The sequence below is a fragment of the Megascapheus bottae genome, chromosome X (assembly GCF_031878675.1).
Source record: "Megascapheus bottae isolate mThoBot1 chromosome X, mThoBot2.hap1, whole genome shotgun sequence".
Taxonomy (NCBI): Eukaryota; Metazoa; Chordata; class Mammalia; order Rodentia; family Geomyidae; genus Megascapheus; species Megascapheus bottae.
The window spans coordinates 105208449-105317642 of record NC_143547.1 but is presented as its reverse complement, the minus strand read 5'-3'; the positions used below and the strand labels follow the sequence as shown (position 1 = coordinate 105317642).

Below are 109194 nucleotides of genomic sequence, written 5' to 3'. Positions count from 1 at the left end.
ACAGGCTTTGTGACTGTCCTCAGAGGCCAAAGTAAGGTTGGGCTCTGTGCCCTGAGCAGCAGCTGAAACCCTTCATAGGAACGTAGTTAAGAGGGGTTGGTAAAGTGCTGGTAATGTGGCCTAGTGGTAGCGTGCATGCTTAGCACGCATGAAGCCCTGGGTTCAATTTCTGAGTACCACATACACACAAAAAGCTGGAAGTAGTGTTGTGGCTTGAGTGGTAGAGTGCCACCCTTGAGGCAAAAGAGCTCAGGAACAGCGCCCAGGCCTGGAGTTCAAGCCTCATGACCATACAAAAAAGAGAGACATCTGTCTTGCTCTCCCAGCTCCTCTCTTTTCCCCTCTCCATACCTATGTGCAGAAATAGAAGTCCACCCATCTTAATCTCATCCTATGTCAATCATAACCGCACAAACCCTACTTCCTAAGGTTCTCAGTTGAGGCTCCAGGTGAATGGAAGTTTGTCTCCATCTGCTCCCTGGCCCCGTCGCCAGCACCTAGGGCTGGCCCAGGCTGTGCTTCCCTCTGCTCTGGGCAGAGAACTGCGAAGGAAGTGAGAGGCTCTGGATTCCTCCCTGCACCGTAGCCTAACTTCTACATGTGACACCAACCGAGATGATGAGCAGGGCAGAATGTTTAAACGCCCTGAGATGACCCGCTGAGGAACGGCGTGCTCCTGGCAAAGGAGACGCATTCAACAGCTGGAGGCTGTGTCTGCCCCTTGTGTTCCCTGCCCCCGTCCCTCCTGCACATCCGTGGCAGTGTCGTTTGCAGCTGCTCAGTCTGGCTCCATATTCCTAGGTTCCAGCAGTCCTAGTTCAGCCTCTCGAGCAGCTAAGAACACAAGGCATGGGTCACCACAGCCAGCTAGCCAGGGCATTTTCTGTGAGTCACCTCTTCCTCCCTAGGCTGCGAGGCCTGGAAGCTTAGCCCTGTTTTCCCAAAGGACATCGGGTGGACCCAGCAGGAATGGCCAGAAGTGACACCACTAGGGACAGAACCCCAGCACGTGAGGGTGGCTGCCAGGGCAGAGTCCTACCCGCACAGCACCTCACGCACACCTCATGAACGTCACTACGCCAGCATGCACGACACGGTACCCATAACAGGCTCTTTCTCTTCACTTGAACTTTACCACATGGCTACCAAGTAGCTTCCATGAGCAGAGTAGCCTTTGCCCAAGACTACAGCCGACCCACACCACTGAACTCAAAGATGGCAGCACAGCAGACCCTGAAGATCTATCTGTGCCCTTCCCTACCATGAGCCACCAGGGGGTGATGTTGGCTCGAGCTTTTTTAAAAAAATTTTTTTAATGTCCAACTCCCTATTTAGCCATGGTGGATCATCACAGCCTCAGATTTGTGCCTGAGTACAGCATTGAGCCATTGGAAAAGAAAAACAGAGACGCACGCCTGTCATCCCAGCCACTGAGGATCAGAAGCCTGGGCAGGAAGTTCTCTGAGACTTATCTCCAATGAGCTACTCAGAAAAAGCCCGAAGTGCCACTGTGGCTCAAGTAGTAAAACGCTACCCTTGAGCCCAAAGAGGCCTAGGGACAGCAAGTAGGCCTTGAGTGCAAGCCCCAGGACGGGAAGAAAAGAGGGAAAAAAACAAAAAACAAAACAGACCCAAAAGGCCTATCCCAACCTTCACAAGCTACAGAGGATCTAGGACAGCTGCATGTTGCTATAGCATCCGTGAGGTGGGGCTTGTAAGCGGGTTGGCCCTGAGGTGTCGGAGGGATCCAGCTACACACTGGGCAAGAGGAATGCTTGCTTGTAACCCTGAGCGCTTTCGTAGACACATGGAGAGGAATATGGGTCGGAACTAGCTGAGCAGAAAGTTAAGAAGACCTCACCTAACTGGACATACACAACTATGATCCTGATAGTTTATTTGGAAGGCACCCAGAGGAAGATCACAGTTGGAGACTGACACCGCTTGAAACCTGCTAGGGCTCCACATCTACAAATTAACCGAAAAGCCAAGCACTGGTGGCTCACACCTTAATCTCAGCTACTCAGGGGGCTGAGGTCTAAAGATGTCAGTTCAAAGCCAAAATAGGCAGGAAAGTACCTAAGGCTCTTATCTCCAGTTAACCACCAAGGTGGTAGTGGATGAGCCTCAAGCAAAAGGGCTTCGAAACAGCACGAGTACCCTGAGTTCAAGCCCTATGACAAAAACAAGAAACTGAAAACGAAACATCCCTGAGACATCAGTTAGTTAACTGTCCCCAACTCGAGATCACTACATTTACACATAAAGTAATACATGGGTGGAATCAACTCTCCCTGTAGCTATGAGTTCTTCCACTATGGCACGTGAGGCCAGTCAACTGTTACCTCAGCTCTGTGCCTGCATGAAGGCAGGACAGCCACAGGCAACAACCTTTACACTCCAGGTATACACAGCCTTGCAGAAATCAAAGGGTCTTCATACAAAAATGCAAGTTTGTAACATTCATAATAGTGAAAAGTAGCAACAGTTTTTCATCAACATGGGTAAGTGAAGGTCTAGGAAGGTGGTTCAGAAGCATTCACATGAAGACCCAAAAAGGAAAAAAAAATATCTGAGGCTGGGAGTTTGGCCTAGTGGTAAAGTGTTTTCCTAGCATACATGAAAACCTGGATACCATATACATAGAAAAAGCTGAAAGTGGTGCTGAGGCTCAACTGGTAGAGCTCTAACCCTGAGAAAGCTCAAAAACAATGTTCAGGCCCTAAGTTCAAGCCCCAGGACTGGCAAAACAAAATCTTACAGGGACTTTTCTGCCTGGGCTGGCTTTCAAACATGATGTTCAGATCTCAGCGTCCTGAGTAAGTAGAATAACAGGTGTAAGCCACCGCGCACCACTTGATTCTTTTTATTTTTTTTTTTGATTCTTTTTAAAAATACCGGGGCCGGGAGTTTGGCCTAGTGGTTAAAGTGCTTGCCTAGCATGCACGAAGACCCGGGTTCGATTCCTCGGTACCACATACATAGAAAAAAGCTGGAAGTGGTGCTGAGGCTCAAGTGGTAGAGCTCTAGCCTTGAGAAAGTCCAAGGACAGTGCTCAGGCCCTGAGCTCAAGCCCAGGACTGGCAAAAAAAAATACAATTTTATTGGGGCCTGGAATTTGGCCTAGTGCTAGAGTGCTTGCCTAGCATGCACAAAGACCTGGGTTCGATTCCTCAGTACCACATACATAGAAAAATGGCAGAACTGGTGCTGAGGCTCAAGTGGTGGAGCTCTAGCCTTGAGAAAGTCCAAGGACAGTGCTCAGGCCCTGACTTCAAGGCTCAGGACTGGCAAAAAAAATCACGTACAATTTCATTGTTATTATTAAGTGTTCTACAGAGGGGTTACCATTTCACAATGTGCATGAAGATTGTTTTGTTGACATTTGAGGTAGGATCTTAGCAAGCTAGCCTTAAACTCAAGATCTTCTCCAGGTGTGGGTGGCTCACACCTGTAATCCTAGCTACTCCAGAGGCTGAGATCTCAGGATCACAGTTCCAAGCCAGCATAAACAGACAAATCCAAGAGAGGTTTTTTGTTTTTGTTTTCTTTTGTTGCCAGTCCTGGACTTGAACTCAAGACCTAGGTATTGTCCTTGGGCTTTCTCAAGACTAGCGCCCTACCACTTGAGCCATAGTACCACTTCTGCCTTTTTCTGAGTATTTTATTGGAGATAAGAGTCTCATAGTGTTTCCTGCCTGGGTTGGCTTCCAACTGCTATCTTCAGAGCTTAGCCTCCTGAGTAGCTAGGATTAAAAACATTAGCTACTGGCACCCAGCTTGCTCAGGTCTTTTGTCTATGCCACTCTTGAGAGTTGTCGCTAAGCCTTTGTGCTCATGGGTAGTACTCCAGCGCTTGAGCTGCAGATCCACTTAGAGCATTTTTAGTGGTCAATGGGCGATGAGAATCTCACAGAATTTTATGCCCAGGATGACTTTGAATCACAATCCTCATATCTCAGCCTGCTGACTATCTAGGATTACAAGTGTGAGCCACCAGCCCCCGGCTCATTCAGCTTTTTTGGTCAGAGTTGGCGCTCTACAACTTGAACCACAGCTCTGGTGGAGGATTTTTGCTAGTTAAATGGAAAACAAATCGGAGGACTTGGCTAGCTTCCAACTGTAATAGTCAGATGTCAGCCTCCTAAACAGGTAGACTTACAAGTGTGAGCCACCAATGCCAACTGGGTCCTGTACTTTTTCTTAGGCTGGCTCCAACCTCAGTCCTCTTATCTGTGCAAGTAGATGAGATTACAGGCATGAGAGACCACAGCTTGCCCCTGGATCTGGTTGAGCAGCAGAGGTCCCAGATATCTGTGTATTTTATCTGAAACACAACACTGGCTAGCAAAAAGGTTTGTGTCTGAGTCTGAGAAGGCATTTCCTGGTAACACTGGGTCTTTAGATCTTCACTGTGAAGGATTCCATGTTATATAAAAGTCTAACAAAATAGACTTGCCATGCTTTTCTCCTACTAACGTGCCTTTAATATTTTCCTGATACTAGGATTACATCTCAGAACCTCAAGATTGCTCTACTTATTTTCACTGTACCATTTCGGCTACACTTCCAAGCCCAGCTTTTTTTTTCTGTTTATTTTGCTGTTCTGCCCAGGCTGGATTGAAATCATGATTCTCTGTTTCTCAGCTCTCTGACTTGTTAGGATTACAGGCACAAGCCACATGTATCCAGCTAACATGTTTTAGTAAAGGGGTTTCTTTTTTTTTGCCAGTCCTGGGGCTTGAACTCAGGGCCTGAGCGCTGTCTTTGGGTTTTCTCAAGGCTAGAACTCTATCAGTTGAGTCAAAGCACTATTTCCAGCTTTTTCTATGTATGTGGTACCAAGGAATCTACCACTCTACCACTAGGCCACACTCCCAGCCCCTCAATCATGACTATTTATGATTGCAGTTAGAGGGGCTTGGTAGTGCAAAGTTGTTATGCCCGTAGGAAAGTCACAATCCAGGGGGAAAAATACTGAAGTAAAAACAAAATAATTAAACATCATTAAAGCAAAAATTATTGTAATTTTATCCTTAGGAACAGAAGACAACTAACTCCAAGTGGAATGATTTAAAAAGAATCAATATCTAGCAATATAATAGTGGAAAGTACAGGAATCCAAAGAGAAAGAAAATGTTCAAAGCAGCCAGAGGGCGAATGAAGACAGACTAGTGACCAGGGAGCTTAGCAGCAACCGTCAGCAGACAGTGAAATATATGTCGTTCAACCTACAATCCTACCCTCCACTGAAAATGAAAATCCCTCTTTTGGGGTAGTGAAGCTACATCCTCAGCCCTGAAAATATCTTTCAAGCATAAACAGGAAGTACAAATAGAAGCAAAGAATTTGCCACTATTTGTTTTGTTTTGTTTTTTGATTTTTGTTTTTTGGTGTTTTGCCAGTCCTGGAGCTTGAACTGAGGGCCTGAGCACTGTCCTTGGACACATTTTGCTCAAGGCTAGCGCTCTGCTACTTGAGCCACAATGCCACTTCTAGGTTTTTCTGTGTATACGGTACTGAGGAATGGAACCCAGGGCTTCATGCATGCTAGGTGAGCACTCTACTACGAGGCCATGCTCCTGGCCCCTAAAATCATCAGGACACGAACTCAGCACCTGGTGCTTTTGCTCATTGTTTAATGCTCTATCAACTGAACCCTGAATCCAACCCAAAACTTGTCACTCTCACTAAAAAATGCACTAAGCACAGAAGAAAGCTGATAGCTGCTAATAGGTGGATAAAACAAATACAGGAAGGCAGCAAAAGCAAATACGTGGGTATATCTAAATGAATACTGGATAACACAGGGAGAACAAACTGCACATGTTTTGTAAATAAGGATTCATGGAAACTGATAGTTACTCTATTTGTGTGTTCATTGCAGGGGAGAGAGAGAGACAGAGACAGAGACAGAGAGAGAGAGAGACGGGGGGGGAACGAATACTGGAGCTTCAACTTGGTGCCTCACATTTTCACTCAAACCTGGTGATTTAGAGAAGGGGTGATAGTGTCCAAAAATATATGTACTCATCATGTGGCTCATGTAAGTGTATCCCTTGTTTATAATAACAATTCAAAAGACCTGGTGATTTACCATTTGAGCCACACTTACTCTTCTGGCTTTTTGCTGGATTGAAAATCACCTCTGGGCAGGAAACATGCATGAAGACTTGGGTTCAATTCCTTGGTACCACATACATAGAAAAAGCTGGAAGCTGGGTGTGGTGGCTCACACCTGTAATCCTAGCTACTCAGGAGGCTGAGATCTCAGAATCGCAGTTCAAAACCAGCCCAGGTACTAAAGTGCATGAGACTCTTGAATTAGTCACTAGAAAATGGGAAGTAGGGATGCGGCTCAGGGGGTAGGGCAGTAGCCTTGAGCTGAAGAGCTCAGGGACAGCGCCCAGGCCCAGAGTTTAAGGGCCACGCACAAACCACAAACGGAAAGAGAAAAACAAAAACAGTAAGTGTATAGTTCTTCATTGTGAGGGAAATAAAATGATATACAATGTCGCTTGTGGGAAGGGGGCACAAGATTGTCAGTACTACATTTGCAACATTTTATTCTTTTTATTATTTCTTTACAGTAATACTTGCTGGAGCTCTTAAGTTTGGTAGAGTGGTACTCTATCTCTTTAGTTACTCCTCCAGCTGCTTTGTTGTTGGTTATGTTTTAGATAGTCTTTACTTTTTTCTGCTTTGTCTGGCCTCAGACCTTAAGTTTTTAGGTCTCAGACTGCAAAATAAGTGGGAAACCAGGCATGAGGCACTGGTGCCTGAGCAATACTTCTTTTCTACTTTGCTTTAAGACTCGATGTGTACTGCTGGTCAGAAACTCTGAATCCTCCTTTTCAACCCCCTGAGTACTGTGGTTACAAGCATATATTATGATATGTATTTTTTAATAAAGTTTGTTTTTCACATAGTTATAAACTTTGAAGAAGTTGGTAGGATTAAACAGGAGAACCATAAGCAAGACATTATGTAAAAAAATGTTTTAGAGGGCTGGGAGTTTGGCCTAGTGGTTAAAGTGCTTGCCTAGCATGCAGGAAGACCGAGGTTCAATTCCTTGCTACCACATACATAGAAAAAAAGCCGGAAGTGGTGCTGAGGCTCAAGTGGTAGAGCTCTAGCCTTAGAAAGTTCAAGGACAGTGCTCAGGGCCTGAGCTCAAGCCCAGGACTGGCAAAAAGAAATGTTTTAGGGAACTGGGATATTATACATAAATCTAAAAATACTTTTGGTTCCTATTCTTTTTTTTTGCCAGTCCTGGGCTTGAACTCAGGGCCTGAGCACTGTCCTTGGACTTTCTCAACGCTAGCACTCTACCACTTGAGCCTCAGCACCACTTCCACCTTTTTGCTATGTATGTAGGGTACCGAGAAATCGAACCCGGGTCTTCGTGCATACTAGGCAAGCACTCTACCAATAGGCCAACCTCCCGACCCCTTTTGGTTCCTATTCTTGATTTCATTTCTTCCTCTGTGCCTGTATCTACTAGGCCCTGTTGCCATGAAGTTAGAGTACATTGTTTATATTCTATGCATGCATATGCAGAGGGTGATGGGAATTGGATACAATATTCAAGTATGAAATATTTGAAACACATTGCTTGTATAATTAATAATTTAGAACAAGACAGGGCCATGATTGCAGTGAAGGTAATGCATAGCATACATGGACGCTGGGTTCAAGTTTCCACGTATATATTTGTAGTTTCCAAAGAAAACTCGGAGATGGTACCGAAGACCTTGAGCTGAATCCCAGCTTCTCATATAAGCCATCACACTCACACCTGTAGTGACTCTGGGGAAGGGGTAGTTGGTTCTGGCTCTCAGGAGAACTAATTAAATTCATCTTTCTTGTAGCTCTGAGCAGTGTGTAAACATTGTCCTGTAAGAACCATCAGGTCTTGCTGGGGCCTGGGGCCTGGGGCCTGCTTGCCAGTGAAAGAGTATGTGGCCAAGAGCTGCTTCTATTGGATTCCATTGAGAAGGATTCGGCAGCAGAAATAAAGTCATGAAATTCATCAACAAAAGCCATTGAGAAAAGTGCTGGCTGAAGTAGAACGGTGCTGGGACATTACTCCATTATGTTTAGGCAGAAGTGGGGACGGGGAGTGTTGTGTGTATTTTTTTTTTGCCAGTCCTGGGCTTGAGCTCAGGGCCTCAGCCCTGTCCTGGGACTTTCTCAAGGCTAGAGCTCTTCCACTTGAGCCTCAGCACCACTTCCGGCTTTTTTCTATGTATGTGGTACCGAGGAATTGAACCCAGGTCTTCGTGCATGCTAGGCAAGCACTCTACCACTAGGCCAAACTCCCGGCCAAGTGTTGTGTGTATTAATGGAGAAGTGCGTGCTGTAGAATCAGAGCTGGGTGTGCTTGCCTGGCTCCTTCCGACTGTGTGAGCCGTACATGAAACAAGGAGACAGATGCTTGTGAACAGGACAGACTAGAAGGGAAGGCTCGCACCCTGGTTGCCTTGGCTTTGTTAGGTTCTGTTTTTCCCACATATGCTTCTGGTTCTTCCTTGTTTGTAAAAGGTACAAATACCAACTTCAAGAGTCATGTCCAACTATGTGCCCATTCCTGTCTGCGGCTTCCCAGGAAGCCGAGCTTTATCTAGCTGAGCTTTATGTAGAGGTTCAAAGGCTTGGCAGCTGAGCAGGAGCGTGCGGCAGGGGCGGGGCCACATCAGGTTCCACCCACCGGTTGGCTGGGTCTTAGAGGCGGGGCCTGCGTGGGGCGTGCCGAGCTAAGCACGCAGCCAAAGGCCAGGCGGTGCATGTAGGCTATGGCCCCGCCCAACGCCGCCATTGTCGGGCCTGCCAGGCGGCTTCTGCGCAACTGTGCTATCTCGCTTCGTCGGAGAGAAAGGGACACCCCCGACCCGACTGGCCCCCCTCCTTACCGAGCCTACGTCTCTCTTCGACCAGGCAAGTTCTTGGTGAGCCTAGTCGCCTGGACCACCCGTGCAGTGGCCCGAGTCCGGGAGAACCACTTGGACAGCCCAGTCCCGGAGGCACGCGTCTGTAAGCTCGACCGCGATCAGACTCATTCTTAAAGCCTCTCCTGGCCAGGCAGGTATTGTCCTGGCGTTCCTGAGGAACCTAGCCTGGCCGGATGTTTGGAGGATCAAGTCGTAGCACGGATCTCGCTTGCCTCCCACCGGGGCTCAACCCAGCCTTGCCCCGGCACGCACCCTGTCCTGCTCACGCTCCCCAAACAGTGCACCTGCCGGCGGTCCCAACCAGCGGGGGAACAGGACATGAGGTTGGCAGGTTGGTGGCTTCCACAGAGAACGGGAGGGAGGCCCCACTGTTCTCACGTCAGTGCTAGGAGGGGCCGGGTGGCCGCAGGTTTTGGTGCCAAAAATGGAGAACCGTGCACAAACACTCATTCTGTGACCTTAAGCGAATCCTTTCACGTCTGAGAACTCCAGTTTCCCAAATCATAAGCTCTAGATTAGTATTGTTCACCCAACTCATATAAAATGAGTTGGGACAGAGGCTCCAGGGAGCATGGCGGCTAGGTGGGGAGGGTTAGAGCATGGAGAGGCGTGGTCTCAGACGGGAACTGACAAAGGTGCCCGTGGAATTGGACTTCAACCAATGACAGCAGGACAAGTAGGATGAGCACTCCTTCTTAGGAAAGAGCTCACACCTGGAATCTTAGCTACTTGAAGAGAAACAGATCTCGGGATCCAAGAGATCCTTGTTCAAGGTTGTCCCTCACTGGGCACAGTAACATATACCTGCCATGTCCAGGGACAGGTAAGAGGCTCTCAGACAAACCATAAACCAAAACTAACCTATGCAAAAACACTCCAGAGCTATGGTTGAACTGGTAGGGCACCTACCTAGCAAATCAGATAAAGATGCCTTGTTGGGACTGGAAATGTTACCTAGTGCTAGACCGCTCACCTAGCATGCATGAAGCCCTGGGTTTGATTCCTTACCACCACATACTCAGAAAAACCAAGTACTGCTGTGGCTCAAGTTGCAGAATGCTAGCCTTGAGCAAAACATGTCCAAGGGAACAAGGAGTTTGGCCTAGTGGTATAGTGCTTGCCTAGCATGCATGAAGACCCAGCTTCAACTCCTTGCTACAACATACATAGAAAAACCCAGAACTGGTACTGTGACTCAAGTGTTAGAGCTCTAGCCTTGAGAAAGTCCAAGGACAGTGCTCAGGCCCTGAGTTCAAGCCCTGGGACTAGCAAAAAAAAGAAGTGTCCAAGGACAAAGCTCACAATCCTGAGTTCAAGCCACAGAAATGCCAAAACAAAAAAAAAATGCCTTGTGGGTGAAGTTCAAAGCTACTAAGGGTAGCCACTTTGTAGACCTAAGTGGAACTGAACAGTGACAAACTTTTTGCAAGGCTCAACATAGATGAAGGCTGCAGGTAGAGCATAAGGTAATAATGCAATGTGGTGCTTAGTTTAAGATCTGCAGTACACACAAACTGAGCTGTGACTCAAGTGGTACTGCAATACCTTTCAGTAAAAATCCTCAAGAATCATGCTCACACCCTGAGTTCAAGCCCCATGATTCATGTGTGTATATGTGTGCACACACAATATCTGTAGTAGATTAAATTACCTATAAATAGACTCTACAGATAAGAAAGCAGTCTGGGACAGAAGCCTAGTAAAGTCCAGCTTTGCAGGGGAAGACAGAGGACAACCATATACTCAAAGACAAGTAGAGAAGGGTCCTCATGACAAGGAAGTCTGAGAAAGGAGGGGAAATCAGATCCAAAATCCTGAACAACAGGAGAGGAAGGACAGATAAATGACCCACAAATATACTGCTAGTTGAGACGACTTGTGGACTACTGGGTTATACCCATTCCCTGCATACCTTCCAGGAAAAAGAAAATGGCAAGCTTGGGGTTTGAACTCAGTTTCCTCCCTCCACCTGTCAAGGAAAGTGTCCTTAGGCCTGCTGAGTAGTGATGAGGCCCCACCAACCCATGCTCCCAACACTTCTTTCCAAATGGAAGGGGCTGTGTACTTGTGACAGGCCCTGGGCTTGTTCTCTTTTTTTTTCTTTTTTCTTTTTCTGCCAGTCCTGTGCTTGAGCTCAGGGCCTAAGCACTGTCCTTGGACTTTCTCAAGGCTAGAGCTCTACCACTTGAGCCACAGCACCACTTCTGGCTTTTTTCTATACATGTAGTTCCGAGGAATCGAACCTGGGTCTTTGTGCATGCTAGGCAAGCACTCTACCACTAGGCCACACTCCCAGTCCAGGTGGGCTGGTTGTTAACTTGGCTCACTGGTGTGTGTCCTGCCTCCAGGCCCGCTCCGCATCGTGGCCCTCCTCATCACTGTGGGGCTCACCTGGATCCTGGTCACCCTTCTCCTGGGGGGACCTGGTGGTGGCTTCCCTCGAATCCAGCAACTCTTCAACAGTGAGTGTGGGGCCCTCTCTTGCCTCACTGCTGAGGTACCAGGGTATCTGTGGGACTGATACCCATTGGGGTGGGGGTTGTACCCCATGATAGGGTCACTTATGTACTCCTTATAACTCGAATTCATCCTTTTCCATGAGCAAGCAGCTTGAATGTAAACCCCATGTAGACTTAAGCAGAAAGCATGCCGAGGGCAATCTGGCTTAGCTCCATGGCCCAGAACTTGACTGCCTCACTGCAGGGCCAGTGACACCCGCAGTAACAAACAACTCTGTATCCACAGGCCAAGAGAACTCGGTGACTGCAGGTAAGAAGCTCTGTCACTTCCCCCCCCCCACTCTGTGCCCACCCTTGCCTTTGTGATGCCCTTGCTTGCCTGCACCCCTCAAGATTTCTGCTCTTCACCCATCCTTCCCTAAACTAGCTATCACAGCTTACTTGGCTGTGAACCTTTTAAGTGGATTAATTACCTGTTGAATACAGTCAAGAGACAGAAGGTTGGCATTCCCATTCCAAAAGTGAGAAAACACAGTCAGGATCCAGTGGCTCACACTTGTAATCCCAGCTTCTCAGGGGACTGAAATCTGAGGATTATGGTTCAAAGCCAGTCTGGGCAGGAAAGTTTATAAGAATCTTATCTCCACCTAATCACCAAAAATGGGGAAGTGCAACTCGGCTCAAGCAGTAGATTGCTAGCCTTGAATGAAAAACTCAAGCAAGAACATCAGATCCATTGGGGACCAAGACATGAGAAAGGGTATCAATGTTTGTGAAGTAATGCACCTTCTATCTGGTGAATATAACGTAACCCTCCTGTTAATTACAATAAAAAATATATGGAAAAAATAAAAGTTGAAAAAAAAAGAACATCAGGTCCTGATTTCCAATCCCACTACCAGTACACACAAAAAGGGAGGAGAGAAAATGGAAGAAAACAATAAAAAGAAAGAAAATGGGGGAGGGGGAAGGTCACTGGTCCCAAACAAGTCAAAAACCCATCAGTGAAAAACTCAATTTCATAGCCTGACAATAAATTTTTGTGGCTTGATTCCCCTCTCTGGGCACACTGAGGTGACCCGCCCTCTACTATAAGACGTAATCTCACCCTCTTGATCTTTGCACTCTTTAGCTCACTCTTCAGAACTACCCTGCTTCCTTTAGCTCCTCTCTGTCCCTGTCAGTATAAGCAGACTTTGTTTCTTTTCCTTTTCCTCTGTGTGTGTGTGTGCGTGCGTGCGTGCGTGCGTGCGTGCGTGCGTGTGTGTGTAGCTTCGAGTCAGGGCCTGAGTACTATCCCTGAACTTTTTTTGCTCAAGTCTAGAATTCTACCACTTGAGCCACAGCTCCCATTCTGACTTTTTGGTGATTGACTAGAGATAAGATTCTCATGGACTTTTCTGCCTGGGCTGGCTTTAAACCATCATCCTCAGCTCTCAGCCTCTTGAGTTGCTAGAATTACAGGCGGGAACCACTCGCTCCAGCTCTGACTTCATGGGATTCCTGTTTCATTGGTGATAAGTCCCATGGCTTCTTCTGACAGGCTGGCTTTGAACCCAAATCCTTAGATCTCAGCTGAAGTAGCTAGGATTACAGCCACCAGTACCCAGCTCCTTCCTCATTTCTGAGACTTTAACATTCCTAGCAGCATCCTGTCCATGATAATGAATGTAGGCTGGAAAACAGTAAATTCTTTTTCTGTTTCTGTCTTCTTTTTTTGGCCCCCATCACAGTCATGCTTACTAGCCATGATTTAAATTTGGAGCCTTGTACTTACTTGCCAGGCAGGTGCTCTAACCACTTAAGCCATACTACTAGGCCCTTTTGTTTTAGTTTTACAGATGGGATCTTGGTTTTACTTAAAACTTCCCTCAGAACACAGTCCTATCTTACCTCTGACATACCTGGGGTTCCAGGCCTGAGCCACCATGTCCAGGTTGGTTTTTGAGATAGGGTCTCACTGAATGAGCCCGTTAGCTCTCGAACTATGATCCTCCCATTTCTGCCTATCTGGTATTACAGGCATTCTTCACCATGTCCTGTCCCTCTAAAGAAAAAAAAATATTTCCCAGTCCCAGGGCTTGAACTCAGGGCCTGAGCACTGTCCTTGGGCTTTTTCAAGACTAGCACTCTACTACTTGAGCCTCAGCGCCACTTCTGGCTTTTTCTATGTACATGGTACTGAGGAGTGGAACCCAGGTCTTCCTGCATGGTAGGCAAGTACTCTCCCACTAGGCCAAACTCCCAGCACTCATTTTTACATTGTTAAGTGTTTGCTAAATAAACACCCTAATTTGCAGGGCCAAAAGGTATATCAGTTTCTGGAGCTTCTACAACAGAGCATCATGACAAATTATCATTCTGTAAATGATAGAACTTTCTTTTCTCACAATTGTGGAAGTACCAGCAGGGCTTTTCTCCCTCTGAAAGCTCTAGGTGAGGAAGGACCCTGCTATGCCTGGCCCACACCTCGACTTAGGTCTTCCTAGGTTGTGGCTGCATGATTTCTACCTCCATTGCCTTTTTCCTCCTGGGTGCCTTTGTCTCTTCTTTCCCAATAAGGACGCGAGTCATGCTGCTTTAGCACTCAGTGTGACCTCATCTTAATTAATTTGTCAGAAGAAGCCTTATTTCCAAACAAGGCTACATTCTGAAGTGCTAGGATGACAAATCCAGCATATTTTTTTTGCCAGTCCTGGGCTTGAGCTCAGGGCCTGAGCACTGTCCTTGGACTTTCTCAAGGCTAGAGCTCTACCACTTGAGCCTCAGCACCACTTCCTGCTTTTTGCTATGTATGTGGTACCGAGGAATCGAACCCAGGTCTTCGTGCATGCTAGGCAAGCAGTCTACCACTAGGCCAAACTCCCAGCCCATCTAGCATATATTTTTGTGGGAATCCAGTTCACCTCATTACAGGAGTTGTCTTCCTTCTGTCCTCCTATCTTTCCTTTGGGTGAGCCCAAGGGAATTGGGGATCTAGCCAAGTCCACTGTTCCCACATGCCTGAGTAGAAGCCTTCTACCATGGGGACTCCACTCGGAATGTCTCCACTCCTGCTCTTCTCCTGGCTCTGTCAGGCCAGCCCTCAGCCTTTTGTCCCTCCTCCTGCTCATAGCAGGAAAGTGTCCCTTGGAGTCTGTCACCTCGTTGACAAGATAAGAGTATCCATGGGCACATCGTCCACCTTGCCCTACCATACTTCCCTGCTTGTGGTCAGGACCCTGGCTGGTCCTGACCTCCCCTTGTCAGATGTCAGGTGACCCCAAGGGCTAGGCCCATGGGTCACAACGGCTGTCCCTGCTCAGAACCACGGTCCAGAAAGTACAAGTGCGGCCTGCCCCAGCCATGTCCCGAGGAGCACCTGGCCTTTCGCATGGTTAGCGGGGCCGCCAACGTCATCGGGCCCAAGATCTGCCTTGAAGATAAGATGTGAGCGCCCTGGGCTGAATGGGGGCTGGGAAGTGGGCGTGGGAGTCCAGGCTGGGACTGCAGGGGTTGAGGGCACCGAACATCTTCTGTCCCCCCCCAGGCTCATGAGTAGTGTCAAGGACAACGTGGGTCGTGGGCTGAACATTGCCCTGGTAAACGGTGAGTCACGCATGCCTTCAGATGACAGTTTATCCACCAAGACAGGGGCCTCGCTCCCATCTACACCCTTCCAGGGACGCACGCCAGCCGTGGAGAGTGCGTTATGGGAGCCCCCCAGGGCATCAAATGGCAGACAGAGGCTTCACTGATCCAAACAAGGGTGCTGTAAGCAAAGCTTCCTGAAGGGCTGCACAGCTGTCACCTGAGCCTGCTGCGGGGGTTAGGGTGACAGGGTCAAGTGGCCTTGGTAGCTAACACGGCCGGACTTTCTCGTCTTGATGCAGGGGTCAATGGTGAGCTCATCGAGGCCCGGGCCTTTGACATGTGGGCAGGAGGTAAGTGGTCGCCATGGCTCCACCTGGTAGTTTGCCCTTTGGTGCCCTGCTCTGCATGCTTGTACCCACTCCAGCTTCTCATAAAGCAGGAGGGAGGGTGTGATTGCAAACAGGATAATCCTGGATTCCTCGTCGGTTCGTCTAGTGCCATCCTGGTGGCCTTTGATGCAGCACATCTTTAGCCCAGGCCCTATTTCGGGGTGTCCCTCATTGGGAGAATAGTGGCTGGGCAGGGAGGTGCATGGTGGGGTGGGAAGCTCCCCATCCACAGGCCCTCCCCCCGACCTCCAGATGTTAACGATCTGTTGAAGTTCATTCGGCCACTACATGAAGGCACGCTGGTGTTTGTGGCATCCTATGACGACCCAGCCACCAAGTAAGTGACCACCAAAGCCACCTTGTGCCTCACTCCTGTACAGTGACAGCTTACAGCTCCCATTTCCTCCTTCTGCATGGCAGGATGAATGAAGAGACCAGGAAGCTTTTTAGTGAGTTGGGCAGCAGGATTGCCAAGGAGCTTGCATTCCGGGACAGCTGGGTGTTTGTGGGAGCCAAAGGAGTGCAGAACAAGAGTCCCTTTGAACAGGTACAGCACACAAACTGGCACCTCCACTTCCCAGCCCTGGCAGACTGGCTGTTCTCCTTCAATGCTCTTGCTTTAAATGGCAAAGTTTGTAGGCTGGCAAAACCCACACCTAAGCAACTTTCTTGCCAAACATCTGAAAGAATGCTAAACCTCTAGGAAAGTCCTAGCCCAAGGCATGGGGACAGCTAGCCTGCTCCTACAAAGCGTAACATTTCTGAAAGGCTGTGACTGACCAAAACAAAACATGGCTCAAGCCTGATGCCAGTGGTTCATGCGTGCCATCCTAACTACTCAGAAGGCTGAGACCTGGAGGATCAAGGTTCAAAGCCAGCCTGGAGAGAAAAGTCCACAAAACTCCATCTCCAAAATAACAAGCCAAAAGCCAGATTAGGGGCATGGGTCAAGTGGTATAGCACCAGATGAATAAGTGTGACGCCCTGAGTTCAAACCTAGCTACTAGTGAACATTAAAAAAGAAAAGCAGGTCAAGCTCCCCTATCCCTAGAAAACCCCTCCATATCTTTCTCTCCCCACCACCCCCTGTAGCTGGGGACACATACAGTCTGCGGAGCCTACCTTTCTATGCTACCACACCCATCAAAGCGCATAGTTCTTCCCCAGTGCAGCTCAGCAATCTCCATTTTGCCCTGGGGTGGAGCAGAGGGTGAGTTTCTGGGCAGAATACAGGCGGAGGTGGTTAGCATAGCATAAAACGTAGAAAGCCTGGGCTTTAGGCCGCCTCTTTCCCTGTCCCAGAGGGCCAAGCTTGTGACTTCCACCCCTACGCCCACAGCATGTGAAGAACAGTAAACACACCAACAAGTACGAGGGCTGGCCAGAGGCACTGGAGATGGAAGGCTGTATCCCGCGAAGGAGCATGGCCAGCTAGCACAGCTGGGCTCCACAACCAGGCCGAGGGCTCGACGCGGTGCCAGTGCAAAGTGGAGACATTACTCCATGGCCCAGAAGGAGGCTCCGTAGCCCCAACACGTCTGAGCTGTGAGGCGGCGCTGACCTCGAGGTGATCGAGGCTGTGGAGCCCACAAGCCCGTCTTGGGTTCCTGAAGCTGGCCGTGCAATTAGCCCCAGCCCCGCTCTCCACTCCTGTTGTCATCTCCTTCCAATTCCTGAGCGTCTCTGCCAGCAGGGATCCTGGGTGCTATCCTTCTCATTGTAGCAGCCGCCTGGCACGTTGGGGCACCTTCCACACACACTCACTGCTCCTTCCAGTGAGCCAAACCTGCAAGCCTGCCTGCATGCTGCCTCATGCTTGACAGGAGCTTGCTGGCCTTGGTAACAAGCTCAGTGGGGCATGATCAAAATCCTTCAGGAAGAATTAGCAGTGCGTAGTTTCTCAGAGTCCCCACTACCCACCTTCTAGATGACCTCTTAATAAATCGATGGCCCCAATGGAGTAAAATGCATCCAGATGTTGTCCTCAGGGAAGTTGGGTGGTGGTGTTCTCTGTGTGCAGAGGGGACAGATCTCGCAGGCTCAGCCATTGCCATCAACTGGATAGACAGTAGCTCACATGTGACGCAGGTGGCTTCCCAGCTGGCCTCACCCATAGCCTTGAACAGCAGAGATGGCTCTGCCCCTGTGGACCCTGGGAAAATCACCATCTCCTCCTAATCCAGTATGAGAGTCTAGGTAAAGGGAGAGAAATGAAAATCAGCTTGGGCTTGGCTCAGTGACTCATGCCCATAACCGTAGCTAATGGGAAGCTGTGATCTAACAACCAGCCAACTCAGGAAAGTCCGTGAGCCTTATCTCCAGTGAACCACCAGAAAACTAGAAGTGGAGCTGTGGCTCAAAGTAGGGACATCACTTAAGTCCAACATTCAACCTCCATGACTGACAAAAAATAAAATCAAGAAGCCAATGTGAGGACTCAGCAAGAAGCTTTTTCCCTAACCAGCTGCCACACTGAGCTTGGACTTCCTATAACTATGAGAATATAATTTTCTGATATTTGTAATTTCTTTTCAAAAAGTTGCAAATGGTGGCCAGGAGTTTGGCCTAGTGGTAGAATGTTTGCCTAGCATGCACAAAGATCCGGGTTCAATTCTTCTATAGCACCTACACAGAAAACGCTGAAAGTGTGGTGCTGTGGCTCAAATAATGGAGCTCTAACTTGAGAAAGCCCAAGGACAGTGCTTAGGCCCTGAGTTCAAGCCCAGGACTGGTTAAAAAAAAGTCTGTAGGCCAGGCACTAGTGGCACATGCATGCCTGCTTGCCTAGCTACTCAGCAGGCTGAGACCTGAGGATCATAGTTCAATGGCATTTCAGCAGGAAAATCTGTGAGACCCATCTCCCAGAAGTGGAAGTGGACTGAAGTGGTAGAGTGCCTGCCTTGAGTGAAAAAGCCACGGGACAGCACCCAGGCCTCAAGTTCAAACCTTAGTATTGGCACAAAGAAATAAAGCCTATAGAAAGGGATACATTAGCTGGGCGCTGGTGGTTTACGCCTATAATCCTAACTACTAAGGAGGTTGAAATCTGAGGATCAAAGTTCAAAGCCAGCTCAGGCAGCAAAGTCTGTGATAATATTACCTCCAATGAACCACCAGAAAAATGGAAGTGGTGACTTGTCTCAAAGTGGCAGAGTGCTAACCTTGAGCCCAAAAGTTCAGGGACAGAGCCAAAGCCCAGAGTTCCAGCCCTGTAACTGACAAAAAGGGGGGGGGGATAAACTACTGTAAAAATTATTTGCCATATAATAATTCCTGGGATAGAACTCCGGGATATATACATGTGAGGCAAGTGTTATAGCAACGAGTACTCCCTTGAGTCCACAAGAACACACTACAAAGAGTTTGGGCTGGGTGAAGTGGCTCATGTCCATAATCCTAGCTACTCAGGACACTGAGATCTGAGGATCGTGGTTCAAAGCCAGCCCTGGCACTAAAAAACCTGAGACACTTATCTCCAATTAATCACTAGAAAATGGGAAGTGGGACTGTGGCTCAAGGGGCAGGAAGGTATCTTTGAGCTGAAGAGCTCAGGGATGGCACCCAGGACCAGAGTTCAAGCCCCATTACCCACAGAAAAAAGAGTTTGGGGCCTACTGGTAGAGTGTTTGCCTAGCATGCACAAAGACCAGGGTTCTGTTCCCTGGTACCACATACATCGAAAAAGCCAGAAGTGGTGCTGAGGCTCAAGTGGTAGAGCCCTAGCCATGAGAAAGTCCAAGGACAGTACTCAAGCCCTGAGTTCTGGCAAAATAAAGAGTCTGGCACTGACTCTTGCTGGATTATAGCATCTGTCATTATCTACATACAGGACAAGCTCAGCTTGAAGTTTGCAGATCTGGCATCATAAGTGTTTTCTCTCCCTGATGGGCCTCTCCTCTCCTTTAACTTGACCCTGACCTGCCAGTGAAATACCTTTACTACTTGAGGGTTGGTGTGCACACAGCATTTTTTCTGGGACTGGTAGTGCTTAACCACACACCACTAAACACTACCACTAAGCCACATTCCCAGCCCTAAAGTTTTTTTTTTTCTTGAGCCATGTTAAGTTTACAGCAACACAGAGTGAAAAATACAGACAATACCTAAAATATCTCTTAGCCCCAGCTTCCAATTTGTTACAATCAATGACCCTCCCTGATTTATTCGTGGTATTGCACATGCTTTGGTTTTTTACCCAAAAAAATGTGTAATGCAGTGTCTCCACAATTATAGTATCAATGTATATTCATTTAATCTTTTATTATGGAAAATGTCAGTAATTTCTGAGATTAGACAGGATAGTATAATATACATAATATTAATATAATAGTATTAATTCCCATGCAACCTTCAGCTGTTTTTCCAGTGGTTGAGAGGGCCAGCACTGTCTTTCCATGTTCCCCATATGTTTTAGTACATCTTGGCTTAGTTACACATCAGTCCTTCTGTTATCTACTTGGTTACTTCAGTAGTTCAGACAACATAGCAAATTGGGGGGCTGGGAGTTTGGCCTAGTAGTAGAGTGCTTGCCTAGCATGCACGAAGACCCGGGTTCGATTCCTTGGTACCATATACTTAAAAAAAAAGCCAGAAGTGGTGCTGAGGCTCAAGTGGTAGAGCTCTAGCCTTGAGAAAAATCCAAGGACAGTGCTCAGGCCCTGAGCTTAAGCCCAAGACTGGCAAAAAAAAAGCATTAGCAAGTTGGGCCATTATCCCCAATTGTACAGAAAAGTGAACAGATCCTAGCGAGCTTAGTTGATGGATTCTGGGGACTAGAAGGCAGATAAGTACAATTGCACACTTAGCAGCTTGTCCCCACATGAAAGTGGACTTCACTGTGTGAATACTGAGTCTGGGAAGGACATAAACTCTCCTGTGCTCCTCAAGCAATTGCTATGTTCCACCAATTTGTCCTGCACTGGGGGTTGCTATATGACATGCAAAGCATGGAGGCAAGAATGCAGTAGGGTCTGTCTGTGTGGTTCATGTAGAGACTTGTTCTGAGATACTGTCACCTCATGCTAGGCAGACGAAGTGAACAAGACCCTACAAGTACCATGTGTATGCCAAACTTGTATATTACTTCCATGCCTGCATGTTGTGGCCAGCCCTGGGGCTTTGAACTGAGGGCCCGGGCACTGTCCTTGAGTTTCTCATGGCTAGTGCTCTATCACTTGAGCTACAGCACCACTTTTGGCTTTTGTTTTCATCTTTTTTTGCCAGTGCTAGGGCTTGAACTCAGGGCCTGATCACTGTCCTTGGGCTTTTTCCTCAATGTATTTGGTACTAAGGAATCAAACCCAGGGCTTCATGCATGCTGGTCAAGCACTTTACCACTAGGCCACACTCTGGGACCCATGCCTGCATATTTATCACAACTTTCTGGAGGCCTGTGCCTGGAGAGCACGAGGTAGGCTTAGCTCTCAGGGTCACCACAGTGGCAGGTTTCACATGGGAAGTACATTTATGTTGTTATGGCTGTTATTTTTTTCATATTAGTATTTTATTATGTCTTTTATGAGGCTGCTATCATTTGTTTTCTCAGTCCAGATGACTGCTTTTTTTCCCCAAATTAGATGTCTTTAGCTAACCTGTGGAGCCCTGCCTCATTCTCTCGGAGTAAATTATTAATCCCTATAAATAATCTATGAACATTTTCTTATTTAACCACTTATTCTGCAGACAAAGCCACCAGTCTTCATACTAGAAATGGCAGCCCTCCAATCTGCATTTTCAGGGAATGTTGACGTGACTGGCAACAACAGGAGCAGTCTTCTGACTGCATTCACTCCCCTTGGCCTCTGGCACACAACAGGAATTGTTGCTTCACAAGTAGCCAGGTGCAGTTGAGCTTAACTGAGCAGCGCCAGAAAGTCCGAAGAGCATAGGCAATAACCGTATGAATGTCCTTAACTTTTTCTTTCTGTGGCTCTTTCAACTGACTCATGTCTTCTCCCTGTTGCCAATTTCATCTCATCATCAGACATCCCTATGGCAAGTGCACTTTTCTAGACTGCAGTCTTCAGCTGCATGTTACTAATGCTGTCTGTCATGTTCTCTGAGGACTGCCTCTTGCATCAATACTTTGAGATGGCAAGTATGTACATTTAATAATCCTCTGAGGCTAAAGAACAGCCCGGAATTGTGGTCACAAATTATTTGATCATTCGTCAACATTTTTTATGTTTCCTGTGGTGGGACTTGAACTCTCGAAACTCTGGTGCTTTTTCACACAAGGCTACTCCTCTGCCTGTCGACATAGTTCCATTTCTGACCTTTTAGTGGTTAATTGGGGATGAGAATAGCATGGACTTTTGCTGCCCGGGCAATCCTCAGAGCTCAGCTTCCTGTGTAGGTATTATAGGTGTGACCCACTAGCTCACATCTAACCCTTTTTATTATGTACCCAACATATGTACATTTGTTTACGTGTTATGTATGGAGGTACTAATTTCAACTTCATAAAACAATTTTCACGTAGATGCTAGTAAATTTATTAAAAGTCATTGTTTGAGCTGAGCATCGGTGGCGCATGCCTGTAATCCTAGGTGAGATCTGAGGATCTCAGTTGAAAGCCAGCCAGGACAGACAAGTCTATGGGATTCTTATGTGCAATGAAGTACCAGCAAAGGAGAAGTGGTGCTGTGGCTCAATTTGATAGAGAACTAGTCTTGAGTACAAAGAGCTTAGGAACAGTTGTCAGATTCAGTTCAAGCCCCACAGCCGACAAAATTAAAAAAGAGGTATGATCTGAAAATCTAGATAAAACTATGAGGCATTTTTTTAAACCACCCCTATGTATGATTTGAGAATCAGTAGCCTCCATCTCAACTATGACAAGGAATTTATTTATTTACCCAGGGAATACTAGGTATGCTATCCACTCAACTCAAGAAGTTGGTGGGGTTTTGGGGGGAAGGGGGGAGGGAGTTATATTGGAACTCAAGGGCTTTGGGCTCTGAGTTCGCTTGCTGACAATTGGTGCTCTGCCCCTTGAGCCATGCCTTTGGCCTATCTCCAGTTTAACATTTTGTTGGTTTATTAAAAATGGAGTCTCGGAGACTTTTCTGTTCAAGTTGGCTTTGAACTTCCATCCCCCAGACAGCAGAACTGAGTCATCGGCACCAGGCTTAGCAGTTGTGTACTGTCTTTTAACATTGTTTCTCCACGTTCTTGCTACTGTTCCCCCCACCTTTTGCCATGTTTCCATTGCCTTTGAGCTAGCTAGCCCTCCAGAACCTGCTGGCAGCAAAAGGAATTGCCCCGCCCGGCATTACAGAATGCTTAAGTGCTTGCGCCTCGGGAGCCAATCAGCAGTGAGACCGGAAGTGGGAGGTCGTGAGACGGCTGGTTGCCGTGAAAACACCTTACGTCACATCCGCCAGGAACCCGTCTTAACCGCCGGCGTTCACAAAGGCGGCTTGAGGGCGGGATCAATCCGCGAAGGTGGAGCCTCGGCGGGGCGGAGTGAGGAGGAGTTTGGAACAGGGTGGAGGTTTAGGGCGGGGCGGAGCCCGGGAGGGCCGCCTCGCGGGCTGTGCCCGCTCGGCTGGTGCCGGTGCCGAGCTCCGCGGCAGCGGAGGCAGGTGAGAGGCTTCGGCAGGGAAGGGACGGGCGGGGGGGTGGCATCTGGCCCCGTCCCCGCTCCACGCTCACTCATTCGGACATCGTGGCCGAGCCAGAACCAGCTGGGAAGGGCTCAACTGTGTTCTTTAGGCCCGGCTGGTCCTGGGATGACGTTAGAGCTCCCTTGACCGAGATCTTTCGGTCAGGGTGTGCGACTTTCCTTCAGTCCCTTCCCACTTTGTGCTCGGACTCTGTTAATGCCCCACCCGACAACTTCCCACACTCCCAAGAGAAGTCCCAGTTAACACTGCCGGTTATCCTGCTCCCCGCACACTCCACTGCTGTAGAAAAGGCATCCATCAAGCCCACATTGCCTCTCCTGTCCTGGACAGCGACTGCTCAAAGTCTTCCAGCCCCTCAAGCAAAAACCGTCTCAGATTAGTAACAAACTCCTGTCCTAGTGCCCCAAGGCTGGCAGCCTGCTGGAGGCATAGGGCGTGGAGTGCTTGGCTGTTAGCCTCTCCCGAAACTCCCTACCACCACACTGCTGCCTGCATCCTTTCTCCCCACTTGACTTCTACTCCACTCTGTCTTTCCTGCCTCCCTATTCAGTGAAAATAGAAGCCTCACGGGAGATTCAGAAGGCGATATCAACACCCCCACATCCCAAGCTATCAAAGACTATGTCATCCTGTCATCCCGTGGTAGAAACGGGGAGGGGGGGTGCTTTTTCACACATGAATGCTTTCATGAATCTTCCCTCCCCTCCCAATCCCCCCTATCTCCAGCCACACATGATGGAGGAATCAGGCCAACCAGTGATTTGGATCCAGAGACACAGGGTCTCTGGAACACTACAGGGAATGAGGCAAGTAACAGCAGTGATAGAAAGCTGTGCCCTTGTCATGCTTTTCCCAATTCTAGCTAAGGATATGATGGGTGCTGGTTGCCCAGTTGGAAAGAACAAGGAAGCAGACTCTCCACCTTTCACCACAAGTACCACACTCCCTAAAACACTCAACTGCCACTGGGAATTTAGGGCTCTAATAGGAGCACACTTCCAACAAGGCTCTGGACTCTGGGCAGAACCCCTCACATATGATGCAGCACCTCTGCAAACTTAAACTCTCAGACTTCCAGAGAACAGGGACCATTGCGTGAAGGAGAGATCCCTCTGGGGACCTCTGACCCAGTCCTGCTGCCCCTCTCAGGAACATCCATGGGGAAGAATGGATCTGCTTGACATAAGCCTCTGCCCTACCTGTGTCTTGTCACTGGAGGTGGCACCATATACATATATACACAGAACTAGTGTTCCCTACTGTGTGTCCATGGCAGACATGATTCCCTGCAGCCAATGGTCACCCACTATTTTAGGCCTCACAAATGTCACACATCCCCAGTCCATACTCTTAAGACCTCCTTGACTTGGCACCACCTAGTGGGAAACAGGCTAGTGCAATACTACTAGAGGTTGTTGTCCCGATTCCTGGCACCTGAACAAATCAAACAAAATCAGCGTGAGGCGAGTCCACGGAAGCCAGCAAGTATCACCAGGGTATCAGGTGGCTACAGTGGCTGTGGGGTAAGATGCCTGAGGCACTTGTGCTGGGGAAGGGAACCAACACTGAGGTTGCATTTCCATTCCTCTGCTTGTGGTGAGGCTCTGCCGAGTTAGCAATGGACTTCCTGAATAGCCATGCTCCTGAGCTTCCACCTGCACACCAGCTACCTGTCTATGACCCTTCTCTTTTCAGGGCCAAGCCTGCCATCAAGGAAGGTAACACAAGACCAGGACCTGCCTATGGCCCTTTCTCAGGACCGCCCAACAGCACCAGCAGGAGTTTCCGTCTAAGCCAAAGAGGTCCATAACATTCTTTCCTTCCGGAGGAGCCATGGTGTTCAAGAAGGATGGCTGCAGCTGTCAGTGGTGGTCTGGACCCCTCGTCCTGTTCACAGCTGCCCTGCTCTTCATCAGCCTGTCACGTGAGGTCCATGGCATGGCCAGGGCCAACCTCAGCGCTACTCTGCGCCCCACTGGACCGCTGGTGAAGGACCACTACTTGAGCATTGGAGATGGTTCTGCTATGGAGTTTGATTTCCCTGAGAACAGTGAGGGGATCATTGTGATCTCTAGCAAATACCCAGGAGAGGCCAACAGGACAAGGTTCAAGCCCACCCTGAGAGTCACATCCTTGGACCCAGAAGTGCTGACCATCAAGAATGTAAGTGCCATCACATGGGGCAGTGGAGGTGGCTTTGTGGTGAGCATTCAGTCAGGCCTAGCTGGGCTCGCACCACTCCACATCCAGCTTCTGGACTTCCAGAAGGCCACGCCTGTAGTGATCGAGGAGCGCAGAGATTTCTGCATCAGAGTCTCACCTGGCGACGACACCCCTGCTCCCCTCAGCACCAACTTGGTCCACTTCTCAGAGAATCCAATCCTCTACCTGCTTCTGCCTCTTGTTTTTGTCAACAAGTGTTCGTTTGGATGCAAAGTGGAGCTTGAGGTTCTAAAGGGTCTCCTGCACAGCCCCCAGCCCATGCTTCTGGGTCTTTTGGGCCAATTTTTGGTCATGCCTTTTTATGCTTTTCTCATGGCCAAAGTGTTCATGCTGCCCAAAGCCCTGGCTCTCGGCCTCATCATTACTTGCTCGTCACCTGGTGGGGGAGGAGGCTACCTGTTCAGCCTACTTCTTGGAGGAGATGTTACGTTGGCCATTTCAATGACTTTCATCTCGACAGTAGCGGCCACTGGATTCCTGCCATTATCATCCATCTTCTACAGTCATCTGCTCAGCATTCATGAAACACTCCATGTGCCCATGTCCAAGATTCTGGGGACCCTGCTGTTCATTTCCATCCCCATAGCAGCAGGTGTGCTCATCAAGTTCAAGCTCCCCAAGTTCTCTCAGCTGTTGGTACTGATCATCAAGCCCTTCAGCTTTGTGCTCATCCTGGGTGGCCTCATCCTGGCTTACCGCATGGGAGTGTTTATCTTGGCCGGTGTCCGGCTACCGATTGTACTGGTAGGCTTCACGGTGCCCCTTGTTGGACTCTTGGTGGGCTATGGCCTGGCCATGTGCCTAAAATTGCCAGTGGCCCAGAGGCGGACTGTGAGCATTGAGGTGGGGGTGCAAAATAGCTTGTTAGCCTTGGCCATGCTGCAGCTGTCTCTCCGCCGTCTTCAAGCTGACTATGCCTCCCAGGCGCCTTTCATCGTGGCACTGACGGGGACCTCTGAGATGCTGGCTTTGGTCATTGGCCACTTCATCTACAGAAGCCTGTTCCCAGTGCCATGAAGCCCCTGGCTGAAGCTTTCATCCCATCAGCCTCGCGGTTCACCACTGCCCCTGCAGTTCCTGTATACCAAAGGCCTTTAGTTCTCATGCACTATGCACTCAAACAAATTCAGGCTTATTGGGGTTTTTTAAAAGTTTTTTTTTTAATTCTCCAGCTTTCAGTGCCAAAGAGGCTATGCTAAGTTAGGCGTGTGCACTGCCGAGAAAATATATTTCAATAAAATACAAAAGGAAACTTTGGTCCCTTTTAGTGTTTGGTTCTTGGGGCCTTGTGATTGGGGTACTTGTGTGCCTGGGTAGCTGTGTGCCAGGATGGGGGCCCTGCACGGTGTTTCCACGTCACCCCTCTCAGGTGTTACACATAAAGCCTAGTGCGCATGGCTGCATCTCACATCTGCAAACTCCTCTCTATCCATCAGTCGGCGCGCATCCCTCCCCACCTGATGGAAACGCAGTAGTTTGGCTGGCGCTGCCTTTCCTTGTTTGTTTCACACAGACAAGAAAGAGGAGAGCAGAGAAAGCTCTCAGGGCATAGCAGGCCGTCTGAGCCATGGCTGTGAACCATAGACATCAGGGATGGGAACTTGGCAGTGCGGGACAGGCCACGAGCCGGCTCAAGGCGTCGGCCCGGCCTTCCTTTTCCCGAGTGCGGGCTCCCTCATGAAGCCAGCCTTACCCTACTGGTCCCCTGCCCAGTTCTGGCCGCGAAGAAAAGCCACGTTGCCCCTCTGCCAAGCGTGGTGCGCCTTGATCCCCCGGGCTAGGGCGGTCCCAGCAGCGGCGACTCTTTCTGGGGCGCGGAGCAGGGGCGGGACCTAAGGACGTGGGCCTGCCGCGAAGGCGGTGGCGGTGGCGGGCGCGCCCCTCTCGCGGCTTCCGGCGCCGAGGAACGGTTCCGGCGCGCGCCTGGGGCGGCGGCGCGAGGCCAGGGAAACACTTGGGACCGGGTTGGAGCCGTAGTGAACGCAGCCGCAGCCCCGCAGCCGCCATGCAGCTGACGGTGAAGGCCCTTCAGGGCCGCGAGTGCAGCCTGCAGGTACGATCACCCGGCCCTGATCGCCCCGCCGCTCACAGCCGGCCGGACCCGAGAGGCCGGGAGAGCCGAACCTCTGGAAGGGGCGAGGGTTTCCCCACGCGGGGGCTGGAGGCTGACCCTCTGTCTCCCACCCCTGGCCGGGTCAGGTGGCCGAGGACGAGCTGGTGTCCACGCTGAAGCAGGTGGTGTCCGAGAAGCTGAACGTCCCAGTGCGCCAACAGCGTCTACTTTTCAAGGGCAAGGCCCTAGCGGGTAAGCCGGGGACCCCACATCCACAGTGGTTGCATAAGGTGTCCCGGCGGCAATAGGATGCATGGGCACTCTGACTCTGGTATGAGCTTCTGCTGGACCCTGGGGAAGGTGGCAGAAGCCACCAGAGCCAGACGCCGCACTGCTGCTCCCTGGCTGCCTCAGGCAGCATAGCTTCTGCACTTGCCACACAGCTGTGTGCAAGAAACCCCACGAATGTCTCTTTGGCAGATGAGAAACGACTGTCCGATTACAGTATTGGACCCAATTCCAAGCTCAACCTAGTGGTCAAACCTCTGGACAAGGTGTTACTGGAAGCAGGCTCTGCCCGCAAACTAGCTGACTCTGCACCAACGCCTGTCTGGCAGCTGATCTCGAAAGTCCTTGCCCGCCACTTCACGGTGGCAGATGCCAACAGGGTCCTGGAACAGCTACAGAGGGTGAGGACTCCACCCAGTCCTAGCTGCACCCGCTGTTCCTGCCCCCTGCATCCGTCACAACATCTCCACTGACACCCCCTGAATTCTCCTGGCTTTCTCTCTTTAGGATTATGAGAGATCTCTAAGCCGCCTGACACTGGATGACATCGAACGCTTAGCCGGTCGCTTCCTGCACCCTGAGCTCACTGAAGCTATGGAGAAGGGTTTCCCTAAATAGTGTCCTCTGACTAAGGGGAGGAGCCCAAGGCCAGGCCACAGCTGCATGTTGCATTAAATGTGTTCTCATGTTGCAGTTTGGCTCATAGTAATAATAATAGCTGGTATGTACCCCAGCTCTTGGTAGGTGCCAGGCACTACTCAAAGCATTTGACCAGGGTTCTCTTCCACCTTCTGCAGAACAGGTGAGACAGTGCAGTAGAGGCACCTGGCATGCTGCAGCTCAGGCAGATCTGCAGCCAGCCAGCTTATACAGGAGTGCCTCAATGGGATGGAAAAGGTGCTGTTTCGGGGACTAGGCTTTAGCATTTCATTCCGCGCACCCACCCAGAATAAACCCTTGGGTGACTCCCAACAGTAGAAGGGAAAGCAGCTGGCCCCCACTGCCAATTCCTATCACTTGACCTCTCGCACAACGGATAGAACCCTTGGCAATTTTCCACAGAAGGTCAAGTGATAGCCCTGGGCCCCTGAGCTCCTGGAGCCACATCCTGGAGCTTCAGGGTCACCCCAGCCCTGGGGGATGGCTTGGGCTACTTGTCTGTGCCACTTGGGTCCCCAACCATTGAGTGTGTAACAGCAAGGGCCACTCTTCCAACCTGACTCCATTTCCTTCCTCCTTACCCCATGCTAGAGTGGGGAGTTGCCATCCTCTGCAGCTGTCTGTGCTGTTCATTAAGCAAGCTGAAGTCAGACATGAAGCAGTAGCCAAGCATGAGCCACAGATGGAGTTTCCTGGGCCTTGGTGGTACAGCTATTCTTGGGGAACCCTGTTTGCTAGGCTTCTCCTATAAGTGGGTACTTCATACCCATTCGAGTTGACAGATGATTCAGCCAAGGTAGTGTCGCTGCCTGGGCCCCTATACCCACACTTCACCCACCCCTCAAGATGGATGCTTCCTGTGTACAGAGCCCTCTCCTTTGCACACTTCTTGTTGCTCAAGAGGAACCTCAGGATGCTGGGGTAGACAGAAGCATGGGCTCGGTAACACTGTGCCCTATTGATGGTGCTAGACATCATATAAATACCTGTTCCTTTGAGCTGGGAGCAGTAGAGGCTTCAGGGCAACCACTCGAGACACTGCTCTTGTCCCTCCGCGCCCCCCAGTGTGGCCAGTGCTAAGCCTGCCCTTCCTGGTTGGGCCACGTGGGTGAACACAGAGTTCCCATGACGGAAAGACGAACAAATGACGGAGGGTGAGAAGCAGATGATAGCCCGTAGCCCTCCCTGAGAACTGGGGATTGCATACAGCAGGGACCTGCTTAGGAGCATGTGTTGTCTGACAGCTCAGATAACGGGCTTATTTTAAGTCAGGGAATGTATGTTTTTTAATTAAATAACACTAAAGGTGCATGTAAGACTTTTACTCAAGAGGAATTCTTATTAACTAGGCTGCTTTTGGTTTCCAATCATTGGTTTAGCAATAATGGAAACTACTGGTTTACAAAACTGCAAAGGCCAGGAGTTCTGGCAGTGGGTGAACAATTTCACCAAATATCGAGTTTCTTCCTGCATCCCTCTGCATTTTCCAGTATCTTCATCCTCCACCACCACGTCCTAGGAGCAAAAGGGAGCTGCCTGCTGCTTCGATGGATCCTGCCTGTTCTTCACTGCCAATGAAAAACACTCTGCAGTGTAGCTTCTGTCTCAGATGCCCCAGCAAATAAATGTTGCTATTTCATTGGTCACAACTGTGTCCCATTCTTTTGGCTGGGGGAAGGAGGGGGTGGTCACTGCTCGTGACAACTGCATCCTGTAAGTGTGCAGGAACTGCTTCCTCTGAACACAGTTGGGTTTCACAAGGATTGGGTAGATCGTAGGGGGAGGTGGAATGGAGATTATAATCACGTTAATGGACTGAACAAGGAAAGGTTGCTCAAACCAGGAGGCGCTTTTCTGTTGTTAACTGCAGACATTTAAGTCTATGTGGGCTTGTGGAAATGTAACTATATGAGACTAATACATTTTTTAACTCTTACTGAAGTAAATACAAGCACCTCAAAAAAAAGACAAAAAAAAACTTTGTGTGGGCTTACTGAACCCACGAGAGATGGGAAGAGGAACCCCAGACATGGTTACTCATCCTGTATGCCAATGCTTCCCATTTACGTGCTAGCGATTGTAGGTGTGGTGGCTGAAGGCACATCTTGCCCATTGATAGAGGGCAGTGATCCAGGTAATTTTCTTTTGATCCTGAGACTTGACCTCTGCGCATGGACACTGTTCATGACCTGTTTAGCTTAAGGAACCACATCCCCACTTCCCATTTCCTGGTGATTAATTGCAGATGAAAGTCTCACACACTTTAGGGCGTAGGCTGGCGTTGGATTGCGATCCTCGGATGTCAGCCTCCTGAGTAGCTAGGATTACAGGCAGGAGCCACTGGGCCTGGCTTCTAGGTAAAATTTTAAAGTGTTTTATGGAGTTTTTGTGCCACTTCTGGGGTTTGAAATCAGGGCCTGAGTGCCGTCCCTTTGCTTCATTGCACAGAGATGGTGGTCTACCACTTGAGCCACAGCTCCACTTCCAGCTTTTTTCTATATATGTAGTACTGAGGAATTGAACCTGGGTCTTCATGCATACTAGGTGAGCAATCTAACACTAGGCTAAACTCCTGGCCGGAAAACTCACTCTTGACTCCCTGTTACCTTCTAAAAAGTTAAGCAAGAGTTCAAGGCATCCTCCCACTCCCAAGCAAATCTCTGTGGTACTGTTGCCATTGTCTTTGGACCACTTTTTTTTTCTGTGTGAACTTGGGTGGGCCAATCTCTGAACTTATTTTCCTTAAGGCTAGCAGTCTACCACGTGAGGCATAGTGACACTTCTTTTGGGGGGTAGTTTATTGGAGATAAAGTCACAGACTTTTGTGTTCAGACTGGCTTTGAATAGCAGTCCTTAATCTCAGCTTCCTGAGTAGCTAGGATTACAGGTGTGAGCCACTCGCAGTTGGCTGGCCTTTGTCGGTTTTGTGCTAGCTGCGTTCCGGGCTGCTGGTGTTTGAGACATAGCCACCAGTAGTCCTCTGGGACTCCAATAAAGACTCATAATTTGGCCTCCTAAGTGGGGGCTTTTGTGTTGCGCTGAGTTTCCTTACAACACTAGTACTTTGATTTAGGTTCCTGTTATTTCTCACCTTCATTGCTGAACAGCCACTCTAAAACATGGTTTATAAAGTGCAAATCAGATCGGCTTTGGCCCCTGCAAAGTCCAGTCTAGTCAGCTAGTGTTGTGTGAAGCAATACCCCTAGGAGGGGCACAGCTGCAAATCCCTGCATGGATATCATGTCACATGTTCTGGGGGCCACCGGGCCTGGAGAAAGAGTAGGTCTGGAGAGAGGAAGGGTTAATAAATGGAGGTATTGTAGCCAAGGTACATGAGGTAAAAACTGAAGTGTATAAACTGAGAGTAGGGTTAAGAGGGGGAAAATGGAGAATGATGGGTGAAGTTGATGAAGAAACTTTGTACTTATAACCTGAGTGTAGGAAATGTAACCCCTTTGTAAAACTACTTAGTAATAAAAAAAGAAAAAATCAGGAGGAGTATAGTTAGAATGGAAAGAAATGAGATTTAATACTGAAAAATGAAGGAGCTTGTAACTATTTGCATAGGGTTTTTTTTTTGTTTTCAGTCCTGGTGTTTGGGCTCATGCCTGAGCACTGCGCTTGGGCTTTGAAGGCTATAACTCTACCACTTGAGGCACAGAACCACTTCCAGGTTTTTCTATGTATGTAGTACTAAGGAATTGAACCTGGGTCTTCATGCATGCTAGGCAAGCACTCCACCACTAGACCACACTCCTGGCCCTTGCATAGTTTTATTACTTACATCATTTAGGAAATATAATTGTTTTTAGTGGTCAGAATAAATTAGCAGAATTTTGGTACTGCAAAAAATAATATTAATAATAAAGGGAAAAATGGTGGGAATGTAGATGGCATTAATGAGAAAGACTTCCAGGGTGGTGAAGGTGGAATCTGCTTGTGCAAGTATGGCGAAGCCACATTTGAGTGAGGTGTTCTAAGAGTGTTAGCTTTTTCTTCGTCCCTTTCTTCCTTGTCCCTTCCACTCCTTGTCTCTGTTTTTGGTTCTGGGCCTGGGGGTTGAATTTAGGGATTGGGTAATGCAGTTTATTTCCTTTTGTGTGTTTTTTTTTTGCTAGTCCTGGGCTTGGGCTCAGGGCCTGAGCACTGTCCTTGGACTTTCTCAAGGCTAGCGCTCTACCACTTGAGCCTCAGCACCACTTCCGGCTTTTTTCTATGTATGTGGTACCGAGGAATCGAACCTGGGTCTTCGTGCAGGCTAGTCAAGCACTCTACCACTAGGCCAAACTCCCAGCCCAATGCTGTTTATTTCTTTCGCTGAAGGCTAACAACAGAGCAAAAGGTAGTGCTGGAGACAGAGTCCCAGTTGTGGTTCTTTGGGGGAGGTTAATTGGAGATAAGCGTGACATGGACTTTCCTGCCAAATGGGTTCAAACTGTGGTTCACAGATCTGAGCTTCATAAGTGGTAGGATTAGAGGCATGAGATAGTGGCGCCCGCGTAAGTCTGACTTTAGGAGAGCAATAATATCCCAGACAGGGAAAGAAAGGGGTCTCGGTGAAGTTCCAGAAGAGCAGAAAGTAAGAAGCCATCATATAATCAATCATGGAGTTTCTTTTTAAGTAAATTTAAAATGCTTATTACTGAGTCCTGAATGTTTATGACAAGTATACATACAGATGCTGATATGACTTATCGTTATTGCTATTGGTCTTACTCGATCATTTATTTTAAATGACATTAAGAATCATGGAAGAATCTGGGAAGTCCAATTCACTTACTGCACTAATGGCTGGAAGTTTGGTGAAGATTCGTTTCGCCAGGGCTTGAGAGTAACATGGTGGTCTGAACACTATGCATCTGGCGGCTGCCCAGGAGTGAATTTATACAGTTCCGTGGATCATTTATATCAGAAGCTGCAGGCGGTACAGAAAACCCCCGTGGAAAGTGAGTATACGTCGCTGCCACAGCCCCAGCAGCGGCGTGACTGCGCATGCGCCATTGGAGCAGAAAGGGTGGAGCTTCGTGAGGGAAGCGTAGCGTCAGCATCAGAGTCGGTGGCGCGGGCGGGGGCTGTTGGGGTGGAAGGCGGAGCTGCCGCCAACACGCAGACTCCTGACGCCACCTCCAGAGACGCAGCAGGTGGCGCCGACGGTCTGTGTGGCCAGCATAGCAGCTGCCGTCCCGTTGGTGATTCAGGTTTAGTAGAAGTTATGTCCTGTGGGGCGAAGCGCGCTGCGTGTGTGTTGCAGGACCCGGATTCAGGCACAGATGCTGCGGGCCGCGCTGAAAGGCCTGCAGTCCAGTCCCACATTTTGTATCCCACGTGAGCAGCCAAGGATGTGAGCAGGGCGGTGGCGCCTGTGTCGGGGAAGGGAGAACGCACGCGCGGCGGCGGCGTGGAGCAGGGGAGCCAGCGGGAAGCGCAGGCCGGCCGGGAACTCGGGGTGGTGGGCACTGCGGTGAGGGCAGCTGGGAAGCAGGCTGGGCCAGGGGCGCCTTGAGAATGAGCACGGGGGGCTGAAGGGGGGCAGCCTCGGGCGGGCGGGCGTGGCTTTCAAGGACCAAGTCCCGGTGATACTCCTTTACGGCTCCTGCGCCAGCACCCTCAGCGTGCCTTTCCCGACACCCTTGGAAGCTGAAATCGCCCATGGGGCCCTGGCCCCAGATGCGGAACCCCACCAAGGAGCGCTGGGGAAGGAGCTTACCGTGAGCGGGACCACCTTGGCCATGTGAGTTCCACATATGGCTGGCGTGGGAGACAGCTGGTAGAAAGTTGCGTGGGCAACATGAGACCCGTAAGATGGGGGGACACTGCGCCCCTCTCCTCTATAATAACAGCCATCAAAACTTTGCATTCACAGAAGAAAGACAGTAACTACCACTTCAGCTTGTTTTTCTCTTTTCCTCACTCTTAGACGCTGGACCGCTGCAGACTCCCGCCTGCTCCGAGTTTCCATCTTGAGTTTCCTTGAACAGCTTTCCTTGGTGATACAGACCATGCGGCGCTTTGGACCTCCCGTATCCCGTTGAATGTGGATGATGCAAAACACCCAAGGTTAAACCTTAAGCCTCCTTCAAAGCCAAGCATCCTTACCTAAGACAGACATTATACAGCTACGTGTTACTGAACACGGATAGTCTAATGGTTTCTCCTCATTGACGTTTATGTGCCAGGATCCACTTCCTTTGTTTCAGGTTTTAATGCTTCCTAACACAAGAAATAAACCTGAGTTATTGATCAAATCAACTTTTTTTCACCTCCGACTTTCTTGCCTATGTCCTCTGTTGGACAGGAGGTTCTGATCTTAATATCTTAATACAAAGTAATTGAAAACCATTTCACAAACAGCAAAACTAATTGTTCATCCTTTACACTATTATAATTTTTTTGGTCAAGACTGGCTCTCCACTATTTGAGCCACACCTCCACTTTTTCTTTTCTTTTCTTTTCTTTTCTTTTCTTTTCTTTTCTTCCCTTCCCTTCCCTTCCCTTCCCTTCCCTTCCCTTCCCTTCCCTTCCCTTCCCTTCCCCTCCCTCCCTCCCTTCCCTTCCCTTCCCTTCCCTCCCTCCCTCCCTCCCTCCTTCCCTTCTTTCTTTCTTTCTTTCTCTCTTTCTTTCTTTCTTTCTTTTCTTTCTTTCTTTCTTTCTTTCTTTCTTTCTTTCTTTCTTTCTTTCTTTCTTTCTTTCTTTCTTTCTTTCTTTCTTTCTTTCTTTCTTTCTTTCTTTCTTTCTTTCTTTCTTTCCCCAGTCCTGAGACTTCAACTAAAACCCTGGGCACTGTCCTTGCATACTTTCTGTTCATCTACCACTCTACCACTTAAGCCACAGCACCACTTCCACCTTTTTCTATGTATGTGGTACTGAGGAATTAAACACAGGGCTTCACACATACTAGGCAGGCACTCTACCACTAGGCCAAACTCCAGGCTCCACTTCCACATTTTTGCTGCTTAACTGGGGATAAGAAGGTACGGGATTTGTCCCCTGAGCCAACAGCATAACTTGATCTCTACACCTTAGTTTCCTGGTTATGTAGGATTACACATATAAGCCATCACATAGATACCCAAATAGTATTATATTTCTTCCCAATTCTTTTTCTTGTCTTAAATCTGTCCTGGTACTGAGGCTTGAACACAGGGCCTTGTGCTCATAGTACATACTCTACCACTTAAGCCATTCCTGCACTCTGGCATTTGCTACTTACACAAACGTAAAGATTTACTGAATTTTTTGTTCCAGGTGTCTTAGAACTGTGTTCCTCAGATCTCAGCCCTCTGATTAGATATGTTTTACAGGGATGAGTCACTGATACTGGCTTCTTTTTACTCTCCAATTTTTCAAAAACATGTTACAGAGCCGGGAGTTTGGCCTCTGGTTAAAGTGCTTGCCTAGCATGCATGAAGACCCGGGTTCGATTCCTCGGTACCACATATAGAAAAAAGCCGAAAGTGGTGCTGAGGCTCAAGTGGTAGAGCTCTAGCCTTGAGAAAGTCCAAGGACAGTGCTCAGGCCCTGAGCTCAAGCCCAGGACTGGCAGAAAAAAAAACATGTTACAAAAGGATACACAATTCATACTTTTCAACAATTTGTTTCACATGTGAATCCTTCATATTTTCCTGTTCTAATATGCCATAGTTTTGATGAAATTTTTCTATATATCTGCTTGAACGTATGCTTACTCTCTTTGAATACATTTCAGAGTACAGTCACTGACTTAAGATTTGTCAGCTGGGCGCAGTGGCTCACACCTATAATCCTACTCTGGAGGCTGAGATCGCACGATCAAGGTTCAAAGCCAGCCCAGGCACTAAAGTCGAGACTTTTATCTCCAATTAACCACCAGAAAACCAGAAGTAGCACTGTAGCTCAAAAGGTAGGGCTGGGTAGGGCCAGTCATAACCTTAAACTGAAGAGGTAAGGGAAAACTCCCGCACCATGGGGTAGGTCCACACTTTCAGCTGAACAGCTCTAAAACAGCACCCAGGCCCTGGGGTACACTATGAGCCTTGACCTGTACAGTTTAGGGACAACACCGATGCCCAGAGTCCAAGCACCACAACCCCCCCAAAAAATCAACAAATTTGTGAGCCAGGAGTTTGGCCTAGTGGTAGAGTGTTTGCCTAGCATGCATGAAGGGTTGGGTTCATAACCTTGTCACCACATACACAGAAAGAGCTAGAAGAGATAGAGCAGGAGGTTCACCTACTAGTAGAGTGCTTGCCTAGCATGCATGAAGACCCGAGTTTGATTCCTTGGCACCACATACATAGAAAAAGCCAGAAAAGGTGCTGTGGCTCAAGTGGTAGAGCTCTGGCATTGAGAAAGCCCAAAGGCAGTGCCTACATCCTCGGTTCCAGCCCAAGGACTGGCAACAGTTTAAAAAAAGCTGGAAGTGGTCTGTGGCTGAACTGGTAAAGCTCTAGCCTTGAGAAAGCACAAGGACAGTGCTCAGGCCTTGAGTTCAAGCCCCAGGAATGGCAAAAAAAAAACAGATTTGTGACCAGGTGTCAGTGGCTCACAGGACGCTGATACATGAGAATCAAGGTTCAAAGCAAGCCGAGGCAGGAAAATCCACGAGAGTCTAATCTCCAATTAACCACCAAAAGGCCTAAACTGGAGCTAAGCTGTGGCTCAAAGCAGTAGAGTGCCAGCCCTGAGCAAAAAAAAAAGGTCATGGATAGCACCTAGACCCTGAGTTCAAGCCCAACAACAACAAAAATGCATGCGAGTACAACAATGCTTCCTGTGTTTGAGAGCAACCTACCCAGAAACACCAAGATAAAGGTTCTGTGACTGACTTGGTTTGTGAGGAAAACCGCAATAGAAACGGGAGAAACATTTGGGGAAGGAGTTAGTTCAGAACAAAGGCAGGTGTGACTCTTCCACTCGCAATGACTCCACATTGCTTTCTCTCCTCAATATGGGTTGCATTTTCCTGCTCGCTCGTATCCATGGGACTTTCTTCACTGCGTGTAGAGGCGGGGCATTACACTGCGCATTCCAGCCAGGCCCCCTCCCAGTGACGTGAGTTTCTCATTCATTCCTGCCCAGGTTGTCTTTGACCCTCAAGCCTCCGATCTGTCTCCCAGTGAGCACATCCCCAGGCCCACGGGAGGGTTTTGGTTTTCTGTTTGTACCAGGATGGAGACTTGAATTCATGGCATGGGTGCTGTCCCTTAGCTTTTTCCAAAGCGCGCGCGCGCGCGCTCTCTCTCTTTCTCTCTCTCTCTCTCTCTCTCTCTCTCTCTCTCTCTCTCTCTCTCTCTCTCTCTCTCTCTCTCTCTCTCTGTCTCTCTGTCTCTCTCTCTCTCTCTCTGTCTCTCTCTCTCTCTCTGTCTCTCTCTCTCTCTCCCTCCCTCCCTCCCTCCCTCCCTCCCTCCCTCTCTCTCTCTCTCTCTCTCTCTCTCTCTCTCTCTCTCTCTCTCTCTCTCTCTCTCTCTCTCTCTGTGAGTGCGTTTGGTCGGTAGTAATGCTTGAACTCAGGGTCTAGGCGCTGTCCCTGAACTTTTATTTTATTTTTTGTGGGTCATGGGGCTTGAACTGGGCCTTGGTGCTGTCCCTGAGCCCCTCAGCTCAAGGCTACTGCCCTACCAATGCGCCAAGCTCTACTTCTTGTTTTCTAGAGGTTAATTGGAGATAAGTCTCAGGTCCTTTTGTGCCCTGGCTGGCTTTGAACCTTGATCCTCAGATCTCAGCCTCCTGTGTAGCTAGGATTACAGGCGTGACCTTGGGCTTTCTCAGGGCTAGAGCTCTACCACTTGACCCACAGCACAAGTTCTGGCTTTTTCTATGTATGCAGTGCCAAGGAATGAAACCCAGGGCTTTGTGCATTCTAGGTAAGCACTCTACCACAACGCCATGCACCTGGCTAAGGGCAATATTTTAAACCACTTGTCTTTTGTCATTTTGACTCATTCTAGGCAAACTAACTGCAAAAATGATATCCTGGGACTTCCTTTTGTCCTGAGCCAGACCTGTAATCCTTTAATTATGTGTGGGTTTACTTATGCATATTCACATTTAAATCTTACATACTTCAATCTCCCTTCCCGGGCTGTCCTGAACTTCAGCAGACGCATGTGATCTACCCCACCCCACAATCCCCAGCCTCATGAACGGACTTCTTCTTGCCAGTGCGGGGGCATGGACTCAGAGCCTGGGCACTAGCTGTCCCCGAGCTTCTTTTGCTCGTGGCCAGCACTCCACCAGATGAGCCACAGCACCACTTGTGACTGCTTATGTGGTACTGAGGACTGGGGCCCAGGGCTTCATGTGTGGTAGGCAAGCACTGTAGCCCTCGGCCACATTCCAAGCTCTTGTGAATTGACTACTAAGGCTGCTATGTGGCCTTTCACCCCGAGTCAGCTTTCAGTACTCTCCGTTCTTAACCCTCCTCCAGTGGGCTTCCCTCACTGTGTCGAAGGCACATCCCGGGTGAGGGTGCACAGCTTGAGTGGCTTGAGGGCTTGGCTCACATGCCCGAGAACTGGGATTTTATCCCCCGTGAAAATACACACACAGGTGCGTGTACACACACGGGGAGTTCAAGCACTTACAGAGGCCGGCAGTGTGCAGGGAGATCAAGCCTCTTTCCTCTTTGGCCTCCTTCCCTTCACCCTCTTCTTTATTTACTCTGAGAAGGCCATGTAAGGGTCCTTGCCCTTTCTGAAACCCACCAGGCCCACTCCATCGGGCTTTGCAATTGTCCTTCGCTGTCTAGAGCTCTGTGCTCCCTACCTTTCCACTTGACTCCCTGAAACGCCACCTTCATCAAGGCCTTCTGGGCCACCTTATTTGAAGTCCCAGCAGCATCGCTTAACAAGCGTGGGGGCCAAGATGTAGGGGGGTTACAGAGCCCAGTCAGGGAAAGTGCGGGCCTCCTTCCAAGTGTGGGTAGAGTTGAAGACACTGGAGGTGCCGTGGAGCACAGTGACGCTAAGCTGTGCTTTGTCTTCACGGCGTCTGTCTGTCTGTCTTCCACGGCAAGTGTGGACGGAAGGGGACCAGAGCAGAAGCAGAGAAACACATCTGCGCAAAAGGCAACGGTACTTTACCTGTGGGGTCGGTGCCATGGGGCAGGAGGAGAGCAGCCACTGAGAACGTGTCCTGAAGCAAGAGCCACATTTGCTGATGGCGTGGCCTTCCGGACATGCTCAGATCCCCATAAGGAGTTTCCTTTTGTCCCCCAGTTGAGGTCCAAGTGCATCTGGAGCCCAACAGGCCTACCCGCCAAAGACAGCCACAGACAGACCCCATTTCCCACGTTTAATTTGGGGAGAACATGAGAGGGATGAAGAGAAGCTCATGCAACCAAAGTTGGGAGTGTGAGCCATGGAGGCGAGCCGGGCTCGACTGCTCAGAGGAGGCAGAAGACACAAAGCAGGAAGTAAGGCACTGCCCCTTTGGCCCCTCGGGGCAGGTGCCCGACAGGGCAGCTGAGGCTGAGGGGCTCCAGGCAAGTGCAGAAAACACTGAGAAGTTTGGCAGTAGGACTGGAAGGCGGAGTTTCCCGGAGCCCAGAGGCCGGGCTGGGAGCCCAGGGCAATTCTGCTCCTGGCTGTGTGGAGGTCACGCGGGGCTCCAGGAGGCGTCTCCATGGCAACATGGACTCCTCACACGTTTGGAGGCCCGCATTGTCTGGCTTGTCACGGGCAGCCCCGGTGGTGATGGCAGTGCTGTGGCCGCCTTCTTGGGATGCGTGGCACACCCACAGCGAAGGTGAGGTGCTGGACAGCTCCTGGAGACTTTGCACACAGCAGCCAGGCCAGGTGGCCGGCCGTGGAGGAAGGTGGAGCGCGGTTGGCAACATCCCGTAGGGACACATATTTACAGATGGAGCCTGAGGTGGACTCAACTTTAATAAATAGGAGGTTGGGGTATAAACAGCAGGGATGATAGGGCCTCCCAGCTGTGGGCACACGGGCAGGAGGGTGGGGGTATTGCTGCTGCCGAGGGGGCTTGGTTCTGCCACCTGCCCCCCCTGCAGGGCCCAAAGGAAGGCACTCGTGACGGGGCCTACGTGTGCTGGGGCATTTTGGTCCGCCGATCTCCCCCACCACACTTGATGTGGGGCTCAACCCTGGGCTCCCAGGCTGCCACCAGCGCTCCTCTTGATGGGAAGATGGCTCAGAAATGAGTAGCCCCCTCCTCACCAATTCAGCCACCTTCAGCTGTTGCTCGACACCAGGCTGATGATCTGCTCCAGCTTCTGACGCAACTTGTGTTTCCGACAAGAGGCATCCCGATCCAGAGCGGTCAGGATCTAGAGGGAAGCGTCTCCTTGCACTGCATCCCGAGCGCGGTGCTCACTTCCACCCGCAGCCTTCAACCCCTTCTAGCCACAGCTCTTCATCCAAACAACCTGCCTCCAGCCCATTCGAGGCTCCTCACACCCACTCCCTCCATGTCTGTGACTACACGCCGCCCCTCGCCCGGGGATTGGGTCCACACTCCTAGCCCCCATCTCTTCTACCCAGACCTCTCTTGTTCAGGACTCCGTGATGGTTGCTGCAGTAGCAGACCTGGCTACTCCCTCGTCCTTAGCCCATGAAGGGGCTCATTCAGCTGCTGACCTCAGTGTGTCCCACACCTCTCGTTACGTCTCAGATCTCGAAGGGGCCCTGAGCTAAGTCTCCATGCTCAAGCCATGTCACCCTGTATACCCACTTGGCCTCTCATTGAGCTCATCCAGGTTCAACCTTTAAGTTTTCACCTATTGGCTCACAAAGGTAGATATGCTGTGATGTGTAGGTAACTTACATCTGTAATCCTAACGAATCAGGACATTGAGATCTAAGGATCATGGTTCAAAGCTATCCCAGGCAGGAAAGTCTGGGAGACTCTCATCTCCAATTAACCAATAGAAAGTCAGAAAGTATAGTATGGTTCAATGGCTAAAGTCCCAATTTGAACTAAATATCTAACTTATGAGGAAAAACAGAGAAAGGATGACATTGTCCAAAAGAAATGCACTTTTTACCTAACTTATGTAACTGGCACCTCTATCTCTCTATATCACCTTTTTTTTTTTTTGCCAGTCCTGGGCTTCAGCTCAGGGTCTGAGCACTGTGCTTGGCCTTTCTCAAGGCTAGAGCTCTACCACGTTAGCCTCAGCACCACTTCCGGCTTTTTTCTATGTATGTGGTACCGAGGAATCGAACCCGGGTCTTCGTGCATGCTAGGCAAGCACTCTACCACTAGGCCACACTCCCGGGCCCTATATCACCTTTATAGTAACAATTTTTTTTGCTAGTCCTGGGATTGAACTCAGGGTCTGAGCACTGTGTTTTCTCAAAGCCCGTACTCTGCCACTTAAGCCACAGCACTACTTCCAACGTTTTCTTTTTTTTTTTTTTTCCCAGTCCTGGGCTTGGACTCAGGGTTGGAGCACTGTCCTTGGACTTTTCTCAAGGCTAGCATTCTACCCCGTGAGCCTCAGCACCACTTCCAGCTTTTTGTTATGTATGTGGGGTACCGAGGAATCGAACCTGGGTCTTCGTGCATGCTAGGCAAGCACGCTACCCCTAGGCCAAACTCCCGGCCCCCTTCCAACTTTTTCTTATGTGTGTGGTACCGAGGAATCGAACCTCTGTCTTTGTGCATGCTAGGCAAGCACTCTACCACTAGGCCAAAGTCCTGGCCTATAGTAACAATGTTTTAAAAAGGTAAAATCTGAACAGCCCTGAGTTCAAATACCAATGCTGGGACAAAGAAAGTAAGGGAAGATAGGAGGAAGTGAGGGAGGAAGAAAGATAAAAGAAAAGGAGAAAGAAAGTCATGTATATCCATCCCACAGTTTCACCCAAATTCTAGTGTCCTGTATATAGCTGCTTTTCTCCATTTTCCCCAGGGTTTTGCTCTCCTGCTTTCTCTTTATGTCTCTGTCTTTGTCTGTCTGGGTCTGTCTGATTTTGCTAGTATAGTGGTTTCAGTGGATGCTTGTTAGGTGGGTGCTCTTCCACTTGAGCCATGCGTACAGTCCAGCTTTTTGTAAGCCAGTCCTGGGGCTTGAACTTAGGGCCTGGGCACTGTCCATGAGCTTTTGTGCTCTAGGCTATTGCTCTGTTTAGAACTTGAGTCACAGCTCTACTTTCAGCTTTTTGGTTGTTAATTGGAGATAAGGGTCTAACTGACTTTCCTACCCAAACTGGTTGCAAACCATAATCCTCAGATATCAGCCTCCTGCATAGCTAGGATTAAAGGTGTGAGTGCCCTGGCTTGCCCCCTTAAGTTTTGCTGAGTAGAAGTCTGTGCTCCATTGAGTGGATTCCCTCCTGTATCCGTCAAATCCCAGCATCCCAAGAGACCATTATGTGTGCTGGTCTACAGCATAGTCAGGGAAGAAACTATGCAATCTAAGAGATGGGCTCTGTTTCCTGCCCTTTTGGAATTTCCTGAACTACATCCACTTTTCCCCTTTGCTGTAGCTTATATGCTCAGGTCCAAGCAAGTGGGGTCATTTGGGAAGCTGAACATACCTCGTGGCGGTACTTGGTGACATAGAAGTACAGCTCGCTGAGTGCACTTAGGACATTGAAGTCACTGGCATGGAGACGGGACTGCTCCACTAGGTAGGCGTCCATGTCCTGGTCACTGATAGATGCCATCTTCGCGATGTCACGATAGTACCTGTTAGGGGCCTGAGTAAGTCAATCCGGCAGATGTCACAAAAGTCCAAACCCTGCCCTCAGAGGTGCCCAGCTAGCCTCTGGGGCTTTTGCCCAGGGCGGGGCAGCTCCTGCCTGCTGTCACGCACAGCAGTCTTCGCTCAGGCCCACCTCTCCACCCAGCTCTTGTAGTTGGGGATGTCCTTGGCATAAAGCAGCTTGTTGGAGGGCGAGTCCTTGCCCAAGCGATGCTCAGATGTGGAGCACGAGTCCATGAAGGTCTGGGCCACCACCGACAGGCAGGCGTCTGTGATGCTGTTCTTGTGGATGTCGAACACGAACTGCGGGTTCTTGATCACATTCACCCAGAAGCGCAGAGGCAGGCTGAACAGAGGAACACGCACTGAAGATTCCGGGGCCCTGGCGTCCCTCTCCCCTCCGCCCTCCTTCACACCACGTTCCTCGCTAGTCATGTGTTATCACAAGATGGCAAGGGAGATATAATTAGTGTCAGAGCTGAAGTTCAGGAAATAACAAATGAGGAAATGGTGCTTGTGCTGTCAGTGAGTCCACAGCCCACCTACCCAAATATCCAGGAGCATCGACCTGCACACTTACTCACTGGCAGGCTCTGCAGCCATCCTTTCCCACCTGCATGACTAGTAAAGTCCCTGCCAGTCTCCCCAGTGGCCCTCGGTTGTGGCAAAGCCAGCAGCCATTTCTCTCCACCCATCCCAAGAGGAACCAGTAGAAGCTGAGCACAGAGTGGTACCAGTTACTTTTCCAGGTATGGCGCACGTCAGGGTCACTGATCTGGTGCTGGTCCGCTTGTTCATCCAGGAAGTCGAACATGTACTTGATGGCCAGGGGCAGAGCAGAGCCCCGGTGGGCTGTGCTGAATACACTTTCGAAGAGGTCATCCACAAATTTCTGCAGTGTGCCCTGTGGGGACAGCGAGGACACCAGCTCTCAGGGGACTAGCAGGCCTGCAAAGCAGACCCAACCTCAGTGTTGAAGCCACAGTTCTTACTGAGAAGCCCCTGAGAAAGTAGCCCCTGCCTGGCAAGGCCAGGTGAGCTTCAGGGCCATGGTTGGGCCTCAGCACAGAGACTGAGGTCATCGCAGGGAGTGGGCACGCACCTTGGTGGCCAGCAGCCTTGTCAGGTAGATCTCCGAGACCATCTTGCTGCCACGGTCCCCTTCTCGGTGATCAGCATGGTCATGATTCTTTACCAGGTGCCACAGTTTGGTGCCAGTCTCCTGGTCAGGCGTGATCATGGGTGCCCGCGAGCGGAGGCTGTCCGGGCTGCTGGCAGTGCGGAGCAAGCTCTCTGGGGCACAGAACAAGCATGCCTCTTAGGCCACCAGGGCTGCTGGCTATTGCTAGGCGTCTTATCCCACTCTTTTCCAGGAACCCAGCAGCCTGTGCAGGACCCATCTTCTCTGACCCACCCTACATGTAGGCTCTGCAGAACTGGGGACCTCCCCCGTGCCCTAGCCAGGTCACCATGCTAGCAACACATACCGTAGCGGCTGAGGGAGCGGGTGAAGGTGAACGAGTTGGCCATGTTATAGGCAGACACTTGTTTGGGCACCAGTGCCACTATGGAACCATCTGTCACCTGGAGGTCCCAGAGATAGAGAAGACAAACTGCAGGAGGCCATGTAACCACCAGCCGCCCAGACCCCTTAGTGTGCATATGGCTGGCACCCAAGGTCCTGTGAGGAGGGCTTGTGAGATCAAGGCCTCCAGGGGGGCTGGAAGGAGCCAACACCACGGCTTCCGCTGTCCTGGGGGTGAATGGGCTCCCAGCTCCTTACCTGGTAATGGGCCAGGGAGTTGACCCTCTTCCAGTCACATTCGATCTTGGTAGTGACGTCCTCATCCTGGAGGGTGATTCGGGCCATGCGGCCTTGACGCCATTCTGTGGGCCACAGACAGCCCTTAAGGGCATCCCCCCAACACTTCAGCCCACCCCTCTTAGGGAACCTAGCTCAGGTGGGGTGCATGAGAGCAGTGGAGTACTGGGTGGGAGCTAGAGGGACAGGGGAGGAGCCCTCACCCAAGTCCATGTCCTCAGCTTTGGGTCGCTGGGAGTACGGGATGCCTTTGTACACTGTGTCCAGCAGCTTGTCTTTGGCCTGGGTGATGCTGTCACAGTTGAGGACCTTCACTGGGACCTGGCCACTTGCCTCATTCTCTGGACACACACAGTGCAGGGTCTGGGGGCAGGGTGAAGTCGCCGCATCAGTCCCAGGCAAGGCCCCGCCCTCCTCTCTCAGCTCCAGCCCACGGGGCCTGGGCTCACCAGCGTCTTGTAGTCGATCTGCTGCCGGATGAGTTTGTCCTCACTCAAGGAGTAGCGGGCCTCCCCGGTGATGGCGTCAATGGGGCCTTTCTCCATTTGTTGCTTGATGGCACAATAGAGTAGGAAGAGGGGCTCCCCAGCACATTCCTGTAGCCAGAAGCAGGGGCACAGCTGACTGCCTGTCTCACAAGCAGGCATGCCCCAATATTGCCTCCCTGACACCCACCCACCCACCTTCAGAAACTTGTGCAGAAGGAACGTGAACCAGTTGGTAAGCATCTTCTCAGCCACTGACTCTGTCCTAGACAAGGAAAGTAGCAGGTAGGCCTTGTCCTGCCAAGGACAGGGCTGTGACTGGGTGGGGAGGGGACAGAGGCCTAGCCAGGACTAGGCCAAGTGGAAGTGCATACCTACGCAATAGCAGCTTTGGGTGGTTTTTGCTCTCAAGGTTTTTCTCTATGAGATCAGCCAGCAGTTGCTTGAGAAGCCCAGTGGCATAGTCAAGGCGACTCTGCAGTGCCACCATGGTGAGTGAAGCCACAGTGCCGCGGTCACGCATGGAGAAGCTGCTCTGAGCCTCCAGTGTGTGGATGAAGGTAAGCACGAACGCACGGCTGTGTAGCAGCTGTCCAAATAGGCGCAGGGCCTTTTCCACATTGGGGGGAATCTGGGGGAGAGGAGGCGGTGGGGAGGAGTGTTGGAGGGTGGCGTGGGTGTGGTCCTGGGGCAAATGGGGAGCGGACAGGATGGGGGAAGACTCACATCCATCTCCCTGAGCACAGGGTGGGCTTCGATGCCAGGGAAAAGCACACGCACAGCGTAAGTGCGATAATCCAGGAAAGGGATCTGCACACCATCCATGTGATTCGTGAGCTCATTGATGTCCGTCTGCAGCTCTGCAAAAGCTGGGCGAGGTGACAAGGAGAAGTGAGGCCCCAGCTCACACCTGCTACCCCGCACCCTTCCTGCCACCCCGCCTTAGTCACCTTCTTTGCACTCCAGGGCCACGCGAGATTCCAGGTTGTCCATCTGCAGCTGGAGCCGCTTGAGCGTGCGGTCGGCATCCCGAGTCTTGCGCTTGTAAGCAAGCAGCACGCCAGCGATGGCCAGAAGCAACAGCCCGCCGCCGGCCGCCAGCCCCGCCATGGCGGGCAGGGTCAGGGCCCGTTCAGCTGTGATGTGCAGGGTGCCCAGCCAGAACTCCAGGCCACCCACCAGCACCTGAAAGGTCAATGCCAAGGTGAGCCAACTGTCATGCCCCTGCCCCAGGCCGCCCTGGAGGCCTGCTCTCCCCACACCCACCATGACAGGCTGCCGGCCTGTCTGGCTAGGTGAGTCGCACAGGAGTTGTGTGTCCGAGACTGTGAGTGCACATGGCTGACCTCCGATCAGCACGGTGTAGTTGAGGCGGGAGCTGCCAGCTGCTGCCGGGATCAGGTTCTTGCCCTGAAGATGGAGGACACGCGGTCAGTGCAGTGTCGCCTTGTTGGCACAGCCCCCTCCTCTCCCTGCTCTCTCCCAGCCCATCAGCACCTTCAGCACTACGTGCGAGCCAGGTTTGACATCCAGCACACCAGAGGGCCCAAGTGGCTCAAAGCTGGGGTCAGGGTAGTAAGTAAAGGAGGACCGGTTGAGGGAGCGGGCCGTCTGCACGTGGTCCAGCAGGAAGCCAAACTCGTCGGGGTGTTCGCCTTGGGCACGCGGCTGGGGCCGCCCGAGGAAGATGCCGGGGGCCTTACACAGCATTGCAGTGTCATTGATCACCTGGCAGGTCTGTGGACGCAAGCGTGGACATCCCAGTATGTGAAGCCACGGGGAGCAGGGGTGACACGGGGCAGGGGAGCTCATACTCACATTGGTGGTCTCGATACCTCTGTACTTGGCTCGAACCCGGGGCTCCTGGACAGTCAGCAGATGAGTCCCGCTCACAGTGATAGCCGTGCTTCCACTGCAGACAGCAGTAACTGACCTGAGACTCCCACCTCTGTGTGGACTTCCCAGGACTAGCATGATAGTCAGGACTTCTCTGATGAGTACCTGGTACTCTGTGGTCAGGACAACTCTGTCCCCTTTACCAGTGACACTTCAGGCCTAAAGGAGTCAAGGCATCACATGATACCCAACCCAGTTACCAAAGTACAAGGACCTTACAAGGTCCCTAGCTTTGTTTCCCTCAGGTCTGTGTGTGCGTGCGTACGTACGTGCGTGCGGGCGTGCATGCGAGCCTGCCTGTGTGCGTGTGTGTGTGTGTGCGTGTGTGCTAGTAGTACAGCTTGAACTCATGTCCTGGGCACTGTTCTTGAGCTGTTTTGTTTTGTTCAAGGTTAGCATCCCAACACTTGAGCCACAGCTCCACTTCTTGTTTTTCTGATGATGTTTGCCACTCCTGGACTTGAACTCAGGACCTAAGCACTGTCCTCAAGGCTAATGCTCTACCACTTGAGCCACTGTGCCACTTCCAGCTTTTTCTCTGTGTGTGGTACCGAGGAATCAAACCATACTTGGCATGCACTCTACCACTAGACCACACTCCCGGCCTTGGATGATTAATTAGAGATAAATTTCCCAGACTCTCCTCCCTCGACTGGCTTTGAATGGCAGTCTTCAAATGTCAGCCTCCTGAGCAGCTAGAATTACAGGTGTGAGCCAGTGCTGCTTGACTTCTCCAGGTCTTATTTTTGCCTTGCTGGGGATGGAATCCACCGCCTCACAGATTCTGGGCAAATGCTCTACTGCTGAGCTACATGCTTGGACTGCAGGATCTTACTTGATGATGCTCCACGTGGGCTCCAGGTGCGTAACGGTAGGGTCCTGAGTGTAGGTGTAGATGACCCCTGGGCCGGAGATGTTGGCGTGGTCAATGGCAAGCGTGATGGGGGCCTGGCTGGGTCCCAGGGTGGAGACAGGTGAGATACACACGATAGCCTCAGCATCTCTTCTACAGGAGCAAGCGGAGAAGTTGAAGCAGGCAGCCCGGGGCCTTTAGCCACACAGGCCCCATACCACCCTAGTCAACACTCAGCCCTAGCCCACCTCACGAACTGGCATTCTCCATCTCTCATGGTCACGGTGACCCTGCTGCCAGCATCCAGAGAGCTACCAGAGATGGTGAGCCTTGTGCCTCCTGAAGCTGGGCCCCGAGTGGGACTGACACGGTCAAATGTTGGGGTCTAGGGAAGAAGCAGTATTGATGGGGGAAAGGCCAGTGCAGGGGTGGCCCCGACATTCCCCACACATGGGGCAGGGGAAGGCACCACAGAGCCACGCACCACAAAGCTGTAGAGCTGCTGAGACTGGGTGCGGAAGTCAGCAGAACAGTCACCGACACACAGCTCGGCGGGACCCGGTGGTGGGCTGGGCACCAGGGACTCCTCCATTTCACACACAATCCTAGGGGTCACACAAGGTCAGAGCCGCCGTGGCAGAAAGGGACAGGGTGCCCCAGGGCCATACTCACCTCTCAGCACTGACATACTCGGTGGGAATGGAATTGCAACGCACACCAGCCACTCGTAAGCCCACCTCTCGGGAGGCAAGGCCCAGGTTCTCACCCACGATGGTGACCCGGGTCCCTCCCTCCTTGGGCCCCATGAGTGGGTGGATCTGCAAAGGAAGACATGGCGCATGGCAAGAGGGTCATCTCAGACTTCCGGTGCACAGCAGGCAAGGCAGAGGCGGTGGGTGAGGCTCACCTGGGTGATTCGGGGATGGCTACACCGGGCCCCTTTCTGGCTTGGATGCATCCAGTTTGTCTTGGGAGACGGACAGTGAGCCCGGAGCTGGCACTTGTGCTCTGAGATGCACCAGCCACAGTTGAAGCGAGGATCTGCCTTGAGGCACAGGCCACAGCTGGGCCGCTGGGCCCAACACTTGTATAACAGAGCTGCAGGCACAGGGGGTACTACTGAGGGAGCAGGCAGGGCAACAGGGACCAGGAGGGCCTCCAGCCCAGCCCCCAACGGTGCTAACCCTGCCTGGGAAGCAGGGTCCTTGACCCCATGACGCCACCCCTCACCTCGGAAGCTCGCAGGCTTGTCGATGGGGAAATTGCCATCCCAGACTACAGAGAAGTCCAGCTCGGTATCGCCAAGGGCATCGCCTTCATAGGAGTACTAGAGCAAGCGGAAGCAAGCTGGTGACCACACCAGCTGTGACGTACACAGAACCTGCCAACATCGCTCTTGCTTTTTTCTTGGCCATCCTGGAGCTTTGAACTCGGGGTCTGGGCAATGTCCCTAGCGTGTCTGGCTAAAGGCTAGCGCTCTACCACTTGAGCCACAACACTACTTGCACCTTTTTCTGTGTATGTGGTACTGAGGAATCCAACGTAGGACTCCATGCACGGTAGGTAATCACTGTAACACTAGGCCACCCTCCAGGCCCCTCTACCTAGATTCTTGGCAACTACATTCGTCCCCCCACTCAGGAACCTCCAGCAAAAGACTCAGGTTTCCCTGCCAGGGCCAGCTGAGCTTTCAAGACCAGCAAATTGGGCAAGAACTACCTACCCAGGCGCTGGGGGCTCACCCCTGTAATCCTAGCTACTGAGGAAGCTGAGATCTGAGGATGCCTGTTTGAAGCCACCGTGGGCAGGAAAGTCTGCGACACTCTTATCTCCAAGTAACCACCAGAATACTAGAAGCAGGGCTGTGGCTCAAGTGGAAGATTGCTAGTCTTCAGCAAAAGAGCTTAAGGACGGCACCCAGGCATGAAGTGCAAGCCCCACCGCCCCTGCCTTGCCTGCTGTGCACCCCGGAGACTGAGATGACCCTCTTGCCACCCACCATGACCCAACCTGGACTTGCAAGGACAGAACCTCACCGAGGCATTCTGACACTGAACACTGCTGCTATTAAAACGCACTGCAGGCACTCGCTGTTGCCGCCCCTGAACCCGGACCACGCACTCATAGTTCTTCTGGCCTGACTGAGGCTGTGGCAGGTTCTTAGCCTTCAGGGTTAGAGGTTGCATGACCCCCACAGGAATCAAGAGGTCTCCACGAGGCAGGATCTCCGGGCAGCCCTGGGGGGAGTGGGGAAGAGCCTGTCAGAGGCAGATGGAACTCCACCCTTCTCCAGGCCCAAAGAAACTAACATCCAATGCAGAAACACGAGGAGGAGCCCAGCGCCCAGACACGGCACACCTCACCCGACTCACCTCAGGGCTGTGGACCCTGCCCTCCTGGAAGGAGCACTCGTGGGGGTGGCTGGTACACACGTGGCGATACTTACACCAGTGGCAGGGATAAGGACTGCCAACGCAGGACATGCACCTGGGGGGGAAGGAGTGGGTTCAGAAAGAGCAGAGATCGCCACACCACCCTGCATTGCCCTCCCCCTGGATTCCTGGGGAAACAAAGGCACAAGCAGCCCCCGATCCTACCCAAGGTCTGAGAACATTGCCTATGCCACAGTAGCCTGGTCTCCGCAAGCGCGGGCAGGAGCTGAGCCAGGTACTCACGATGGGAGGGCGCTGCAGTTGTACAGGACAAAGTCAGCCCCGGCGAACGTCATGCCCGTCTCCCTGGAGAGCAGCTGCAGCCGCACCGTGTGCACGGCCCCTACAGCAGAGCCACAGGGATCAGGAGCTACTCACAGGCGACAAGTGGCCCCCGCCCTGCCCCTCTCCCACACAGAAGGCCCTAGCCCACTGACCATGACCCCTGGTAAGCGCCTGCAGCTCCTGGAGCGAGGGGGAGGAGCAGAGCAGCTCGCCAGAGGGCAGCAGGACAGCCTCGTTCTCTGTCATGTCCTCAAAGGCACAGCTCACTCCCATGCTCAGGTCTGGCACGTTGCGTATGGCTATGGTCAGCTGAGGGGGGCAGACGCTTAGAGCAGAGTGCGCCTGGACAACGCCGCGCACCTGCACCCGAGCCCCCTCCACGACATGTACCTGCACGGCAGGGGACGCCACGGACACATTGTTGGGCCGGACCCGCACTTGGACACATTTGCTTAGTTGTTCTGCAAAGCCATGGGGCGCCGAGGCCCCTGGACAGGCTCCTTCACGGCAGCACCTGCCCCAGGACGACCCAGGTAGGGGTGAGGGAGAAGCTAAGGGGGACCAGGAACAGCCTAGGCAGCCCAGAGTGCCAAGCAACAGTGTGCCTTGGCCCCATCCCCTGGGATCCAAGGGACGTCACTCAGGGTGGCAGTTCCGCTCATTAGCTGGAAGAAGTGGAGGAGGGAGGGAGGGAGATGGCGACTCAAGGACATGGCTGGGGACACGTGGGCAGACAGGTGATGGCACGCATGACAGGTATGGCTGCTTGTTGGCCAGCTGGCAGAGCCTTGAACATCCCTGTCTCCCAGGGAAGCCATCAGTGCCCCCATGGTGGGCCTCACCTGTGCTGCAGCACACACCAACCACAGTGTGGGTCCCCCGAGCCCAGGCAGGCTGCGCAGCTCACATACTGCTCACATGTCTCCACTGGGAGTTGGCTCACCTGGGGACAGCCACATCAGCACCCAGCCTTGCCCCACACCCCCACCCGCCGCCACCCACCTCGGGCCCACCTGCTTCTCACTGAGGAGGTAGATGTGTTGGTGATCGGGGCTGAAGAGCAGGTCTCGGAGTATGGGGCTGCCATCCACCACTGGGACCGTCTCATACAGATGAGCTTCCTGAGAGCCGTCGACCCGCACCTGGGTCCCGAGACCAGAGCACAGAGATGACCGAGCAGCCTCCTGCACCCAACGCCTTCTCTTCCTCAGCCAGGGACTTTGTAGCTTGCGGCTGAGCTGAACCTGCTCAGGTTGAAGGCTGTCATATCCACAGTACCAGGCAGGGGAAACAGGGCACACAGGCCACTGTGGAGTCCACGGAAACATACTGGTGGGGTAGATGGCTGAGTTCGGTTGGACTCTTGAACCCTTGCCTAGGGAGCCCTCATGTCCTGCCCAGGGTCTCCCAGGGCTCTGCACAGATCTATGGCAAGGGTGCCAAGGCCTACCTTCTTCAGATTGCCATTGCGTGTGCCAATGAAGACCACAGAGTGCTGGTGGTAGGTGTAGGCCGCCACGCTGGCCATGCCATCCGTGCTGTCAGCCAGCAGTGGTAACCCCTCGATCACGTGCAGGCCGCCCAGTGGCTGGTTCAACACCAGCCCACAGAAGTTTCCATTGATCTGCATAGGCTGGTAAAACAGCAGGGGCAAGTGAGCGTGCAAGCCGGACAGAGGCTGTCACATCCGTCCTATGTTCCACAAGAGCACGGGAACCTGAAAGCCATTACCTGTCAGCCACCTGCTAGCCTGACTTGACCCAATTTCCACAGGAAAGTGACTTGGATCGGACAAAGGAGGACCAAAGTGGTCATGGAAAGAGGGGCAGGGAGAGGAAGGTGGCAGTATTCGAAAAGAAGACACGGGCAAAGGACATTAAGAGGAGAGGGGAAGGGACAGTGGAGGGAAAGAGAAGGGGCCCGCCATTGGATGGCCACCCAAGGAAAGGGGCACAGACAGGGCTGGCAGAGCTGCCGGGCGTGGGGGTAGTGGTGGGGGTAACGGGCTCACAGTGTTGATGCAGGGCAGCTCCTTGTTTAGCAGCCAGGGCAGGGCCAGCGTGCCCTCCCCACGATAGCACGACTGGATGCGGCGCCGGATGTGGGCGTTGATGTTGCTGAGGGTAAAGAGGCAGAGGATGGTCTGCCGAGGTGGGCTAGCTCGGTTCTTCTGACCCTGAGAGAAGATGGTGAAAAGGACATCTTCGTCGGCGGGCACACCCAGGGCCTGGGCCAGCAGCAGGCCAGGCTTGGCCAGATGGGCGCTCTGCACTAAGCGGTACTCCACGCCGCGCCAGGAGCAGCCAATGGGGAACTCAACGTAGGAGTAGAACTCCGAGTCGCCTGCGCACATGCGCACAATCTTGGACGTGAAGAATTTCTCGCCCGCGGTGTCCAGCAGCGTCTGCTGCGTGTCCAGCTGCAGCGTCAGGAAGTAGACAAAGGAGGCGCTCACAAAGCCATATATGTAGTAGATGTCAAAAGCGGGGTACAATGACAATGTGTCTGAGGGGATCTTGATCTGAGAGGACACGAACTCATCTTGGTATACCTAGGGGAGCAGGGCAAAGCACACATGCAATGAAGGCAGCAGGGCCCTGCGACCTGCCTTCACACCACAACCCTGATGCAGCAAGCCGCTCCACTGGGAACTTCCCTCGTGGCCCCTCACCTGCCCAGCCTGGACAAGCAAGGAAGTCAGGCCAAAAAGGCCAGAGAGCAAGGGAAGCAGCTTCCTTGCAGCCAAGGGCTCCCTGCAAGCCCACTCTGCCCATCCCTGGCACCCGCCTACCACCTGTGTAACAGTGAAGCACCTGCCATGACCATCAGACTAGGGGTCTCCCAAAACCTGGTCCAGAACTGCATGAACGGGCAGGGGCTGGATGGACGGTCATGGCTCACCCACCAGACTGAACATGTCTGCACTCTCCTCATCACCGATGAGCTTGCGGGAACTCAAGGTGGGGAAGTACTCTGACTTGCCATCCACAGCTGTGCCCACAAACAGCTTGCTGGGCCCCTGGCTCTGCTCCACAATGACGCCGGCCATGGAGTCAGGCTCCTGGGCCCCGGACAGGTAGTGCTCCTTGCGGTGGTGGGGTTCCCCCAACTTGAAGAGATCATCTAGGCGGAGAAACTGACAGATGCCCTGCCAGATGCTGCCACAGGCCACCAGGCGCCGGGCCGCGTAGTCTATGAGCAGCAGCTTGTTCACGTTGTCCACGGGAATGAGGTGGTGGGCGCACACACGCATGCTAGGAGGTGGGTAGCAGCGAGCATTGTCCTCAACAGGTCCCGTGACATGGGCCCGCAGCTCAGTCAGATTGGGTGCCAGCTTGAAGACCCGGTTCACAGCACCCACAAACACCTCCCCTGTCACTCGGTGCACAGCCAGGTGTGTGAGCGTAGTATCTGTCACCACAAAGGCACGGAAGGGCCTGCTGCTGCCTAGACCCCCACCCACGGTGAGGAAGAGCAGCGGGAGGAGGCAGACAGCGGGCATGGCCAGCAGCTGAGCCAGGGACAGGCCTGAGGAGAGACAGCAACTGAGAGTTAGAGGCTCCACACTCAAGCTGTCTGCCCTCTTCTCACCGTCCTTGGCCTACAGCCCCTGGCAGGCCAGGCTTCATGCCACAGGGGGCCAGGGCCATTCACCCAACGCCACAGCAGAACCACAGATGGGGACCGGGGCTAGGAGAGAGGGGAGGCCTCTGGCAAGCACAGGCAGGCTTGGGGGCTATCAATCACGTCCCTGCCCCTCAGCGCTGGACAGGAGCCAGGAGGCATCACCTCGACTGGGCCACACCCAAGGGGGCAGTAGAGTCAGATGCTTGGAAAGACAGGGCAAGATGTCCACCCAGAACTAAGACCTAACCCCCCCCATCCCAGAGCTGCGGGCTGTCAGTCTGGCCGGAGAGCAGCCCCAGGGAAGCCCCAGGCCGCACACGGCCCATGCCCGAGCTGCAGAAAGGGAAAAGGAAAGGCAGGGAGAACAATTGCAGGCCAGGGAAGATAGTGGGGATGTGTCCCCCAAGTGCCAAAACCACTAGGAGCCCCGTGCTGGGGAAGCAAGGCTGGATTTAATGCCACCATATGTCCCAATCCTGGTCTGAGGTACTTCCTCCCTCTGAGAGTCTTGGGGGTGTTTGTCCAGGAAATGCTGTTTGACCATCCCAGCTGCAACACAAAGCTGAAGTGTACCTTCCCCTACAGCTATACTCCAGACAGACAGATAGACAGACAGACAGAAGTCAATCTTTGCCTAGGCACAGCTGCACAGATGTGGCTCTCCTACACATTCTGAGATTGTTAGAGAAAGATATCTGCCTGGGGGTGGGGAGGAGAGCACCCAATCCACCATTGAGAGTCTGAAGAACCTGGTGCTTGGGAAGCCACACTCCCAAATACCGTTGGGGCCTTGGGGATATGGGGTAGGGGCCACAGGGATTGAGCCAGGGCTGGCGCTTTGCCCCCAGGCCACACCCAGACAGGCTCAGGCTGCAAAGACAGCAGAGCAGGGTGGCGGCAGCCAGTGGGGCAGAGGTCAGTGCCACCCTCTTTCGTGTCCAAGCCTCGAGGGAAAAGAGGTACCCAGCACGGGGTGTGGGGGCATGTGGGAAACCAGAGGAGGAACGGAAGAGAAAAAAGGGAAGCAAGCGTTTTACTAGGACATGGAGCCAGCCCAGCTTGAAACCAAAGTTTCAGATCAGCTGGATCATGTCTCTGGGGCTCTTTTGTCAGGTCTGCATCCTTGGACCCTTAATGCAACAGCCAGAGAAGAAAGGAAGGCAAAAGAGACGACAGGCTGCATCCTGTTCTCACCTCCTTCACCGTCTGCTGGAGCACACATCTAGGAAGGGGCCGGGGGGGAAAAGGTTCGGAGGGACACCTGAAGAGGCAGGATTTGCAACCCCAAATCCCAACCCAGCCCCCACTACTCAGTGTAGACCTCGGACCCAGCCCCTGGGCTCTGTCCCTGCCAGCGGAGAGCGAGCACGACGATGGAGAAAGCCCCACACAGAAATGTAAGGCCAAAGCCCACTCCCCACTGCTGGCCTCCCGTATGGGCCCAGCAGCCCTGCCCCCAACAGGGGTACCCCTTAGCAGACCCGCGGGGACATTAGGGGATGGAGGTGCTCCAGCAATGCTGGTAGGCGCTGCTGGTCCGCTACAAAGGCTCCTATCTGGCCAGGGTCCTGGTCCTGGCTCAGCTTAGCCATCCAGACTCATTCAGGCCACAGAGGGCCCGGGAGGCCGGCGCTCTAGGGGCAGCGGCAGGGCCTGAGCCCTGAAAGGCAGAACTGGACCCCCACGCTGCCCGAGCCTCGGCCACCGCCAAGCAGGTTGTCCCTGCACGGGCAGCACGGGTGGCAGCCACCTACCTGTCCCTCTGCCACCGCTGGCTCCCGGGTGACCGTCCCGCTGGCCACGTGGACGCGCCCCCGTGCCCCACACTGGCCCCACTCGCGCGCCGCCGTTGCCTTGCCCCGCGCCGCGCGCCCCGCAGCCGCCACCGCCCACACACTGGGCTGGCCCGCGACCATCGGGCCTTTTAAACCCGGACCGTACCACCGCGCCCGGCGGGGGCGCCCAGGGAAGGCCGGCTGGGGCGTCGGAGCAGCTGTGCGCACAGAAGGGGGACCAAGTCGTCCCACGACTGGAAACCCCACGGCACGGTGCTGCTCCGCCATGAGCCGCCGAACAGCCCGTCTTGTACACTGACCCCCTTGGCTCAATGGCCGCGTCCGCGGTGGCGCGCCTCCCAGACACCCCGCAGCTCCCGCCCGCTGCCTCGGGCAACACCGGGAACCCGCACTCGTCTGCGCCACACCTCCAGGCCACCCGGGCTTGCGCCCACTCCGCCCTGGCTCTCCCAGGCACGCTCGGGGCCACCTGCTGCGGCTGAGTGGACTCCCTGGTCCAGGGCTGGGCCCGCCCATGCCAGCGGAGGACTCCCGACCCCATTCCCCCGATCTCCCAGGACAAAACCTGGAGACCCCCCAAGCCAAAGACAAGCAAATACCTCGCTATTCACACCCCCTCCTTCCCCTGCGGGGCACCGAACCTTGAATTCCAAGATTATTCCTTTGCTCCCCGTTATTGAGATGTAATTCACCCATTCTGTTACTCATGGAGTGTATGCCTTTTAATATCTCCCTAACATCCTTTATCATCCCCAGAAGAAACCCAGTACCAGTTAGTCAATCACTCTCCATTTTCCCCACCTCTACTGCATCCCAAATCAACACTCTTCTATGAAGTGATATATTCTGAACAGCTCAAGTAAATGGGACTGTTCAATATGTTTATGCCTATGTTGTGTATGGCTGCTCTTTTACTTAATGTCTTCAGGTTCACGCTTGTATCTTACACCATGAATCAAGACTTCATTCTTAGCGCTAATAACATTCTATTACATGGATCTACCGCATTTTATTTTCCTGTTCATCAATTGGTTGTCACCTTTTGATTATTATGTACAATGCTGCTACGAACATTTGTGCACAAGTTTGTGGGTGTGCTGAGATTTGAACTCCTCTACTCACAATCTGGGATATTTTCTATGAAGGTTGGTCCTCTATCATGAGAGCCACACTTCCATTCCTGCCTTCTTGCTGGTTATTTAGTCTCACAGCTTAGTCATTGGGACTGGCAAGTGATTGAGATCCTGACCTCTCATCCTCCAGATCAGCTTTGGTTATAGATGTGAGCCACCTGCACCTGGCTTTTTTTTCCCTGTTTTTGAGTCCTAACATTGTATCAGCTCACCTAACTTCCATTTCTGTAAAAGTTTTTTATGACAATTTTTGTCTTAGGTATTACCTTGGAATGAAGTTGCTGGATCATTATTATAACTTCATGTTTTTTTCTACCATTTTTTTTTGCCAGTCCCTGGGCTTGAACTCAGGGCCTGAGCACTGTCCCTGAACTTCTTTTGCCCAAGGTTAGCACTCTTAACTCTACCAGTAGAGCCACAGCACTCTTCGGGCTTTTTCTGTGTATGGGGTACTGAGAAATCAAACCCAGGACTTCATGCATGCTACACAAGCACTCTACCACTAGGCCACATTCCCAGGCCCCTTTTCTCTACATTTACAATAACTATTTTCTTTTTCTTTTTTGTCAGTCATGGGGTTCAAGTCTGGGCCTGCACCTGTCCCTGACCTCTTCAGCTCAAGGCTAGTGCTCTACCCCTTGAGTGGCAGCACTTCCAGTTTTCTAGTGGTTAATTGGAGGTAAGAATCTCACCAGCTTTAGTGCCTGGGCTGGCTTTGAACTGCAATCCTCAGATCTCAGCTCCCGGAGTAGCTAGGATTTCAGGCATGAGCCACTACAGCACACTAAGTTTTGAAATTAGGAATGATGACTCTTCTAAATTTTATCTTTTTCAAGAGTGTTTGGGGTCTGGCATTTCCACATGAATTCTAGGCGAAATCTGAAATTTTGCTTTGGATTGTTCATGGCTATAGAAATATAGTTTGGCCTAGTGGTAGACCCAGGTTTAATTCCTCAGTACCACATACACAGAAAAACCTAGAAGTGATGCTGTTTTCAAGTGGCACAGCTCTACCCTTGAGAAAGCTCAAGGATAGTGCTCAGGCCCTGGTGAAAATTATATGTATAGATAGATATAGATATATAAACTGATTTTTTTGCTACTATGGGGTCTTGGACTCAAAGTCTTGTGCTCTCATTTGGCTTAGTTTTGCTCAAGGCTAACTACAAGCATCAGTTACTGGCACGTGGCTTGTCTCCTCAGGCCTGTGAGCCTCCTACATTAACCTCCTGAGTGCTGGCTGTGGTTACAGGTGGATAAAAAAATTGGTTACAGCTGGGAATGTGACCTCGTGGTAGAGTGCTTGCCTAGCACTCTAGGTTTACTTCCTCAGTACCACACGTATAGAAAAAGCTGCAAGTGGAGCTGTGGCTCAAGTGGTAGAGCTCTAGCCTTGAGAAAGCCCAAGGACAATGCCCAGACCCCGAGTTCAAGGCCCATAATTGGCAAAAAAAAATTATGTGAATGTTATCGCAATTTAAAAGTTTGTAAATAAAATTCACTTTCTCACAATGCAGATACTTCAGCTCTGACATATAGACTTCTTTATTGTAAAAGGAAAAGGCAGTCATAGTAACACCAGGTGCAGGAGACGGACAGCTTTCATCTTCAAGACTGTGGCACAATCCCAGGGCAACTAGGCACCTGTCATCCCGGAGACATGGGACTGCAGGGTCGAGCTGAGACCACCCTCCTCTTGGATGCTCACCGGATCTGGGTTAAGGAAAATGGTCAGATAAAGGGAACAAAGGAAATAAGCCAGAAAATAAGCAGGGGCTTCCTGGCATGTGACTTTTGCTTTATTTATTTAATTTCCTTTTTAGGTTGAGACCAAGACTCAAACTCCGTACCTGACACTTCTGCTCATTAGTTGAGCTCTACCAGCGGAGTCATAACTACAAGTCCTCTTTCCAATTTTATTTGGATTTTTGCTAGTTAATTGGAGATTAAGAGTTTCATTCATGGCCTGGCGAGGTGGCTCACACCTGTAATTCTAGCTACTCAGGAGGCTGAGATCTGAGGATCAAGGTTCAAAGCCAGCCCAGGCACTAAAGACCATGAGACTCTTATCTCCAATTAACCACTAGAAAACCAGAAGTGGGGCTGTGGCTCAAGGGGTAGGGCAGTAGCACTGAGCTGAAGAGCTCAGGGACAGCGCCCAGGCCCAGAGTTCAAGTCCTAGGACCCACAGAAAAGGTTTTATTCATGTTCTTTTATACCCAGCTGGCTTTGAACCACAAACCTCTTATCATCTCAGCCTCCTAGAAGCTCATATTATGAGTGTAAGCCTGGCTTTTTTTCCCCTGCTAAGAGAGTCCACGTAGCCCAGGTTAGATCCAAACCTGCAATCCTCCTGCTTCTGCCTCCTGAGTGCTGGGACTGAAGTTGTGGTTGTGTAGCAGCACAATGTACCCCACCCCACTGAAAAGCAGACTCATTCCTGCCCTGACCTTGAGCTACCCAGTGCAGTACCAGCGATACCGCAGAGGGGCCTCTCGAGGCTTGCTTCCCTGCCATCTCACCGTGTACTTGTCCCACTTCTTCTCAGGGTCATAGGGTTCCCAACGGCTGGCAGGAAAGATGTGCTTGTTCTTCTCGTACCAGCTCCTCAACACCACTTTGCCTGCATGGGACTAAGGCAGGGACAAGAGGAGGCCTTGCTGCGTGAGGCCAATCTCCGAAATCTCAGGTTCCTTCCTAGGCCAGGGACACCTGCTGTACCGGGCTCAAGGAAGCCCCCTCTGCACAGTGCTATGGCACCACCATACCTCATCCTTCTCCACAGTGGCATCGCTGAGCAGTCGCACATCATCATGAACATCAAAGTTAAAGAGTGGTCCTGTAGGGGAGAGCAAGTTATGCTTTCTCCCCAACATCTGGGGGCCCACCTGCTGTGTATGGGGGCGTGGACTAGAAGTACTCACCACTTTTCCCTCGTGCCTTAGTGACGATGAAGTCATAGAAGCTGTGATGCTACAACACGAGGGCAGGAAGTCATTTTGATGGCTCCCCTCAGCCTCCCTCACGAGCCCTCCCAGCAACCCCGGCGAGCACGGAACAGTGTGCGTGGGACCTGTCCTTCAGAAGCCCTGGGACGCGGCCCCCACTGCAGGACCCGGGCCAGTGAGACTCACATGGGGGATAATTAAGTCCTCCTTGATGTACATGAGTTGCTCCACCCCTGCTGACCTGAGGGAGAAACACAGGACGGTATGGCCAGCCAGAGAGCATCCCCAGTCGGTCATGGCACAAGGGGATGGGAGGAGGCAACCAGAATACTCTGAGGGAAGCTCTGTGGCTCAGGGAGCCTGGCACGGGCCTCCATTGTCCTCCACCTTTGGGCCACAGCTCCAAGGCAGGACGCTCCCACCTACGCTCTGGAGCAGGAAGGAAGAGAAAGGCATGTGACCGACTCTCCTCTCTGGGGAGCACAGTGGCCAGCATGCCACCTTCCCAGCTGGGAAGCGGTCCTTTGGGGTGTCTGGGAGCCTGGTGCAAGCCATGGGTTGTGCACATTTGCACACACACACACGCACATGCACCACCCTTACCTGAGCTCACTGAAGTCTTTCCGCAGGATCTCGAGCGCCTTTTGCAGGAACTGCTGCATCGTGTTCCCCTTTTTCATCTGGGTGGGGGAGAAAGAAAGGAAGACAAAAACGTGGAGCACTCTTGAGTCGGCAGGGGCCTGGAGGCTCTCCGCCTCCCTTCTGGCCTCAGCACCGTCAATGGCTTCCAAAGTCACAACTGTCCCGTCCACCACACTCAAGGGAAGCCTGCCACTGCCTACCTTGACCGTTCGCCGGTGCCCAGAGCCATCCCAGTAACTGAAAGTGATTTCGATTTCCTCACCTACAAAGCAGAGTTGCCTCTTGAGCTCCAGATCCAGGGGGCACCCCTCCCCCACCCCCAGACTCACTGCTCCAGCTTCCAAGGGATCCAGCACACAGCCAAGGGGACTGGGAGCAGGAGGGCCACTTGGGCCTCAGCCTTGTTTGCTTACTGGCCCAGCACCCTGCGGCCGGGCCATTCCCGTCTAACTCTCAACACTCACTCTTGATCTTCTCCTGCTTGGCTTCCCACTCCTGCCGCAGTTCTTCCCGGAGCCGATTCTCCTCCTCCTAGGAAGACACAAAGCAGAGACACCAGGGGAAGCAGTGAGGCTCAAGGCTTCCCCCGACTTCCTGAGCCAAAGCCTCATTCATGGTCAAGGTCCATGTAGGACCAATGTCAGCCTGGGCCAGGCAGCCTTTACCTCCCGGTCTCGGTCAGGCAAGAAGCTTGTGTCCACATCTGGATTTTTCCCCAATTTCCTCTTCTTTGTGGTGATCTCTGGAGCAAAAGGAGCAAAGAATGTGTCAGCATTATTGTGAAAGTACTTTTGATCTCATGGACCCCCCTGGGTCTCTCCGACCTTGGGGTGCTAGAGCATGCTTTGAGGAAGGCTGACCTACGAGACAAACACAAACTTTCAAAAAGGGTCCCACTATGGGGTTACTAAAATGAAATCTCCTGAGAGGAGGAAAAATCCCAATGAACCTAGCATGGCGGCACATTCCCTGCACTTCACAGCGAGGACCTGTTTTAAATGAGTGACACACAGTGAAATTGACAGCCTTTTTTTCCAGGCCTGTGCAGTGCAAAATACTGGCCTCATAGTGACATCCTCCTCTGTATAACTCATGTAAGATGGTAAAAAAACAAAACTGTAGTTCCTGCCACACACAGCCCCTAGCACTAGACCTGAAGCTAGCTCAACAAGCTGTAATGGTAGTGTTTTTCATACAGCTGGGTTAAATATAATGTAGAAATGTATGGTGAACTAACCAGGCACCTGTAATCGTAGCTACTCAGGAGGCTGAGATCTGAGGACCACGGATCGAAACCAGCCCGGGCAGGAAAGTCCATGAGACTCTTATCTCCAATTAACCACCAAAAAAGCCAGAAGTGGAGCTGTGGCTCAAGTGGTAGAGTGCCAGAGTGCCAGCCTTGAGCAGAAAAAAAAAAGCCAAGCAAGAGCACAAGGCCTTGAGGTCAAGCTCCTGTACCAGCACACACAAAATAAAAATAAATAAAAAACAAATAAATTTATGGTGAACTAAATACAATTCAAATTCAGTGTTCAGTGGCCCCTATGGCAAGAGGGAAGCATTGTTATTATTTGAGAAAGTTCAAGCACGCAGTCCTGGTGCAGCCTACCCCAGTTCAGCCTATAGGACACCTCCAGGGGCAGCTTGTGATTTTTCTACTCACCAGCCTCACTCCAACAACTTCTCACACAGATGCCTCCTATGCAGGACCTCTACGCTATCTATACTCTACATTGGTGAGACACACCCACACTTACGGGGGGCGGGGTCCTACATGTATCCTTTCAACAAGGATGCAGTTTGGGTTCTCTTGTGTTCCTGTCCTGCTGCAGAGTAAATATATTTGTTCCTTTTCTTTTCACCAGTCCTGGGGCTTGAACTCAGTGAGCACTGTCCTTGAGCTTTCTCAAGGCTAGCGCTCTGCCATTTGAGCCACAGCACCACTTCTGGCTTTTTCTATGTATGTGGTATGGAGGAATGGAACCCGGGTCTCTGTGCATGCTGGGCAAGCACTCTACCACTAGGCCACACTCCCAGCCCCATACTTATTCCTCTTACAGCCCAAAGTCATGAAGCTCTGGTGGGCAAGGCTCTCACCTTCTCTTTCCAGCTCCTCCTCATATAAAGCCACCTCTTCTTCCTCTTCACCGCCTTCCTCTTCTTCCTCCAATGTGAAAGACAGGCTAGAGATCTTCCGCTTGGCCTCCTTCTTGCGCTCCTTCTCTCGAAGCTTCTCTAGCTTCCTGCCAAAGCATAGGTAGCCATGAAACCCCATCCCTGTGGGCTAAGGTCCCTTCATTGACCTAAGACCACCTGTGGGGTCAGTACAGAGCCCATCCAGCGCAGGCTGCATCTCTCTAGCACCTCAGAGGAACCCTGTCCTGCTTTCCTGCAAGCTCATAGAGAGGGGGCTGCCAACCACACAACAGGCACAGAGGACTCCAGGAGGAATGGAATAAAGAGCAATGGGGACTCCTATGCACTTAGTGCAAGGAAAGGACGCATAAAGGACTCACCACCTTTACAGAGGAACAGAAAGAAGGATCATACCAGGAAAGGGAGAAAACTAGTGTAGATCCACAAAGGCTACACCTGTTCTCACAGCGGAACTGGGGATTCCTCCCTCCCCCGTGGAGAAAGTAGCCTGCCCCTCCCCGGGGAGTTGCCAGGCTGGTGGGGAATGTTCAGGGCAGGGTTGCCACAGGGAGGCCAAGGAGAAGACCCACAGCTGCAGCTCCTTCGACTGTTCCTTCTTCGCTAACTGCTTCTCCCGCTCCTTCACCAGTGCCTCCTGTTTAGCCTTCATGTCATTCAGGGTCACAAGACCTGTGATGTGAAGCAAGAAGACATGGAGGGAAGAACTGGACAACTTAAGGCCAGCAAATGAGCATCCTCTGGGCTTGAGAGAGGCTGGCACGTGTGCCCTGCTCACCCACGGTGCTAGACTTGAGCTCCGCCTCCACAGCATCATAGTGTGCAGAAAACTTCTTGTCAATGTTGGATTTCATGATGTTCTCCTGTAGGGGAGGGAGCATGCCGATGAGGGCCACCCCACTGTGGAGTGACAGATTGTTGGGAGCCTAGGTTCTAGTCCTGCATCTGATGAAGACATGCTATGGTGTCACCTTGGAAAAGATGTCTCTTACCCTGTCCCATCTGTAGTTAGATGCGCCCAAGAGATTGGAGGCTGGGGGAGGGGCACGCCCAGTGCAAACAGAGCCAAATGGTGTCATTCCCCATGAGTCCCTGACTACTCTTGCCCCCTCGTGCTTGCCAGGGCCCAGTGCTCTCGCAGTGGACCGCAGCCATTGGTCCTATTTAAGTCTTGCCTTTTTTTTTTCAGGTGCCAGTCCGGGGGCTTGAACTCAGGGCCTTGGCGCTGCACTGTCCCTAAGCTCTTTTGCTAAGGCTAGAGATCTACTACTTGAGCCACAGCTCCACTTGCAGGGTTTGAGTACTTAAAGACACATAAGACTCTCACAGACTTTCTGCCTGGGGTGGCTTCCAACTGTGATTCTCAGATCTTAGCTTTCCGAGTAGCAAGGAGTACAGGTGCAAGCTATTAGTGTACCGTAACTCTAGCCTTTTTCATACTCGGTCTTTAAGAGTGGAAGTTCTCTCTTTTTTTTTTTCCTAGTCTTGGGCCTTGAAGTCAGGGCCTGAGCACTGTCTCGGGCTTTCTCAAGGCTAGAGCTCTATCATCACTTGAGTCATAGCACCACTTCCAGCCTTTTTCCTATGTATGTGGTACTGAGGAATCAAACCTGGGTCTTCATGCATGCTAAGCAAGCACTCTACAGCTAGGCCAAACTCCTTCCCCATAATAGTTTTTTTTGTTGTTTTGTTTTTGCGGGGGGGGAGGGGTGGGTCATGAGGCTTGACCTCGGCCTGGGTGTTAGTCCCTGAGCTCTTCAGCTCAAGGCTGAAGCCCTACCCTTGAGCCAAGCCCCACTTCCCATCTTTTAGACATTAATTGGAAATAAAGAGTGTCAGGTCTTTTTGTGCCAGAGCTGGCTGTGAACCTTGATCCTCAGATCTCAGCCTCCTGAGTAGCTAGGATTACAGGCATGAGTCGCCATGCCCAGCTAAAAGTGGAAGTTTTTAACATCCCTGTCAAATGGAGTCCAGAGAGGACAAAGGAGAAAAGAAGGACTGAATGGCCTACTCCTCCTTGTGTGATTTTCCTTCTCTAGCTCCAGCTGTTGCCCACAGCTTCCTAGATCTCCTTCTCCTTAGTCCAGCCATCTCTCATCAAGGCCTCCAAACGAAGTGACCATAACATTAACTTGACAGAAAATCGTCATTTTCACTGGGGCCAGAGCTGGAAGACTTGGTGTCTGGCACAAAACGAACCTGAGCCTGGTACTGGTGGCTTATACCTTTATTGATAGCTACTCAGGACGCTGAGATCTGAGAATTGGGGTTCAAGGCAGCCTGGGACAAAAGTCTGTGAGACTCTTAGCTCCAAGTAACTATTCAGAAAAAGATGGACGTGGCACTATGGGTCAAAGTGGTCGAGAGCACTTGCCGTGAGCTGACAGGGCCCAGACCCAGGGATCAAGCCCCATGACCGACGGGGAAAAAAAGACAAAGAAAACGAACCCGAAAGCTCGTTTCTTGGGTCAGTCATGTGAGCTGGGAGCCTGGTGAGCCCCGGAGGCAGAAGCGTCCGTTGTGTTCATGCTCAAGCTGAAGGCTCCTTGATCCTGCTCCCCGAGCCCAGTGTCACCAGCTTCTCACTATAGCACTAGACAGCCTCGAGGATACCTCCGGCGAAGGCACAAAGAAGGCACCCCTGTAGGGCGGTGGTCTGGCTCTAGGGCTGGGAGTCTGAAGCACTTAGCTCAGTACTGAAGAGGGGCGCCAAGAAGCCCGTCCGGTTGTAATGCCACCAATAAAATACAGCCTTCTCCTGGAGGTTTGTGAAAGCTGTCTCACACTTTGATAGGACCCAACTCTGGACCCATTTTACAGATGAGAATGTGGCGAGCTAGCTCTTGTCACCTACTGGAGGTATACAGGCAAATGTCCCGCTCACGACGCCGGCCCCGCCCACCAAGCGCTCCTAGCCTGTCGCCTGGGTGCTAAGTCTCGCGGCACCACCAGGGGGCTCTCGCGGCGTCCCCAGGCGGTCCGCATAGCACGCATGCGTGATCTGATGCTCCGGGGCCCCCCGACCTCACCTCTGCAATCCGCTGCTTCATCTGCTCCATCTGCTCCCTCTGCTTCTCCCGCTTCTTCATCAGGTGCATGGCGCGACCCGCCTCGCTTGCGGCGCCCTTGTACTGAGCCATGGCAGCAGCTACGGCGACTGTGACAGCGGCCTGTGTGAGTCTTGGCGGAGGCAGCTCTTAAGTCAGCTGATGCGTGACGTCTTCCACCGGGGAATGCGCAGCCCCGCCTCACGCCGTAGAGCTGCCACGTGACTGGGACACGTGATTCGTGTAGACTGTGAGAAGTTGGCTGGCCCCTCCTGCCTTTTTTTAGGATGCCGGTCCTGCAGCTTGAATTCAGGACCTGGACGCAGTCTCTGAACTTGTTTTGTTCTAGACTAGAGCTCTATCATGTCAGCCGAAGCAGCACTCCGGGCTTTTTGTTGGCTAGAGACAGACTTTCCTGCCTGTGCTCGTTTCAAACTTCCACCTACGCATCTCAGCTTTCTCAGTAGACAGAATTAAAGACTCGAAAGCCGGGCACAGTGCTTGTCGCCTGTTATCCTAGCTTCTCAGAGACTGACATCTGAGGGTGGCAGTTCAAAGTCCGCGGTTCAAAGCCAGCCCGGGTACTGTGTCTTTAGTGAGCCTTTTATCTCCAATTAACCACTACAAAACAGGAAATGGTGCTGTGGCTCACGGGTAGGGTGGTACCACAACACCCAGGCCTAGGGATAGGGTGGTAGCCTTGACCTGAAGAGCTCAGAAGACAGTGCCCAGGCCCAGAGTTCAAACCTCATGACCCACACACAAAAAAAGAACCTGAGCTACCAGCAACTGCTTCTTGCCTCCTCTTGACATCAACGCTGACCCCCTGGGTTTCCTGCACCTCCCTCCCTGATGTTAACCCCAAGCTGACCCACCAATACCCCCTTCTTTCTGATTTCCAGGCTAGCCACTGATCCTTTTTTTTTTTTTAATTTGAGACAGGGTATTCCAAAGTAGCTCAGAGTGGTCCCTGACTCATGACCCTCCTAACTGATCCCCCCATTTTGGGATGATACCACATTGCCACACACTGATGCCTATTGATGGACCCGGTGGCTAGTGGAGCACATTAACAGACACAACAAGTTGTCGGTCCTCTTACTTCCTTTGCATTGAACTGATGAAGTCCTGATTCATGCCAGAGGCTAAGCCACATCCCCAACACAGGGAACCAAAGGCCAGCCAAGCAGCTAGCTTTTAGGAAATGAATGTAAAGATGCACGTTCAGGTTTCAAACAGTTTTATTGAGAGGTTTTGTTTCCTGTGAAACACACTAGAGTTTGGGGAAGGAGACACAGTCACTTTGCAAGATAAGGGTTTCCCACCACTATAAAGGAAAGGCATGGGGCAGGGCACAGGGTTTGGGTCCATTTCCCCACCTCCTTCTGCTTTGCTCACATTTTTTCCAGCAAGTACCAAAGAACACAAACACAAAGACAAGGAATAAAAACAGAAAGATTAACCTCCAAGGGGCCACACTTGGCCGGGGCTGGAAGGGTAGAGGGTAGCTCATTCAAACAGCCCCCAGGCTGCACCAGAACGCTTCAGGCTCAGACAGGGCAGGCCAGTTAATAAATTAGAATAAATTAGGGGAAGGAATGCAATTTTCTGCTGGGAGGGCCCCTTCTCTCCCAACACACAACAGTTGCTGGGAGGGAGGCAGGGAGCATCTCCAAAGGCCACTACAGTGGGGGTAAGAGCACTGCAGACAGAAGTCAGCTTTTCCTCCACGTCCTTCCCAAACAGAGCAGAAGAATGGGGGAGGGGAAGGAGACATACACAAGGAAAGGAATCCTCTTTTCTTAGGATAAGGAAGGGCAAAGAAAGAGGATACTATCCAACTCCCATCTCCCAAACCATCACTAAGGTTAAAGATTTGGTCAGTGAATCAATGAGGTGGGTGATGGGAATGTGGTGGGGGAAGCAGAGGATGCTGGAAATAGGGTACCCAGCCACACCATCTCCCCAGCCCTTGAGAACAAACAGGCTGGGGACAGGGAAACAAGGGCTGGGAGAGGGTACTCAGCAATCACTGGTCAGCTTCTCCAAAGACATCATTCTGTTTGCGCTTCATATTCTCAAAGTCAAAGGCCGAGCCAGCCATGCGTTTGTAGATGTCTTTGATGTCATTGCAGGTTGTCTCAAAGTGTGTAGTGGCATCATAGGAGCATGAGCAGAACACCTACAAATAGCCAGGGCTCACAGTGAGTCAGGGGACAGGGTCCCTGAGAGGGCAGCCAAAGCCAGGGCTGGAATGGGCTTCTTACCTGGCTCTCCGAACCATCATCGATGGGCTCATACAAGTCACTGATTGCCACAAACCTAAAGGGCCAGACAAAAGGGAGGGGAATGGAGGAGACTCACCACTGGTCTTTGCCTTTTCTGGTCTCCACATCTACTTCTGGGGCTCCTGTCTCTTAGCAGCTTCCCTCACCCCCCAGGTTCATCCCAGTTCTCACTTCTGATCAATGGGCTCCAATAGTTCCAATGCTGGCTCAACCTCCTTTTCTGGGTCTGCAGTCTCCACCGTGGTGCTTGCAATCGCAATATATTTGCCCTGGGCAGCCACATTGTGTGCGTAGGAGATCATGCACACATAGATGTCTGGCCAGAGGAAACAGCAACATGTGAAAAATGCTCCTATGGGCTGGACACACTTCTGGCCCAACTGTCCCTCCCCAGAGCCACACAGCACCTAAGCTGTCATTTTCATGGAAGGGAAGCAGTGGGGAGGAGAGGGGGGGGTCAAGCCATTCAGTCCCTAGGGATTGTCATAGTAACTGCAACTAGACTGTGTCTTTATACGATGGCCCAGGAAGCCCCAAAGCTGATAAGAGCAGAGCCATCATGAAGAAAGTGCTAAGACAAGCCGGAAAGAAGCCAGGCGTGGTGGATCACGCCTGTAATCCTAGCTACTCAGGAGGCTGAGATCTGAGGATTGTGGTTCAAAGTCATCCCGGGCAATAAAGAACCAATAAAGAACAAGAGACTCTTATCTCCAATTAACCTCTAGAAAACTGGAGGTGGGGATGTGGCTCAGGGGTACGGCAGTAGCCTTGAGCTGAAGAGCTCAGGGACAGTGCCCAGGCTCAGAGTTCAAGAACCATGACTCACAAAAAAAAAAGAAAAAGAAAAAAAAGAAAGTGCTAAGAGATAGGTTATGAGGTAGGAATGTAGTTTAATGGTAAAGTGCCTGCCTAGCATGCATGAAGCCCTGGTTTCAATTTCTCAGTTCCACATATACAGAAAAAGCCAGCACTGGCATAATGGCTCAAGTGGTAGAGTGCTAGACTTGAGCAGAGACACTTAAGGCCAGAGTCCAAACCCTGAGTTCAAGCCTCAGGACTGGCAAAACAAAACAAAAAAAGAATAGGTTAAGTTATGTTGTGTTCTGGCATACCTGACTTCCTGTTAACCTGGTTCTGAGGGATGATGATTTGGCAGGAATTGGCATCATTGGTGTTCTTGATGGGGTGGCTGAGGATACAGATGATGCGGATAACCTGGCCAGCCTTCCGGACACGGTCTGGGATATAGCTGGGGTCACAGATCAGCTGCTTGCAGCGGGCCACCTGTAAGGGCAGCACATATCTTGTCAGATCACTCCTTGCTCCCAGTGGCAGCAGGTCTGACCCAGTGAGGGTAGGTAGTGTTCCTCTGAGCTGTCAACACTGCCACTCATATAGCATATGGCCTTTCACAGCAGCCCAGCACATGAAACTATGCTCAGTAAGGCTTAGGGATTTTTTTTTGCCAGTCCTGGTCTTGAGCTCAGAGCCCGAGCATTGTCCTTGGACTTTCTCAAGGCTAGAACTCTACCACTTGAGCCTCAGCACCACTTCTGGCTTTTTTTTCTATGTCTGTGCTATGGAGGAATTGAACCCAGGTCTCCGTGCATGCTAGGCAAGTACTCTACCACTAGGCCAAACTCCCAGCCCTTTGTTTGTTCTGATGACAGCATTTTAAAGTGTATCCCCGACTGGCCTCTAACCCACAATACTCCTTGCCTCAGCCTCTCAAGGCCACACATGCCATTGTGCCTAGCTCAGGAACATTTTCTGGATGATAGGCATAGCATTTGGCTTTTGAGGAGTATCTCTTGCCAAAAGGAAAGGCTGTGCAGTTTTTTTTTGAGGTCCTTGGGGCTGAGCAGCAGCAGACACTTCAGCCTTCAGACTCCTTGAGAACAGAGTCCCATAGGAGGTGACCAAACACTACCCCAAACACAGTAGCATCACTGCACATGGAAGACTTACCTCTCCCTCAGATTTCACGCCTACCACTTTGCCATTCTCCATGATGATATCATCCACAGGTTTGTTCAGCATGTATGTTCCCCCATAGATGGCACTCAATCTGTAGGAAGGAGATGATAGCAGAATCGTACTCTCAGGAAAAGCAGGGACCAATTCACTGCACCCTCTCCACTCACTGCTGAGGCATATAAAAGACTGCCCCAACCAGGCACCAGTGGCTCACACCTGTAATCTCAGCTACTCCGGAGAATGAGATCTGAGGATCACGATTCAAAACCAGCCTGGGCAATAAAGTCTGTGAAACTCTTATCTACAGTCAACCACCAAAAACACAGAACTGGTGCTGTGGCTTAAATGGTAGAGCAGTAGCCTGGAGCTGAAGAGCTCAGGGACAGTGCCCAGGCCCAGAGTTCAAGTCCTGATCCATCACCCAGGGATGAGGATCACACATAACCAAGTATGAAATGCTACAGAAATGCTCAAAGAACCATTTCCACATGGGGGCCTTAGTCCTAAGCAATCATGTCAACCAAAACAAAAGTTTGGCCTTACCTGGCAAAGCCCTGGGGAAGCTCACCCAGGCCATAGAGCGGGTATAAATATGGACTCTTGCCATATCGGGCCAATGACTCGCTGTACAACTTGATGCGGTTGATAGTCTCAAGACAGGGCTGATCCAAGTAGCTAGAAGACAGGAGTCAGGAAAGAAGATGCTTGGACAGCAGCATCCCTACTCACCCTTAACCAGGCACCAGCTCAGCCAACCCCCCCCCCCCCCCGCCCATGGGCTGGGAAAGAAATACACTGAATGTAGGGAAGGATGGAAAGGCAACATGCGAGCCTGTGGGTGCGTAACAAGGTATGTTCGGACTGGGGAAAAGGTACTGCAGGCAGGTGTGGGAAGGGCAGAGTGTGGAGCAGGCAGGTGTGGGAAGGGCAAGGTGTGGAACAGGCAAGCGGGCTCCCGCCACACCAGCTTCCCCTCACTCATCAGTGCGGTAGAGCGCCAAGGCGTGACCAGTGAAGTCAATGACATCTTGGCCCAAGTCAAACTTCCGGTAGACATCACGCATGCTGGTAGTCTGGGGGTCAACACCCTCAAAGGTCTTGGGGTCATTCTCATCAAAGTTTGCCACAAATACGAGGAACTTGCGGAAACGCCGTTTTTCAAACATGCCCATCAAATCTGCGGAAGGAATCATGAGACTGTGCACCACTTCACTAACCCCCACGGGGGCAGTTCAGCAAAGAGGGTACGCTAGCTCCCACCTGAGATGTTCACGTGACCTGAGCTTCATCCCTCTACTGTACTTTGCCTCAGTTACCCCATCTGCATAAAGTGCAGATTGGTCAGGATAAGACTCTCCCAGCCCTACCACTCAGATGTTTTGAAATAAAGTGGAACCTTTGCCAAAGGCTGACATCTTTCATAAAGGAGCGTAGCCTTGTAGAGTAGTCACCTAGCATGCACGAAGCTCTGGGGTTGATTCCTTAGTACCACATACTCAGAAAAAGCCAGAACTGGTACTGTGGCTCAAGTGGCAGGGCACTAGCCTTGAGAAAGCCCAAGGACAGTGCCCAGGCCCTGAGTTCAAGCCCCAGCACTGGCCAAAAAAAAAAAAAGGAACTCTACTCCTCCCTACCCTCCCCACAACGTTTCTTTCCCCTGTGACAGCAGCAACAAAGGAACAGCAAAGCAAGTGGCCTGTGGTACATACTACTACGCATGGGGAATGTAACTTTGGGCACAGGGACGCCTTGCTGTGGTTCAGAGGACCCACACTCACTAGAAGCCAAGGCCTCGGTCTCAGTGGATGGCACTTTGTAGATCTTTCCGCCCTTGTAGACAAAGCTGCCTTCAACCACCTTGAAGTCCAGGTAGCGAGTCACTTCTGTGTACAGTAGCATCTTTACCAGCTGCCCTGGGGGACGGTGGGGAATGGGGAGAGGCAGCATCAACAGGGCTCCCTCAAGCAGCTCTCATTGCTCTGACTGCTCATGCTCTGGAGCCTGACTTTCATTTGGTCCTCCCCACCTCCCCACGCTATCCCCACCCCCATATCTCCTTTATCCTCCTTACCATTGGCCATGAGGAATTTGGGGATCAGGTCAACGTTCCAGTCTCGACCCCGGCCCATGGACTCAGGGGGCCCCTCCACCAACTGAAAACGCTTATATAGCTGTAAGCAAAGGGCAAGAAAGAAAACCTTCAAGGACTATCCTTCCTACGTTCCTGTTGAGAGACTGGGGAGCTGTTGTGACCCATGTCCCTATGGGACAGGTTGAATGTGGGCCTCGATCCAGGTAGTCTTACCTCCTCCAGGGGTGTGATGGAGGAGCTCTCTCCCCCATAGTAGGGGTTCCGGTCCATGTGCAGCACCTTTTTTCCATTCACAGACATGATGCCTGACAGGATGCATTCCTGGGGGAAGGGTGACATTTACTGCTGTTAACTCCCTCCCGCTCACGTTCCTCCAGCAGCTCTGATTTCTTCCTCACCACACACCAGCCTAATGGACAGCTCTTCCAACACAACCCCACCCGGTTCCTTACTCAAGTTGGGAGCATTAGCTTCCTCGGAGCACAATCTCCTTTGTAATACTGCTAAGCAGTTCATCTCTTTGGTGAAGAGAAGAGAAGCAATGGGAAGCTGTGAGGGAGACAGAACAGCCAGCAGACACAAGGACAATCTCATAGCATCAAGCCACCAAGAAAGGCATGTATGTACTTAGAGTAGCACAAAAAGACAGATAAGATAAAACCGTAGGCGTTGTGGATGAAGACCTATTCCCACATCAAAGGGCAAGTGAAAGGGAAGCAATGATTAGGTCAGTCCTTGAAATCTCAGGCCCCACCCTGGGCTGCTCTTCAAAGGGAAATGTGTCTGGGTGCAGAATCAGGGAGATAAATCTCAAGGGAGCAAGCCAAAAATGGGGTGTGGAGCAAAAAGAGAAATAAACAACCACAACAGTAACTGTCATTAACCCAAGGACAAAGGCTGCGGATACTATGCTGCCTGAGACCTCCATAAGAAATCTGGGTCCGGCAATAGGAACGTGGTTTGTGCTGCCGCTTCTGGAACATTCCCTGGGTACGTGGTTCCCTACTCCCCCCCCCAAAAAAAAAACAGAGAGGCACGGTACGGGCCAACCCAGGCAAGGCCCTGAACACCCGTGGCTTCAGACTTCATCCCTACAGAGATTAACACAAGATGGAAGGGGATGACGGGAGGGGATGTCAAGCGGCTGATGGGTGGGGGCTAGGTGGGCGGGTCTGGGGGACATCGAGTCGAGTGGGGGGGGTGCGTTTTCCTGTCCTACAGGCCAAGGTAGGGGAGATGGGAGGGGATTTGGAAGAGGGCGGCCTGAAACGGACCGTCTTCAGAGACGTGGTAGCGGAAACCGAAGTGGAACACGGCAATGATGGGGAAGACGGGTCGAGCGGCCCGGGTCTGCATGGCCGCGGGGGGTGGAGAGGGCGGGATGCGGGAAGACCAATGCCGAAGGCTGCACTTACAGTAAGACCGGTGCCCAGCACGATCACATCGTATTCCTCGTCCATGGTCAGGCTTCGGTGCCAGTGTCAGTGTCAGTGTCAGTGCCAGCGCCCGCTCGGCTCCTCCTCCTCCTCCTCCTTTACCACAGCTGCCGTTACCGACTCTGCCTCCGCCGCCGCACTGGACCAAAGATGGCGGCGCGTGGCCGTCACCGGACCCCTCCGCCACGTCAAAGAGTCCCGACCTCTCCCCGCGACCAGGCCCTCTTCACTCGGGCCAGAGCTCTCCCGGTTCGCCTCCTCAAAGGACCACCAGCGTCTGGGCTCCCAGCACCAGCTTAATTAGGCCAGCGACGCTATTCGCTGAGGGTCCACACAGGTGTTGGGCGGGGCGGACCGGCAGTCAGTGCTTCGCCCCATGAGGGATCCTTGCGCGGGAGCCGCGCGCGCCCCGCCCCGCCCCGCCCCGCCTCGCCTCGCCCCGCGCGCGTGCCAGTTACGTCCCCTGGGAGATTCGGCGCGGCCCCGTGGGCTGGACGCGCGCTGCTGCCGCAGAGGGGGATTCGCCGCCACCGCCACCGCCGCCGCCTCGCGAGGTAAGAGCTGCCATTGTCGTGGCGAGCTCCTCCCAAGATGCCCAAGCAGGACAAGAATGGACTCTGCCCGGGCTGCCCCTCCGTACCCGGCACTGCTTAGGGTCCCAGCTTGCGAAAGGCCCTTCCAACCTCCCATCGCGGCCTGGCCCCGCTCCTCCTCCCTTTAGCCAAGCGCAGAAATGAGTACCAACAGGACAACACACGGTGATCCGACCTTCTTTTATTAGGAAGAGAATAATAAGAGCACCCCAAGCTCCTGCCAGGGACTCCTAGTGGGAACATGACGGGGACCCAGGGAGCACACAACCCCCCTGTCGTGAAGGTCCCGTTTTCAGGCCACAGAAAGAAATCCAAGCGTACTGTGTATTCTATCACATCACAAAAATAAAACTCAGGATGATAGCTGAGCCAGGCAGACAGTTGAGTAGTATCTCCACAAACTCCCAAACTCACACGACCTCAAGCTTCCGGCTACTGCAGAGTCCCAGACAGTTTGTGAAGGGAGCATTTGCTACACAAAAGCACTTACAATGCAAGGAACAATGGTGGACACACTGAATAAATAAGAAAGGAGACCCTACAACTAATGTCCCTCACACGACTCTGAAGCTGAGACTTGTCTTAAAGTCTATGCAGAATATATACATCGTGACAGGAATGGTAGGGCAGTCCCAGGAAAAAACCCTCCTCAGGTTGAGGAGAGTGCAAGACAGGCTGAGGGAAATATGAGGTGCATGCTAGAGTAGGAAAAGGGAAATCCACAGGGTGAGAAAGTGACCACCTGGGCACCATTATACCCCCAACCCTCACTGCCACAGGTCACACAATTTGGGTCAAAGCAATGGTGGGGCCCTTATGGTCATCAAAGCGATCCATGGTCTTGAGGCTGAGGATCATGTGCAGGCCGTAGGTAAAGATGAAAACCATGATGAGGGAGGTGAGCAGCCCCATCCAGATGCCAGGAGAGAAGAACCCGGCACAGTCACTGGCATAAGAGAATTGCTCACCTGTCACATTGAAAGCCTGGATCTGGGGGAACATAGGAACACAGTCAGAAGGGACCACAAAGCTGGGTTCTGTGGTGCACGCCTGTAATCCTAGGTACTCAGGAGGTCGAGATTTGAAGATCACGGTTCAAAGCCAGCCTGGGTACTAAAGACCGTGAGACTCTTATCTCCAATTACCCACCAGAAAACACGAAATAGTGCTGTGGTTCAAGGACACGGCGGTAGCCTAGAGCTGAAGAGCTCAGGGATAGAGTCCAGGCCAAGAGTTCAAGCCCCATGACCAACAATGAAAATAAATAAGGGACAAGACCCCACACAAACAAGGTGTCCAGTCTGGGCTGCAGTGAGCAGTCAGTGGAGAGTCCACATATTCAGGCAGGAAATATACAGAACTGTCCACTACATGCCCAAGCTATGCTGAACGTTCAGGCCCACCTTTCCTCCCTCTGTCCCTCAACATCTGGCAGTACCCTGCAACCACCAACCAGGCCCTCTTCCATACCTGGAAGTCCTGAAGAGTAATCTCCCAGTGGGAGGACTCTGTGGCCTCCACAAGGAGATTGCCATTCTTGCGAACACTGCTGACATATCCACAGTGGTAGGAGTAGACGCTGGGTCCTGTGACCCGGGAAGCATTGAAGTGGGCAACAGACCCATTGCTGTGGATTTCAAGGCGCTCCATGGTAAACCAGTGTCGGGCAGATACTGGGTACAACTGGTTACTTAGAATGAACCTAGGGGAGAGATAGTAATGATTTCAGGAGAGGGAAGAGAGACAAGGGAGAAAACCATAGCCACAGCAGCCCACCACCACCACAACTACCCCAGGACTCACTTGAATGTCACCAGTGTACCAAAGAGGTGCTCATAGGTCAGTGAGAGCCTGCGGGATGAAGTAGAAATGTGTTGTCAGGCTCAGGGAGAGGCTTGGAATGACTGATTTGCCTATTTATTTTGTAGTACTAGGGACTGAACTCAGACCCTTGCACTTGCTAGGAAAGAGCTCCAGCACTTGAACCTTCAGCCCAAATGAACTTGTGGGTTTTTTTCTTGATTCTTTTTGACGATACTTGGATTTCTGTTCAGGGCCTCGTGCTTGCTAACAAGTGCTCTGCCAACTAAGCCCTATTTCCCAATCTTCCAGAGCAGGTTAAAGGAGTAAATCCCTCAAGTTTGTTCTTTCTTCAGCTGCCCTAGGTCCTGTCAGCCACCCACAGGGGAAGTGTTTTCACCTGCTGGATGGGAAAGCTGAGCTCCAATCCTAACCAACCCAGGAACAGAGCTAGGAGCCAGGAGCTGGGTCCTGCACCTCCACGACTCCCTTCCTCTGGTTTCCCTGACTTTACTACCCATCCCACTTGGGATTGCCCAGCTGTCTGCTTTGGACTTTGGGGGTGATGGCAAATGGAGAGTAGACAGGAGCTGGCTGGAGCAACTGCTCGTCTATTCACCCATGTGCAGCCTAAGAGGTTGTACTCAAGAGAGAAGGGCCGCGTTCCCAGGGGATTGGTGATCAGGTGGTGCTACTAGCCCACGTTCCAACCAAGGGCTACAGAACACAGGAAAGCAGAACTCCTGACACGTTCCCCCTTTAGCAGCTCGTTAGTAACAGACCACAATACCACTAACATTACGCTGGTGACCACATGCTTCCCCCCAGCCCATACACATGACCTTAGTTCCCTGCCCTGTTCCAGACCTACAGTGGCAGAAGGCCACATGGTTGCATGGTGCCCCCCAGACACACTCACGAGCTAGCTGCCTCAACAGGCCTAGGAGCCAACCTTGACTCATTCCCACCTCTCTCTCCCCAGCCAAAAGTCTTACCATTCAGAGGAGGCCCTTCCTCCAGCTTGTCCCCATTGACCCCTAGAACTCTTACCTAGCAAACGACTCATTCCAGAAGGAGCCAGTCATGTTGAGATCCTGCACCCCAAAGGTGAGGGGGGTCAGGTCTTCCAGTTGGCCCCTGTATACCACAGAGAAGTTTTGGGCCCAGAACAGGATCTGTGGCACGGTTCCATTTTTATAAATCACAGGAGGATGGATCACTGTTGGGGCTGCTGTCTGTGTTTGAAGCAGCTGCCGACCTAACCCACCAGCCAGCATGGCTACATCACGAATCACCTGGAGAAACACCCAACAGGCCTTCTTTTAACAGCCCTAGGAATATGGCTTACCCCCACTAGCACCCCATCCCTCTTTCCCCTCTCCACTGGGCAGCCTCTGCCTCAAACTCGAGATCACGTGGACCACGTGTTTAAGAATGCTGCCCTTGTAGTTCTTAAAACATGATGGAAGGCTGCCCTCTGCACACACGACTCCTACTCCTCCCCAGGGTCAGGCCACATTCCCCCTGAACTCTGCTGGAAAGACACATACCTTGGAAGGGTGCACAGCTGTGAGAGCTGCCATGTAAGGGACATCTTCAGATTTGAGTGTGCTTAGCACCTGTCCAATGACCTCATCTGAAGGGTGATAAGAGCAGAGAACCAGGTCACTGAGCAAGCCACAGAATGCAACATTTCCCGCCATATGCCTTAGAGACCTTCCGCATGATGTGAAAATCAATGCGTGCGTGCACACACACGCATGTGCATGTACACACGCATATGCGCACACACACACACACACACACACGCATACTATATGTACGCATACAAATTTCCATGTTCATGAAGGACTACCCTTCATAGGAAAACAAGCCCTTTTGTTTTTCTCAGTGTTATTTAGTCCCAAACTCTGCATTCATGTGGCCTGAGCAGTTCGACACCTCTGCCAGTGGGATGTGGCTATAGTGGGACGTAGCCAGGGACAACCATTAATCTGGTCCAGCTGTGAGCCACTCCAAGAAGCAGGGGCCACCGTGAGAAAGAGTGACGAGATGCTACAGAGCTGTGGGTCAGCTCTGTGATCCTGGCCTCTGGGAAACATGAGGACATGCATCCTCCCTGACCCAACTCACCATTGCCTGTGAGAACTTCCCTGGGCGCCATCAGACCGGAGCTATGAACGAGACACAGCTTGAGATCCTAGTAGGTGACTTGGCCCTCAAGTTCAAACATCTGGCTTAGAAGAGCTCTCTACCCTTCCCCCAGCCTCTGCAGCTTCTCCTTCCCCACCAATCCCACTATCCTCCCGTCTCACATCTCCTCTGCCTTTCTAGTCATGTTCAAGTATTTTGTCACTTGCTGTAGTGTCTGTGTGTGTTGATCCTAGAGCTTGAATTCAGGGCCAAGGCAGTGTCCCTCAGCTCCTTTGTGCCCAAGGCTTCTACTCTATCACTTGAACCGTAGCTCCACTTATGACTGACTTTATTTGCCAGTACTGGGGCTTGAACTCAGGGCCTGAGCATTGTCCCAGAGCCTCTGTACTCAAGCCTAGCACTCTGCCACTTGAGCCACAGCACCACTTAGATTGTTCTGAGTAGTTTATTGGAAATAAGAGTCTCACAGGCCAGATACCAGTGACTCACAACATATAATCCTAGCTACTCAGGGCAGGAGGCTGAGATCTAAGGACAGTGGTTCTAAGCCAGCCAGAAACTGGCCTGGGCATAAGAGTCTGTGAGACTTTTATCTGCAATTAACCACTAGACAACTGCAAGTGGCACTGTGGCTGAAAGTACTATCCTTGACCACAGAGCTCAGGGACAGCACCCAGGCTCTCAGTTCAATACCCGTGGTAGAATCCTCTCCCATACATTAAAAAAAATGTCTCACGACTTTCCTGCCTAGGTTGGAATGAAACGGTAATCCTTAGATCTCAGCTTCCTGAGTAGCTAAGATTGCATATGTGAGCCACTGGTGCCCAGCTTAGTTCCGGCTTTTGTAGACATTTATTGCAGATAAGAGTCTTATGGACTGGGTGCCAGTGCCTCACACCCATAATACTAGCTATTTAGGAGGCAAAGATCTGACGGTGATGGTTCAGAGTCAGTCAGGAGGTGGACATGGTGGCTCACGCCTGTAATCCTAACTACTCAGGAGGCTGAGATCTGAGGATCAAGGTTCAAAGCCAGCCCAGACACAAAAGAATGTGAGACCCTTGTGTCCAACTAACCTCAAAAAAGCAGGAAATGGGGCTTGGCTGAAGAGTAGGGCAGTAGCCTTGAGCTGAAGAGCTCAGAGACAGTGCCCAGGCCGAGTTCAACCCCCATGACCCACCCTCCCCCCCCAAAAAACAAAGTCAGTCTGGACAGGAAAGTCCTCATGAGATCTTTTCTCCAATTAATGACTCAAAAACCAGAAAGGGGTGGAGGGAGTTTGGCCTAGTGGTAGAGTGCTTGCATAAGCATGCACCAAAAACTCAGGTTCGATTACTCCCTACCACAACATAGAAAAAAAAGCCAGAAATGGTGCTGAGGCTCAAGTAGTGGATCTCTAGCCTGGAGAAAGCCCGAGAACAGTGCTCAGGCTCTGAGCTCAAGCCCAGGACTGGAAAAAACAAAACCTACACTCACACTCATACTCACACAAGGGGAGCTATAGCTCAAAGTAGATCACTACAACACACAAGCCCTGAGTTCAAGCCGCACAACCAACAAAATAACAAGTCTCATGGGCTTCCCTCTCAGGGCTGGTTTTGAACTACGATCCTCCGACATCAACCTCCTGAGTAACTAGGATTACATGTAAGCCATTGGCATCAGGTTGGCACTTGCTCTTTTATTTACTGATGGGTCAATCATGGGGCTTGAACACTGGGTCTGGGTGTTGTCCCTGAGCTTCAGCTCAAGGCTAGGGCTCTACCATGCTGAACCACAGCACTACTTCTGTTTTTCTGGTGGCTCATTGGAGATAAGAGTCTCATACACTTTCCGGCCTGTGCTGGCTTTGAACCGAGATCCACAGATGTTTGTCTCCTGAGTAGCTAGGATGACAGGTGTGAGCCACCAGCACGTGGGGGCGCTTATTCTTTGAAGAGGTATTATCCAGCAAGGAGGATTCCCCGGAATGGGGCCATGTCTTCCCTGTCCCCAGACACACAACAGGTCTAGCTCAGTGCTAAGCACCTACTTGTAGCGTACAACCTGGTAGGAAGTCCTGCCTGCCTTTGGGGGGGCATACATGGAATCTTCTGGAATGGTGTTCCATAAAGGAGGATGAACACCTTTGAATGAACTCTAACCACCAGAGCCCATAGCCCCTCTGCATTCCAAGGCTAGAGACTGGAAGCTGGGTCACCCAGGCCATACCTGGCTGTGTAGGGCAAGTGGATGAGCAGCAGGGCAGGGAGGCTGGCATTGAGTTTCAGCTCGCGAAGGGTGGCGAGGTCCACATGCAGGGGACTAGCCCCAAGCTTCTCCTGCAGGTAGGTGGTCAGAGTGCTAACTGCATACCAGTCGACCGCAGGAAGCACCAGCGAGGAAGGAGCAAGGTCCAAGGCATTCTGAGGCCAGGGGAGAGGCAGAAGAGTGACCAGGAAACAGTGGGCTCGTGCTAGTCCCCCAAACTGCTCTAGCAAGCCACATCTACACAGGGGCTTACGAAGTCAGAAAGTGTGTGTACCCCTTCCTCAGAGCTCCTGAAGCTTATGGCCCCAGGCCCTTCTAGCTTTAAAGTCAGCACCTCTACTTCAGAAGGTTCTAGTTGTTTTTTTTGTTTTTTTGTTTTTTCCCCACAGTTCCAGGATTGAACCAGAGTCAGCAAAGACGCCAAGCAAATATTGTACCATTTGAGCTACGACTGCAGCCCTTTTGGTTCTCTGTTTTTGGTGATTTTTTTAATTTAAAATATTAATTTTGTGTGTGTGTGTGCGTGCGTGCGTGCCAGTTCTGAAGATTAAACTCGGGGCCTGGGCACTGTCCTTGAGCTTTTTGTGCTAAATGCTGGTGATGTACCACTTGAGCCACAGCTCCACTTCCTGGTGTGTTGGGTAGTTAATTGGAGATGAGACTGCAGTCCTCAGATCTCAGCCTCCTGAGCAGTTAGGATTATAGACATGAGCCACCAGCACCCAGGTACTTTTTTTTAATCTGCTGGTCTTGAGCCTTGAACTCACAGTCTGGGCAATGTCCTTGAGCTCCTTCTGCTGAACGCTAACACTCTACCACTTGAACCACAGCTCCATTTCTGGCTTCTTCTGTGATTAATTGGAGATAGGAGTCTCACAGACTTTCCTGCCTGGGGTGGCTTCGAGCCATGATCCTTCAATCAGGCTTCCTGAGTAGTTGGTATTACAGGTGTGAGTGGCCAGCTATTATTTTTTATTGTTGTGGCACTTCTGCCATTTCAACTCATGGTCTGGGTGCTTTCCCTGCATGTGTTTTTGGTTTTTTTCCTCAAGTCTAGTGATCTATCCCTTGAGCCACAGCTCCACTTCCAGCTTTGTGCTAACTGGAGACAGAGTCTCCTGGAGTTTCCTGCCAGGGCTGGCTTCAAAGCCTGATCTTCACATCTCAGCTTCCAGAGTGGATTACAGACATCCACCAGCAGTGCCCAGACTGTTGAGTTTCTTTTTGTGATTGGGTCTCACTACGTGTATCGAGGCTGGTGTGAACCCTCGATCCTCCTGCCTCTACTTCTCCAGTAGTTGGGATTACAAGTACATCATAGCGTAGCAGCTGTGGCTCTGAAGACGACAGTTCTCCTTATGCTAAGAGTTGGGACATGGGATGCCCTTCCCTCGTGGCTCAGGGCTGGGAGACAACTCTTACCTCCAGATTCGAAAAGGCGCTGTCCTGTTTATTTCCAAAGACACCACCATATGCTGTGAAATCCTCAATGCTTAGCTAATAGGGAAGCAGAGGAGACATCTCAGAAGATTAGGGAAGGAAAAGGAGCCAAGGCAGGGGCCCCGTGCATTCTCAGGGGGAAGAAAATCATTCACAGTCAACAGGTCTGGCATGGGCAGAGGGCTGGGCAGAAGGCAGTCATGAGGTGGAGAGCTGTACGGGCAGCTGGTTTGTGTTGAGCTCAAGAGTAGGAGTCAGTGGACAAGAGGAAGTGGGGAGGGAAGAGGGAAGCTGGGGGAAGGGAAGGCCATTCACTGCGTGCGGAGGCAAGACAGAAGTGGAAGTCAGAGCAAAGGAGAAGCAACCGAGTCCAGCCTGGACAGGATCCTTTTCAGATGGGAAGCACCTGCCCCACCATTTTCTGGTGGGAGGAAAAGAGAAATGAACGTGTTGCCGCAGAGTAGAGGATCCCCTTCCCTCCCGACCTACATGTGTCCTTCACCCCAACCACCACAGCCCCCCCTTTCTCTGCCTTCTTCTAGTAAGGTCCAGAGTTGATCTCATCAGCTTCCCTAACCTCACTGTTTAGTACACACACTGGTCCAGCCTCCCCCCCTCTGTGGGCAGGAATGTTAGCTGGTTGCTTGTTTGTGGTGAGTGCAATGCGCGCTCTTTAATCAAGATATGACACGGTTCCCCCCTCTACGTTACACAAAGCTTTCTGTCATATTCAAAACTGCAGCTGACCTTCCCTCTTCCCTCATACACTGCGCAGCCCTCTCTCATTTCCTGGCAACCTAGCAGCCTGTCTCCTGCGCCTTTATCTGACTTTGTAAGCTCCAGTCACAACAGCAGGGCTTGAGCTCAGCAAAGGCATTCCTGGCCTATGGCCCTGGTACCTAGAGCTTCCCTGACAGAACTGTGCTCCTCCCAAAGCCACACGGCTCCTCCCTGTCTCGCCATCAAGATACCATCGCCCAAGTGAGGCCTTGTCTATCACTCTTATCCAAACCAGTGTCCCCTGTCACTCTGTTCTCTTGTTTCCTTTCCTAGACTGAACTATTGGATCCCTAAATAAAATAGATGAACAGTATTTTTCATGCCCCTTGTAAGGCCAGCTTTCTAGGCTAGGGTCTTGCTTTATTCTCCTCACTCTGACACAACACTTAATAAAATCTAATACATGCTAGGCACTACGTCTTTGGCAAATGAATGAATGAATGAATGGAAGTATTTCCTAAGACTTAGGGATCTGAGCTCCATATTTCCTGCAGGTTATTTCTCACAGCCCTTTGGTGCATGTGCCCTGTTCATTTTACAGTTGCAGAAAACATCATTTAGGAAGATTATGTGTCCAAAGGCTGAAAAGTGGTAAAACTAGGACTGAGTTGTATTCTGATATTACTTGCCACTGTCTCACAAGCATTTCATTGTCATGTACTATGTGACACGGCAACAGAGTTAAGGCCACAAGAAGAATGAGCCCGATGGGCTGCTAATGAGGAGGGGACAAGTAGAGACTTGACAGCCTTCTAACCACAATGTGGTGCTGCCCTCGAATCTTCCTGTGGTCTACACCTCAGCTTGGGGAGATCTGGAGGAGAGGAAAAACAACATATTTGTTTTGACTACACACTGAAGTTGGAACTAGTGTTCTGTCTCTAAACTCTGGAACTTCAGCAAATCCACGCAAGTAAAGGAAGATAATGACAGCAATTCCGCACCGTGCATATGAAGCTGTCAGTGAGGGTCCTCTTTTATGATCATTACAATTAGAATTACAGTTCTTCAGACCATAAGCTGTGTGATGTTGGATAAGTCACTTAATGTCACACATGTCTTTTCATCTGTAAACGGGTATGACAATCCCTATCACACTAAAGTGCTGGGTGATCCCTCATTTCTCCCATAGAGTTGGTGCCATTTCCATGGCTCTCACCATTTCCACTGAAGCTTCCCCCAGAAGCTTTTCCAACAACCCAGCTACATGTCCCTAAGTTGCGACAGATCACTGGAGCTTTCCTTGCGGAAGGGGGGGATGGGTCTGCCTGGATAGAGGAGGTAATGGAAGAGGGGGGCACACCTTGTCCTGCAGGAACAGCAGCACATTCCGGGGACCCAGCTCCAGAGCTGGATCTAGGTAGGTAGAAAGCTGCATGTCGCTGGTGATGTGGCCCTCATGTGTGTCAGCTGCCGGAGCCCACAAGTCCCTGGCAGGGGACACAAGAGGTACTGTCATGCGGGGGACTCATGGCTTGAGATCCAAAGCCCATGAGATCCCCGCGTGATGGGTACGGTGTGGGGTACTGATCTTTGCACTTAGGAAGCGCGCACCTGAGCAAGGGAAAGCAAGGGACAAGCGAGAGCCTGTAGCCTCTCGCCGAGGACACCTACCGAGCCAGGCGAAGGCGATACAGTCGCCGCGACAGGCAGGACAGCCCTCCCTAGCCCAGCCCGGCCAGGCCCAACCCGGGGAGCTCACCGATCACTGGACCACAACACCAGTGGCACTTGCTGTTCCGCAGCCGCTGCCGCTGTCGTCACCATCAGCAAAAGCGGTAACCACAGCATTCGCCACATCGCCAGCGCCCAGTGCGTCCCCGACTGTACCCAAGTCAATACAGTCGCCGCCATCACAGCCTTTACCTTCACCGCCTGGGAAGGCAACCACCCCACATCACATGACCGTTGTCTCCGCCCGCGCTCCGCCCAATCCCATCATTGGCTCCACATCAGAACTTCCCCCCCAATCGCAGGTGATTGAACCGAGAGCTTAGCACTCAAAGCCACTCCTTTTCACTGGTTGGCTGTACGTGTCTCCAGGCGCGTAATCCAGAGAAGGGAGGCGGGGACAAGCTCTACCCGGTGGACCCGGTTGAGCTGGGCAGGGCCAGTTTCTCAGAGTCCCACCCTCTACGCTGGGCCTTTCTTTCTGCTTAAGGGGAATGTGTTACCTTTGTCCTTCACACAGACCATTGTCTGATACTGTACACAGGACAATGAGGTGCTTTAGAAGGGAGTGAGGAGAAGACCCAAGCTGGGCTCCCAGCAAGAATCCCACCACTAAGCAATGCCCTGTGGCTCACACCTATAATCCTAGTTACTCAGGAGGCTGAGATCTGAGGATCAAGGTTCAAAGCCAGCCCAGGGACAAAAGGACCTGAGACTCTTATCTCCAATTAACCTCTAGAAAATGGGAAGTGGGGCTTGGCTCAAGGGTAGGGTGGTAGCCTGCAGCTGAAGACCTTAGAGATTACGTCCAGGCCCAGTTCAAGCCCCATGACACACTCCTTCCCAAAAAATAACCAGAACGTAAGCTATGTCTATGTCTCAATTAACAGAGCATTCAACATAAAAAGCTAAGGGACAGCACCCACGCACTCAGTTCAAACCCCACAACCAAAAAGACAAATAAACAAAAAACCAACGTCGCTGAGCACTGGTAGCTATCCGAGCTACTCAGGAAGTTGAGATCTCAGAATCACAGTTCGCTTCCAGCCTGCACAGGAAAGTGCAAGAGACTCACCCCCAATGAACTACTCAGAAAAAGCCACAAGTGGCACTGTGGCTGAAGTGGTAGAACACTAGCCTTGAGTAAATGAAGCTCAGGGACAGTACACAGACCATGAATTAAAGCCCCAAGATTGGTACCAAAAAAAGAAAGAAAGAAAGAAAGAAAGGCAAAAGAAAACCAATCCTAGGCTAGGGATATGGCCAGTGGTAGAGTGCTTACGTCGCATGTGTGAAGCTCTTGATTCAATTTCTTGGTACCACATACACAGAAAAAAAAAAAAAAACAGCAGTGGGGGCCAGGAGTTTGGCCTAGTGGTAGAGTGCTTGCCTAGCATGCACGAAGACCCGGGTTCAATTCCTCAGTACCACATACATAGAAAACACCAGAAATGGTGCTGTGGCTCAAGTAGCAGAGTGCTAGCCTTGAGGAAAAAGCCCAAAGAGTGCGCAGGCTCTCAGTTCAAGTCCCAGGACTAGTAAAAAAAAAAAAACCAGCAGTGGTGCTGTGGTTTAAGTGGTACAGCACTATCCTTGAGCAAAACAACCTCAAGACAGTACCTAGGACCTGAGATCAAACCCCAGGGCTGGAGGAAAAAAAAAACCTTTGGGGTTGGAGGTGTGGCTCAGTTGGTAGAGTGCTAGCCTATGAGGGCAAGCGGCAGGTAGGAGTCCCAATCTCCAATCTAAGGACGTTGGGAGAAAGGAACAAAAATGAAACAAAAGTTCTTTTTTTTGTTGTTGGTCATGGGATTTGACTCTAAGTTTTCTCACTCAAAGCTAATGCTCTACCACTTTCAGTTTTCTGGTGGTTAATTTTAAATAAGTCTCATGGACTTTTCTGCCCCAGCTGGCTTTGAACCACAATTCCCAGCTCTTAGCCTTCTGAGTAGCTAGGGTGGCTAATGCCACTGGAGCTGGCCTAGGAAACTGTTTCTATCATTTGGCAACTTTGACAAGACCATTCCCGGGTGGTGACTTAGTGTAAAATTAAGATCATCCTTCCCTGACATTCATCTAAGGGAAAAGAAAGAGTAACAGTTACAGTCACAAAATAAGACACAGTATCAAATGGATTGGGTGGGACATTTGAAATGTTTTACATGCAGTCTTTTCTTCTCTCAGATGGTAATTGTTACAAACAAAACATACCTTTAATCCTAGATACTTAGGAAGTTGAGATCAGAGAATTTAAAGTTCAAAGTCAGTCCGGGGCAGGAAAGCCCAGGAGAGTCTTCAGAATATGCATGCGCCCTAATAAAAAGTGAATTTATGTTTGTAACTTACCTTGATGCACCAAAAATAAAATGAAAAGATAGATGAGTAATAAGCTAAGGGTTCTAAAATATTAATGGTAGAATGTAGGAAATGGATACATTTGAATGTTCACATTCTCTCCCAGTAAGATATGTGTCAAATGTTCTCTTTCCCAAATTTCTGTGTATCCAGAATTTGTAAGCACTGTCTAATAGGGAAAGTGAGTCATTGTAGATATAATCAAGTTACCATGAAGTCATACTGGCTAATCTAGTGAGTAGTATCATTGTAAAAAGAGGGAATCAGGGCAACAGTGGTTCACACGTGCAATTCTAGCTACTCAGGGGACTGAGACCTGAGGATTGCAATTCAAAGCAATACCAGCAGAAAAAAAGTTTGTGAGACTCTCATCTCCAATTAACCACCAGAAAACAAGAAGTGGACCTGGAGGTCAAAGTGGTAGAGCCCAAGCCCACAGTTCAAGCCCCACAACTGATAGAAAGAAAAGAAAGATTCTCACAGACTTTTCTACCTGGACTGCCTTTGAGCTGTGATCCTCAGATCTCAGCCTCCTGAGCAGCGAGGACTATAAGTATGAGGCATCAGTGCCTGGGTACCTGAGCTGGTAAAATGGCATCATCCTGCTCAGAGTCTCCTGCACTCTGCTTGTTTGATCCTCACTAACTGCTAGAACCATTGGCTCCTCCGTGATGCCAGTACTTGAACTTTCAGGTGAGAGCCTTTGTCAACTGCGAGGGTCATTCTGTTGGCAGACACTGGAAGCGTTCCTGTTGTGTGCCATGCTGCAAAATGCAAGATGCTTGAGACGTTTGAAGAGTCATCCTCATTCCTTATCCACGACCAAGCAGGACACCAGAAATGGAAGTGGATGTAATTCAGGGATCAGAGGACCTCACAGCCACTCACTGTAGGAGGAGTCACGTGTATGGAGTGAGTGACTCAACACTGGAAAGTCCCTGTGCCCCCATTCATATCCAAACTCCTGCTCGGGTTTTCTTAGCCACACCATCACCTCCTTCTTCTCCTCCTCTTCCTTCTTCATCTTCTCTGTGGATCGTGGAGCTTTAGTTCAGCCTGGGCGCTGTTCCTGAGCTCTTCAGCTCCAGGCTACCGCCTTACCCTTGAGCCAAGCCCCACTTCCCATTTTTTAGAGGTTAATTGGAGATAAGAGTCTCAGGTCCTTTTGTGCCTGGGCTGGCTTTGAACCTTGATCCTCAGATCTCAGCTTCCTGAGTAGCTAGTATACAAGCGTGAGCCACCACATCCGGCTACATCCTCCACTTCTTTTTTTTTTTTTGCCAGTCCTGGCTTGAGCTCAGGGCCTGAGCACTGTCCTTGGACTCTCTCAAGGCTAGAGCTCTATCACTTGAGCCTCAGCACCACTTCCGGCTTTTTTCTATGTATGTGGTACCATGGAATCGAACCTGGGTCTTCGTGCATGCTAGGCAAGCACTTTAACCAGTAGGCCAAACTCCAGGCCCCCATCCTCCACTTCTTAAAGCAATTTGGTTACATCTATTTTTGTGTGCCTGACCTAGAGTTTGAACTCAGAGCCTGGGCGCTGTCCCTTAGCTTTTTTACTCAAAGCTAGTGCTGTACCACTTGAGGCACAACTCTACTTCTGGCCTTTTTGGTGGTTAGAGATGAGTCTTTCCAGCCCAGGCTAGCTTTGAAATGAAATCCTCAGATTTCAGCCTCTGGAGTAGGTAGGATTGTAGGCATAAGCCACCTAGCAACATTTTAGTTACATCCTTTCTTTCTCTATATGGATATACTATTAATATTGTCTCTAATCCTGAGTCTTAGAAATGCACAATACCCATCCTAGTTCCTCCTGACCTAAATACAGTACTTTATTAGGTCTGATGATGGTTATGATGTGTGTGTGTGTGTTTGTTTAGGTGCGTGTGCACACACACACACGTACATGCACCAGGCCCTGAGGCTTGAACTCAGGATCTGGGCACCGTCCCTGAGCTTCTGTGCTCAAGGCTTGTGCTCTACCATTTTTTTCTTTTTTGCCAGTCCTGGGCATTGAACACAGGGCCTGAGCATTGTCCTTGAGCTTTCTCAAGATCTTCATGCATTTCATGCATTCTAGGGAAGCACACTACCACTAGGCCAAACTCCTGGCCCCTGCTCTACTATTTTTAACCACAGCACCATTTCTGGTTTTTGGTAGTTAACTGGAGATAAGAGTCTCACAGACTTTCCTGACTGAACTAGCTTTGAACCCCAATCCTCACCTCTCGGCCTCCTAAGTAGCCAGGATTAATGGTGTGAAACAATGACGCCTGGTTCTAGCTTTGTTTTACTCTTTTGTCTTGGTGTGAGTGTTGCCACAGAGCTATACATCTTTCCCTAGCTTGGAGTTTTGAAGCTAATTAACCATGCTTTGTAAAATTAACCTCTATTTTTGCAAGGTTGTTACAGGGACTGCAGACACTAACTGAAGCCTTACGAGGGCCCAATGTCCATCAATCTGTTCAGGGCTCTAAGGATCCTGCTCTTTCTTCCTTTCTTTCTCTTTCTTTTTTTCTTTTTTTGCCAGTCCTGGAGCTTGAACTCTAGGCTTGGATCCTGCTTTATTGTCCAGTGGGTCATTTCCCATCCCTATAGAGAGTCTCGAGGTACAATGGCGCAACGTAGATGCTTTATTATTTTTTAAAAAACCATGAAAATCTAGACCCAAGGACATGAGAGAGATGCCAACACAGAAAGGATAGAAAAGTGGGTGGGCCCCAGCATGGGGTCAAGTGGCCAGCTCTTAGGCCCTGGCTGCAAGCTCTGCTCAGCTGGGCTTGACTTCTGGCCTAGAACTTCTCTTCCTGCCTGCAGGTGATCTAAGGAGGGGCCCGTGCCTAATGACAGGCGCTGCAGTTGGGGAAGTTCAGGCAGAAGGAAGACATGGCTGACAGCCATCCCTGAGGAGGAGAAGAGCAGCTCTTGCACGGCAAGCCAAGGAGCCCATTGGCCCACATGCCACACAGTTCTAGCCAGGCCCTGGCGCCCCAGCCCACCTAGTTAATCCCCTGCCAGCTTCACTGCCTGCCAGTGCCAATCCCAGGAGAGGAAGTGGGAAGGCAAGAAGGAAGGAGGCCCCTGCCTAAGCTTCTTGCCTTCTCAGACAAATGGGAGGAAGAGCCAAGGTCTTCCTTTAACTGAAGGATCACGGCAGAGTCAGATGTCTTCCACCTAGAGGGGATCCCCGCTCGCAGTTAGGAGCCTGTCTGCCTCAACCCACGTCGTAGTTAAGCAGCATCCATCCGCCAGCCCCAGGTGCATGCAGGGCAAAAAGCCAATGGTGGCTCTCAGAGCCACCAGGGCCTTCAATCCCAGCTCTGCCTCTTCCAGTGCCTTCTTGGAGCTGAGGACTCCATAGTCAGGGGCGGCATGAGACCCCACCTATCTCCCAGGCTGGAGGTGGTGATGGAGCTGCTCAGCCTGGGTCTTCAGGCGCTGGAATTCCTCTTGAATGAAGTCTGTCAGAGCTTTGCGCATCTCCACCTAAGGACAAAGACAGGCTGGCCTGTACCCCTTAGAGACAGGCCAAAGTACCCCGGGAAGCCGAGGGGGGGAAGGGAGGAGGGCAGCTCCAAGGAGGACACTCACAGCTGACTTGTTCTCTGCCCGGAGCCGCTCGAGCACAGGCAGTGCACTGAAGGGCTTCCCGATCAGCACGGTGATTTTCTGTGGGGAGGCCAGCCGCCGAGGGTGACAAGGAGCAAGGAAGTGTCCCCAGTCCCAGCCCAAGCCCTACCCTGACATATATTATGTGTTCCCTCAGCCCTCTTTCCCTCTTTAAAACAGGCAGCTAGAGCTGGGAGGCTCACTCCTATAACCTTAGCTACGTACGAGGCTAAGTTCTGACGATCATGGTTCAAAGCCAGCCCCAGCAGTTAAGACTGAAACTCTTATCTCTAATGAAGTGGCAAAAAGCCAGCAGTGGAGTGGTGGTTCAAGTGGTAACGTGCTGGCCTTGAACAAAAAGCGCGCGCGCGCGCGCACACACACACACACACACACACACCACACACACGCGCGCGCGCGCACAGAACTCTACAACAACCTGGTAGGCTTGGCGGCATGCAAAAGCAATCCCACTCCTGGCAATTGTCCTATATCTGACTTGCAGCATCCCAACCCCATAGCCGATCCTTACCCTTTTCTGTTGTCCTTGTCAACTCCTTGGTGCCAGGAAATCCCTATCTATGTTCCACTCAGTTCCCCCACTGGGGCTAAAGCTCAGCTCCTCCCACAGCTGTCCTCTGGAGTGTGGAGTGGAAGAGACAGCAGGCAGGCTAGCAGATAGACTCAGACATAGACACAGACAAGGGTCAGCAGATGTACTCACTTGTCCAAAGCGGGGGAAGTACGGTGGGCTGTTAGGAAGGACATCATTCATTCCTGCAGCATGGTAGACGACAGGCAGTCACTGAGGGGAACAGGACAGCCTGGGGCCTCAGGGAGTCCCAACTCCTCCACCCCAGTTACCCTCTCTCTGCCACCTCAAACACCACCCATCCCCAGTCAAGGCTCACCAACATGCCACAGTGGCAGGATGATGGGGTTTAGGTGACATTCAGCAATCAGGCGTCCGATTCCTGCCCAGAGGAGAGGCAAAACAGTGCCATGAGTTGGGTCACACTTCCCTAACGCCCTCGGGGTAGTGCTTTCCCCTACTGCCCCCAAGTCAAAGCTAGCACAGTGGACGAACCCCCAGCCCATCATGCCCACACACAGGGGGCGGAGCGGGGCACTTACCCCACTTGAAGCGCAGGAACTCGGAACTCATATTCACTTTCCCTAGAGGCAGCACAGAGGGGGAGCTTGGGAGCTGGCCTGGCACACTCCGAGGCCACCCAGCCAGCGCCACTCACCTTCAGGAAAGATGTGGACCCAGTCCCCATGGTTGAGCTTCTCTAAAATGAAGTCCATCCCCTTCTGGTACACTCCGTCTCCTGCAGAAAAAGGTCTGTTTCCTTCAGTCTCCATTTTCTGAGGAAGAGGAGCTTGCCTTCAACACTCTCCAAACAAACCCCGCTTCTCCCGGCCAGGCGGACACCCCGAGGACCCCACCATCAATTCCCCCTCCCGGGACTGGCGCACCTCTCCCCAAGGCCAGCGGCCCTGGCTGTCTTTTGCTCAGTCGTATGTGCTTCTCAAAGCAAACCAGCGTCCTCAGGTGCTGGTGGCTCACACCTGTGATCTCCCTACTCAGCAGGCTGGGATCTGACAATTGAGGTTCAGAACCAGCCCGGCAGATTCAAGTGTGTGAGGCTCTCATCGCTAATTAACCACCAAAAAGCCAGAAGGGGTGCTGTAGCTCAAGTGGTAGAGTGTTAGCCTTGACCAAAAAGAGCTCAGGGGCAGCGCCCAGGCCCAGAGTTCAAGACCCAGGACTGACAAAAAAATAAAAGTGAAGGGAGGGAAAGGGGGACAAAAAACACGAGAAGGGGTATCAATGTGCAAAGAAGTAATGCACCCACTACCTGGTGAATATAACTGTAACCCCTCTGTACATTACCCTGACAATAAAGTAAAGAAAAGTGAAATAGCCTCTGTTGGAGGTTTTGTTATTTACAAGATTTTTTCTTTTTGTCTTTTTTGACACAGCGCCAGTAATGGCTTTTTTGTGTGTGTGTATGTGGAAGTGAGGAATCAAATCCAGGGCTCCATGCATGCTAGGCAAGCACTCTTCCACTGGGCCACATTCCCAGCCCAAGATTGAATTTTTCCCCAGTACTTGATGATTTCATCTTGCCCAAGTTGCCTCCCTAAGGGAGGGTCTTGTTTTCAGGGAAGCCCAGAAACGAAGGGGCCAGCAGGAGGAATGGAACTTGGAGGCCAGGGCCTCACTCCGCTGCCCTTGTAAGGAGGATCCTCTGTGATCACGCTATATATCCTTTCCATATAGCAGAGATGACAAATGCATATCACCACACCCAGCTTTTTCTGAAGTTGACTGATTTCTATTTTTGGGCCTGGGCTGACCTCAAATTAGTCTCCTCTCTATTTCTGCCTGCCAAGTAGTTAGCATTACCATGCCCTACTAGAAATGGATTGGTTTTATGTGCATGTCTGTGTCTCTGTGTGTGTGCTGGTCCTAGGGATTGAACTCGGGGACCGGTGCCATCCCTGAGCTCTTTTTTGCTCAAGGATAGCGCTCTACCATTTGAGCCACAGCACTATTTCCAGTTCCCTAGTGGAACTGGAGATAAGAGTTTCATGGTCTTGGGCCAGAAGTTTAGCCCAGTGGTAGAGTGCTTGCCTAGCATGCACAAACCTGGGTTCGATTCCTCGGTACCACATACACAGAAAAAAGCTGGACGTGGTGCTGAGGCTCAAGTGGTAGAGCTCTAGCCTTGAGAAAGTCCAAGGACAGTGCTCAGACACTGAGCTCAAGTCTAGCACTGGGCAAAAAAAAGTCTCACCTCTACTGCTATGTTTTGTTGTTGTTTTGCCAGTACTGGGGCATGAACTCAGGGCCTGGGCACTGTCCTTGGGCTTTCTCAAGGCTAGAGCTCTACCACTTGAGCCTCAGCACCACTTCTGGCTTTTTTTAATGTATGAGGTACCGAGAAATTGAACCCGGGTCTTCATGCAAGCACTCTACCACTAGGCCAAATTCCCGGCCCCTCTACTGCCATATTATAGCTTCTGTGTTCTTCTTTGTTTGCCAGTCCTGGGGCTTGAACTCAGGGCCTGGGCACTATCATTGGACACTTTTTGTTCCTGGCTATTGCCCTGCCAATTGAGCCATGGCGCCACTTCTGGCCTTTACTGTTTATGTGGTACTGAGGAATCAAACCCAGGGCTTCATGCATGTTAGGCAAGAACTCTACCACTAGACTATGTGCCTGACCCTTCTATATTTTAAAAAAAATTTTGGCCAGTCCTGGGCCTTGAACTCAGAGCCTGAGCACTGTCCTTCAACTTTCTCAAGGGTAGAGCTCTACCACTTGAGCCAAAGCACCACTTCTAGCTTTTTCTGTGGATGTGGTTCTGAGGAATGGAACCTGGGTCTTCATGCATGCTAGGCGAGCACTCTACCACTAGGCCAAACTCCCGCCCTGTCTTCTATTTTGCAGGGGTCCCTCTGGGAAAGAGGCAGTGGCCACTGGTCTCCTTGTCCTAAGGGAGGCCTGATAACCCCGAGAAGTGCCTCTCAGAGAAGCAGCTCACCTCGGCACACTGGCACACACTTGCCCAAGCTGAAGAAGTGGGAATGCAGCTCCTTAGTGAAGCAGATGTCAGCAGCTGCCGGGGTCCTAAAGCACACAGATTCCGTCACCCCCCCCCACAGACTCACTGTTCCTTCCCACCTCCAGCGTGATGCCTAGCAACATCAGCATGGACAGTGGAACCCCAGATGAAGGGCTTGGGGTCCCCATCCCATGCCCTGCCTGGACTGCTGGATGCCTTCTCCTGGGTAGGAGAGGAAAAGGGCAAATCTGGGCAGACACGTGTGCAGCTCAAGGGGCCCGTTTCTCCTCACCAGCGCATCAACTTCAGGTTCCAGATATGGCGGAGTTTCAGGATCCCTAGAAAAGAGGAAAGGCTTTGTATTCCAACTCACCTTATTTTCAGAGAGAATCCTTTTCTTAGCCCATTTTAAGGAATGGGGTTCAAGGGAAAGAACATTTTTTTTTGTTGTTGGTTGTGGAGCTTGGACCCTAGGCCTGGGCGCTGTCCCTGAGCTCTTCAGCTCAAGGCTACCGCCCTACCCCTTGAGCCACATCCCTGCTTCCAGTTTTCTAGAAGTTAATTGGAGATGAGTCTCTTGTTCTTTATTGGTTCTTTATTGCCCGGGATGACTTTGAACCACAATCCTCAGATCTCAGCCTCCTGAGTAGCTAGGATTACAGGCATGAGCCTGTACGCCAAGCAAAAGGAACATTTTCTACTGACTTTTGAGTCAGAGCTTCAAGATTTCCCTGGCTCTCCCTTCCCTTAAACTCAACAATTTACCTATCACCAAATCTGTTTATTTCCCTGAAATAAACACAGGGCTTGAACTCTGGCCTGGGTGCTGTGTTTGAGCTTTTGTCCTCAAGGCTAGCACTCTACCACTTTGAGATGTAGCTCAACCTCCAGTTATTTTGGTGGTTGATTGGAAATAAGAGTCTCAGGCTTTCCTTCCTGGGCTGGCTTCAAACCTCAATTCTCAGCTCTCAGCCTCCTGAGTAGGTTAGATTTCAGGTATGAGCCAACAGCACCCAGTCCCAGATACATTTTTTTGTTTTGTGGGTAATGGACTTAAACTCAGCCTGAGCACTGTGCCTGAGCTCCTCAGCTCAAGCATACCACCCTACCCTTGAGCCAAGCCCCACTTCTCATTTTGTAGAGGTTAACTGGAGATAAGAGTCTTAGGTCAAGGGCAGAGAATTTGGCCTAGCGGAAGAGTGCTTGCCTAGCATGTACAAAGACCCAGGTTTGATTCTTTGTGTACTACATACATAGAAAAAAGCTAGAAATGGTGCTGAGGTTCAAGTGGTAGAGCTCTCGCCTTCAGAAAGTCCAAGGACAGTGCTCAGGCCCTCAGCTCAACCCCAGGACTGATAAAAAAAAAAGTCTCAGGTCCTTTTGAGCCTGGGCTGGCTTTGAATCTTGATCCCCAGATCTCAGCCTCCAGATTATCTAGGATTACAGGTGTATGCAACCACACTCTGCACCCCAAGATACATTTTAACAATACCCATTCTTCTAAACCTCTCCATCTACTGTTACTGTGACTATCCTGATCCCGGCTACTGGACAGCTTCAGGACTTCCTTCCTCCCCTCCCAATATCTACCTGTGGCATTTTACAGATTCTTCTCACCTAGGTTCCAATATTCCAAATGGCTTCCCATGAGGTGCACTATAGTCTGGCCCCTTCTTTCAGCAGTGGGCGACTTGGTCACCCCTGTATCTAATGGGTCACCTAGCCATCTGATGACCTGAGCCAAGGAATGTTGAACAAAACTATGGCTGGAGGCATGGACAGGTTTAGAGTAAGTGCTCAACAAGTGTGTGGCATTGAGTTCAAACCTCAGTACTAAAGAAAATATAAAATTAAATAAAACAGCAATTTATAGGTGAGAGAACCAGGCTCTTACGAGGCGCTGGTTTAAGGGCACAAACCCAAGGACAATGTTGGAACAAGCCTACAAGTCATATGGCTCTCAGCCCAGTGCATGTTCGACATGATTCCCTGTCAGGGGTATAGTCTTCGTCTGACTAACTCTTCCAAAGACTGTGTAAGACACTCAACAGTTTAGAGAACACAGCTCCACTGGCATGATGTAAGAGTAAAGGGAAAAGAAAACAAATTGTGTGGGGGCTAGAAGTTTGGCCTAGTGGTAGAGTGCTTGTCTAGCATGCATGAAGACCAGGGTTTAATTCCTTGGTAGTACATACATAGAAAAAGCCAGAAGTGGTGCTGTGGCTTAAGTGGTAGAGCTCTAGACTTGAAAGCTCAAGGACAGTTCCCAGGCTCTGAGTCTAGTCTTCAGGACTGGCAAAAAAAATATGTAGGTATCTGCACATTCCTTTTAAATTTCTTTTCTTTTCTTTTGTGGGTTATGGGGCTTGAACTTGGCTTTGGCGCTGTCCCTGATCTCTTTGGCTCAAGGCTACCACCCTACCCAAGAGCCAGAGCCCCACTTCCCATTTTCTACAGGTTAATAGGAGATAAGAGTCTCAGGTCCTTTTGTGTCCAGGCTGGCTTTGAACCTTGATCCTCAGATCTCAGCCTCCTCAGTAGCTAGCATTACAGTTGTGAGCCACCGTGCCCCCCAAAATTTGTTTTGTTTTTGTCAGTTGTGGGACTTGAACGTTGGGAATGGGTGCATATCCCTGAGGTGTTCAGCTTAAGGCTGCTATCCTAGCCTTTGGACTGGGTGTTGTCCCTGAGTTCTTCAGCTCCAGTCATACCATCCTACCCCTTGGCCTGGGCATTGTTTCTGAGCTTTTCAGTTCAAGGCTACCACCCTATTCTTGGAGCCACAGGGTCAATTCCCATTTTCTAGTGATTAATCGGAGATTAGCGTCTGTGAGGCTTTGGTAGTGCCTGGGCTGGTTTTGAATGAGATCGTCAGATTTCAGCCTCCTGAGAAGCTAGGATTGTAGACGTCAGCCACCATGCCCAGGGTCTAAATTCCTAAGCTCCTCTTCATAAAAGCAAGTTTCCATGCTAAAGCATTCAAGAATCACAATTGCAAGGACTATGCAAAAAGTCCAGTCTGAAGGCAGGTGGTTCTTTTTCTGTTTGGCCTATCTTTGTGTCCCTGTGCCTAGTAGTCTAGCCCAGGTACCCCAGAGATGAGGGTCATCCATGCAGGACTGGTGATTGGAGACCGTGATGAGCGGGGTGGCAGGCCCTCGGTTTTCGATGAGTTCGTAGAGCACTTCCTTGTTGTGGACGGTGAGATGGTTCATATACTCTGGAGAGACAGGAAGGATGATATGAGAAGAGAGAAGCCAGGGAAAATCCTCCCCATACCCTAAAACCCACTTCCCAGCTTTGGTGCGGGGCGGGGGGGGGGGAATCCATGCCCGACCCTCACTTGGTGTCCTGTTCACTCACTCGTCCAGAAGCAGCTATAGGTGCCCACCAGGCCCATGACGACGCTGCTGGCCAGGGTCCAGGTGAACGGCGGCACGGCGGGGAATGGCCATTTCACGTGGAGGGGCATCTCCTCCGGCCCCACCCTGGCAGCCCGGCGCTCCCCGCCACTGCGCAGCCAGGGGCTCTGACCTAGCTGCGTGTCCTCAAGCACTTCAGAGTGTTTAATAGGCCCGCGCCCACATGCCAGCCGCCGCTCGGCAGCACGGAAGACTAGAGCAAGGTCACCTCAGATGGCAGGATCCGCCGAGCTCCCCTGGTTTGCCACAGAGCAGCCGTCGCCGGGGCCAGATGCCAGACTTCCAGCCGGAGCAGTACCGAGCTGGAAACGGGATGGTAAAGTCTCCGAGATCGCACAACTGCCGGAAAGCAAGCCAAGGACCACGGCAGGCTCCCTGCCGGTTGTCGCAAATCGCGCCGCTTGACGGCACTGAAGTCGGATCCCGTCCGGTCCCGCCCCGCCCTGACAGCCCTTCAATTCATTTCGGTGACAAGGGCCGCCCAGCTCAACATCTGCCGTGTTTGAGTGTTTTTTTTTATTAATATTATTACCGTCCTCTTCGTTCTGGGAATACTCCCACATAGGACTTACCATTTAGAATATTTTAGTATTATTTCTTACATAATATGGGCAACATGCATAATTCATATGTATTACATTATGTAATTCTAGGTAGTTGCAAACATGCAATCTTACAGTTACATCACGGCATGAGTGTATCATATGATGCATATAGATATAACACAGAATGCACTATGTGCTAGGACATATAATGGATAACATATAGGCACACATATAGTAAGGTATTTATATATAGCCCGTCCTGGGGCTTGATCTCAGGACCTGAGCACTGTCCTTGTGATTTTTAAAGCTAGAGCTCTACCACTTGAGCCATAGCACCACTTCTGATTTTTTTTTCTATGTATGTGGTACCAAGGAATCGAACCTAGGTGTCCATACATGCTACGCAAGCACACTACCACTAGACCAAACTCCCAGCCCCCACATGTAATATATTTTATAGCATTACATGGTATTTTACACAATCACAGACCTATCAAACATTGCGAATCGTTCCAAACCATATTTGTCATCTATTCCTTTTCTTCTCTTTTTAATTTTGTTTTTGTGCCGGTCCTGGGGCTTCCATTCCGGCACTGAGGTGCACACATCTGGATTTCCTCGGTACCACTTGTACGTTGATATTGTCGATTTGCACAGGTAACTGCCCCATTAAAGGTCGGCTTCTCCTGAGTCAAGGTGACAAACTACGCGGCAGCTAGAACTTCTTCCCACGCGGCCCGGGAAGGGCGGGGCCTGGGATAGACTGGGCAGGCAGCACTTCTGTTCCCAGACCTAGGCCTGCCCCGCCTGCTGGGCCGGCCCCGGGGAGGAGCTAGACCCTGTTTACTGGCCCGCAGGGGTTGGAGCTCAGGTCGATCCCCTGGAGACTGGAACCAATTTCCTCATTTTCCGATTCTTGTTTACTTACGTTAACGAAGGACACCTGACCCTGACATTTTTCGCCTCCGACTGTAGTCCCAGCAATTGAGGAGGCTAAAATCTGAGGATTACGGTTCAAAGCCAGTTCAAACGGAAAAGTTTGTGAGACGTTTTCCTTTAACCACAAAAAACCCAGAAGTGGTGCTGTGGCTCAAGTGGTAGAGTGCTAGTGATATAGCACTGAGAAAACCCAAGGACAGTACCTAGGCCCGGAGTTCAAGCCCCAGTACCAGCACACACACACACACACACACCACTGGGCAGACAAGCAGATCGGTAGTGGGACCTACAAGCTAAGGAAAGATCAAGTGTTCACAGATGAAGAACATCTCAAGCCTGAAACCAAAGGAGCTACTGGAAGCCCAAGCTGGATTTTTATCTCAGTACCTAATAAAGCAGTAATGGGATCCACAGAGCCTCTAAACTTGCCAATATATGTGGGCTCACAAAGGCCCACATATATCCCAGAATAGGCACAATTAGCATGACTGACACAGCAGGTGCTCATGGAGAAACAGGGTTGGATCAACCGTAGTCAGGAAGGAGACAGTGGCAGATATACAGACATAGACAACAGAGGGGGGAAAAAGCAAAGAACAAAATCAGAAAGTAAGCCATTGGGAGGGGAAAAAAAAGAAAAGATGATTGGGAGAAGCAACACAACAGAAGCAGGAGTCCTGATGCTGGGAAATGTGGGAGGCATGGACCCAAAGTACAATGAGGGTCTGATTCAAAAACACAGGCTCGCTCAGCTAAACCTGAGACATAGGCATACCAAATGAGATGCTCTCAAAGAAGCAGCACCTCACAAGATGAGCAAGAGGACCAAGTTAGATGAAGCCATGGGGAAGGGCCGCATTACAAACCACAAAAGGGGGACGGTACCCATATCTGGAATCATTTGAAAGGTTTAAATGTAGATGTCCTTGAATTCATTTTACTGTTGAAACTTTACTCTGTGTACATGTATGTATGTGTCTGTGTGTGTGTGTGTGTGTTGTCAGTCATGCGACTTGAACTCAGGGCTTGGGTGCTATCCTAGAGCCTCTTTGTGCTCAAGGGTAGTGCTGTACCACTCAAGCCACACCACTACAACCCAGGCGAGCTTTGAAATAGGCTTTCACATTTCAGCCTCCTCAGTACTTGGGATTACAAGCCTGAGCCACCAACACTGAGCTGACACTTTGTCTTAAGGATAACATATCCCAACTGGACAGACATACAGACATTCCTTTACTTAGAGTGCCTGGGAATGGGGCAAGGAGGGGAAATAATGCTATGCAGCCTTTCATTTTTTTTACCTACTGGCTTAAACAGATGCTCTACTACTTAAGACATGGGTCCAACTCCAGGTGTGGGGGCTCACGCCTGTCATCCTAGCTACTCAGGAGGCTGAGAGCTGAGGATCACGGTTCAAAGCCAGCACAGGCACTAAAGTCCCAGAAACTCTTATTTCCAATTAACCACCAGAATACTGAAGGTGGTGCTATGGCTCAAGAGGTAGGAAAGCAGCCTAGAGCTCAAGAGATCAGGGCCAATGCCCAGGCCTAGATTTCAAGTCCCGTGACCAATTAAAAAAAAATCCCAGGAACCAGTCGCTTGCACTTGTAATTCTAACTACTCAGGAGACTGACATCTGAGGATGACAGCTAAAATCTAGCCTGGGAAGCAGGAGTGTGGCCTAGTGGTAGAGTGCTTGCCTAGCATACACTAAGCCCTGGGTAGCACCACATACCCACATACATTGAATGCTAACCTTGAGTAAAAGTGCCCCAGGATAGCGTCCACACCCAGAGTTCAAGCCACAAGGTTGGCAAACAGAAGAACGAGGAGGAGGAGGGGGAAGAAGAGGAGGAGGAGGAGGAGGAAGAGGAGGAGGAAGAGGAAGAAGAAGAGGAGGAGGAAGAAGAAGAAGAGGAAGAGGAGGAGGAGAAGGAGGAGGAGGAAGAGGAGGAAGAGGAGGAAGAGGAAGAAGAGGAGGAGGAGGAGGAAGAAGAAGAAGAAGAGGAGGAGGAGGAGGAGGAGGGGGAGAAGGAGGAGGAGGAGGAGAAAAAAAAAGCCATCTGGGCAAGAAAGTCTATGAGACACTTATCCCAAATTAAGGCCCAAATAGCAGAAGTGGAACTGTGGCTCCAGTGGTAGAACACTACACAGGAGCAAGGAGCTGAAGAGTAGCATCCAGTCCCTGAGTTCAAGGCCTACAATCAATCAAAAAAAGAAAAAAGTTTGCCTGGCACCAGTGGCTCACGCCTGTAATCCTAGCTAGTCATGAGACTGAGATCTGAGGATCACAGTTCAAAGCGAGCCCAGGCACTGAAGACTGAGAATCTGTCTTATGGTGGTCCTGGGGCTTGAACTCAGGACATGGACACTGTCCCTGAGCCTCTTTGTGCTCAAGGCTAGTGCTCTACCACTTGAGCTACAGCACCACTGGCTTTTTCGAGTACCTTGTTGGAGAGTACTCATGGGAACATTTTTGCCTGGGCTGGCTTCAAACTGCAATCCTAGATTTCAGTCTTTAAGAAATTAGGACTAGGGCCGGGAGTTTGCCCTAGTGGTTAAAGTGCTTGCCTAGCATGCATGAAGACCCGGGTTCGATTCCTCAGTTCCACATATAGAAAAAAGCCAGAAGTGGTGCTGAGGCTCAAGTGGTAGAGCTCTAGCCTTGAGAAAGTCCAAGGACAGTGCTCAGGCCGTGAGCTCAAGCCCAGGACTGGCAAAAAAAAAAAAAAAAAAAAAGAAATTAGGACTATAGGCGTGAGGCACCAGTGCTGGCCTGCAAGACCACCAGAAAAGTCTGAAGTAGAAACGTGGCTCAAAGTGATGCAGTGCTAACCTTAAGCAAAAAAGAGCTCAGGGACAGTGCTAAGGCCCTGAGTTAAAGACCCCTGACTGGAATAAATAAAGGCTGGGGTGGGGGAGCCAGGAGTGACCTAGTGGTAGAGTGCTTGCCTACCATGCATGTAGCCCTGGGTTCCGTTCCTAGGTACCACATACACAGAAAAAGCCAGGAGCTTCACTGGGCTCTAGTGGCAGAGTACTAGCCTTAAAAAGGTCAAGAACAGTAACCAGGCCCAGTTCAAGCTCCAGGACTGGCAAAAAAAACATGCCAGGCTACACAGCTCCCACAGCTGCCATAAGGACCTCCAGCAGCTGGAAGCAGCAGCTTCCCCAAGCTTTCTTCAAGTGACCAAAGTCAGGGAGGGACAGCAATGCTGCTGCTTCACCAGCCAACAGTGCTGTAGGCTTCCACAGGGTGAATGCGTGTGACAATGACCACTGTGACTGCCAGCAACTGTCCATAATGCCTCACTGAGACACTGAGTCATCCCATGGGACAGCTTCCTTACACTTCTGCCAGAGATGAGGCTGGCACTGGGAGCAGTAGGGAAGTTGCTAGGAAGCCGAACCCCATACATGATCCTGTCCCTCAGCATGTCATCTTTGTCTCCCCAGCTGCTCCAAACATTCCCAGGGTGCAGTGGTCTAGATGTGACAGAATACAACACTCAACTCAGACTTCTGAGGCTTCTAAGTGGGCTTTTGCCTTGGCAATAGTTTGTACAGATTGTACAGCACTAGCTAAGATTTTGAGTTCAAGTGCCAGGACTAGTTACTCACGAAATGAAAATAATTCAGGGACAAGTTTGGCCTAGTGGTAGAGTGCTTGTCCAGCATGCACAAAGCCCAGAGTTCAATCTCCAGGTACCACATACACAGAAAAGGCTGTATCAAGTGCTGTGGCTCACGTCTGCAATCTTACCTATTCAGGAAACTAAGACCTCAAGAGCAAGGTTCAAAGCAGGCTGGGACACTTAACCTCTAGCAAATGGAAAGTGGGGTTTGGCTCAAGGATAGAACCTAGGTAGAGTTCAAACTCCATGACCACCCCCCTTTGAAAAGAAATTAGGCAGGGAGTGGTGGCAGAGTCCTTACTTAGCAATACTACACAGAAAGAGCCAGATACAAGACACATGGGATACAATGCACGTTTTATTGGTGAGCATGATGTCAGCGGGGTGGGTGTGATGATGTAGCTCGGTGGGTGGGGGTCCTCATGAGTGCAGGGCTCGCCACTTATCCAGAGGACCGCGGTTTGGGATATACTTGACTCCACAGCCGTCAGGGATGAGGCGCTTCTCAGCTACCATGTCTTCAAACTCATCTGCATTGAACTTTGTAAAGCCCCACTTCTTGGAGATGTGGATCTATGGAGAAATGGCAAAGAACTAAGTAAGGTGAACAGGGGCAAGCAAGGGAAGACAGAACAGGCTGCTGCATTACTTACCTTCTGGCGACCAGGGAACTTGAACTTGGCCCTGCGTAATGCCTCAATCACGTGTTCCTTATTCTGCAGCTTCGTGCGGATGGACATGATTACCTGGCCAATGTGAACCCTGGCCACAGTCCCCTGGGGCTTCCCAAAGGCACCCCGCATACCTGTCTGGAGCCTAGATAGGGGACAGCATGAGATCAGAGGCTTGAAAACACACGGGAAAATTGTGTCCAAGGTCCCTTAGGGCAACCCATACAAGGAACAGGCTGCGTACACTACCAAGGAGCTTGCTGTTTGCAACCATTGCACACCAAGGCCCTACAAGTAAAGAACCTGGTCGGCTTAATTAGCTGCAGAGGATCTGAATGGTGATGGCTGAATCCCCACAGCCCCCAACATAGCCCAGACACTGCTAAACTTCAGGCATGCCTCCCCACTGCCATTGCCCGTTATCTGCAGCAGTTCATCCTGTCCTGTCAGTAGCTCTTGTGCAGGTGTGTTCAGCCATCCCAAGTGTCTTGAGAAGCTGAGACCACTTCTACCAGCACACAATCACATGACAGGAAAAGACTCAAGCCCCAGCTCACCTGTCAGCCCCAGCGCAGGACAACATCTTGTTAATGCGAATGACATGGAAAGGATGCAGTCGCACTCGGATATGAAAGCCATCTTTACCACAGCTTTTTACCATGTACTTGTTGGCACAAATACGGGCAGCCTCCAGGGCTAGGAGGAAAGGAAAAATGAACTAAAGATAGTGCAGAAGATTCACAGGCCTCCCTGCTCTTCTGAGACGATGGTACAAAGTATGATGTGTAATAAACCAAAATCCGAGCTCACCTTCAGAGGAGAGCTGCTCGTATTCATCGGACACCATGTGTCCACAAAGTGGAAACTCATCCACTTTTGCCTTCTTCCGCCCTAGGTCAAAGATGCGGATCTTGGCATCTGAAAAACAAAGTTGGCTAAGTGTGGAATGTCACAGGGCATCTGACTCAGTAGGGTCAAAGTTGTATGGGAACTTGTTTTTACTACTCACCAGGGACACCTCGACAAAAGCGAGACTTTGGGTACGGCTTGTTCTTACAATACCGGTAACTACAGAGAACACATAAGACACCTGGTGAATGCCACAATTGATCCCCACAAGTTCTTGAAATGGCCTCTTGACCATTTTCTTTCTAGGTACATTGGTTGCTACAAGTTTTCCTCTGCATTGAGAAGTAATTTTAATCATATCTGAAGGTCAAGTAAAACATTTTAACAAGAAACGAAAACTTTCTTCACCTAGGGATAGTACTTTTCAATTCAATGCTGGCTACACCAAAACGCCGTGCTCTACAAGTTCACCACACGATTGCCTACTAGAACTTGAGATTTCTGGGCACGCGAGAAAACTAGGCGCCAGAAATGCTTCCAATGCCCCGTGCAGCGCGCACGCGGCGGCCCAGGCCACGTCTCTGGTTCCCCTCTCCAGGGTCCAGGGGCGGCAGGACACAACGCCGGAAGTCAAGCCGGATCGGCAGGACGAGATCCAGAGAAAACCCGCGCTCCTAAAACACGGTCAAGTTGCTGGGTGGCGCGCTGGAAGCAGCCAGGTCTCCCAACCCAGGGAGCCGATTGTGTCCCCGAACCCGAGCAAGCTCCACAAAGTAACTTTTGAAGGAAAAAAGTAATAGTATCAGCCATGAACAAAGGCAAAGAGAAAAGTAGTGTGGAAAACATGGAGTCAGTTTCTCCGGACAAGACCGCCACGGGATGGCGGCTCCACCCAATGGCCATGTTTGGGGGCAAAAGCAACTATCCCTCCTTTTTCCTCAGCCGTGAAATAGAAAGGAAGATTGCACTCACCACCGGGCGGGGCGGCGACCCATGGCAACACCAGAATCTTCAGTGGCTGAAACGACAGAATCAAAATTGGAATAGAAAATGAAGGCACGTTTCAAAACCCCCGAAGACAGAGGACAAGGACACGCGAGCACGAGCACCTGTGCATACTCACCGCGCCGGAGGGAAAGAGGCGCTCCCACGCTTGCGCGTGCCTTTTATAGGCGGACTATCTTTCAGCACGAGAACCATAGAGTTCCAGCAAGAGGGCGGGTGGACACTCTATCCCGGAACGCGACCATAGAGGAGCTGTCCCTCTGCGCCTGCGCAGAGGAGGCGCTTCCTACAGCCTCCAAATAGGGTGGGGACTGGCCACCGCTCGACGGATTGCTTACTAGGCAATGGCGTTTCGACACATCAGCCCGAAAAGTCAGCTTCCGGCCCGCCATCTTGGGCGGAAAGTTGTTCAGAGGCTTCAGGTCGTCGGTGAAAACACATGTCATAATTTGAAAGTACTCGTGGGTAAGGCTATATCCCGGCCACAGGACAGATGTTCGCCCGCTTGAGGACACGAACAAGCACCCCAGGCCTTCCTCTACACTCCAGAACCTGACAAGAAAGCGCCAGGCTCAAGCCACCAGTCATGTTCCTTTGTCAGCACCGAAGGCGGAGCCGGGAACCCCAACCCAAAAGCTTCTCCCGTAACGCTGGAGCACAGCACGCTTTTTCTGAGCCATGTTTCATATTCCTATGTCCCCTTGATTGAGGAATCTGGGCCTTTGTACACACAAAACACTAACACGCCTCCACGGGGAACGACAGTCCTGCACACCTGGCAGGCACCACTGGGCACGAGCCACTACGGAAGCAGCTTTCCCAGGCGATGTATTGAGAAGGGAAAGGTGTGATCTTGGGGATCACCATTTTGCTTACACCATTGTGGTGTAAGCAAAAGAACGCGGGGGGCACTATCACGTGCTCCCGGACCTCTCCCCGGGCCGCCCAGCCCTGTAGCGCCCCCTGCCGTGGCTCCCAGTTTTGTTCGCTCTTGGCCCGACCCGGCCTCCAGCCTGCCTGGTTCACAAAGCAGCATAGAACTTTTCTCCAAATACCACCGACGCCAACCGCCCGCTTCGCCCCTCCACGGATAGGGCTCTGTGTGGAGAAAGGTGGGTGGAACTGCCTCGTGCCCGCTAGGTCGTGGCTTCCACCACATGCCTGAATTGTGGCTGCTACATGAAGATTCTATGAGGTGTCATCCAAAGTTCCGAAGTGACATCGCCAAAACTCTGACCGTCTTGCCCTTGCCTCCTGACAGGTGTGGCTGACCAAATATCCCCAGCTGCCTTTGGGGATGGCAGAGGAACACGGTGGAGACCAAGGGAGACCAAAGAAAGTGAACATGGAAAACAGCAACCAGGAATTCCCACACAGCGACATTGTGGCTCAAGAGATAGAGTACAAGCCTTGAGCAAAAGAAGCTTAGGAACACTGGCCACACATTGACTTCAAACCCCGAAACTTCCCCCACCCCCAAAAAACACTACAAAATCGTTGCCTTCCTTTCCACCATAAGCCTCATGAGTGTAGCACTCTATTACTCCACTGCATCAAATTAAGTCAGGTACATGACTTATAGAAACTCTGTGTTTCTCATTATACATTCCATTTGTACTTATTATGTATATAGGTTTTTTCCCCCCAGTCCTGGACTTGAACCCAGAGCCTGAGCATTGTCCTTGGACTTTCTCAAAGCTAGAGCTCTACCACTGGAGCCTCAAAACCACTTCCAGCTTTTTTCTATGTATCTAGTACTAAGAAATTGAACCTGGGTCTTCATGCATGCTAGGCAAGCACTCTACCATAAGGCTAAGCTCCCATTCCATCAGCTTTTTTTTATATATAACAAACATTACTTTTTAATTAGAATAACCCACTCTGTTGCTCTGTTTCCTCTCCACCTTCCCAGGCACTGTTCTTTAACAGCTTTTAGTGATTTTTTTTGTATCATCTCCATACATAGGTCTTTTTTTTGCTTGTGGGGCTTGAACTCAGGACATGGGCACTGTTCCTGTCTTGGTGAAGACTACTACTATTCCACCTTTAGAAAATTTGGCCTAGTGTTACTGTTCTTGCCTAGCATGCACAAAGTCCCAGGTTCAATTCCCTGGTACCACATACATAGAAAAAGCCAAAAGTGGTGCTGTGGCTCAAGTGGTAGAGCTCTAGCCTTGAGAAACTCCAAGGACAGTGCTCAGGCCCTGAGTTCAAGCTCCAGGACTGGAAAAAAAAGCCATAAAATATTTTAAAATTATTCACTTTCTCTTCTCCTTGCCTCTTTCTCCTATGTATTGATTGGAAACAAAGTGTGATGATATAACTAAGATATGCATGAAATGAAGCAACTCAAGGTGTCATAATCATTTCTCTTCTTTTCTCCCAGACTGCAGTGGGAGCACTGCTCAGAACAAGTCCTAGGTGTGTGACAAGCACGAGCCCCAGTCCTTGTCCAGGCAGCTCTGGCTCTGCTTACCAGAAAACCCTAGTCACGCCTACCTAGGAATTTGCAACTGGCACTCCCAAATTCCGTCTACCACAGGCCTTGCCCACTCTTGGGTGTTGACTTGAAATGCCCACAGCTGCCCCAGGCAGAGGATGGATGCCCTGTGGGCCACGACCCCCTGCGCAGTGGGCAAAGACACCTGCTCTGGCAAGTAGGGAGCCCACATGGTCCTTTGGCACCTTCATTAGGGCACCTGCTCAGAGGGCAGACTGGCACCTTTGGCTGATTTGCACACAGGTCTGCAGACATCCTGTCTACACAGGTCGCAGGAATCTTGCTGTCCCAGTCAGGGAGGAGAGGGCAATTGCCAGGCTTGCACCTATTGGCTCTGCTCACTGGAAGACCTGGCTCCTCTGCTTCCTGCACTACTCACCCATTCAAAGTCACTCCTGAATCCTTCCACTGGTCACCCTGTTTACACAAGGGAATTCAGTGCGTGTTGCCACCGCTGTTCTCCTCCTTAGGGGCAGCCCTAGCACTATGCAGTAACCTGTTCCATGTATGTCAGCTTGCAGAGACACCTCAGCACTTTTGTAACCCCTCTTCACACCATGTATGGATGTAAAGTGAAAATGGTGAAACAAAACCAGGCTCTGGGGGTGTTTGCCTGCGACCTGAGCACCCAGTAGGTAGAGGGGCGATGGAAAATTTTAGGTCAGGCAGTGGTACAGGAGACTGTCTCAAAATAAATAGAAGGCAAGAGAGCCAAAGCGGAAAGACAACTCTGAAAATAATGGAAGAACTGGAGCATGCTCGTCTAATGTGTGGGGACGCCATGACAACGATGCAAGACCCAGACATCGTACAGCACTGAACTTCCGAAGTTCGCTCATATAGGAGCCTAGGACCTCGGACGGCCAAGCACCGAGTTACTCGGAAGGGATGGACATGGATTCGAAGGGGAGCCGGGCTGGAGTCTGGCTGCGCGGACTGAGGAGGGCACCCGCGCCGGGCGAGCAGGGCGGGCGGTGTAGAGGACCGGGCCCCTCTCCCTGCGGAGCAGAGAAAGGCAGACCGAGCTGGACGGCCCCCTCCGCGGGCAGAAGGGCGGATCCGAGGGACGCGGACGCCCGCCGGCCTCGGCGGGGGATCCGAGCCTCGGAGGCTCCGGGGAGCGGGGCGCCCACCGCCAGCTGCCCCTGAAGGCCGACGGGCGCCACACGGGAAATCAAGTGAGCCAGGGACCCCACTCCTGGCTACACCACCGAGAGAAGCCCTCGCCCGTCACCCAGGGCCGCCGGGGCGTGGCCCGCGGCTCGCCATTCCCCGAGGCTCGGGCTGGCACGACGCGGGAGGGGGCGAAGCCCGGCAGCGGCAGCAGGCGGGCCCACGCGACAGCGCGGCCTCCATTGGGCAGAGCATGCGTCCGTCACGCGCAGGGGCGGGACTTCAACTGAGCTTCCTTATTGGCGGAGCTAGCCGGGCATGCGGGCCCAGCTTCCGGGGAGTGAGCGGTGCCCACCCGCGATGGCGGAAGTGCAGGCCGGGACGTCGATGTCCCTTAACCCACGGAGTAAGCAGTCTCCGTTCTCCTGAGGCCAGAAGCGACGGGCCTCGGCCGAGACCCAGCCCTGGAGGACCTTGGGTGTCACGAGCCCGCCCCT

At 51.3% G+C, this 109194-nt stretch overlaps 10 protein-coding genes and 1 non-coding gene across 12 annotated transcripts; 4 read left to right on the top strand and 7 right to left on the bottom strand.

The window, feature by feature from the left end:
* The first annotated feature begins 8789 nt into the window (after nt 1–8789).
* On the top strand, nt 8790–17338 carry Fam3a (FAM3 metabolism regulating signaling molecule A). Its single transcript, XM_090325579.1, has 10 exons — nt 8790–8941; nt 9086–9282; nt 11300–11413; nt 11697–11720; nt 14716–14839; nt 14940–14998; nt 15283–15333; nt 15625–15709; nt 15793–15919; nt 16712–17338. The coding sequence occupies exons 1-10, from the start codon at nt 8796–8798 to the stop codon at nt 16805–16807; spliced, it is 1023 nt and encodes a 340-aa protein (XP_090181705.1). The 5' UTR covers nt 8790–8795; the 3' UTR covers nt 16808–17338.
* A 7360-nt stretch (nt 17339–24698) lies between these two features.
* On the top strand, nt 24699–26463 carry Slc10a3 (solute carrier family 10 member 3). Its single transcript, XM_090325684.1, has one exon. It carries the CDS (start codon nt 24834–24836, stop codon nt 26238–26240), a length of 1407 nt encoding a protein of 468 aa, XP_090181810.1. The 5' UTR covers nt 24699–24833; the 3' UTR covers nt 26241–26463.
* A 637-nt stretch (nt 26464–27100) lies between these two features.
* On the top strand, nt 27101–29873 carry Ubl4a (ubiquitin like 4A). The gene is made up of 4 exons (XM_090326203.1): nt 27101–27276; nt 27423–27528; nt 27757–27965; nt 28072–29873. The coding sequence occupies exons 1-4, from the start codon at nt 27229–27231 to the stop codon at nt 28180–28182; spliced, it is 474 nt and encodes a 157-aa protein (XP_090182329.1). The 5' UTR covers nt 27101–27228; the 3' UTR covers nt 28183–29873.
* Nucleotides 29874–30276: 403 nt separating this feature from the next.
* Nucleotides 30277–34463, top strand: Lage3 (L antigen family member 3). The gene is made up of 4 exons (XM_090327194.1): nt 30277–30358; nt 33099–33549; nt 33827–33955; nt 34142–34463. The coding sequence occupies exons 1-4, from the start codon at nt 30277–30279 to the stop codon at nt 34254–34256; spliced, it is 777 nt and encodes a 258-aa protein (XP_090183320.1). The 3' UTR covers nt 34257–34463.
* A 5024-nt stretch (nt 34464–39487) lies between these two features.
* On the bottom strand, nt 39488–56104 carry Plxna3 (plexin A3). Its single transcript, XM_090326791.1, has 33 exons — nt 56029–56104; nt 53553–54175; nt 52659–53198; nt 52098–52280; nt 51661–51789; nt 51490–51590; nt 51038–51161; nt 50800–50956; nt 50606–50705; nt 50303–50417; nt 49967–50167; nt 49161–49257; nt 48838–49028; nt 48603–48748; nt 48415–48535; nt 48179–48315; nt 47913–48083; nt 47000–47093; nt 46679–46918; nt 46448–46591; nt 46132–46366; nt 45908–46050; nt 45556–45812; nt 45380–45446; nt 45146–45292; nt 44900–45059; nt 44658–44761; nt 44362–44458; nt 43977–44167; nt 43609–43778; nt 43008–43220; nt 42708–42858; nt 39488–40492 (listed from the first exon to the last, which is right to left on the bottom strand). Exons 2-33 carry the CDS (start codon nt 54147–54149, stop codon nt 40397–40399), a joined length of 5619 nt encoding a protein of 1872 aa, XP_090182917.1. The 5' UTR covers nt 54150–54175; nt 56029–56104; the 3' UTR covers nt 39488–40396.
* Nucleotides 56105–58724: 2620 nt separating this feature from the next.
* Fam50a (family with sequence similarity 50 member A) lies at nt 58725–66166 on the bottom strand. The gene is made up of 13 exons (XM_090326091.1): nt 65977–66166; nt 63726–63810; nt 63520–63619; nt 62891–63036; nt 61459–61535; nt 61258–61324; nt 60994–61055; nt 60755–60831; nt 60338–60392; nt 60128–60176; nt 59972–60042; nt 59726–59836; nt 58725–58916 (listed from the first exon to the last, which is right to left on the bottom strand). Exons 1-13 carry the CDS (start codon nt 66085–66087, stop codon nt 58908–58910), a joined length of 1020 nt encoding a protein of 339 aa, XP_090182217.1. The 5' UTR covers nt 66088–66166; the 3' UTR covers nt 58725–58907.
* Nucleotides 66167–67217: 1051 nt separating this feature from the next.
* On the bottom strand, nt 67218–73954 carry Gdi1 (GDP dissociation inhibitor 1). Its single transcript, XM_090326958.1, has 11 exons — nt 73767–73954; nt 72565–72672; nt 72331–72430; nt 72038–72172; nt 71238–71436; nt 70803–70934; nt 70251–70350; nt 69395–69566; nt 68454–68598; nt 68262–68316; nt 67218–68176 (listed from the first exon to the last, which is right to left on the bottom strand). The coding sequence occupies exons 1-11, from the start codon at nt 73809–73811 to the stop codon at nt 68024–68026; spliced, it is 1344 nt and encodes a 447-aa protein (XP_090183084.1). The 5' UTR covers nt 73812–73954; the 3' UTR covers nt 67218–68023.
* A 590-nt stretch (nt 73955–74544) lies between these two features.
* On the bottom strand, nt 74545–84706 carry Atp6ap1 (ATPase H+ transporting accessory protein 1). Its single transcript, XM_090327257.1, has 10 exons — nt 84507–84706; nt 84108–84234; nt 82007–82081; nt 80546–80739; nt 78314–78354; nt 77731–77816; nt 77231–77475; nt 76184–76231; nt 75851–76082; nt 74545–75370 (listed from the first exon to the last, which is right to left on the bottom strand). The coding sequence occupies exons 1-10, from the start codon at nt 84656–84658 to the stop codon at nt 75161–75163; spliced, it is 1410 nt and encodes a 469-aa protein (XP_090183383.1). The 5' UTR covers nt 84659–84706; the 3' UTR covers nt 74545–75160.
* Nucleotides 84707–89443: 4737 nt separating this feature from the next.
* On the bottom strand, nt 89444–97769 carry Tafazzin (tafazzin, phospholipid-lysophospholipid transacylase). 2 transcript variants are annotated; one of them, XM_090325681.1, is made up of 10 exons: nt 97382–97769; nt 97110–97238; nt 94311–94356; nt 93998–94083; nt 91693–91773; nt 91577–91618; nt 91354–91416; nt 91167–91219; nt 90425–90502; nt 89444–90319 (listed from the first exon to the last, which is right to left on the bottom strand). In XM_090325681.1, the coding sequence occupies exons 1-10, from the start codon at nt 97488–97490 to the stop codon at nt 90218–90220; spliced, it is 789 nt and encodes a 262-aa protein (XP_090181807.1). In that variant the 5' UTR covers nt 97491–97769; the 3' UTR covers nt 89444–90217. The 2 variants fall into 2 exon arrangements, with proteins under 2 accessions (XP_090181807.1, XP_090181808.1); XM_090325682.1 differs by having other exon boundaries at nt 97362–97413.
* Nucleotides 97770–102899: 5130 nt separating this feature from the next.
* Nucleotides 102900–105209, bottom strand: Rpl10 (ribosomal protein L10). Its single transcript, XM_090325914.1, has 7 exons — nt 105189–105209; nt 105052–105097; nt 104240–104298; nt 104041–104148; nt 103788–103926; nt 103213–103375; nt 102900–103132 (listed from the first exon to the last, which is right to left on the bottom strand). The coding sequence occupies exons 2-7, from the start codon at nt 105072–105074 to the stop codon at nt 102980–102982; spliced, it is 645 nt and encodes a 214-aa protein (XP_090182040.1). The 5' UTR covers nt 105075–105097; nt 105189–105209; the 3' UTR covers nt 102900–102979.
* LOC150041747 (small nucleolar RNA SNORA70) lies at nt 103423–103556 on the bottom strand. Its single transcript, XR_016533936.1, has one exon. It is a non-coding gene; the product is annotated as a small nucleolar RNA SNORA70 (small nucleolar RNA).
* Nucleotides 105210–109194: the final 3985 nt, after the last annotated feature.

Excerpts from the sequence above, each read along its gene's own strand:
- Fam3a (XM_090325579.1), top strand. The coding sequence starts at position 8,796 with ATGGCCCCGCCCAACGCCGCCATTGTCGGGCCTGCCAGGCGGCTTCTG. Across the intron at positions 8,942-9,085 it reads GTCTCTCTTCGACCAGGCAA|GTATTGTCCTGGCGTTCCTG; the intron begins GTTCTTGGTGAG and ends CTGGCCAGGCAG. Across the intron at positions 15,920-16,711 it reads ACAAGAGTCCCTTTGAACAG|CATGTGAAGAACAGTAAACA; the intron begins GTACAGCACACA and ends CTACGCCCACAG.
- Slc10a3 (XM_090325684.1), top strand. The coding sequence starts at position 24,834 with ATGGTGTTCAAGAAGGATGGCTGCAGCTGTCAGTGGTGGTCTGGACCC.
- Ubl4a (XM_090326203.1), top strand. The coding sequence starts at position 27,229 with ATGCAGCTGACGGTGAAGGCCCTTCAGGGCCGCGAGTGCAGCCTGCAG. Across the intron at positions 27,277-27,422 it reads GCCGCGAGTGCAGCCTGCAG|GTGGCCGAGGACGAGCTGGT; the intron begins GTACGATCACCC and ends TGGCCGGGTCAG. Across the intron at positions 27,966-28,071 it reads TCCTGGAACAGCTACAGAGG|GATTATGAGAGATCTCTAAG; the intron begins GTGAGGACTCCA and ends TTCTCTCTTTAG.
- Lage3 (XM_090327194.1), top strand. The coding sequence starts at position 30,277 with ATGCTTCCCATTTACGTGCTAGCGATTGTAGGTGTGGTGGCTGAAGGC. Across the intron at positions 30,359-33,098 it reads GATAGAGGGCAGTGATCCAG|GAGTGAATTTATACAGTTCC; the intron begins GTAATTTTCTTT and ends GCGGCTGCCCAG. Across the intron at positions 33,550-33,826 it reads TCCCACATTTTGTATCCCAC|CACCCTCAGCGTGCCTTTCC; the intron begins GTGAGCAGCCAA and ends CTCCTGCGCCAG.
- Plxna3 (XM_090326791.1), bottom strand. The coding sequence starts at position 54,149 with ATGCCCGCTGTCTGCCTCCTCCCGCTGCTCTTCCTCACCGTGGGTGGG. Across the intron at positions 48,084-48,178 it reads GGAGAATGCCAGTTCGTGAG|AAGAGATGCTGAGGCTATCG; the intron begins GTGGGCTAGGGC and ends TTGCTCCTGTAG. Across the intron at positions 44,762-44,899 it reads AGCTGAGGACATGGACTTGG|AATGGCGTCAAGGCCGCATG; the intron begins GTGAGGGCTCCT and ends TGTGGCCCACAG.
- Fam50a (XM_090326091.1), bottom strand. The coding sequence starts at position 66,087 with ATGGCTCAGTACAAGGGCGCCGCAAGCGAGGCGGGTCGCGCCATGCAC. Across the intron at positions 63,620-63,725 it reads GCTCAAGTCTAGCACCGTGG|GTCTTGTGACCCTGAATGAC; the intron begins GTGAGCAGGGCA and ends TTCACATCACAG. Across the intron at positions 60,832-60,993 it reads GGCACCGGCGAACGGTCAAG|ATGAAAAAGGGGAACACGAT; the intron begins GTAGGCAGTGGC and ends TCCCCCACCCAG.
- Gdi1 (XM_090326958.1), bottom strand. The coding sequence starts at position 73,811 with ATGGACGAGGAATACGATGTGATCGTGCTGGGCACCGGTCTTACT. Across the intron at positions 72,173-72,330 it reads CAAATTCCTCATGGCCAATG|GGCAGCTGGTAAAGATGCTA; the intron begins GTAAGGAGGATA and ends ACCGTCCCCCAG. Across the intron at positions 69,567-70,250 it reads GCGTGAAATCTGAGGGAGAG|GTGGCCCGCTGCAAGCAGCT; the intron begins GTAAGTCTTCCA and ends CTGCCCTTACAG.
- Atp6ap1 (XM_090327257.1), bottom strand. The coding sequence starts at position 84,658 with ATGGCGGCGACTGTATTGACTTGGGTACAGTCGGGGACGCACTGGGCG. Across the intron at positions 76,232-77,230 it reads TGGAATGAGTCGTTTGCTAG|GCTCTCACTGACCTATGAGC; the intron begins GTAAGAGTTCTA and ends TTCATCCCGCAG. Across the intron at positions 76,083-76,183 it reads GGTACACTGGTGACATTCAA|GTTCATTCTAAGTAACCAGT; the intron begins GTGAGTCCTGGG and ends TCTCTCCCCTAG.
- Tafazzin (XM_090325681.1), bottom strand. The coding sequence starts at position 97,490 with ATGCCCCTCCACGTGAAATGGCCATTCCCCGCCGTGCCGCCGTTCACC. Across the intron at positions 91,619-91,692 it reads GGTCCACATCTTTCCTGAAG|GGAAAGTGAATATGAGTTCC; the intron begins GTGAGTGGCGCT and ends TGCTGCCTCTAG. Across the intron at positions 91,220-91,353 it reads CCTGCCACTGTGGCATGTTG|GAATGAATGATGTCCTTCCT; the intron begins GTGAGCCTTGAC and ends ACCATGCTGCAG.
- Rpl10 (XM_090325914.1), bottom strand. The coding sequence starts at position 105,074 with ATGGGTCGCCGCCCCGCCCGGTG. Across the intron at positions 104,299-105,051 it reads GGTCGCCGCCCCGCCCGGTG|TTACCGGTATTGTAAGAACA; the intron begins GTGAGTGCAATC and ends TGTTCTCTGTAG. Across the intron at positions 104,149-104,239 it reads CTTTTGTCGAGGTGTCCCTG|ATGCCAAGATCCGCATCTTT; the intron begins GTGAGTAGTAAA and ends TTTGTTTTTCAG.